We start from the raw sequence: 126,855 nt of genomic DNA, 5'->3' as shown, positions 1-126,855 counted from the left end.
TGTTAACTCTTGTAACTTTATACACTGTATGTTATACTCTTTATATGCTTTATGTTAACACAATTTCTAATATATGATAATATACACATGGTACATTACTCAGTTCTGGCTGGTGTTGCTAGGAACTATATGTATTGTATTTGGTACCTCAGACATGAAAGTCTTTCTATGACCATTATGCTATCTACCCAGCCTATAATCTTCCTTCTAACAAAAATATTGAAGAACACTAAACATAATTTCTAAACAATGCTGGAATAAGACATTTAGATTTTTCCCTTTCTCCTTTTCTCTGGGGGTAATTTTCCAGGTAATCATTTTGTTATTCATTTTATTTTATAATACTTTCATTTTTCTTTTTTAAATTTTTTATATTTATTTCCTTTTGTTGCCCTTGTTGTTTTATTGTTGTAGTTATTGCTGTTGTTGTTGTTGGATAGGACAGAGAGATATGGAGAGGGGAGGGGAAGACAAAAAGGGGGGAGAGAAAGACAGACACCTGCAGACCTGCTTCACTGCCTGTGAAGTGACTCCCTTGCAGGTGGGGACCAGGGGCTTGAGCCAGGATCCTTTCACTGGTCCTTGAGCTTTGTGCCACCTGCGCTTAACCTGCTGTGCGACTACCTGACTCCCTTGTTATTTATTTTAAATAGTCATAGCAAATGACTCCATAAAAAAATAAATCAGGGTGTTGGGCACTGGTGTACCTGGTTAAGCACACACATTACCATGCACAAGGCCCTGGGTTCAAGTCTCCACTCCCCATGTGCAAGGGGGACACTTCACAAATAGAGAAGCAGTGGTCTGCAGCTGTCTATCTTTCTCTTTCCCTGTCTTTCTCCCTTCCCTCTCTCAATTTCTCTCTGTCCTATCAAGTAAAATAGAAAGAAAAAAGTGGGGGAAGGGTTTGGTGTCCAGGAGTGTTGGTACTGAACCCCAGCTATAGCCTTTGTGGGAATTTTTTTAAAAAAAGAAAAAAGAAAGAAACGAAAAAAAATCATGATATAAATCATGATAGAGAATGGGAAGGCTATCAGGGGAGGGGATGGGATATGGAGATCGGATTATGGGAATTGTGCGGAATTGTACCTCTCTTATTCTATGGTTTTGTTAATGTCTCCTTTCTTAAATATAAAAAAAATAAAAGAGTTAAAAAATTTAAAAATCATGATATAGTGATATCAATGTTTTACTACTAACTCTGAGATAATAACTACCCATTGTCTATGTTGTATTAGTGAGAGTTTTCTGGCCGTTTTGTATATGCCAGACCCTGAGTTTACTTTTTGTTTATGGGAAGCAATTGCTCTTTCTTTCTTTCTTTCTTTCTTTCTTTCTTTCTTTCTTTCTTCCTTTCTTTTTTAACTGGGGAATTAATGTTTTACATTCAACAGTAAGTACAATAGTTTGTACATGCATAACATTCCCCAGTTTCCCATATAACAATACAAACCCCACTAGATCCTCTGAATCCTTCTTGGACCTGTATTCTCCCCACCCACCCACCCCAGAGTCTTTTACTTTGGTGTGATATGCCAATTCCATTTCAGGTTCTACTTGTGTTTTCTCTTCTGATCTTGTTTTCAACTTTTGCCTGAGAGTGAGATCATCCCATATTCATCCTTCTGTTTCTGACTTATTTCACTCAACATGATTGTTTCAAGGTCCATCCAAGATCGGCTGAAAACGGTCAAGTCACCATTTTTTACAGCTGAGTAGAATTCCATTGTGTATATAGACCACAACTTGCTCAGCCACTCATCTGTTGTTGGACACCTGGGTTGCTTCCAGGTTTTGGCTATTAAAAATTGTGCTGCCAAGAACATATGTGTACATAGATCTTTTTGGATGGATATGTTGGGTTCCTTAGGATATATCCCCAGGAGAGGAATTGCAGGGTCATAGGGTAGGTCCATTTCTAGCCTTCTGAGAGTTCTCCAGACTGTTCTCCACAGAGGTTGGACCAATTGACATTCCCACCAGCAGTATAGGAGGGTTCCTTTGACCCCACACTCTCTCCAGCATTTGCTGCTGTTACCTTTTCTGATGTATGACATTCTCACAGGAGTGAAGAGGTATCTCATTGTTGTCTTTATTTGCATTTCTCTGACAATCAGAGACTTGGAGCATTTTTTCATGTGTTTCTCGGCCTTTTGGATCTCTTCTGTGGTGAATATTCTGTCCATGTCCTCCCCCCATTTTTTGGAAGGGGTTATTTGTTGTCTTGTTGTTGAGTTTGGCAAGCTTTTTATATATGTTGGTTATTAAACTCTTGTCTGATGTATGGCATGTAAAGATCTTCTCCCATTCTATGAGGGGTCTCTTGCTTTGGGTAGTGGTTTCTTTTGCTGTGCAGAAGCTTTTTAATTTGATGTAGTCCCATAGGTTTATACTTGCCTTAGCCTTCTTTGTAATTGGATTCGTTTCATTGAAGATGTCTTTAAAATGTATGCGGAAAAGATTTCTGCCAATATTTTCCTCTAAGTATCTGATAGTTTGTGGTCTAACATCCAAGTCCTTGATCCATATGGAATTTACTTTTGTATTTGGTGAAATGCAGTGGTTCAGTTTCATTCTTCTGCATGTTTCAACCCATTGTTTCCAACACCATTTGTTGAAGAGACTCTGCTTTCCCCATTTAATAGTCTGAGCCCCTTTATCTAAGATTAGATGTCCATAGGTATGGGGGCACAATTGCTATTTTGTTGTTTGCTTTAAATTAGACTCAAACAATGTAGTAGGCCAGATGTGAGGGGTAGAGTTTTTGTTTGTTTTTGTTTTACTTCCAGGGTTATCACTGGGGCTCAGTGCCTGCACTACAAATCCACTGCTCCTGCTCCTGCAGGCTAGTTTTTTCCTTTTTGTTGCCCTTGTTATTTATCGTCATTGTTGTTATTGCTGTCATTGTTGTTGGATAGGGCAGAGAGAAACCGAGAGAGGAGGGGGAGACAGAGAGGGAGAGAGACAGATAGACACCTGCAGACCTGCTTCACCACTTGTGACGCGACTTCTCACCCCATCCTACAGGTGGAGAGCCGGGGCTCAAACCGGTATTCTTAGAAGCCGGTCCTTGTGCTTTGCACCATGTGCACTTAACCCGCTGCACTATTCCTCAGTCACTAGAATTTTTTTTTTTAAGTCCGGTAAAATAGCTATCGTGTGCTGCTTTGCTATGTGTGTGTGACCCAGGTTTGAGATCAACTGAATTGAAGGAAACTTTGGTGCTATGGTTTCTTTCCCTCCCTGGGAGGCTATGACTCCCTCTTTTCTGTTTGAAAATATCAGCCCACAGTGGTGAAGCTCCAAAGATAACAATAAAGTAAAAGTGTGTGTGTGTATGAGAGGCTATAGAAGCAGTAAAGCAATGATGCAGGTGTCTGTCTCTCCTCCCTTTTCAATTTCTCTTTGTGCTAACAAATAAAAAGAAATGGTGGTGGTGGTAGGGGGGTGGCAGCTGAGAGTGGTGGATTAGTGGATTCTGCATGCATGCAAGGGTCCTAGTTCTTCTTCTAGCGTTTGCCCTTCTTTCGTAGCCAGTCAACAGCGTCAGGTTGAGCCTGATGTAAAGTTTCGAGAGGGTCCTAGTGATAACCCTGGTAGCAATAACAAAAAAACAGATAATTATAATTAAAGCTACAAAGGATAAAGTAAGTGCTCTATGAAAAGGTATAGCAAGGACAGAGGTGGATTTATCAGAAGCTAGTAAGCTTTAGGGCCTCTTTCTTGGACAGTTCTTCAAGGACTTAGGGTCATTTTCCAGTTGAATTTCCCAAAATAAGATTACAGTGTTCATTGTTAACTGCTTACTCCTCTCCTTTGCTTCCATGTTGGAATGACCTTTTAAAAAGCTTTAAAAAGTTTTAAAAAGTTAATGTATTTATTTAAGTTTTATTAATTTTTTTAAAATTTAAGTTCTATAACTTAAGCTACCTATATTCATATAACTTTATTATACCATGAAATATTTGATTTTTTACCTTTACCAGCATTTTTTAATTTTATTGAATAGGACAGAGAGAAATTGAGAGAGGAGGGTGAGCTAGGTTGGGACTTTCTCCCTATCAGCATCATGAGAAAAGTCACAGGTTTTATGCAAATATCTGAATATCTGAGCTTCCAGTTTCAGTCCACAGTAATTATATCTTCTCTAGCTAACTAGTTTCTGTTATGTCCAAACAACCCTGGAAGCATTAACAGTTAAGTTGAATGCTCAGTTCACTAGCCCGACCCCAAATGTAGCAGGGAAGCAATTACAGAAGCCAGACCTTCCACCTTCTGCACTCCATAATGACCCTGGGTCCATACTCCCAGAGGGTTAAAGAATAGGAAAGCTATCAGGGGAGGGACGGGATACGGAGTTCTGGAAGGTGGGAATTTTGTGGAATTGTACCCCTCTTATCCTATGGTCTTGTCAGTGTTTCCATTTTATAAGTAAAAATTAAAAAAAAAAATAAAAAGAATTAGTTTCCTGACAGGTAGAAGAATGTGAATCTATCTAAAATGTTTATAGTCTCCTTTACCCCTATGGATGACATATTGAATGTGGCAGGCAGAAATCTAAGGTGAGGGCCCTTTATCTTCACTGTTTTTCTTTTATTCACATCCTGTGTTATATCATGCTCCTGAGTATGGATGGACCTGTGACTTGTTTCTAGCCAGTAGCTTGTAGAAAAGGTGAAGAGATCTTTCAGATGTAATAAAGGTCACCTATATTTCACTATTCCAAGCCAACTGTTTCTGATAGAGAGAGGCAGATATAAAGAAAAGGACACCATAGCATTGAAGTTTCCCTTAGTGCGGTGGAGACTGAACTCTAGCCAGGGATCTAGGACTAGACAACTACAAACAAATTTCAGCTCTTCCACTTGAAACTTATGTGATTTGAGGCAAAACCTCAAACATTCAATTATTTGCTTACTTTGTGGAACTTGGGGAATACACATGTAAGATTTCACCATCGGAGGCTGGTTTCTCATAGGGAGAGATAGAAGGGCAAAGAACTAGAATTCCCTCTTGTGCTGTGGCACCCCGAAGTAACGCTGGTGCTGGAACTTGGCACCAAATAAAGCACTTTCACTGGACCTTTATCTCGGGATCTGCTTTGTGAGACACAGTGAGTCAATACCATAAGGTACAGTTAACGTTCTCCAGCCAAACAGCACTGTCTCTCCACTTATAGGGGGCGCTGAACTTTGCAAAAATCCAAGCCGCCTAGAAGACGAGTTAAAAGTTTTGATTAGTTTTAATGAGATTTCAGTTCCTGCTCTTTAGGAAAAAGCAGTTCCTATTTTAAATCCAAGATACTGCTATTTTGATTATAAGTACTTCAGCGCCATACCGACCAAAAATCCGTTAAGAAATAAACATGAATTCCATAATACTAATAGAAAAAAGAAAGCAGGACATGAGCACCACCGAGTGGTGGGCCATTCGTTTCCGGGGCACTTTGTTATCTGAAGGCCTTTTTCTGGAGCAGCGGTTCTTCAGTGCACCCTCATCCTATCAACCTCTGGGTCAAGAAAGTGCTGAAAAAGCCAGGGAGAGGTCTCCAGAGGCTGCGCCAGAGGCTCACACGTGGGGTCCAGTGACCCGGGTGCCACGCCCCCACCCTATGGGCCCGCCCCCGCCCCGCCCCCTCAGCCCCAGAGCTTTGGCCTCTGGGCGCGTCCCTTGCACCCGCCGCTACCGGACTACTTTCCCCGGGCCCAACATGGCGCTGCTCTGCCGAGTTCTCTTTGCTCAGCACCGCAGCGCTCAGCGGGTAAGACGGTGCTAGAGGGGCCGGGGAGCCGGCTAGCACCCTGGCAGCGCCCTGTCTGCGCTTGCTTCCCGGGTGGCGCCCACAGGCGCGGGGGACGGAGAACCAGTGTCGTGGGCACCGGGAGGTGCACAGTGTTAGGGCCTGGGGTTCCTGAGCAGAGGCTTGAGAAATGGGGGTCCCGCGGAGAAGGAAGCGAGGACTGGGTGGACGAGATATCTTGGGCGAACAGAGAGAGGATCAAGGTCCCAGGGCGCAAGAGCTAGCCCTTCTGAGTTCTCCAGCTAGTGTTAAGTGGGGGGAAAAGTCAGATTCTGCTCTCTGTGTTTCTCCAAGTTTGACATTCGTGGACATTTCAAAGTTGTATCCTTTGAGTATATGCCCAGGACTGGCACTGCTGGATCCTGGGCTATTTCCTATGTTCAGTGTTCTCCAGTTGTTTTGCATAGGGTTTATACCCGTTTGCATACCCACCAACAGTGTAGAGAACTTCCTTTCTGTAAACAGGTTGAGTAAAAATAATGTAACACACTGGCCCTTTATAGCGGGAAAGAGAATGGGATTTGGAGGATGGATTGGCCTTGTCTGCAGAATTTTTTAAAAAATATTTAAACATTAATACGTAGTCATATTAAAAAAAATTAAGCAGACTGTCTGCACTTTCCTTTCTGTACCCAAGTTGGTAGAAATATTTCTTACTCTGGCTTCTAAATCAGTCTGTCCCTTGCTTTTGTTCACATCTTCTCACTGGACACATAAATTAAAGTATGCAAATGAAAACTGCTGTATGAGAAAAAAAAAAGGGAAATAACTAAAACACAATGCTACCCAAGATAGTTCTGTTGCTTGACTAACTTTGAAAATCATAAACTAAAGGAAACCAAATAACACAATTTCCTTAATCAGAGAATTTTTCAGTTTGTTAGGGTTGACAGCAGAAATCTTCTATTTATTCTGTTTTTAAAGTATGGACAAACTCCACATATGTATGGAAATGATTTGTTGAGTCTCTCAAGTAATAGAAAAATAACTTTCTTTTAAAAAGTGAAAAATGTTCAAGGCGGGGTGGTGGCGCACTGGGTGGAGCGCATATGTTCCCATGTGCAAGGACCTGGATTTGAGCCGCCCCTTCCTCCCCACCTGCAGGGGGGTGGCAACACTTCATGAACACTGAAGCAGGTCTGCAGGTGTCTATCTTTACCTTTTTCTCTATATCTTCCCCTCCATTCTCAAATTCTCTCAGTCTTTTCAAATAAAATAGAAAGGAAAAAAGTGAGATATGTTTAATCAAAGTTAGGGTTTAATGGATAATATATTGTAAATTTTTAGACTTTAGGTCATTGTAAAGATACTGTATTTTCTGTTTTTTTTTTCTTTGTTTTTTAATAATGGTTGACAAGATTGTGGGTACAATTCCTACCACCAGTTTTATATCCTCTCCTCTCCATTGGAAGGTTCCCTATTCTTTATTCCTCTGGGAATATGGACCAAAGATTTTCGGGATGTCTCCCTCCTTCTCCGGCATGGTGTCCTCCAGGGGAAAGGTAACGGGCTGGTTCTTTCTCGCTCACGACAGGGGTGACACGAAGTAAAAGACACCAGGGGACTCTTAGCGTGAATCTAGAATCTGAGTCCTTGAGTCCCAGAATCCTAGAGTCCGTTTATTAGCAACGTGGACATGAGTTAAATAGAAAAGCAATGAAGTTAATTATTGTTGAAATATGACAGAAATTACAGGTTTCTTAACAGTCAGCATGCCCCTAAGGTAGGGGGTTGGTATGACAGGAATTGATGAGATACAAGACAGTTATTTTCCATAACACAAGCAACTTAATTATCCAAAGGTATTTGAGAGAAGCATAGGGGTTAAACCCGTAGGGTGAGACAGAGAGAAGATGAATATCAAAAGGCCATCTAGTTTGGAATCTCTCTTGTCTGGGGTCTGAGGTGTGTGATGAAGTGTGTGATAAGGTGTGTTCTTCTGTGATCAGAAGGTGACTTTGAATAAGTGAATCTGCAGCCATGTGGCCTGCAGTCAATGGAGGGAAGTACTGGGGTATCTGTGGGCCTGAGAGTCAAGAAGGAAAGAACCAAGTCTGAGTTTCCCCCCTTATGCTCACCTCGGTTGAGAGAGACTTACCAAGAGGTTATCTTCTCAGACCTCCATCCAAAGATGGGGGTGGTTCTCCCTAAGCTCTATCAGGCTCACACATGTTCCCAACAAAAGATCTGTATGGCATGCAGAGGGTGGGAGGTCTGTCTTCTTTAATAACTTCTCTGCGGGACATGGGTGTTGACAGGTTGATCCATACCCCTAGCCTGTTTCTATCTTTCCCTAGTTGGGTAGGGATCTGGAGTTTCAAGAAAGATACTTTATTTTTTGATCCTTTCTGAAAGACCTTTATTGTTGAACTCTTTGCTTAGAAAATGTTTTATTGATTTTGTACGGATAGAGTTACTGGGAGGGAAGGAGATAGAGACACAGAGAAAGAGAAACTTGTAGCACTGCTAGTGAAGCTTTCTCCCAACTAGTGGGGACCAGCTGCTTAAACCTGGATCCTCTTGCATTGTAATATGTGTTATACCAGGTACAATGGCACCTGACCCTTACTGAATTCTACAACAACATTGTGAGGTAAATCTCTCTGTGTGTGTATGTGTGTGTGTTTATATGTATTTAACTTAAGTCATTAGGACTGTTGTAATGTCACACGAATAGACCCAATTCTCTGACACCATTAGGCAATAAAGTCAGACAAGGAGAAAATGAGCTCGTGTAATCTGATCATTTTGAAATTCTTTTATGTAAGAAAAATGAAAGTTTTGGAGAATTGAATTTTGGAGGCAAAAGAGGCCAGTATTGTGCTTTATTGCCTTCTGGGTACATGCGAGATTGGGTTTGAATCTCTAGGGGAACAAAAGTTCACATTTGAGAATCTTTTAGGCAACATCATCCTCTTTTTTTTTTTTTTTTTTAGCCCCGCCCCCCCCCTTTTTTTTTTGTAGATTTAAGTTGTTACAATTAAAAACTCATTTGAATATTTTTGTTACTCAGAACCAAAAGAAATGTTTCTTTTATCTATTTCTGGTTTATGAAGTCTTGTATTACTGTGTTAGCGAGTGGACCTCAGTTCGATACTAATATTTGAGAACTGGCTCTGGCCCTGGAGTTATGGGGGAAGAGGAACCTTGTCTTCAAGTTCTCTTCCATGAGAAAAAAGTTCACTCATCCATTCTGTGTCAGGAAATGCTAATTAACTACTATTATGTAGTGGACATTCTCTGGCTGCCCCTGGTTGAAAGAGTTAGTCTCTGTCTACCACCATTGAATTACTAGCACCATGTATACTTTTCAAGCTAACATATAGCTTGTTAGCTACCCAAAATAGACCTAACAGTCTTTTTCCAAAATGGAGACCCTAGATCTTCATCTGCAATATTCTTGCCTTTAGGTTCATGATTAGTCATTAATTTGTTCTGCTTTATACTTTAACTGTTTTTCAGCCACCAGGTTCCATATGCTACTATGATGCCAACCTGACTTCCCCGGCCAGACAACCCCACCAATGTGTCCTGGAGCCCTGGTTTCCCAGATCCCTGCCCCAATAGGGAAAGAGAGAGACAAAGAGAGAGTATGGATCGACCTGCCAATGTCCATGTTCAGCGGGAAAGCAATTAGAGAAGAAAGCCAGACTTTCCACCTTCTGCACCCCATAATGATCCTGGGTCCATACTCTCAGAGGGATAAAGAATAGGAAGCTATCAAGGAAGAGGAGTGGATACGGAGTTCCGGGGAGTGGGAATTGTGTGGAATTGTACCCCTGGAATCCTATAGTCTTGTCAATATTTCCATTTTATAAATAACAATTTTTTTAAAGAAGAATTCAAACAATATGCTTACAACAACAACAAAGAAACATGATCTAAAACTAGACACTTGAAAAAAAAAAAAAAGCTCGGTTTAAAATTCTTTGAATTTTCCAGACATCCCTTTGGTCTGGTTAAAAAAGAGAGAGAGAGTAGAAAGGCATAATTTATTTTTCCCTTAGAACTTTATCAATATTGTTTCATTCATGGCCATTTTTTTCCTTTCTATTTGATTCGATAGGGCTGAGAGAAATTGAGGGAGAGGGGAGATAGGGAGCCAGAGACAAATCTCGATAGAAACCTATAGACTTGCTTCACCTATCGTGAAGCATCTTCCCTTCAGGTGGGGAATGGCAGGAGCTTGAACTTGGGTCCTTGCACATGGTAATATGTGCACTTAACTCGGTGTGCTACCACCCGGCCTCCTCTTTTGTTCATTTCATATCATTATTGTATTGAGTAATACCTGGAGGCATAATAGATGCTGAGTAAAAACATGCTAAAAATAAAAAGAAGAGCCTGTATCTAATCATGATATGTTTGCCTTGAGTAGTTTCCCAAGTCAAAATAAGTTCTTTTTTAGAATAAGGACTCTATAGTTTTGGCAAACAAAAAAAACAAGCAGACAAATAAATAAACAAAAGACCAAAAATGCAAAGCCATGTTAATTTTCCGTTGTGGTATGGATGGATGGATTGGAGATGATTCACATGGGAATCAATCATACCGGAATGGAAACCTTACTTGAAAATCTCAGTTTCCTTTAATTTCATCTCTCTTATTATGTAGTATTGGTAAACTATGGTCTCCATCTACATACATATAGGTAATAATTGTAATAAAATTGGGAAATACACCCTGTAGCTCAGATATGTTCTTTATTTTAGAGATTCATGTTCATTACTATTAGATATATCATTACTCAGAAATTTAATTTCTTTTCTTGCTACTGGCAGCAACTACACAATTCAGTCTTGTCACTGGAGCTTAGAGTCCAGCTAACTTTCTTTTGTATTTGCTTAACTTTCCCTTCAAGTTGCTGTGGCAACGAAATTTGTGTTTTACGGAGGCGTAGAATACCAATGGCCTCTGTGCAGAATACAGCTTGAATTTAAGGGATGGTTAGAGGTGCTCAAGCTGTCCTTGCAGGGATAGAGTATATGCTTTACGAGTCTAGTGGCAGGTGGCCTTGCAGGCTAACTGCCAGTATTTGAAGGTCAGATGATTCTTTCTCTTGTTTGTTTGGGGACTGTGTGATGGTGCACTTGGTTGAGCACACATTATAGTGTGCAAGGTATGAATCCCTGGTCCCCACCTGCAGCAGGAAAGCTTCATGAGTGGTGAAGTAGTGCTGCAGGTGTTTGTCTCCTTTCCTCTCTAGCACCCCCTTCCCTCTTAGTTTCTGGATATATTTATCTGATAAATAAATAAAGACAATATATTATTTGTTTGTTTTGTACTGGAGCATCAAGTAGATCATTCCTCCCAGCCACTCCTTGTATTTCTTCATACCTCCTAGTGAGAGCCACATCTACTTTACTGAATGAAGTAGCAGTGATCTAGGCATTGGTGAGTGCACTTCCAGCAACTAAAGAAGTTGTGAAGTGGTTACTGATGAAGACTTACGGTGTGTTGGGACTCTGAGTTACTTTGAGAATACAAAACTATGATTTTTTTTTCAAATATACTTAGAAAAATAACTGCAGTCTTTACTGAACATACATTTTAATTCTATTTACACATTGACATATATACAGATACACACATGCTCATGCATGCAGCTCACCACACCTAACACCAAAGTTCTTGTACAAAGTTCACAACAAATGAAAGTTTTAATTTGCCCTTCTGTTCCCCCTACTCAGTTCTCTGACAATCACCACAGTATTTGCAGAATATGAGTCATCCACATGATATTTTTATATGACACTTAAGGCCCCATCTGCTTTACCGTGTGAATCTGAGTCAGAATAAATTTGATCTAAAAAAAAAAATCATTTTGGAGGCTGGGGAAAATGTACAAATGAAATGTACCAGAATTATAAGCCTGAGGCCCCAGAGGTCACAGGTTCAACCCCAGCACCATCTTGGATAGAGACAGCGAGAAATTGAGAGGAAGGGAGAGAGAGAGAGACAGAGAGCGAAAGAGAGACACCTGCAGCCCTGCTTCACACTTGTGAAGCTTTTCTCCAGCAGATGGGGACTGGGGGCTTGAACCTGGGTCCTTGTACATGTTAATATATGTGCTCAACCATGTGTGCCAACACCCAGCCCCTTTCTCTCTGTCTCTGTCTCTCTCCCCCGACTGTTTCTTTGAAGATAAATAACTTTTTGAAAAGAAAATTTCATTTCACCTAAACTAACAGGTACTTATAAACTCCCCCCAAAGATGTGAGAATATTTCATTGCCTTTAAAATCAGAGTTCACAGTAAGTGTTGAATGAAGTACTTATGCTTCAAGTAAGGTACCTGTATTTATCATCAGGCTGATTCTGTGTTAGTTTCCTTTTCTAGCTATAATTTTGTTTTCCTTCTTACTCTTCCTACATTATGTCTTGCATTTATGATTTGATCATGTTAATTATTTTAATGAAACAATTAACTTATGAACATGTTAAACATTTACCACTATAAAATGGTTTGTAATGACAGTATAATTCTCTCTCCTAAGAGGTTACTACTATGACTAGTTCTTTGAGAAGCCTTCTGACCATTTTGTGCATATTCAACATATGTATGAAAATATCCTTCTTCAAAACCCCATATGAAACCAGCTGGCTGTGTACCCAGTAAAGTTCACACATACATCATCATGAGTGAGGATCTGGGCTCTAGCCCTTGGTTCATACTTGCAGGGAGGAAGCTTCATAAGCAGTGAAACAGTGCTGCAGGTTTTTGTTTTTCTCACTTCATCTTTCCATATTTCCCTCTGTCTTATTACAAAAGAAGGAAGGAAAGAAGGGAAGGAGGGAAGGAAGACAGACAGAAGAGTAGAAGAAAAATCTATACAAGACTGGGGGAAGTGACTCAGTGGTTGTGCACAGGACTTGCATTAATAAAGTCTGGAGTTTAATACCTGGCACCTGAAGTGTCAGGAGTGATGTTCTGGTTCTCATTAATAGATAAATATAATCTAAATTCTATCAAAAATTACACATAAGGGGTCCAGGGTAATGACTTACTGTTAAGTAGTGTGAAGCTCATGGCTTAATCCTAGGTGTCTCTCAGGAACAGCCAGGACTCCATGATTTCTTTCACAGTGTTACTTGCAATAAAGCATGTAATATGCCTAGTTGGTAGGTGCCAGCAGCACTAATAGAGTGACTAATGGAGATTGCCTCTCTGGGTGCTTACAGTCTAGTGTGGAAGCTGATATGCTTAAGGGATGAAGGGGTTTATTTGACTCATTTTTATAAAAAAATAAATTTGTTTTATTGGTTGGGGGATTGGGCAGTAGCTCAGTGGATTAAGTGTCCATGACACAATTTTTTTTTTTATTGGGAGGCTAATGGTTTACAGTACATTTATTGTCATGTAGGTACTATTTCTCATTTTTTCAGATAGGTGTCTGCAGAACAGTCTTAACCCCAGCCTACGTCCTTTTCCACCATCCTTTACTAGGATCTGAAAGCTCCCGTCCCCCCTCCCTCTCCCTGTCTTTCCCCAGAGTCCTTTGCTTTGTTGTAATACACCCAACCAGTCCAAAAGTTTTCCTTTGTGTTTTCCCTTTCTGTTCTTGTTTCTTAAATTCTGCCCTTGGGATTTTTGATAGCAGTACCCATTGAAAACTGTCAATAAAGATTTGATACTTCTGCTTGGTCTTGAAGGCTTGTTTATGCTGCATTATTGAGAAAGAAAGTAGGTAGTTCAAGCCAAACAGAAAGCAGAAGGAAAGATCAGTAGGTGAAAGTACTTGTCAAGTTTTAGAAATGCTGAAAGGTTGGTTCCTAAGCGGCAGAGATGATTTTAATATGGAGACCCAATTAGTAGTAATGTTGAAAATGGTAATAAAATAGTAAGAATAAAAAAATTGATTTGTTTGGCTTAACCTTCTGAATGAGGACATGCTACTTGATTTGTATATATTTGAAAATGAATTTCCCTAATAGTGTACTTAGCACATTAAACACTTTCCACAAAATTTGTTTTAATGAAAACTTTGAAACTTATCTATGCTGCCAAAAGAATTTCTTTTTGGGAGGTTGGCTAGTGTTGCGCCCAATTGAGCACACAGGTTGTCATATGCAAGAAGAACCTGGGATCGAGCCCCTGCTCCCTGGTCTGCAGGTTTCTACGTTTCTCTCTCCCTCTCTAAGTCTCTCTTATCAATGTATCTCTGTCCTATCTATCAAATATAATAAAAGGGAAAAAAATAGTCACCAGGAGTGGTGGATTAGTAGTGCTGGCAACACACACACATGGATTAGTAGTGTTGGCAACACACACACACACACACACACATACACACACACTCAGCTACCTAAAGACCCTGTAAACAAAAAAAAAGATCTCCCAGTAGTTACTTAAAATTTATTTTTATTTAAAGGAGTGAGACCGAGAAAGATGAGAGCAAGAGCGTTGAGCTCAGACAGACCCACGCAGAGAGCGTTGCTACTCTGATTTATGGTGTTGCTGGGGATTGAACCTGGGAACTCAGAGCCTCAGACATGAAATACATTTGCGTAGTTAGTATGCTATTTCTCCAGCCCAGCAGTTTTGTTTTTTAGGTAACTTTGCTTTACAGGACTCTGCATGTTTTATAAGTATAATTTCTCACCTCTTCAAACTATATTTTCACACCTTGCCTCCAGCAAAGTACCAGTACCCCTCTGCCAAATTCTGTTGCACTGTCTCTACCTTGGCAATACACTCCCCACTCCCAGTCTGGCTGGAAAACTTCAGGTCTGCAACCTGAGGCCATGAGCTTATCTTCACTTGACTTTGCTTATTTCCTCACTTCCCCCCTCCTCCTTAAATATTATGCTATCTCCCTAGCCCTCATTTTTTATTCCGTATGAGCGAGAGCATTCAGTGTTTCCATTTTGCATAAGTCCATTTACTATTTCTTGTATAATCAGTTTAGTTCTAGTGAATTCCTTTAATTGTTGTTCATCACTTCTTTAGATCTGATAGATAACCTAGCTGGATAGAATATTCTTGGGTAGAAGTTTTTCCATTCAAAATTCTATATCCTGCCAATCTTTTCTAATCTTTAAAACTTACATCAAGAAATCAACTGATAGTCTTATGGGGGGATCTCTTATAGGTGACTCTGCTTTTCTTTATTAAAGATGTATTTAGAGAGTCGGGAGGTAGTGCAGTGGGTTAAGCGCACGTGGCACAAAGCATAAGGACCGGCACAAGGATCCCGGTTCAAGCCCCTGGCTCCCCACCTGCAGAGGAGTTGCTTCACAGGCGGTGAAGCACGTCTGCAGGTGTCCATCTTTCTCTCCCCCTCTCTGTCTTCCTTTCCTCTCTCCATTTCTCTCTGTCCTATCCAACAATTACAACATCAATAACAACAACAATAATAACTACAACAATAAAACAACAAGGGCAACAAAAGGGAATAAGTAAATATTAAAAAAGGAAAAAAATATAAAAAATTTTAAAAAGATGTTTTTAATATTCTTTTTTCTCTCTTTTATTTAATGGCTAGAGAGAAACTGAGAGGGAAGGGGGATTATGGCAGCACTGCTCCACTGCTTATGAAACTCCCTCTCTGCAGGTGGGGCTAGGACTTAAACCAGGGCTCTTGTGTGCTCAACTGGAAGTGCCATCATCTAAGGAACCTTTTGCTTAATAGTCTTTGTCCTTAGACTTTTGTAATTTAAATTTTTATATGCCTTGCAGAAGTTAAGTTGGATTTATTTTTCTTGGAGTTCTTATAGCTTTCTGGGTCTTAGATTCTATTTCTTTCTTCAATTTGAGGAAATTCTCAGTTAATATTTTTTCAAATAAGAATTCTATCACTGTGGCCCAGGAGGTGGCACAATGGATAAATTGTTGGACTCTCAGTCACAAGTTCCTCAGTATGGCATATGCCAGAGTAATGATCTGGTGTTCTGTTTCTCTCTCCCTCTCCTTCTTCCTTTTGTTTCATAAATAATTAAGTAGATACTTTCATTATATTTTATTTTTAATATTATTATTACTATTTTCCCCCAGGGTTATCACTGGAGTTCGTTGCCAACATTATGAATCCACAATTTTTGGCAGTCATTTATTTTTATTTTTTTATTGATAGGACAGAGAGAAATTGAGAGGGAAGGGTAGATAGAGAGGGAAAGAGAAAGATAAACACCTGCACACCTGCTTCACCACTCATGAAGCATCCTCCCTGCAGGTGGGGAGTGGGGGCTCCAACAGTGGGGGCTCCAACCCTTATGCCTGGTGATATGTGACCTTAACTGGGTGTGCTATTGCCCGGCCCCAATAAATAAATAAGTAAATAAATATATATATATATTTTAAAAGATTTTATTTATTTATGAGAAAGATAGGAGGAGAGAGAAAGAACCAGACATCACTCTGGCACATGTGCTGCCGGGGATCGAACTCCTGACTTCATGCTTGAGAGTCCAAGGCCCTGTCACTGTGCCACCTCCCGGACCACCCCAATAAATATTTTTATAAAAATAAATCAATTCCTTTCTCTTTCCTCTTTCTGATAACCAATCAATGCAAATGTGGTTATTCTTATTGTACCATAACACCTTTTCTTCATTTGTTTTAGTTCTTATTTTTCTTGTTGCCTTTTTTTGGATGGCTTATTCTACCTTATTTTCCTGCTCACTACTTTAACCTTGACTTGTTTCTTTCAAATACTACTGCATTTGAAAAATTCAGGTATTGTATTTTTTTCCCCCCTCTAATTTCTATTATTGCTTTTATATGTTATTTTGTTGATGTTTTCATCTATTGAACTTTTTTTTATTTTGACATGCATCATTAAAATTAAAATGATAACTTTGAAGCCTTTTTTAGGGATTTTGTATAGCTCAGTTGAGTTTGAGATTTTTTTCTTCATGCTGCTTTCTTGATCCCTAATTGCCAGTGACTTCATTTGTGTTCCCATTATATTTAATTCTCTGTGAGGACCTGGGCAAAGAGAGGGACTGTATATAGTAACGTAGTTTTCCCACCTCAGGTGTTTGAGGCTGGAAGTATATCACAAACTGGTGGAAGAACTCTGTCAGACTGAATCAGCCAATGGAGTTCTCCCCAACTTCACCCCAGAGTTCATTGCTACAGAAACTGAGTTTCAAAATGACTGTGCTCAAGCTGCAGCTGCAATTCCCACATGGTTTATAGTTTTCAGCTTGCCACCACTCTCCTCTCCCCCCCCCCCCCATAAGTTATGTGTCTTAAGGCTTTCTTCCCGATGGTGGTCTATTATTGCATGAGTGTAGTGCTGTTGTTGTGGGAAGTGCTCCAGGAAAGGAGAGAAGGTGCCCAGAGTTGGTTAGAGCAGGGCAAAATGGCCAGAGCTGGGAGGGGTAGACTCATGCTTCTTGGTACCTTTGGTGACTGAGTTTCTGAGCTCCCCATTTTGTCCTGTACTATGGTCCTGTATCACCTGAGATACAAATCTGTTTCTATGTGGCATTTTCCATGTACATTGTAGTTTTTGATTTTCCATGTACATTGTAGTTGTTAGGAGGCAGAGAAAAACAGATCCTGATCCTCTGCCATCTTGACTCTGCCTCACACATTTTGTAAAATATCTGGCAGACCTACCTCACATACTAGACCTAAGTTTATCAGTCTAGACTAGTCAAAATTCTTAAATAATTTTGGTGTGGAATTAATTTAGATCAGTCCTCATCTGCCAGGGATAAAAGAGTTAAGACACTTTCTGAAAAATGTTTTAATGAGAGAAAGACAGTGACTAGAGCACTACTAAGCTCTGATTTATAGTGGTGCTCCCTTGAGCCTGAGACTTCAGAGCCTCTAACATGAGAGTATTTTTCATAAGTATAATACTGTCTCCCCAGTCTGTTAAGACACTTTTGGAACTGCCATTCTGAGGATTAAGATGCAGTAGTTTTTATGCTATAAATTACAAGTACATAAAGGTGGAAAGTATATAATATCAGATAGTAATTAGTAGGGGAGGGTTAGCAAATGATCACTAATTTTTTTCCATGAAACTTTCGAACTTCTAACTCTAAAAAAAATAAGTCTGTGGTGCTAAAATTGGGAGACCTTAGGACACTTTAAGAATTTTTGATATTTTAAAGGTGTCCAGATACATCAGTCTTGATATGAAAGTTATCATTTCCATTTTCAGAAAACAGCATTTCAATGAAAATAACAAAGCAACACTGAAAATCTCCAAAGTCGTTTAAAAAAAAAGCACCACTACTTCGTAGCCACTTTTTATGGTTCAGAAACAAATGTGCAAAATGTTGTGTCAAGATATTCAAGATCCACTTTTGTAGAAATAGAAGACTGGATATAGATAGATCTTATAAGTTCTGTTGTTTCTTAATATTGAAATGAGCAACTTGCTTTTAGACTGCATGCTTGAATTCAGTATTCAGCTGGATATATGCTATGAATTATCAGACAGTAATATGAATTAACAGCATACATCCATTCCCTCACTCATAGGCTCAATACCGAACAGATCAAATAAGATAACAGTAGAGACTGATGTATAGTAACCTGCCACATACTGGAAATTGTTATTACCTCTTGTATATTTTATTTATTAACTTTTGGTAGAGACAGAAATTGAGAGGGAAAGGGGAATTAGAGTGAGAGAAAAAGACAGAGAGATACCTGCAGGCCTGTGTCACTACTTGTGAAGTTTCACCCCACAGGTGGGGACTGGGTGCTTGAGCCTAGACACTTGAGCATTGCACGGGTGCTCTCCACAAGGAGCACCACTGTCCAGTCCATATTTCTACCTTTATACTCTTTTTTTTTAAACCAGTGAAAAGATCTAGAAAGTAGTTTAAATTAGAACATCTGGGGTGAGCAAAATATTGACAGCTCAAGAGATAGTGTTTTTCTTTGCCATGTGTGTGATCCAGGTTTGAGCCCAGCCCCAACAGTAAGAAAACTTTGGTGAGGTGGTTTCTCTTTCTCTCTGTGCCTTCTCTTTCTATCTGAAAAAAGTTAAGAGAAGCAAGGATGGACGGAAGGAAAGAGATCTGTGCATATGTATCTTGCTTACTTTTTCTTACAATGTCAAACTTCTTATACAAAGCAACAATCAATAAATAAAAATTCACTAGAGAGAAAGCCTTTGGAAAAGTAGAACATATTTTTTCCTCCCATTATCTCTAGGTAATGACAAATTTACCAGCCTACTTGCACACATTCTCTGACTTATCTTAATGTAACAGTTCTGTAGGTAGGAGTCAACCTTAAGTAAAACTTCCATTTATGTAGAAAAAGATTATTGTAGGTATCCTGGATTATTATCATACTTTGGTGATATGATGCAAAATTACACTTTGTCAAACTGAAACTAAAGGAAATACTATGACCAAGCACTGGAAATTAAACAGATGTTCTCATTAATCTTTACCTTTTATTTTATACATGTTATCAAATTGCCTTCTAATAAGTTTTTTTTCTGATTATAAAGTTAATCAACAATTGTTTAGTAAGTTTTGAAAATACTGCTAGCTAAATGCAATAGAACTAAAAACAAACATGTGTAATCCCATTACCTAGAGATAGTAAGCATGTATGGTATGGACAGATAGAACTTGCTGTAGGATATATAGCTATGGCGAAATTTTTGAACTATCTAGTTTACATCAAGAGTTCTTTTAGCTATTGCACTGTTCCTTAGCATTTCACAAGAAAGAGAGTAGTAGTATGTAAGTAAATGTGGTGCTCATTTTTATAATGAATGTGCTAATCTATAATTTGGTTAATATGAAATTTCAGAGTGAATTTTTAAAAATCTGTTATGGAAATACATGTATACAAATTTCAACTTTTTTTTTTCTCCCATTTTAGTTTTTCAGTAATGGAACACAAATATTACATAAAAGCATGGAGGCTTTCCAATCTAAATTCTTCCCACCCCTCCAAAAAGCAATGCTCCCGCCGAATTGTTTTCAAGGAAAAGTGGCATTCATTACTGGGGGTGGTACTGGCCTTGGTAAGGGAATGACCACTCTTCTGTCCAGCCTAGGTGCTCAGTGTGTTATAGCAAGCCGGTAAGTCTGTTGATGAAACAGAATTGTGCTGTAGCATTGGAAATTCTATTTGCTGGACTGCTTTGATTTACAGGTTCATCTTATAGGGATTATTTTAGATTATTTAAATAATTTACAATTTTTAAAGTGTTTTCCTTTTTTGTTATTATTTATTTATTTATTTATTATTTATTCCCTTTTGTTGCCCTTGTTTCCATTGTTGTTATAGTTATTATTGTTGTTGACGTCGTCATTGTTGGATAGGACAGAGAAATGGAGAGAGGAGGGGAAAACAGAGAGGGGGAGAGAAAGAGAGACACCTGCAGATCGACTTCACCGCTTGTGAAGCGACTCCCCTGCAGGTGGGGAGCCGGGGGCTCGAATTGGGATCTTTACACTGGTCCTTGGCGCTTTGCGCCACCTGCACTTAACCCGCTGCGCTACCGCCCAACTCCCTAATTACAATTTTTGATGATTAACAGTCATATAAAGATTATAGAAATGATGATTTCTTATGGAACTGATAATGTATTTATTTCCTGAGTTCATTGATTTTTCTACATGTATGATGAAGGTAAAACATATGATACTAAGACTGCTTTCCTTTGCTTTCAGTTGGAGTTATTATAATTATAACTTTAATTAGTTAATTAGTTGATTTTACTAGAGCATTGCTCATCTCTGATTTATAGTGGTTCTGGGGATTGAATCTGGAACCTTTGGGACCTCAACATGTAAGTCTGGTCTGTTACCATTGTCCTATCTCCCTAACCCAGATAATACTTTTATAATCCGTAAGTAGATAGAAAGTATCTGGCTTAAAAGTGAGCAATTAAGTAAATTGGTATAAAATACAGAAATTGTTTGAATTCCAAGTTTAATCCCCAGAACCACCACAAGCCAGAGCTGAGCAGCAGTGCTCTGGTCACCTTCTCTTTTGTTTCTCTCATTAAAATAAAATATTTGAATAATTTGTTTGAATTTAACTTTTAGAAAATGAATTCATTGAAAATTATTTTTTGTGGATATAACTTTTGCATTTTCTTAAACGTGTCTCTTTAAGCTGTATGTTATCTTTTAAATTAAAAAAGAAAAATATAATATGAACTGTCCTCAGAACTTATATAAAGTGCCATATATTTATTTCTAGGAAGATTGATGTCTTGAAGGCTACCGCAGAAGAAATTTCTTCTCAAACTGGGAACAAGGTATATTAAAAAGTAGTTTTGGGGCCAGCTGTTGGTGCACTTGGTTAAGCATCTATATTATAGGGCACAAGGACTCGGGTTCAAACCTCTGGATCCCACCTGCAGGGGGAAAGCTTCACAAGTGGTGAAGCAGTGCTGCAGGTGTTTGTCTCTTTCCCTCTCTATTCCCTTCCTCTCCTCTCAATTTCTCTATTTCTATCCAATAACAAATAATAATAATATTTTAAAAATATTTATTCATTTATTTTCCCTTTTGTTGCCCTTGTTTTTTTTTTATTGTTGTTGTAGTTATTATTGTTGTTACTTGTGCCGTCATTGTTAGATAGGACAGAGAAATGGAGAGAGGAGGGGGGAACAGAGAGAGGGATAGGAAGATAGACACCTGCAGACCTGCTTCACTGCCTGTGAAGCGACCCCTGCGGGTGGGGAACCGGGATCCTTAAGCCAGTCCTTGTGCTTTGCGCCACATACAATAATAATATTTTTAAAAAGAATTTTTTAAATTCAGATCTTAAATTTTTAAAATCGTCGTTCATGTTTTTGGCTTGGGTGTCTGCAACATGTAGGATTCTTTCTTCTCTTTGTTATTTTTATAGGTCCATGCAGTTCAGTGCGATGTGAGGGATCCTGAGATGGTTCAAAATGCTGTGTCAGAGTTGATCAAAGTTGCAGGCTTACCTGATGTAAGTATAACGGTGATGAAGCCATAATATAAGGCATTTGATGTTGATAATAACCAGAATGCATTAAGGAAATAAAACATTGATATGAGTTCTGTGTTGAGAAACACCTATTTTCTGTCCTAGGGAAAAAAAAAACACCTCAACTCTGCTTAAAGATTGTCACACCACATCTTTTCATGAGTAATTTAAATTCTCATTTATAATCATATACAACAAACTTAATTTCACTTTATTTTATAATAAGATTGTGAAGTAAGAGCAGTTATCCAAGAGCAGATTTAAATGATTTAATCTAATTTAAATGATTCATGCACTTTGCTTCAACTAATATGTTTTGATTATCTCTGTCAGTAGAAAAGAATAATACAAATAATAAAAACCTACCTACAAGAAGCTCTTATTTCCTTTTACAAAATTTTATATATTTATTTGATAGAAACGGAGAGAAACTGCTAGGATAAGGGGAAATAGGGAGAAAGAAAGAGAAACCCCTGTAGCATTGTGTTACTGCTTGGGAAGCTTTCTCCCCTGCAAGTGGGGATGTAGTTTTGCACCAGATCCTTGCACATGGCTATGTGTATATTCTGTTGGTGCACCACTACCTGGCCCCTGAGATTACTCTCCTGTATAAAGATATTTTAAGACAGACCTATAGTACTGAATCTACTATAGAACTAAGTGGGTTCTTTACTGATTGTGAAGAAACAGGCCAGAAAACAAATTTATTTGGGTAAGTTAAATCAAAATGACACCAGAAACTAAAGGGCATTTCTTGAGGTTTCTTGAAATAAAACGTAATCACTATGATAGCTATGGTTTATCTGTATTTATTTTCTTAAAAATGAACTATTCTGGGGCTGGGTGGTGGCACACCTGGCTGAATGTACATGTTACAATGTGCAAGGACCTGGTTTCAAGCCCAGTCCCTACTTGCAGGGGGAAAGCTTTGTGAGTGGTGAAGCAGTGCTGCAGGTGTCTCTTTGTCTCTCTCTTTCTCTATCAGCCCCTTCCCTCTTGAATTCTGGTTGTCTCTATCCAATAAATAAAGATAATTAAAAAATGAGCTATCCCCTGTTTTGAGGCAGGAATTACTAAAATGTGGTGAATTTTAGGAGCTTTTCACAGATGAAATAGCTCTAAAATTAAATCAGATCCTGCCATAGTTTCATCGCAAACTGTGTATGTTATTTGGATTTGTAAGTTTTAGAAATATGAACCATTGAAGGAAAATCTTCTTCTTCATCTAAGACTTTCTTTAACTAGCCTTATCCACTTATTAGGTTGTGATAAACAATGCAGCAGGGAATTTTATTTCTCCCACTGAAAGACTTTCTCCAAATGGTTGGAAGACCATAACTGACATAGTTCTAAATGGCACTGCCTTTGTGACACTAGCAATTGGAAAACAACTAATTAAATCAGGAAAAGGTATGTTTATTTATTCCTCACTTAGTTATTGGGTTGCTACTATGTGTACACATTGCTTACTCATCTCTTTATTTCAGCTTCGGACCTCACCTCACCTTTGGTTATTGATTTGTCTTAGTCCTTCTACTTTTCTGTTTCCACCTTTTTGTGCGCTGTTTTTCCACTTTGCCTATATCTTGACTTCTCCCTGACACTCCTTTCTTCTCTCATTATTGTCTTTCATTTTAACATGGATTTTGACCTATTTTTATCCATCATAATGGATTAAAATTCTATGGGTTTCATTAAGAATATATTAGCTAAGGCTTTTTAAAATATAGAAGGCAGTTTTTATTCTTCCGAGATTCCTGTCAGTTACTGATGCTATAACCTGATAACATTTTAAGGTTTTTTACTTTGGGGCTATGGAAATTCCAGTGCACCAGATTTATTCTGGTATTGGATAATCAGTAAGGGGGAGCTCAGGTGTTGAGATGTGTGGCATAGTGGTAAATAGGGATGATAATTCAAAGAGAAGACAATAAATGATTACTTTTTATCAGAACTATGTTAGGAGGAAAATTACGTTTTCAGCTGATAGTAATTTTAATTGAACTTCCTTACAGCCATTCCTGTGCCTTCTCAATTCAGGGATCAGTGAAATATTTGAAGAATATGTATATATAATGTTGCTTTCTCCTTTCTAACTTCTATGGCATTCTTGGCTCTGTATAGTGTGTAAATCCAACAGATGTCTATATGCTACTGTGAAAGCTATATTAGCGAAGTATGTAGCAAAGCATGATACTCCTGATACTCTCCAAATTAGACTCATTTCTGAATCTTAAATTGCTTAACATTTAAATGAGATATTTTCCACGTATCCACTGTCTTTTAAAAATGTATTTGTTTGGATTCAGTCTAGAGAAAACTGATGATATTTTGCATGTATCAATTAATAAAATATATGACAGCCTATCCAGATATTATGTTTAACTTTGGAATAACTCTGATAATTCAGTCACATGAATGGCTTTATACAGTTAGCTAGACTCCCTTCCATGTACGATCATAGGAAAATTATGTTATGAGAACTGCATCTTCTATAATTATCAAAGAAAAATGGATGATATAACAGGTGTTAGAATATTGAACAAATAAAAAGTGAAAAATTGTTTATAAGGACCTGCCCTAACCTGAACTCAATTTTCTTTCTCTTCTTGTTTTTCTTAGCAATTTAACGGTTTCATTTGTTTGTTTATTTATTTATTTATAAAATGGAAACATTGACAAATCCATAGGATAAGAGGCGTACAATTCCACACAATCCCCACCTCCCAGAACTCCGTATCCCATTTCCACATGTGTGGGGTTAACTAGATTTTCTTTATCCCTCTACTTGTCAACTTCTTTTTTAACATTTTCCCTCCTTTATTGGGGGATTAATGTTTTACAGTACCTATCAACTGCTTACCTTCCTTTATTTGTTTGTCTTTATGGAGCCTGACCTTTGTACATTCACAATTTTACCACTCCTGGTTGCTTTTCCATGAGTGGGGGACAGCACTAGAGTCTCCCTGGATGCTATGGCACGTACTGTGTGGTGCTGGGTGCGATCAAGCACATACTTCAGGCAGTGAGATTTTTCTCCAACTTGTTCCTTCTTTGTTTTAACATCTAACTTTTATGTATGTACTTACTTACCAGAGCACTGCTCAGCTCTGGTGGTGCAAGAGATTTAACCTTGGACCTCAAAGTCTCAGGCATGAAAATCTTTTTCTAAACCACTATACTATCTCCCCAGTCCTTAAATTTATTGGGTGCTTATTCTGTACAGATTTTGTTCCAAGTAGTAAACATTTATTAAATCATTTAATAAATAAATGTAAATATTGTTTTATTCCCATTTATAGACATGAGAAAAAAACTGAAGCATAGTTAATGTTTTAAAATATATAGTCTAGGTTTTTGGCACTTCCATTTTTGGGTAAGAAATTATAGTTTTTTAAATATCTTCTATTAACTATCACTATTAAATTGATAATTGGTATTACATTAAAATTTTTTTTTTATTTAAGAAAGGATAAATTAACAAAACCATAGGGTAGGAGGGGTATAACTGCACACAGTTCCCACCACCCAATCTCCATATCCCATCCCCTCCCCTGATAGCTTTCCCATTCTCTATCCCTCTGGGAGCATGGACCCAGCGTCATTGTGGGTTGTAGAGTTGGAAGGTCTGGCTTCTGTAATTGCTTCCACGCTGAACATGTGTTGTTTTAGCCAAGCTGGCTTCATGGGCTGGTAACAGAGACTTGAGGACACACGGCTGGGCTGAGAAGCTGTATATCTTTATTCACGAACGGGCAAATCACCACACCATGTGCTTTTCTCCACTTAACAATCAATAAAAGATTAGTAACAGTGCCAAAATGTGGAAGTTCAACAGTACACTTCTTAACAACTTCTGGGTCAAAGAGGAAATCAAGGAAGAAATCAAAATGTTTCGAGAGTTCAATGAAAATGAAGACACAAGCTATCAAAATATTTGGGACACAGCTAAAGCAGTCCAAAGAGGGAAGTTCATAGCTATACAAGCACACATTAGGAAACAAGAAAAGGCACAAATTAACAGCCTGATTGCACATCTTAAAGACCTAGAAGAAGAACAACAAAGGAACCCTAAAGCAACCAGAAGGACAGAAATCACTAAAGTTAGGGCAGAAATAAATAACATTGAGAATAGGAAAACCATACAAAAGATCAACGAAAGTAAATATTGCTTCTTCGAAAGAGTAAACAAAATCAGCAAACCTTTAGCCAGACTCACAAAACAAAAAAAGGGAGAAGACCCAAATAAATCGGATAGTAAATGTAAGAGGAGATATCACAACAGACACCGCAGAAATTCAACATATCATGCGAGGCTTCTATGAACAACTATAAGCCACCAAGCTAGAGAACCTGGAAGAAATGGACGATTTCCTAGATATCTACCAACTTCCAAAACTAAGTAAAGAGGAAGTGGATAACATGAACAGGCCCATCACAGCTAATGAAATTGAAACAGTTATCAAAAATCTCCCCAAAAATAAAAGTCCTGGACCAGATGGTTTTACAAATGAATTCTACAAAACCTTCAAAGAAGAACTAATACCTCTACTTTTAAAAGTCTTCCAGAAGATTGAAGACACTGGATTACTCCCTGCCAGCTTCTATGAAGCCAACAGCACCCTGATACCAAAAGCAGACAGGGACACAACCAAAAAAGAAGACCAATATCTCTGATGAACATAGATGTGAAAATATTGAACAAAATTCTAGCCAACCAGATACAGCAGTGTATCAAAAAGACTGTTCATCATGACCAAGTGGGGTTTATCCCAGGCATGCAAGGTTGGTTTAATATACGTAAATCAATCAATGTGATCCACCACATCAACAAAAGCAAGATCAAAAACCACATGGTCATATCAATAGATGCACAGAAAGCCTTTGACAAAATATAACATCCCTTTATGATCAAAACACTACAAAAATGGGAATAGATGGAAAATTCCTGAAGATAGTGGAGTCTATATATATATCGCAAACCTACAGCCAACATCATACTCAATGGTGAAAAACTGGAAGCATTTCCACTCAGATCAGGTACTAGACAGGGCTGCCCACTATCACCATTACTATTCAACATAGTGTTGGAAGCTCTTGCCATAGCAATCAGGCAGGAGCAAAGAATTAAAGGGATACAGATTGGAAGAGAAGAAGTCAAACTCTCCTTATTTGCAGATGACATGATAGTACACACAGAAAAACCTAAGGACTCCAGCAAGAAGCTTTTGGAAATCATCAGGCAATACAGTAAGGTGTCAGGCTACAAAATTAACATTCAAAAGTCAGTGGCATTCCTCTATGCAAACACTAAGTTAGAAGAAATTGAAATCCAGAAATCAATTCCTTTTACTATAGCAACAAAAACAATAAAATATCTAGGAGTAAACCTAACCAAAGAAGTGAAAGACTTGTATACTGAAAATTATGAGTCACTACTCAAAGAAATTGAAAAAGACACAAAGAAGTGGAAAGATATTCCATGTTCATGGGTTGGAAGAATTAACATCATCGAAATGAATATATTACCCAGAGCCATCTACAAATTTAATGCTATCCCCATCAAGATCCCAAGCACATTTTTTTAGGAGAATAGAAAAAATGCTACAAATGTTTATCTGGAACCAGAAAAAAAAACCTAGAATTGCCAAAACAATCTTGAGAAAAAAGAACAGAACTGGAGGCATCACACTCCCAGATCTCAAACTGTATTATAGGGCCATTGTCATCAAAACTGCTTGGTACTGGAACATGAATAGACACACTGACCAGTGGAATAGAACTGAGAGCCCAGAAATGAGGCCCCACACCTATGGACATCTAATCTTTGACAAAGGGGCCCAGACTATTAAATGGGGAAAGCAGAGTCTCTTCAACAAATGGTGTTGGAAACAATGGGTTGAAACATGCAGAAGAATGAAACTGAACCACTGTATTTCAAGTGGATCAAGGACTTCGGTATTAGACCACAAACTATCAGATATTTAGAAGAAAATATTGGCAGAACTCTTTTCCTCTTAAATTTTAAAGACATTTTCAATGAAACGAATCCAATTACAAAGAAGATTAAGGCAAGTATAAACCTATGGGACTACATCAAATTAAAAAGCTTCTTCACAGCAAAAGAAACCACCACCCAAACCAAGAGACATCTCACAGAATGGGAGAAGATCTTTATATGCCATACATGAGACAAGAGTTTAATAACCAACATATATAAAGAGCTTGCCAGACTCAACAACAAGACAACAAATAACCCCTTCCAAAAATGGGGGGAGGACTTGGACAGAATATTCACCACAGAAGAGATCCAAAAGGCCGAGAAACACATGAAAAAATGGTCCAAGTCTCTGGTTGTCAGAGAAATGCAAATCAAGACAACATTGAGATATCACTTCACTCCTCTGAGAATGTCATACATCAGAAAAGGTAATAGCAGCAAATGCTGGAGAGTGTGTGGGGTCAAAGGAACCCTCCTGCACTGCTGGTGGGAATGTCAATTGGTCCAACCTCTGTGGAGAACAGTCTGGAGAACTCTCAGAAGGCTAGAAATGGACCTACCCTATGACCCTGCAATTCCTCTCCTGGGGATATATCCTAAAGAACCCAACATATCCATCCAAAAAGATCTATGTACACATATGTTCTTGGCAGCACAATTTGCAATAACCAAAACAACCCAAGTGTCCAACAAAAGATGAGTGGCTGAGCAAGTTGTGGTCTATATACACAATGGAATACTACTCAGCTGTAAAAAATGGTGACTTCACTGTTTTCAGCCGATCTTGGATGGACCTTGAAAAAATCATGTTGAGTGAAATAAGTCAGAAACAGAAGGATGAATATGGGATGATCCCACTCTCAGGCAGAAGTTGAAAAACAAGATCAGAAAAGAAAACACAAGTAGAACCTGAAATGGAATTGGCGTATTGCACCAAAGTAAAAGACTCTGGGGTGGGTGGGTGGGTGGGTGGGGAGAATACAGGTCCATGAAGGATGATAAATGACATAGTGGGCATTGTATTGTTAAATGGGAAACTGGGGAATGTTATCCATGTACAAACTATTGTATTTACTGTTGAGTGTAAAACATTAATTCCCCAATAAAGAAATAAATTTAAAAAAACAAATATAGACAGATAATTGTAGAAATAATAATTAACGAATATCTGCAACTTTAGGAAAACTTACAATGGAGAGAATGAGGATACAGAAATCTGATGGTAGGAATGGTCAGGAGTTGCACCCTGTTATTAAGTAATTTTGTAAATCAATACTTAATCACTAGTAAAATTAAAAAAGAGAAAGTATGAGAGAGAAAAAGAAGCTATGTGTCACATAAAAAAAAGAATGAAAAAAATAAAAGGAAAATTCAGAGCCCCAATACCAGACAGTATAATTAAAATAGCAAGTTTGAACTTACATGAGGGATATGTTTATATTAAATGCTCAAGTGAGACAAGTTTATACTTAACAGATTATATATGTTCTTTTAGAAATATTTATTATATTTTTTAAAGTATACTCTTTTGGACAAACTTCAGAACATTACTAATTTTATTTTCAGCTTTGATCACCGTGGCTTTTTTTTTTAAAGACAGAGACAAACAGAGTGAAAGAAACCTCAATACTGAAGTTTCCTGTAATGTGCTGGCCGCCATGTTCAATCCCTAGCCATGCACATAGCAACACACTATCCAAGTGAAATGTTTTCCTACCTCCATTACTGTTCATTATTCCCAAAGTTCAACTGTGGTGTTTTACCCTCTTGCATTCATCCTGTTCAGATAGTGCAATTTCAAATTTTTACCTGTATTTTATACTTTCAAAGCAGCAGTAGAGTACAAAAAGCAGTGGGATACCCACATATTCTAAAATGAGAAAATAACACCTAAAAGTAGAGAGAATAAAACCTTCATTTTCAGAATCTGGAGTGTATAGTAATAGCTCAACTCTTCATCTTTCACACCTTGATACACATTTCTGTTAAATTTGAATCTGAACTTAGAGTGCTTTCTAAGGGAACATTTGCTTTGCATAAGCAGTTGTCACTTTCAAACTAATTTTTATAATTCTGCTCTAAGAGTGATGTAGCTAGCAACTGTTGTCAGTGTCTTATAGTGATGTGCATTAATATTCTATGTTCCTCTTTTATGGAATGATTTTGGAAGCAAAATAATTTTCAGAGATATGAAAGACTGAGTTTTATATAAAAGAAATTACCAGATCGACTAACATGGCCATCCTAATTCTTATATCTTCAAAATGGTGTTCATGTCTCTGTCCTACCCCCATGCTGTGTTTAGTTTGGGCTTTGTTTTGTTTCTACTCTGAAAAGTGCAGGGGGAAAAAGAAACCAAATATGTGGAAGAGAAAAATAACAAATCTGAGTTTTATTTACATCCCTTTCCTTATTGTTTTCCATATTTGTATGTAGTTCTTTCAATTTCGTTTAACATGCTGTTATTAAGTATATCACTATCCTTTGTAATATATATATATATACTATATATATGTATATGTATACATACACACATATATATATTTTTTCATTTTAATGAGAGGGATACCGAGAGAGAGAGGGAGAGAGAGAGAGAGAGAGGCCAGAGCACTGCTCAACTCTTGCTTATGTTGGGGCTGGGAATTGAACTTGTGACTTCAGAGCCTCAGGCATGAAAGCCTTTTGCATAACCATTATGCTGTCTCCCCCTTCAAATATATACTGCTTTTAAAAATATATACATTGATTGTGGTGGAAACAGTGCAGAGTTGTACCCATTATCTTGTAATTTTGTAAGTATTAAATTACTAATAAAAGAAAAAGGAAAAAATATATATAGATACTTTCCGGGGTCAGGCAGTAGTTCACCTGGAAGAAAGTAGGAGTTACCATGGTGAGGATCTGAGTTTGGGACCCCAGCCACTATATAGAAGCAACTGGGGCTTGGGAGAATGACATCATAGCTGGTGTGGAGGTGCTACAGTGTCTCTCCCTCTCTGTTTTTTCCCCTCTATCTAAAATAAAAGTAAAAAGTATATTTTGATCCTTTTACTAATATTCAATTTAGAGTATTATTCAGTGTCATGACTAAATAAAGTAGAAAAATCATTGAGTTCTCAGGAGCTAAAGCTTAGTATTGGATTGTCAGAAAATTAAATGCATTTTTGCATAGAAAAATATAAATAAAAAATGTCATGACTTCTTCAAAACCCAGTATAACTCTATGTGAACTATGGAATCTGTTCAGTTTATAGCTCCTTGGCATTTGTTCCCTGGGCTCATGGAATCTCATTCTAAACATCTACAACTTGTTAAATAATTCACAGAGAAACTACATAGATTTTTCTTCTCTCTTTTTGTTTCAATTTTTATTGGGGATATGTGGTTTAGTAAGATAATTTTTGTCACCGGAGTTCAGTTTCACACCTCCCCCTAATATATATATCTGCACACCTCCTCTACCACCAAAGTGCCTTCTCCCTCCACCATAAGAGACAGCACCTCCAAGGCCTTTTTAGCCCCTGTTCACATTTCCCATTAGTGTTCTCAGATCTGCTGTTTTTTTTTTTTAAAGGAGACATTAACAAAACCATAGGATAAGAGGGGTACAACTCCACACAATTCCCACCACCAGCTCTCTGTATCTCATCCCCTCCTCTGATAGCTTTCCTGTTCTTCTTTTCAAATCCACACAGCACATCCTCAAGGATAGACCACATGTTAGGCCACAGATTCAACAAATTCAAGAGCACTGAAATCATCCTAAGTATCTTCTCAGACCATAGTGGAGTAAAGCTAACATTCAAAAACAAACAGAAAATTACTAAAAGTCACAGAATTTGGAAACTCAACAATATACTGCTTAAGAACCGCTGGGTCAGAGAGACACTCAAGCAAGAAATTCAGATGTTCCTGGAAACAAATGAAAACGAAGACACAGGTTATCAAAATATTTGGTGCACAGCTAAAGCAGTATTGAGAAGGAAACTCATAGCCATACAATCCTATATTAGAGAACAAGAAAAAAGCTCAAATAAACGACTTTACTGCACGCTTTAAGGACTTAGAGGAAGAAGAACAAAGGGACCCTAAAGCAACCAGAAGGACGGAAAATCACTAAAACTAGAGCAGAAATAACATTGAAAATAAGAGAACCATACAAAGATCAATGAAGCCAAATGTTGGTTCTTTGAAAAATTAAACAAGATTGACAAACCCCTAGGCCAGACTCACTAAAAAAAAAAAAAAAAGGGAGAAGACCCAAATAAATAGAATTGTAAATGATAGAGGAGATACCATAACTGACACCACAGAAATCCAGAAAATCATGCGAGACTACTATGAAGAACTATACGCCACCAAGCTAGAGAATCTGGAAGAAATGGAAGTATTCCTGGAAACATATACCCTTCCAAAACAGAACCAAGAACTACAAAACCTAAATGCACCAATCACAGACAAAGAAATAGAAACAGTTATTAAGAATCTTCCCCAAAACAAAATTCCTGGAACAGATGGCTTCACAAATGAATTCTACAAAATTTTCAGGAAACAGTTAATAGCTATACTTCTAAAGCTCTTCCACAGGATCTAAGACACAGGAATACTCTCTTCCACCTTCTATGAAGCCAGCATCACCCTGATACCAAAAGCAGATAGGGACAGAACAAAAAAGGAAAACTATAGACCAATATCTCTGATGAACATAGATAACAAAATACTAAACAAGATCCTGGCCAACCGGATACAGCAGATCTGCTGATTTTTGTTGTTGTTGTTGTTGTTTTGTTTTGTTTTTTATTTTTTATTTAAGAAAGGATATTAATTAACAAAACCATAGGGTAGGAGGGGTACAATTCCACACTCCAAGGGTTTATTAATTACTTATTTACTTGTTTCCCTTGTCTGGTTTCTTAAATCCCACATATAGGTGACATTATCTGCTGTTTGTCTTTCTCCTTCTGACTTATTGCACTCAGTTCCATCCATGCTGTGATACTCTATTAAAAAAAAATATATATTTTTTGGAGCTGTGTTTCTCCTTGCCTTAATAATTCTAGTAAATTTCTCTAATTTCTTCTTAGGTAGGGGGAGCTCTCCTCACAAATTTCAATCTTCTCAGTCTTTCAGTTTTTGTAACCCCTTTCTCCTCAACACAGTAAATGCCATATTCTGCTTTGTATTCCTCCTTATGTCACAACCTATATGAATGGTATCGTCTATGTGTAGTACCTCTTGGCAAACATCAGAGATGATCTTAGATATCATTTTATTTGTTTTTATTCTCATGAGGTTCATTATCCTTCCTAACCTGCTGTACAATATCTGAATATAGTTGTGTCATTTTCCCATACAGAAGGATGGCAAGTTTCCTGATGGCTGGAGGCAGAAGTCTCTGTTACTTTAGTTTTGATTTATTTGTTTTACTAGTGGAAATTCTGTCTAGATAACCATGCAGGGTATTATAAAGCCATGCTTCTGAGATTTAGATCTCAGTGTTGACATGCCAGTATAAAAATTCAAGTGAGCACTAACAGGACCTTCCTGAATGATGACAATATTACTTGCAAGGTGTAGCTTTTTTTTTTTTCAGATTACCTTTGTAAATCATGTTTTCCTCATGTGAATTTATTTAGATATTTATTAACTACTTTATTCTTGTAAAATTTCAGGAGCAGCATTTCTTGCTATTACAACTATCTATGCTGAGTCTGGGTCAGGCTTTGTAGTACCAAGTGCTTCTGCCAAAGCAGGAGTTGAAATAATGAATAAGTGAGTATAATGTTAATCTTGTACCTAAAGATAAATAATGTACTTTAGTACCTCCATGAAATAAAATAAAGGGTTTTTTTTGTTTGTTTTTTAATAAGGATTATACCCAGGACTTTAAATATATAAAGCAAGTGTTATGCCAGTGAGTTACATCCCCAATCCTAATAAAGAATAATTTGAATTGATCAGGAGCTAGATAGTTTATCTTCTGGATGAATTCTGATTATTTATAGGAACATCACCCAAGAAAATTTTCTGCAGTGACAGAAACAATAAATAAATCTATACCATCAGTTACATATAGCCATTGAATTTTTGCCACTGTGGTAGAGATATTACATTTTATTTAATTTTTAATAATTAAAATTCAAAAGTCATTTTATTTTTAAAAGAAGTTTCCTTTAGAAATAGGCAACTTTTCATTTTGGCCACTGTGAGTTATGTAACTATTAGGCTTGTCTAGTTTGCCTAATGTCATGGAAAGAAAAAATTTTAATGTGTAACCCAATTATATTAATTATATGGAACATCAAAATACATAATGTGGACCAGGCTGTGTCTGGTTGATCACATGCATTACCATGCACAAGGACCTGGATTTGAGCTTCCACTCTCCACCTACAGGGGGGAGCTTCGTGAATGGTGAAGCAGGTCTTCAGATGTTTATCTCTTTCTCTCTCTTTTTATTCCCCCCTCCCCTCTCAATTTCACTCTGTCCTGTCAAATGAAATAGAAAAGGGAAGAAAAGGGTTCCTGGGAGTGGTGAGTTTGTAGTGCCAATACTGAGCCCCGGTGATAATGCTGGTAGCAAAAAAAAAAAAAAAAAAAAAAAAGACATAGAGATATTAGCATCATCCTTGGATCCTTTGTTTTTTTATTTTTTTTTCCTAAAAATTTTTAATTATTCATTTATTGGATAGAGATAGCCAGATTTCAAGAAGGAAGGGGAGATAAAAAACAGAGAGACACTTGCAGCACTGCTTCACCACTTGAAAGCTTTCCCACTGCAGGTGGAGACTGGGGACTTGAACTTGAATCCTTGTGCATTTTAACATGTGTGTTCAACCAGGTTTGCCTCCTTCCAGCCCCCTGACTTTTCATAAAGAAAGATACCATAGCACTGAATATGTAAAGCAGGCACTCTATTCAGTTGAGCTATGTTGCCTGTCCTATGTATTTTTTAATTGACCCACAGCCTCATTAACAGAAGAGACCAACATGACCTCACCTTTCACCCACTTGCCCCTTTCCCCATAGCAAGCAGGCTTTGAGCTTGGCAGAAAGGCTCCTATAGTCTAGAGCTGCTTCCACTACTTTATCCTTACTTGTTTTTCTTTCAGATGATATATTTTTTTTTTAATTTTTTTTAATATTTATTTTATTTATTTATTTATTCCCTTTTGTTGCCCTTGTTGTTTTATTGTTGTAGTTATTATTGTTGTTGTCGTTGTTGGATAGGACAGAGAGAAATGGAGAGAGGAAGGGGAAGACAGAGAGGAGGAGAGAAAGATAGACACCTGCAGACCTGCTTCACCGCCTGTGAAGCGACTCCCCTGCAGGTGGGGAGCCGGGGTTCGAACCGGGATCCTTATGCCGGTCCTTGTACTTTGCGCCACCTGCGCTTAGCCCGCTGCACTACAGCCCGACTCCCTCAGATGATATTTTTATCTTCCCCATTTACATTATATTACTTGTTCAAGTTACTATAAATCATTTACACACACACACACACGCACACACACACACACACACGGGTAGGTATGAGTTCCAAAACAGTTGATAAGATAGGTCACTTAGATAACACATCTGCTTTGCCATGTACATGACTCAAGTTCCAGTCTGGTCCCTACCATACTTGGAGAAGCTTCAGTGCTATGATAGCTTTTCCGCTCTCCCTCCCCTTCTGTCTCTCCCTGTCTGTCTCTTTCTCTCTGTATCTGAAAAAGTCATCCCGGAGCCATGAAACCCTGGTGATGACAAAGCAAACAAACAAATAAAAATTCTGCAAATAAGTTTAGATCATCAGATTTGAATGGCCTGTCAAGTAAGTATTTTAAACAGCGTGCTTCAGTGTACCATGTTTGTTGTTGAATGAGATAAGCCAAAAAGAGAAAGACAAATATTAAATGATCTCACTTATTAGTGGGACTTAATAAAGTATGGGTGGGGAAGGAGAGACAAAGTAAAACATGGACTGGACATGGTGTATTGCATCAAAGTAAAGGACTCTGGGGAAGGTGGGGGAGGGAGTAGAGGAAGATAACTTTGGGTGCCTGGAACATAATGAAATTGTATGCATATATCAATGACTGCACTTTAAATCATAACCCTTTCAATAAAAAAGCTCCATGTTTATTACTACTGCTATTTTAGATTCAGTGTATTTAGCAAGCTTTTGTTAAGATTTGTATTTCTGGGGGCTGAGAGCGCAGCGGGTAAAGTGCACATGGTGCAAAGCGCAAGGACCAGGGCAAGGATCCGGTTCCAGCCCCCAGCTCCCCACCTGCAGGGTGGTGGGTCGCTTCACAAGCGGTGAAGCAGGTCTGAAGGTGTCTTTCTCTCTTCCTCTCTGCCTTCCTCTCCTCTCTCAATTTCTCTCTGTCCTATCCAACAACAACAACATGTATAACAACAACAACAAGGGGCAACAAAAGGGAAAAAATAGCCTCCAGGAGCAGTGATTCCTAGTGCAGGCACCAAGCCCCAGCAATAACCCCAGAGGCAAAAAAAAAAAAAAAAAAGATTTGTATTTCCCTTTGTGCTTAATACAATGATTATGTTAAAAACTAGTTAAACTCAGATGTGATTAATGTTTTAATCTATGTAATCCATCTCTGAAAGCTTTGTGAGGCAATAGACATAACCCAGTGTTCTATAATTAAAACTATACTAAACATGGTAAATGCAGTGCTGACATGTGGGTAAGAGGCACAGTCTTTCACTTTTTATTGTTATGATTATACTCTAATAATGTATATTTATTTTACACTTGGTTCTAAAATGTATACAGTAGGTAGTATGCATAGAAAGTAAGAACTAAGATGTAAGCAGTAGGCAGTATAGCACCAACCCTGGAGATAGACTATTTGAGGTTGACTTAGTAACCAAGCTAAAATGACTTAGTTTCTCACTGCCTCACTTTCCTTGTCTGGAATATAATTATAATAATAGTTGCATGGTGGGGATTTGGTCTCCAGCGCATAGTAAATATGCAGAGTCTTGGTTATTAATATTTGTAACACGCAGTACAGTATTTTAGAACCCATGTTTGATTTTTATTGATTTTTAGGTCTCTCGCAGCTGAATGGGGTAGGTATGGAATGCGATTCAATGTGATTCAACCCGGGCCTATAAAAACCAAAGTAAGTTTTAATTAGATTTTTTTAAATCACTTTATGGGTGGGTAATGGCTTAAAAAACAGTTGTTGACATATGGCGAATTATTTTTTTATTAGGAAATGACACACTGAGAGATACCTTCTGATCTATGTTGTGTATAGGACTTTCTAGGAGTGTCTGAGTTTGGAGCCATAATGGCAGGGAAGAGTGTTTTGAAATTATCCAACATAAGAAATAAGGAAGTGGGCAGGAATATAGGAAAAAAGAAACTTTTTTTTTCCCTTTATTTCTTTTCCTTTTTTTTTTTTTCTTTGCAACTGGAACTTCTTGTGTCTTGATAAATGTCATCCTTTCTGGTGGACTCTCTTTTTTTCCCCCTTTGAGTAACAGGCAGTGACAGGTGAAAGAGAGGAGAAGTACCACAGCTCTACTCCACCAATTATAAAGCTTCCACTGAACACAGTCTTCATGTGGTGCCGGGGACTCAAACCTGGGTCTTTTTCATAGCAATGCATGTGCTGGACAGGGCGAATCATTTCCCAACTGCTAAGCAATTTGATGATAAAGATGATTTCATTGTCTAATCTTTTGGAGTTTTTTTTTGAGTGTGTGCTGTGATTTTAAGCATTTCTGTCTGAACTACTTCAGTGATCTATTGTTGCCTGATACTTCTTAAATTTTACTGTTTTTTTTAAAGTTATTTGATTGACATTCTTTTTTAAAATCATGGAAATGTAATTATATTTTTAGATTAAGAGATGCTTTAGAAAGTTATCATACAGGTTTGGTTCTGATATATGTGGCATTTTAGTTGACTCATGTCTGTGCCTTTTCACTTTCAAACAATCATACATAATTATGTATGTCATCTGACTCCCACATCTCTCTGATTAAAAATGATTCAGATGGCATGCATTTCACTTATAATCAATAATCCTTACATCTCCTTAGTATAACTCATAATTATCACTCTTGCTACTGTAGATGCTGCTCAGAAGGTCCAGATATTTTCTGTTCTTTCACATTACCCCAAATAATTTCACTTTCATACTTCCTTTTTATATCTATGTAAAGCAAGAATTTATAATTCTAATTGGGATGTAACTTTTAAGACCTAGTTTAAATAAAGTTTGATGAGTTTCAGTTGTATAAACACATTAAAGATAATGTATTCATTTATTTAGCAATTTAAAGAATAGAAAGTGGAAGAAAATATAAATATAAGTGAAACTTGATGCACTGTCTTATGTGTGATAGTCAAAGATTCTAATAATATTAATGGAAAAATAACTCCCATGCATATGTTAAAACATATGGTTTAGGGTGCCACAATTTGACAAGAACTCTGTGGTCACAGGCATTCCTTTCTAGGATCTCAATAGCTAGGAAAGACCATCTACATTTTAACATATATTTTTTGAGTGTCCACTGAGTATAAAGGTACTTAGATACAAAAAACATTTATGGTAAAGTACTTACTTTCTATAAGTCTGACTAGTTTATAGTCTAGTAGTAATGGTATAAATTGGACACAAATACCAGTCATATAGAAGCATTTTACTTATTTGAAGTTTCCTGTGCTGCTTATTATTAGTGAATTAACAGCAATTCACAAAATACAGTTTTCAGGGATATGTTCACATCATACATGTACATATATGTGAATGTGTGAATGACCACAGCTACCATCAAAATCCTAATTACCCCCTCTCCCCATAACTACCACAGTTCTCACAAAGTCTGAGACAATTTGGTTTGTTTGTTTTATCTTTTACCCAGAGTACTACTTACCTCTGGTTTATGGTGATACTGGGGATTGAACCTAGGAACTCAAAGCCTTAAGCATGAAAGTCATTTTGCATAAGCATTAGGCTATCTCCCCATCTTGAGACAATTTGGTTTTAAAAGAAATTAAACAAAAATCAAAGTTTAATTGATTCAACTATGATAAGCATCTGTCTCAAGAGAATAGGCAGGTTTAGGGCTTTTGCCTACACTTTGTTTCTGCTACTTTATCTTTGCCCAGTGAAAACTGAAGGACTCACAAAGACTGTTCAGTCTTTATGTTATTGGAGACAACTGTCACCTATCAATTAGTAAGCATGTAAACTTCATCTTAGTCTGTTCATATTAATAGAAGGCAGAAATTACAGAAGTCAGAGCTTCCACCTTCTGCATCCCACAATGACCTTGGGTCCATATTCCCAGAGGGATAAAGAATAAGAAAACTATCAGGGGAGGGGAGGGGATACAGAGTTCTGGTGGTGGGAATTGTGTGGAGTTGTACCCCTCTTATCCTATGGTTTTGTTAATGTCTCCTTTTTTAAATAAATAAAAAAAATAGAATGCAGAATTTATTTAGCAAAAATTATATATAGTTTCTTTCTGAGTTCTACTTCCCATACTTTATTTTCTTCCTTTCCTACCGTGAAAAGAAATGTTTCCTCTTATTTTCTACTTGAGTCATTTTTATTATATATATATATATATATATATATATATATATATATATATATATATATATATTGCCTCCAGGGTTATTGCTGGGACTAGGTGCCGGCACTACAAATCCACTGCTCCTGGTGGCCATTTTTTCCTTTTTTTTTGGATAGGACCTAGAGAAATTGAGAGGGGAGGGAGAGAAACAGAAAGATACCTGCAGATCTGCTTCACTACTTGTGAAGCAACCCCCCTGCAGGTGGGGAGCCAGGGTCTCAAATAGGAATCCTTGAGGGTCTTCACACTATGAGCACTTAACCCAGTGCACCACTGCCCAACCCTCTTTGAGTCATTTTTATATATTTACTAAAACAGTTGACGATAGTACCCCTACCTCCACCACACTAAGCATTTTATTTCAGATTTCTTTTATATGTGTGTTCTCTTTTCTCACATAATGCAGCAATTTTGTGAGGTAGCCAAGATAGGTATTCTCATTTTACAGTGAAGATTCTAAAGTAAAAAAAGGCTAGTAACTTAGAAAGAAATTAATATTAGGTAAAATTTAAGCCTGTTTGGATATAAAGTCATAGCTGAAGAAGAATCACAAAATCCTCTTGCTTTCAAGGCCTAATGTGTAAACAGACTTCTGCAGTAACATTTATTTTATGCAAAACTATTTCTGAAATAACAGTAGAAATGAAGTCTAAATATTTCCTTAATTTCTCAGGGTGCTTTTAGCCGTCTTGACCCTACTGGAGCATTTGAAAAAGAAATGATTGACAGAATTCCATGTGGTCGGCTAGGAACTGTGGAAGAACTTGCAAATCTTGCTGCTTTCCTTTGTAGTGATTATGCATCTTGGATTAATGGAGCAGTGAGTCTTAATATTTCTCTTGACTCTTTGATGAGGGAGATTGGAATTGGGGAAGTATATTGTGAAACTACTCTTGCCAGTGACAAATGAAAATATGAATTTATTTGTTATCTAGATACATGTAAGATAGATATTAATATGTACCATTTATCTATGACATTTATTAATTGATAAATTACTTTTACTTAGTGAGTATTATTGTGGCACATATGCCTCTAAGACTATCTTGATTGAACAGAATTTGAAATTATGGAGGTGATGGGAATAGGATTCTAAGCTGAAACAGCACTCATTTAGATAAGGTTTAATCATCAGTTTTTTTTTTAAGTTGGACATTTATTTAAATGTCAAAAAAGGTATTTTTATACAGTTAGGATGGAAAAATAGTGGTTCAGAAAAAATTTAAAAGGAATTAGTTTCAGAAGTTTAATTTTTCATTAAAAATTTTATTTCTAGGTTATTAGATTTGATGGTGGAGAGGAAGCACTTATTTCAGGGGAATTCAATAGCCTGAGGAAGGTAATATCTTTTTGCTTATGTATTAGCATCTGAGATACTAAGACATACTTCACATTAAATTGACCTTTTCAATTTGTGCTAGGTCACCCCGGAGGAATGGGACACAATAGAAGGACTCATCAGGAAGACAAAAGGATCCTAAGAGCATGCTGACTTACCTTCAGATTGGTTATAATGGAAATGATACACACGGACTAGAATCTTCTGAATATAATCAAGTCTAATAAATTCTTAATTAACAAACATTCATGGAGTGTTTATTATATGCTAGCAGGTAGGCAGTGTATACTCAAAGATAGAAAGGATGAATAATCATCACTTAAAAATTAAAAATAGAGCCTAATGAATGAAGGCTTTCATAGAAAAAAATACTGGAACAATGATATGTAATCAGGTAAAATATAATGGTGGTAGTGACATTTGATTTACTTATTAAACCAAGTTCATAATGATGGGGCTAAAGGAAAGAAAGAATACCTAGTGTAACTGAACTCTACCGTATCCGTATATTTCCTTTCATTTGACTCGTTAATTGTCTTGTTTTTAGTATTAACTCAAACCAATTACTATGAACTAGTATGACTTGAATTTCTTGCTTCAACTTTCTTTTCATAGTGATCATATTCAGTTGTTTCTGTGTTAGTTGTAGACTTTCCCCTCTGCACTAATTCTACCAGTGTAACTATATTCTCTCACATCTCTTTCCTGCTGTTACTTAAGTCTGTGCTGTTTTTTAATTTTATTTATTTATTTATTTGTTTGTTTATTTATGTATTTATTGCCTCCAGGGTTGTCTCTGGGGCTTGGTGCCTGCACTATGAATCCACTGCATCTGGAGACCATTTTCTCCATTTTGTTGCCCCTTGTTGTTGCCCTTGTTGTTATTATTATTGTTATTGTTGTTATTGGATAGGACAGAGAGAAATCGAGAGAAGAGAGGAAGACAGAGAAATGGAGAGACAGACACCTGCATATCTACTTCGCCGCTTGTGAAGAAACCCCCCCCACAAGGTGCGGAGCCTGGGGCCTCGAACTGGGATCCTTACCCCGGTTCTTGTGCTTAGCGCCATGTGCGCTTAACCAGCTGAGCTATCGCCAGGTCTCCAAGTCTGTGCTGTTTGTATTTTTTTTTAAGACAGAAGTTGTAGTTAGATTATTTTAACAATTAGATAATATTGCGCCAACTTGGCCTATAGCTTTGAAATTATCCATTTGTTTCTTTTTCTTAATGATAAAAGGTCCCACATTGTCTCTAGTCTCTTTATTGTGTTTTATGTGAACTCCATCACAGAATGGGAACTTTTTGCATCTCCAGCAATGGCAGTACACAGCTTGATCTCCCAAATCCTCCATGTAAAAAGCATGTACTACTTTGGGGTTGTCTTTTTGGATGTGAAGGCTGACCGTAGATTTGCTGTGATTATCGTTTACCATAATCTCTCTTGTAAGCTAAATAATCAATTGGAGTCCCAGCAGCAGCAGTAACCGCTGCGATCTATTCAACTTGCATGCTGGAAGTCATGTTCCTGGCGTCACCATTTGCAAGGCGCGTACACAGGACACTGTACACCAACCTGCATGTAATTTTCCATATGTATTTGTTTATATGTATTCCACCTTGTTTCCAGAATTCGATTTTTCTTAATTTTTCAGTGTAACAGAAAATTGTGAACGTCTTTCTGTGTAAAACATCTTTAGAATTTGGATTTTTTTTCATGATAGATTTCTGGTAGTAGTATTAGTCAAAATTTCTCAGTCTTTTGAAGACACTTGTTTTCAAAAGAAAACTTTAAAGTTTTTAAAAAAGTATTTGTAAGGATTTTAAAACACCCTGAGTTATGTGTGTGATAGTACCACTTTTAGCAAACACCTTCTAACATGTGAGGTATGTTAAAGTATTTACTAACTTCACGATTGCCTATTCAATGATCTGTCCAATAATTAGATATTGAATATCTAAACCTGTAAATAAATGTCCTGTTTGTCTTTTTTATAATATATCTTAGTATAGGGTATGCAAAACTTTTGATTTTCCTGAGTTTATGTATTTATTTTGCTTTATAAACTCTTAAGAGTCTATTTCATTATTAATATGTATTACTATAAATGATGAATGAGTCAGCAAAGCTTGAAAGTATGGCAGAAAAGATCAGATAAGAGAAATCATGAGGATATCAATTAATAAAAATTTCTCAAGGAAATTTCATAGAAAATCTGAAAGGAAACAAATATTAGTGGATAATCACTGTATTTTTGTCTTACCACCTTTAATTTATAACATTTTAGCATATTTTTTCAATTTTAGCATATTATCAATTTGTATATATAACTTACACAGGAGAGAGTGCTATTGTGCTTCTTGCTTCAAAGTTCCCTTCCCACAATGATCATCCAATTCTTGCTTCTCTTCTGTGTTACGTATGTGCTATATATGTCTCACTGTAGCAGTTATTACTAATTTACTAAGTAGTAATTTTTCCTCTAGTGCAATAGAATCACTTAAAGAGGTATAAGTTGAGTGTCAAAAATTGTTACTATCCCTCATTTTACAGTTAGTATAATAAATGACTTCAGGAAATGTTTCAAGTATGAAGTAATTGTGATTGTTTGCTGTTCATGTTCACAGCTAAAGCAGTAAGGATTTAGGTGACTGAGTAATAGAATTCTGGAGTTTGAAAAGTTAAGAAGATTCTTTTCTCAACTCGTTTATTTATTATTTGTTGTTAGGGCATCTCTGCTTGTTAAATATTTCTGATAAAAAGATAAAGACAGAAGTAGGAAGAGCAAGAGACATCACGGCACTGAAGCTTCTCCCAGTGCCTTGGGAGCCAGGCTTGAATGTGGAAGGATGTGCATGTCAAAGCAGGGACCCTTCCAGATCAACAATCTAGCTCACCCAAACCGTTTTTGAGTTGAAGGAACTGAGGCTCAAGGAGGCACTAATAGTCAAGTTAAAGTTGTTATCTGATTAGTAGGAACAGTTTCTTCAGGTCATAATGTAAACCAAGGGACAATAACAGGGTCTTTATGAGATACTGTATTGGTGCAAAAGCTCCAAAAGGAAAAACAGTCCATTATTATTTTTGTGCTTCATCAATTTACTTACTCTTTTCATTGCACATAAAATAGTTCTTAGACTTTCATTTTCAAACCCTTCTAATTTTCCTCTTGGTCTCGTATTTTTCAACTTTGAGTAAATATTTTCCCCATTTTTTCTTTTTTTATTTGACAGGACAGAGAGAATTTGAGAGGTGAAGAGGAGATAAAGATGGAGAGAGAGAAAGACACCTGTAGACCTGCTTCACTGCTGTGAAGCATTGTGCCCAATGCAGCTGGAGAGCAGAGACTTGAACTTGGGTCCTTGGCATGACGACATTTACACTTAACAAGGTGCACTACCACCTGGCCTCCTAAATAATACTTTTTGGAGACAATATATGTTTTATACATAGTATAAAAGCTCAACTCTTTACCCAGACTGAAGAAATCATGCCTTGGGTCATAGAAAATAATGGGTATATATATATTCAGCTCATGTGACCTTGGGAGAATTATTGTAGTTTCTGCTGGAGGAGTATGGGAACACAGAACTCTTGGTGGTAGGAATGGTGGGTGTGTAAATATACCCCTATTATAAATTTTTAAATCACTATTAAATCACTAATTTTTTAAAAGTACCCTTGCATCTTCTTGTTTTTACAAGAGCAGGTTTTACACTGTTCTTAGCAATGTTAAATCTAAAGCCCTTTGAACTATGTTTTTTTGTCCTGATCTTTGTATAGCTAACTTTGTACAAGGTTCCCTAAATCATGCACAATATTTTTGCTTTAACTTTTAGAGTATAATTTTTCAAAGTACACGTATCTAGAATCATTATAAATGAAGCATTTGTGTTAAGTACTACTCGGGTAAGAGACAGAATGTCTCCATGAATCTGAAAGCTTCTTCTATATTGTCCAAACTCAACACTCAACTTTTTTTAAAACTACTGTATTGACTTCTACTGTCTTACTTAACTGCTTTTGAAATTTACATAAATAAGCACACTGTGTTTTCCTTGCTTCTGGTTTTTGTATGTACAGCAGCTCATATATATATATATATATATATATATATATATATATATATAATATGTATGTTCATATTGTTACATAACATCCCATTGTATGAATATGGAACAACAGTATTTGTTAGTTCTGCTATTGGGGGACTTTTGAGTTATTTCTCGCTGGGGGCTAGCCAAATACAATGTTGCTGTGAACATTCTTGTTTTCCTTTGGACATATATATAATATATGTATATATTATAATATATATGGGATGATCTCACTCTCAGGCAGAAGTTGAAAAACAAGATCAGAAAAGAAAACACAAGTAGAACCTGAAATGGAAGGACTCAGAGGACCTAGTGGGGGTTGTATTGTTATATGGGAAACTGGGGAATGTTATGCATGTACAAACCAATGTACTTACTGTTGAATGTAAAATATTAATTCCCCAATTAAAAAAAAGAAAAAATTAAAAAATAAAAAATATATATCAATAAAATCCTAAAGTAAAGTTGTTGGGTTATAAATTTAATAGGTTCAAATTTAATAGGTAGTACCAAATAATTTCCCAAATTCCTTCCTGTTTAACTTATCATGTGTAAGAATTTCTGTTGTTCCACATCCTCACCAATACTTAGCTATTATAATCTTTATTTTAGCCTTTCTGTTGAGCTTATAACAGTACCTCTTCTGTTTTAATTTTCATTTCTCCTGATCATTAATAAAGTTGATGATTACTTACTTGTTTTTAGATATTTAGATATACTATTATGGTGAAATGCCTGTTCAACTTCTTTGTGCTTTTTTCTGTTATACAACTAATTTTTTTTTTTTTTTTGATGAGGCTAGAGTACTTTTCTGTAACATGCAAGGTATGTGCTATTATTACTGACTCATCTCCTCACCTCCCTGGCACTGCTGGATTATATTTACTTATTTTTAAAGATTTATTCAGTGGTGGGGTTAGGCAGCATAATGGTTATGCCTAAAAAGGCTTTCATGCCTGAGGCTCCAAAGTGCCAGATTCAGTCCCCTGCACCACCATAAACCAGAGCTGTTTAGTGCTCCGGTTAAAAAAACAACATAGATTTATTCATTTTAAAATATAATACATATTGTTTGTTTTAGTTTAATGAGTGACCAGATGCAATGCTCAGCTCTGGTGTATTCACAGTGGCGAGAGGGATTGAATTGGGTACTTTGAGCCTCAGGCATAGCCTTTTAACCATAACCATTATGCTGTCTCCCCCACCATAAATTTTCTTCTTTTGGGATAAAAGCAAGAATACTATTCCACTATAAGTGACTTAAGGATGAACCCTAGGGGCTATTTCCCTATACAAAATTTTACTTGGGGGAGTAATGCTCCTATACTTTGAATATTCACTTTTGTCAGTTTTAAGGCTTGGTTACATTGTTGGAAGCAAGTTATTGAACCGTGACCCTTCCCTGACCCCATCCATCCTATCAGAGAGGCCTTTGGCCATGCTCCTTTGTTTGCAATTGGCCAGAGCTGGAGTGGGTGAGGCTTCCCTGAAACAACCTGGAGCCCATTAAGGCCTCTATAGCAAGCAGCTCAGTTTCTGGCTGGCGATGTGGAGCTCTATGCCTTGCAGCTGCCCAAGGCAAACCTCCTAAGTAAATTGGTTGCATGTGAATGAGGTTCTGTGTGGAGAGAACAGTGGGGGGAGCATGGTGGGTGGGTGGAGGGTGCCGTGCCTTTTCCCTGGGAACTTGGAGGTTTAGAACCAATGCAAGTATCTTCTCACAGTATTTTTGTGTTGTTGTCTTGGGGCTTGAGCACTGTGGTAGTGGTTGGGGGAGCAGGTGGAGAAGCTAGAACTAGAACTTTCCAGCATATGCTGTGCTAGGGATTGAACGTTTAACCTCATGCATACACGTCTTTGTTCTACCAGCTCAACCACCACCAGGCTGCTCTTTTCACACTCTGGTGTTTGATTTTTTTTTTTTAATTCTTTATATGCTGCCTTTTGAAGAACAGTGCTCTTAATTTGTAAATCTAAATTTTCAATCTAGTTTTTCACAATAAGTTGTTAAAGCATCATTGCTGAATTACTCAGGTTGTGCTTCTGTGTAATTGTCTCTGTTCCTTTCACATATAGGTTGATAATAAATCTAGAATGACTTTTGTGATGTGCGGTTGGTATAGAAGTTAACTTACATCTGTCCCTTTAGATTTATTTCCTAATCTGATCTTTGCTCTGGGGAACTGGATTGTCACTTACGTGTAAAGGTCATTGATTTAGGTGAGCTACAGAAGATGTTGCTTCCCTGAGAGCTGGAGAGGTATCTGAGCAGCAGAGCACAGAACTCGAATGTCTGAGATACCAGGCTCTTCTCCTGATAGTGACAAAGTGGCAGAGAGATCATGAAAATGACTAGCACCTAAGCTCCCTCCATTGTGGTGGAGACTGGGCTGGAGCCTGGGTCACATACAAAACAATGCAGCACACTGTACAAGGGAGTTATTTCACAAGCCCAAGATCCAAGATGCTATCCTGACACCTAATATAGCAAGGCTGAGCAATGCTTTTTTTTTCTTAAGCCAAGACAAAAAATAAATTCTTTGCCCTGATAATTTTCAGAGTAGAAGTCTATTAGCTAGCCCAAGTGCTAGATTTGTGACCTTTATCAACCTTTGCATAAGTTCTCTCAGATAATTCATATCAGTTGTCTTGATGTTATTTTTATTTTGCCATGTTTTTGTTCTAAGAATGTCTGGCCTAGAAATCAGGTGGTGGCACACCCGGTAGAGAGTACATGTTACTGTGAACAAGATTGTAGCGTCAAGCCCTTGTCCTCACCTTCAGGGGGAAGCTTCATGTAGTAGATATTAGTGATGTACGGATCAACTAGGAATACCAAAGGAGACCACCCGGACCGAAACAAGACAGGACTAGAATGACCACAGAAACCCAGTAAATCACCCGTGAGTACAAACACGCGTGGCTAGTGACAGAGGAGAGAGGGGCCTAAGGAGAGATTAAGTGACTGCTAACAGTTCGACAGTCTGTCAGTGGAGACACCACCTCCAGTCTGCTCCACCAACAAGGGGACAGCTGAAGGGAGGAAAGGACTCCCCAGAGACTCACCAAGTACAACTCTGAGTCTCCATTGCTACTACCCTCAGAATCTGGAGCAGCAACAGGGAGGGACACCAGGGCACAGAGATCTAACCGGGAAACTCAGGAGAAGACCTATACCTCGGTGGCATAGCTGAAGGGCTGTGAAAGTCTCTTTGCATAACCACTGGATTATCTCTGACACACCCTGCTTTATCTCTTGGTCAGGAGTCATTGATTAAGCCAAGAAGCCTATTGATAGTTTAAAAGCCCTCAGGCTACCATAGCCTACAGGGGAAAAAAAAAAAAAAAGGCTTTTACACCACTGAACTCCAACTCAGGGATTGAAAAAACTGTTAACTTATATAAAATGGTTAAAACAACAAGAAAAAATAATGGAGACTCGAACCAGGACAAGAGTCCAGCTAAAAGTCCTCCAGAGGGCGAAGCACAAAACAACGAGTTCAACATCCAAACATTAGCTAAGGAAATAATAACAGGAGTGAGTAAAGAATTTGAAAAAATTGTAATCAGAACTGCAGGAACAACAAATGAGAATATGGAAGAAAATTCTAATAATCTCATGGTTATTAGAGAGCTGAAAGCTGAAATTGCTGAGCTAAGAAGGCAACTAGCTGAACAAGCTAAAACAGTATCAGAGCAGGGCAACAAAATAGATGAACTCCAGAAAGCAGTAGAGGGCAGAGAGAATAGAATCAATGAGGCTGAAGACAGAATTAGCAAGATTGAGGATGAATTAGAGACAACTAAAGAAGAAGTAAGAGATCTCAAAAAGAGATTAAGAGATGCTGAAAACAACAACAGAGTCCTATGGGATGACTTCAAAAGAAACAATATACGCATTATTGGCTTACCAGAGGAAGAAAGAGAAGGGGAGGAAGAAAGCGTTCTCCAGGCCATAATAGCTGAAAATTTCTCTAGTCTAGACAACACCAAAGACATAAAGATTCAAGAAGCCCAGAGGGTCCCAAACAGAATTAACCCAGACCTAAAGACACCAAGACATGTCATACTTAGATTGGAAAGGAATAAGGATAAAGAAAGGATCCTCAAGGCTGCAAGAGAAAAACAAAGAGTCACCTACAAAGGAAAACCCATAAGATTAGCAGCAGACTTCTCCATACAAACACTACAGGCCAGAAGAGAATGGCAAGATATCTATCGAGTGCTCAATGAGAAAGGCTTTCAGCCAAGAATACTATATCCTGCTAGATTGTCATTCAGACTAGATGGAAACATCAAAACCTTCTCAGACAAGCAACAGTTGAAGGAAGCAACCATCACCAAGCCTGCCTTGAAAGAAGTTCTGAAAGGTTTCCTATAAACAACCAGACCACCACAAATAGAACACATATCAAAACACTCTAAAACTCTACAAGAATGGCGTTAAAATATCTTCAATCTTTGATATCAATAAATGTGAATGGCCTGAATTCACCTATTAAAAGACACAGAGTAGGAAGATGGATCAGAAAACACAACCCAACAATATGTTGTCTACAGGAAACTCACCTAACGCAACAAGACAAACACAGACTTAAAGTGAAAGGATGGAAAACTATCATTCAAGCCAATGGCCCACAAAAAAGGGCAGGAACAGCTATTCTCATATCTGACATGATAGACTACCCTATGATCCTGCAATTCCTCTCCTGGGGATATATCCTAAGGAACACAACATATCTATCCAAAAAAAATCTGTGTACACATATGTTCTTGGCAGCACAATTTGTAATAGTCAAAACCTGGAAGCAACCCAGGTGTCCAACAACAGATGAGTGGCTGAGCAAGTTGTGGTATATATACACAATGGAATACTACTCAGCTGTAAAAAATGGTGACTTCACCGTTTTCAGCCAATCTTGGATGGACCTTGAAAAAATCATGTTGAGTGAAATAAGTCAGAAACAGAAGGATGAATATGGGATGATCTCACTCTCAGGCCGAAGTTGAAAAACAAGATTAGAAAAGAAAACACAAGTCGAACCTGAAATGGAATTGGAGTATTACACCAAAGTAAAAGACTCTGGGGTGGGTGGGTGGGTGGGGAGAATACAGGTCCATGAAAAATGATGAATGAAATAGTGGGGGTTGTATTGTTGAATGGGAATCTGGGGAATGTTATGCATGTAAAAAAAAAAAAAAGAAGTAGAAACGCAAAGCAGAAATTGACTGAGTTTGGAGTATGGCACCAAAGTAAGAAAGCAGAAGTACACTAGAGTTACACTAGAGAAGTACACTAGAGAGAAGTACACTAGAGTACCTCCCTAATACTTCCTCTCCACTTTTCCAAGCTTTGGGACCAGGATTGCTGAACAATTTGTTTGGCTTTGTATGTTAACTCTCTTTTCAGTCACCAGGTTCCAGGTGTCATCAGGATGCCGGCCAGACTTCCCTGGATTGAAGACACCACCAATGTGTCCTGGAGCTCAGCTTCCCCAGAGACCCATCCTACTAGGGAAAGAGAGAGGCAGACTGGGAGTATGGACCGACCAGTCAACACCCATGTTCAGCGAGGAAGCAATTACAGAAGCCAGACCTTCTACCTTCTGCAACCCTCAATGACCCTGGGTCCATGCTCCCAGAGGGATAGAGAATGGGAAAGCTATCGGGGGAGGGGGTGGGATATGGAGATTGGGCGGTGGGAATTGTGTGGAGTTGTACCCCTCCTACCCTATGGTTTTGTTAATTAATCCTTTCTTTAATAAAAAATTTAAAAAAAAATAAATAAAAATAAAAATAAAAATAATAAAAAAATGAAAAAGTCGGCAACATAAAAAGAAGTAAATATATATAAAACAAAGGAGTAAATTCTAATATATATAGTTTGTGATAAGGCCAGAATTTCTCCCTACCTGAGCCCTTTCCTTGGCATAAAGAAGTATCTTTGAAAGCTCCTGAGTGTCTATATGTACCTATGGCCTCATTTACTATGCACATTTGACTTTGTTCACTTAGAACATTGTAACCAACTGCTGAGTAACTCAGACAAGAAAAAAAAAAAAAAAAACAGCGCCATTTTGAGAAAAAAAAAAAAGGACAAATTAGTAAAAAAAAAAAAAAAGATATTAGTGATGTAAATGTTAGATGACTTTCTCTTTTTTTATACTTCTTCCCTCTGTCTTTATCTAGAAGGAAAAAGAAAGAAAGAAAGGAAGAGAGAGAGAGAGAGAAAGGAAGGAAGAAAGAAGGAAAGAAAGAAAGAGAGAAAGAAAGAAAGAAAGAAAGAAAGAAAGAAAGAAAGAAAGAAAGAAAGAAAGAAGGGTCTTTGGGAGCAGTGGGTTGGTTTCTTGTGCAGGCATGGTGGCCCACTGGTAACCCTGGTGACAAGAAAACAATTAAAAGAATGCTTGGTCTAATTTAGTTTTTTACTTTGTAAAGAAAAACTATTATTCTACAGATAAATTGTAGGAAAATTCTATATGTTCATTTTCCTATTCCCTTGAAGAAATTTCATGAAGAAATACTTTAATATGTGAAGTTGGGAGAAAGCTTTCAAATATTTGGGACTTTTCAGATTTCTTTGTAATCTTAGTATCAGAATTACCTCAATTCAGTGAGGCATACAGTAATTCTGAGTCAGCAGGTTTTTTACTTATTTTGATTTGTTAGGCCATTATAATTTGTCCAGAATTTCCACTTTAGTTTATCACAGGTTACTTGTCAACTGATTTATTTATTTACTTATATTGTCACCAGGTTAATAACTAGGGCTTGGTGCCTGCACAACAAATCCACTGCTCCTATTGGTCTTTTTATTTATTTAAATGGTATGTATAGGTGAAGAGAAATTGAGAAGGAAAGGGAAGAGAAAAAAAAGGCTTGAATCTGCATCCATGCTCATAATAATATGTGTGCTATTCCAGGTATGACACTGCTAGGTACTCAAGTGTTTTTTTTTTTTTTTTTAAATATGATAGAGAAGATAAACTCAGAGCCTTAAGCAATACCACTGAATGACCTCCCTTGCTCAACTATTAGACACTGAGAGGGTAAGGGACAGAGCTTGGGGAGAGAAACCACAACACCATTCCACAATCCACAGAACACCGAGTGCCATCCATGGTGTTTACATTTAGTGATGTAGATTGGATGTAGGTTCTCAGAGCAGGACACATTGTATGTAAAGTGTGATATCTCTTGATCCTTCAAGTGACTTTGAGGAAGAAATAAACATGCAAGAGATTAGTTATTGTCCTCTTTATTTATTCTTAGTAGTTTGCTAAATTCAGCCTAAGGTCAGTGTTTTCATTTATATACTAGAAGCAAAATCAACCTACCACTTACATCACTTGATAAAATATATTTTTTGGCATATCTCTTTAGTGTTCATTCATGGGCATATACTTATTTTTGTTATTTCTACAAATTGAAAAAATAAATCAGTACTGAATTTGTAGACTGGGGACATTTAGAGTGACCCAGAACCATTAATTCTTCAGTGGTAACTTTATAAGTTTTACAGTTATATCTTCACAACTCCCTACTTTATAATCAAAGAACCAGAAACCACTAACCATTACATGTCAGCTAGAACCAGTATAGACTATTCTAGCTACCAGTATATGAGATGGGGCTTGGATGTGGGTCAAAAGAATGGCATAGAATCTCCCTTACTAAATAAGATAAATAATAACATTAGCATTTCTCTTCAGATGTATTTTTTAACTCATTTGTAACTATTTGCAGATAGAAATACAGCTATTTTAAATGCTGATCTCAATATGAAATATAGAATTCACAGAATACAGAAAATTATTGATGATATAACATTCAACAATCAGGGTGCTATGCTTTTACATTAAAATTCAATTATGTAGTAAAAATAGAGTTATTATAGCTAGAAAAAAATATTTTTAGAGGCAGGAGTTACCCTTGGTGGAAATAAATAGGTCTACATATAAAGAAAATCCAGGAAGTATGCAAACTAGACACCAGGATACTCAGTATAGTAAATTTAATCAGAGATTACACAGAATATGACATAAAAACAGCAGCTTGCTAGAATAATTATAACCAGCAACACAAGAAAACATTTTAAAAAACAGATTAAGGTCATACTCGCTGACAGTAGGCTTTTAGAAATAAATAAATATAAGAATCAGACAGATCCGTGTGTTTTCTGATACTGTCTTCCATTATCATCAAACCAACCTCAGCCAAGTGTAGATTCAAGCACGATATCTGTTGTTGATTAGTGAACTAAGTTTTGTCTAGTGAAAGTTTTGACTTAATAAAGCCACAATCTGATTGTAATTTTAGTACTTTAGTGGTACATTCCTCCTAACAGTAAATGTAGCTTAAAATGTTTGTTTTGGGGGTGGGGGAAAGACCGAAATATGAATGTTTTATTGTTACATGTAACTGTTCTTTTCAGTGACAAATGTGTAAACATCAGAGACTAGAATTTTAGAGATTCATCCTGGTAGAAATTTAAGGGCCACCTTATCCAACTATATTTATGAAAGCAATGTTAGGTTATTTTTCTAATTGGATATTGACTGGTCTAACCATAGACATTCTTCTTTTCAATGATATAGTTACAAAATCTGTACGTTATTTGTACGTTACAAACAGTATAGAAACAAGCTGAAGTGAATGTGCCACACATCCTGGATAATTATCTATATGCCATTAAATTTACAGATATAAAAGAAAATACAACCTACTCCCTTATAGTGCACAGTTATTTTTAGATACAGTGTATCGCTAGTAAGTGGTCATGGTCAGCAACTCTAGTTGTCCCCAGCACAGAGGATAAGAGCAAGATCTGTTCGGTACAGTTTCCCTCCATCCGACAAAGCCATTATATTCTTCTTGTATGTTGTAATATTATTAATATCCAGCTCCTGTGCAGAATATAGATTATATTGTAATCCAGTGAAATATGAAAGTTAATATTAACTACTGAAATGTGAGATGAAAACTAGCTGTTAACAGCAATAAATTAGGAGTTAGAATAAATTCTTACACATATATGAATAATTACATGGTTGTTTCTCAATTTATTGATCACAGTTACACTGATTTAGGCCAGTACCTAATTAAATTAAGAACTAAAATATATCTCTGTTCTTTTATCTTTCTAAAAATATTTATTACTTATGAGAGTTTCAGGAGAGGAAGGAGAAAAACAAGAGTGTCAGCCTTAGGCATGCATAACAGGTGCTCTGTAAGCAGAGATAATTCTCTGATTGCCTCTCCCCCCCTTTTTAAAAAATATTTTATTTATTTATTAGTGAAAAAGATAGGATTGAGAGAGAAAGAACCAGGCATCACTCTGGTACATGTGCTGCCAGGGATTGAACTCAGGACCTCATGCTTGAGAGTCTAGTGCCTTAGCCACTGTGCTACCTCCCGGACCACCCTCTTTTCCTTTTAAGTAGATTTCCAAAAGTGAATGTAAGGTTATTTCTTTATGGGATAGTAAAGTGGGTTTAAAAGTCAGTGGTGTGGAAGTTAAGTTACTTGTTCGGTCTTTTTTTTTTTTTTGAGATTCAAAAAATTTATGTGTGTGTGTGTGTGTGTGTGTGTGTGTGAGAGAGAGAGAGAGAGAGAGAGAGAGAGAGGAAGAGAGAGAGATGGAACTAGAGCACCACTTTGGCATATATGATGCCAGGGATCTAACTTGGGACCTCCTTTGAGAGTCCAATGCCTTATCTACTGCACCCCCTCCTAGGTCACAGTTACCTGTTTATTTTTCTCACACAGATCCTTCAGTAAAGCATCAAGTTCATTTTCATCTATGTATCCATTGCCATCCTGGGGGAGAAACAGTATGCAATCAACTTCAACAACAGTAATGGAGAATTTAAACTGGAAATAAATGAAACCTTCAGAAAATCTCCATACTGCATACTTGGTAGATATTCTAACCTCTTAAATCAGACCATCAAATTTTTAAACTGCTAAAAAAAAAAAAATCCCAAAAAAGATATATATTGCCTCTCATTAAACACTTCACATTTGTGAAACATCTTTAACTTTTCAAAATACCTTATTTAATATTTCACTGTCAACACTGTGATTCCTTGTTGGAGTAAATGTTTGTAAAATGTGTTCTTGTGACATGAGGACTCTGAGGCCTGGAAAAGCTTTGTGATTGGCCTGTTGTTACACTAGACAGTGACAGCTTCTACTAGGCTCCAGGAGTAGAGAAATCAGAAGGGCAAAAGAACTTGAAGTAGTGACTTCATAGACAACCAACTGTTCCTCCCAATTATGTTGTTACCCTCTACTGTTAAATTATGGGAGGTTCTAGTGGATACTCTCATTTTGTTAAATTCTTATTCAAACTAGTATTATTAACTCATTTACCAATGAAGAAATTGAGGCTCAGAAGAATTTGGATTTTATTGAAAATCACAGCAGATAAATAGCAGATAAGTTGTGGAGTGGAATTTGAGTAAAGATTTCTCTAATTTGAGACAGTATAATACACTGCCTGTGAAAAGAATGAACTGAGTTACCTTTTTTTTTTTTTTTTTTTTTTTCTTTTCTTGTTACCAGAGCTCTGTTCAGCTCTGGCTCATGGTGCAGGGGATTGAATCTGTGACTTTACAGCCTCAGGCATGAGAGTCTGTTTACATAACCATTAAACTATCTACCCTCTGCTTAAACTGAGTAGTCTAAATAGCCCATGTATTTTTAGAGGACACTTGTGTTTGAGAGGTTTCCTCCATAGTGAGAATTTTCTAAATTCTTCTAAAAATAAAAGTATAAATAATAATAAGCTTTTACCTGATCATATAACTCAAAAGCCTTATTGAACTCTTTCCCACACATTTTGATTCCCTAAATGGCAGAGAAGAGAGCAAATGTTAAAATGCTATTATTATATATCAGTGTGTTTTCCATGGCAAATATCACACACTTTTAACTTCACAAGGAAAATATTATTTATGGTAGGAAAAAATTAATACCTGAAACTTAAGGAGAAAATTCTCCTGCACTGGTAGTAACCTTTTAAGAAAATAAAAACGTTATTTTAATAAACTCACATTTTTACAAGGATTGGTTTATTAAAATATTTGCATATTACCTACTCACCTAGCCATCTCAGTCAATTCCAGCTTCCCATCATTATTTGAGTCAAATAATTTCAGCTGAAAGATATAATGCCATTATTGTAGTTACTGAGGAATTATTTATTGCATGAAAGAGATGAAAATTCAAAATGAAGAAGCTCAACTTGTCATTTATATACACAACTAAATCTTAGAGACTATTATTAAGTTTAAAGGGAAATATTTTAGTTCTATAACTTCTATTAGTTTCCAAAGTGTAGCAGAACACTAGTATTAACTAGGTTTCTAGAATAATGTCATTTATTTTCTTACATAAAAATAGATACACATATCTCAAAATGTGGAAGAATGTTGGCTTGGTAGGTTTTGCTGTATGCATTTTCACAGCCAAATTTTTTTTGGCCACTTAATTCATAGGTTGTAAGGCAGTGACTGTCAGAAAAGATTGAATCCTGAAAGAGGACCATTCACTTAAAAGGACAGCATGTATCATTTTACACTAGATTTAGAGAGTTATTATTTCTAGATATGGGGATGCAGTTTTGTGAACACTTTATATATATATATATATATATATATATGTATATATTTATTCTCTTTTGTTGTCCTTGTTTTGTTGTTGTTGCTATTATTATTATTGTTATTGATGTCTTTGTCGTTGGATAGGACAGATAGAAATGGAGAGAGATGGGGAAGACGGAGAGGGGGAGAGAAAGAGAGACACCTGCAGACCTGCTTCACCACCTGTGAAGCAACTACCCTGCAGGTGGGGAGCTGGAGGCTCGAACCTGGACCCTTAAGCTCGTCCTTGCGCTAAGCGCCAAGTGCTATTAACCTGCTGCGCTACCACCCGACTCCCTTGTGAACACTTTCTATACCCGTTGATTTATGAAGCTAGCTTCTATTTATCTTTTAAGATGTGTGTGTGTGTGTGTGTGTGTGTGAGAGAGAGAGAGAGAGAGAGAGAGAGAGAGAGAGAGAGAGACATCAGAGTAATGCTGAACTCTACTATATGCTTTTCTAGGGATGGAACCCCAGATTTTATTGATGTAAATCCTCTGCTTTACCCACTGAACACATTTCTGGTTGTATGTTCCTTAGCATTACATGTAACCTATATAAATGGTAATATATAATGGACTACATTTAAATATCCCATCACATTCCCAATCATATTGCATCGGAGCATCTATAGCAGATTCTGTGGATATCAAAATTCTATTTTATTTTTTATTTAAGTTTTTGTATTATCTTTATTTACTGGATAGAGACAGCTAGAAATCAAGAGGAAAGAAGAGACAGAAAGAGACAGAGAGACACCTGCAGCACTGCTTTACCAATTGCAAAGCTTTCTCCCTGCAGGTGGGGATGGGGGCTTGAACCGAGGTTCTTTTTTTTTTTTTTTTTAAGAATTTCACACGTATCCGTAAACTACTGCAAAATATATACCTGAAAGCAAAAGTACACTAGAGTTTGCAGTGAGTACCACCCTAACACTTCCTCTCCACTATTCCAAGCTTTGGGTCCATGATTGCTCAACAATTTGTTTGGCTTTGTATGTTAACTCTCCTTTCAGTCACGAGGTTCCAGATGTCATCAGGATGCCGGCCAGGCTTCCCTAGACTGAAGACCCCACCAATATGTCCTGGAGCTCTGCTTCCCCAGAGACCCACCCTACTAGGGAAAGAGAGAGGCAGACTGGGAGTATGGACCGACCAGTCAACGCCCGTGTTCAGCGGGGGGAAGCAATTACAGAAGACAGACCTTCTACCTTCTGCAACCCACAATGACCCTGGGTCCATGCTCCCAGAGGGATAAAGAATGGGAAAGCTATCAGGGGATGGGGTGGGATGGAGATTGGGTGGTAGGAATTGTGTGGAATTGTACCCCTCCTACTCTATGGTTTTGTTAATTAATCCTTTCTTAAATAAAAAATAAATAAATAAATAAAACTGAAAGAAAAAAAGAATTTATTTTATTTTATTTTATTTTATTTTTTATTTAAGAAAGGATTAATTAGCAAAACCATAGGGTAGGAGGGGTACAATTCCACACAATTCCCACCACCCAATCTCCATATCCCACCCCCTCCCCTGATAGCTTTCTCATTCTCTATCCCTCTGGGAGCATGGACCCAGGGTCATTGTGGGTTGCAGAAGGTAGAAGGTCTGGCTTCTGTAATTGCTTCCCTGCTGAACATGGGCATTGACTGGTCGGTCCATACTCCCAGTCTGCCTCTCTCTTTCTCTAGTAGGGTGGGTCTCTGGGGAATGAACCGAGGTTCTTGTGCATTGTAACATGTGCTTTCAACCAGGTTTGTCACCACCCAGACCCTAAAATTCTATTTTAATCATGCCTTCACTATAGAAAACAGAAAAGAATGATCGTTTTAAAGAAGTGAATACTCATCACAAGTCATGTAACTTGTTTCTTTGGAGAAGCTGGATTTTTGCACTCCTTCCTTCTGTTATTATAGTTGTTGTTTAGCTTTAACTTCTAATGGTGTTGGGAATTGAATGTGGGGAGCTTAGAGCCTCAGGCATGAAAGTTATGTGCATAAATAATGCTGTCTCAACACTTAACTTTTTTTTTCTGACCTCAAACTTCTGATGTGGCTTAACCAATTTGTTAAAGGTGGCATTAGGGAATAAGTAGTTCATCTACATTCATTGAGGAGCTGAGAATTAATGTTCTTGAAGACTATTCTGACTTCCTCCTCTATATTTGCCACAAACCTGATTCCTTCCTTCCTCCTTCCCTTCCTTCCTCCCCTCCCCCCCTCTCCCTCCCTCCCTCCCTTTCTTTGTTTTAATGGTGAAGGATAAATGTTCACTGAAGAATTTACAAATCAGTATATTTCACTTTAAAGTGTGGACACAGTCTTGCTTTACTCATTCTCATTTCATGCTTTTAGTAAGCTGTATTGCCACATTTTTTTTTCTGCCTCCAGGGTTATCGCTTAGACTTGGTGCCTGCACTACAAATCCACTGCTTCTGGAGGCTGTTTTTTTCCTTTTGTTGCCCTTGTTGTTGCTATTGTTATTGCTGTTGTTGTTGGATAAGAAAGAGAGAAATCCAGAGAGGAGGGGAAGACAGAGGGGAAGAGAAAGATAAACACCTGCAGACCTGCTTCACTGCTTGTGAAGGGAGCCAGGGCTTGAACCGGGATCATTATGCAGTCCTTGCACTTTGTGCCATGTGCACTTAACCCGCAGCAACACTGCCCAGCCCCCGCCACATTTTTATAATATAAAACAGGGACAACTGCTTAAATGAAAAAGACAAGATTTGAAACCCAGTTACTAGTGTGTCACTTTATCTTCTTCAACAAGTCAATTAGTTATTTGGTGAAAAGGACTGCAGCAAATAATTTATGAAGTAACTTCCAGGTATAGGCTTCAAGGTATGCCATATCTTGAAACCCTCCAGAAAATGGGATGATAATACAGTTTACTTTAAAGCACAGAATACAAGAATAAGTAATCAAGTTGATGATGTGATAGAACAAAAGACTTGTAAGCTTAAGGTGCCTGGGTAGAACCTTAGCACTATATCTTATAGAATGAAGTTTTATTTTTCTTTCTCCCTTGTTGATAAATATCATTTAAAAATGAATAAGATGGTGATAATATGAAGTACCATTATGTTATACCGTTATATAAACATATAGATTTCAAGTGTGAATCACTGAAAATCAGCATGCCTGCCCCCTTTGTCCCATTTTATGATACCTTCTAATGCCCCCAGCTTCAATAAAGACAACAATGATGGGGAGTCGGGCTGTAGCACAGCGGGTGGCAAGAAGCTCAAAGACAACAATGAGATGCCACTTCACTCCTGTGAGAATGCCATACATCAAAAATGAAATGATAGTCTGGCTTCTGTAATTGCATCCCCGCTGAACATGGGCGTTGACTGATTGGTCCATACTCCCAGTCTGCCTCTCTCTTTCCCTAGGAGGGTGGGTCTCTGGGGAAGCGGAGCTCCAGGAATTGTGTGGAGTTGTACCCCTCCTACCCTATGGTTTTGTTAATTAATCCTTTCTTGAATAAAAGAAAAAAAATGAAATGATAGAAAGAACAACAACAAATGCTGGAGAGTTTGTGGGGGCAAAGGAACCACCCTGTACTGCTGGAGGGAATGTCATTTGGTTTAACCCCTATGGAGGGCTGTCCAGAGAACTCTCACAAGCCTAGAAGTGGACCTACCTTATGACCCCGAAATTTCTCTCTTGGTGATATATTCTAAGGAATCAAACACACTCATACAAAAAGATGTGTGTCTACCTATGTTCATAGCAGCACAAGTTATAATAGTCAAAACCTGATAGCAACCTCAGTGTCCCAACAACAGATGAATGGCTGAGAAAATTTTTATATATATACACACACAATGAATACTACTCAGCTATTAAAAATTGTGAATTCACTTCAGCTTAGATGGAGCTTGAAGGAATCAAGTTAAGTGAGATAAGCCAGAAAGAGAAGCATAAATACTGAATGATCTCACTCATGGATAGAAGTTGAAAAATAAGAACAGAAGGGAAAACAAAGCAATCTTGGACAGGGTTTGGTGTATTGGACTGGTGCCAATGGTAGAAGACGATCTAAGGGGAGGGTCAGAGTGTTATGCAGAAAATGGAGAAATTTTACACATGTATTTACTGATGACTGTATACCATAAATCGGGGTATACATATAAAAGCACCACCAGTTTCTTGCTTCCTGTTTTATAACCACTATTTGGTGTTATATTCTAAAAGTTTAAAAATACCTCATCTGTTTATAATCAGTTCATTTGTTTGATTTTTTCTCTATTTATCATCTAATAATGAAAATAAGATAGTACTTATCTTCTTGCAAAATATTGAATTATTTTATTTTTTCATGGATAGCCTGACACACTCACACACTCAGATATAAACACTCAGAAACACATATTTGGAAAACTTTCACTTTTTAGAAAGTAGGTACTATTGCTACTATGTACTATATAGAAGGACTTTCTATGAGTTATACTAAAATACAAAACACGGATAGAAGATATGTAAAAATGCAGCATTATTTTTTAATGAATTTAGGTTTAATGATGTTTCTTTAAGAAGAAAGGAAAATCATATAGAAGGAGGACATTTTTAGGGTCCAGTGGTGACACAATATTTAATAAGTCATTGACCATAATTTCTACTGTTATACTTTCTACCAAGATATTAGGCATCAAACCACACAATCTAGGGTCCAGAGGGAAATGTTTCCCCACATATATATTTAAATTTTAATTAGCTCTTGATTAATTTTCTTCCCAGATTTGAACTGGTTTATAACATTTAATCAGGTATGTCAGGGCAATCCAACAGGGGAAAAACTCCCACATGAGTGTTTTTTTTTTAAGTTGCTTCAAATTCCTACCAGGAAAGTAATTTTTACTTTAAACAGACATTCCTTAAGATTGGCAGAAAGTTGGTAAATGTAGGTTACTGTCCATCTCTCAAAACTTAGATCTATCCATGGTGGCACATTTATATGATAATACTGCAATAAGTAGAAATGCAATGAGAAATTAATGAGACTTTCTTTTGCCCACTGTTTTAAAATTAAAGATTAGGTCCAGGTTACAATAAATATTACTGTAGTAAATAATGTGGTAGTAAAACTGAAAGGCTGAGAGTAAATCTAAATTATATTAGATATAATCTTATCCTTTATAAGATTACCTCTCAGAGTAACTAAAACATCTAACTCATCTATGTAATAACATGCAGCTGTTTTGTTATTATTTAAAATCTATGAAGTAATAATTCACTGTATCATCACTGTACTTTAAATATGTATATGTGTGTATATATTATGCATATGTGTGTATATATGTCTACATACTTATAAGGATAATTTAAAACTTTGTATGAATTTCAAAAAATTAATCAATTAAAATAGTTACCAAAATATTGGCCTGTGATGTAATCACATTTATCAAAGACTTTTTATCTCATAATTCCAATGCTGTCAAAGTGAGCAAATTTTACTCACCTAAAATTAATAAATATTATGAATAGAGAAAACATTTGTTTGATCATTCCTAACAGTGTGCATGTTTTAAACTATTTTCTTTACTGTCAGTATTCTACAGTAAAATTTGGCTACATTACAATATTAGGCTCAAAGTTTATTTGGATTTTCTCATCCAGAGCTCTAACTTATTGAAAATAAAAATATCCAAAAGAAACTGGGAGAAATTTAAAACAGTTTGGTGAATAAAGTGACTGGAAGTTATGTCTTTTATTTTTTTATTTACTGCCATCGGGGTTATTGCTTAGAGCCTGTTGTCTGCACAACGTTATCATTCTCACTCTCAGCAGCCACTTTTTTTTTTTTAGAGAGACAGAAATGCAATGAGAAGTTAAAGAGACTTTCTTTTGCCCACTGTTTTAAAATTAAAGATTAGGTCCAGGTTGCAATAAATATTATTGTAGTAAATAGTGTGGTAGTAAAACTGAAAAGCTGAGAGTAAATCTAAATTATATTAGATATAATCTTATCCTGAAGATTATATCTGATGAAGAGAGACAGTGAGACACTGCAGTACTGCTTCATTTTCCACCTTGCAGGTGCTTCCATGTGCTGGCCTGTGGCTTGAAATTGGGTCCTTATGTCTGGTAATGTGAATGCTCTTCCAGGTGAGCCACATTCTGGCCTCCTAGACATTCCCTTTAAGTTAACAAAATTTATGATTCCATAAGTCATGTTGAATACTGATGTAGAACCACTATAGTAGTTTTTAGTGAAATAATCTATATGTCTTTAATGCAAATTATAAATACATATATTACATAATTTTGTGATAGAATCAATGGTTTTACGAGTAAAATTGTTTTTTGTTTTGTTTTTCTTTATGTTTTGATTTGATAGGACAGAGAAATTGAGAGGGGAGGGGAAATAAAGCAGAAGAGAGCAAGATAAACCCGCTTCACTGCTTGTGAAGTGTCCTCCCTGCAGAGGGGTGGTGGGGGCTTGAACTTGGGTCCTTGTATGTAGTAATATGTGCACTCAATGGGGTACACCACTGCACATCCCCCAAACAAGTGACTTCTCTTTTGACTGATAAAAATTATCTAGTGGCAAAAGGGGAAATATTTGTAGGGTGATTCTTAAAACCAATAGTCATAGTGCTTCAACTTACAATACACAACATATTTTAATAATTCACTTTCAAATAAAATGATACATATATACATGTGATGCCCACACTGGGGTTTACTTATTTCATTCTGTATAGCCCTGGGAAATTGCAAAAACAAAGTAATATTTCATATGTTCTTGACTATAATGTTGTCAAGATCAGTCTTACCATGAGATCTGTATATTCAGCTAATTTTATGTCATCCACAACCTTGTTTGCTTTTTCCAGTAGGTCCTTTAGAAAATTCTGTTAAGAAAAAGAATGCCTAGATAAATTTCATGAGTATAATGCAGTTTACTTCCATTTCAGCCTGCATTGAAACAGTACATCCCAGGGGTGAGGGGGGAAAAAAGAGTCTGTGTGAGGAGAGGATCTTAGAAAGTAGATAAAGACATGTGTTTCTTCTTGGAGTCCCAGCAATGACACTGTGTCTGACAAGTGAGACATTTGCTTTTACTGAGATCTGATCTGTCCTAGTCTGTGCTATACTATGTTTTCACTTCAACTAATGGAGCATCTTGATTGTGAAGTGTATAGACATCTGAGTAAAAACTTGTAGAAAGCAGTCAATCTGATAGAAATTATTTTTACACAATGATATATTCTGTAAAAAGCACAGGGCAGGGATGGCAAGATAGATCACTTGGTAGGGTGTTCATTTTACCATGCACATGACATAAGTTCAATTCCTGTCTTCACCTTCACAGGGGAAGCTTTGGTGCTGTAGTGTCTTTGAGTCTCTGTCTCTTTCTATACGAAGAAATATTCAGCCTGGAATAGTGAAGCATGGTGATGACAAAAATGTACCAGTAGGATCTCTTGTACTTTTAACACGTATGAAAACGTTTTAATAAACCAGACAGAAATCTATCTCAAATTTCAAGTGTGTTTTCTGCCTCACAAGTTGTATTTGTCCACCAATTTATGATCTATGTAAAACTTTTTTTTTCATCCAAGGCCAATGGTTAACTTTTGGCCTTGATAGAAATCAAAGCACCTTAGTTAAAATGCTTCAGCTGCTTGTTAAAAACTAAAACAGTTGGCCACAGATGATGTTATCTAATCTTTGAAGAATATATGAATCATATTAAAATAGAGGGTAATGTGGGAATAATGATAAAAGATGATTATTAATTTGACAGTTGGAGTTTAGGAATGAATTTAATTTTTTAACAGAAAATAAATCAAATAAAAGCTTTACAGAAGTTCGCCACATTGATGACAGTAAAAGTACTTAAGCATATAATAGTCTTTTCATTTTGTCTATTGCATTCATTTGCAACTTCTTTATTTTCTCAGAAAATGAATTAATACAATTTGGCAACCTTTACAAGTACTGTGTTTAGACTTAAAGAACTGTCTCCTTTTTTTTTTTTCTTTTCTTTTTGGTTCAGCAGTGGTTTATACCAAATGCACCAATTATGCTGGGCTGACTTAATTTTAATTTTTATAAGGAAGGAGAGCATTTTTTTGGTTTGATAAATTTATTTTTACTTCAATCATTCCACTTCAAATTCAAAGTAAAGCATGGAAAATTCAACGTTATCTGTTAGGGGCAAATTTTATTTTTGAGTCTTAGGCTTTTGTCAGAGATTAATTGGGTTAAAAAACCTCATCAGAGACTAAAATTGTGGTCACAAAAATAGCCTGGGAGAAACCTGGGACGCTGAGACTCAAAGTCATGTCTGAGAGCAAGTGATGTTTTACTCTATTATGGATCTTAAAATTAGCTTTCTTGAAAGATCCATTAAAAAAGAATGCCAACTTATCTTCAAAATTCTCCGGAGAGGAGGACTTTTATTTAGAATCTCTTTGTGAGAACAAAATTTAGAACAACGAAGTAGACCTTTACAATACTTTGAGGTCAGTATTGGAAATGAGTAAAGCTTTTCACTATGAACTTGAAATGATTTTCAGAATAAATTTCCTTTTGTCCAATAGTCTAAAAACACAACAGTTCAACTGTCACCTTGTGGGCTTCAGGTTGTTGATCTGCAAGTTTGTTAAAGAGACTATTTTTTTGGTGATTTCACATTAGCAGTGTTTGCATTTCCAGTAGGTTATAGTTTTAAGAATTTTTTAGTGTTACATATGTCCCAGTTTAATCTATAAATTATATACAACTAAAATTGTGTTAAACCATAACCAAGAATCTGTTTGATATTCTTATCTCCTCCACATAGCAGCAGCAGAAGTAGCTTCTGAAGAGTAAGGCTTAGAAACACATGGTGGTATGTGAAGAAAGCACTATTTACATAGTAAAATTCCACATAGCGTCAAATCTAAGTTCTTTTTTTTTATTAGTGATTCAACATTGATTTACAAAATTATAACACAACAGGGGTATAATTCTATACCTTTCTCATCATCAGTGTTCCATGTCCCTATTCTCTCCATTAGAAAGTAGATATTCCTTTCTCAAATCTACCTTAGCAGCTGTGTAATTCCCCCCAAATATCTAATCTCTTAAATTTCTGTTTAATAGGACTGATAATATTGATCTTGCAAATTTTCTATAAGAATTAAATGTAAAAATACATTTCAAGCACCTCGTACCACTTTTGCCACATGGTACGGGTTAAGTATTACATTTCTTCCTTTCTAGTCTATCCTAAATTTAGAGAAAATAGGGTCATCTGGATTGAGAAGTCTTATGGCTAGTTTATGAAAATGAGAACAAGAATTTCCATATATCTGAAAGACTATAGTCTATTATTGAGTTCGTGAATATACTAAATTATTGTTCTTTGTATCTCACGACATCTTGTTGATGTGCAACATCTTGAATTTCACCATCTAGAGGAAAATATTAAAAAATTTTAAAGAAACACAGAAGAGAACAATATAGAGTTTTGTCTGGAGGTAAGACTTCTGATTTCACATCTCCACCATTTCCTTGTTATTCTTGCTCTATTTCCCCAACTCAGTTCCTCTGCACATCTGTGGGGTATCAGTCCATAGACTGATTTTCAAAGTTTCTGTTCTTTTAGAAATTTGATTGTGTTATCATTTTGAAATTACTGAGAGGGAAGAGTTTGAATGGAATATCTAGAAGCTTTAGAGGCAGAGAAGTCTGGGTTTAAATCTGGGAGTTCTGTATGGTCTTCAGGAGATCATTTTATGTTTCTTAGTCTTTATTTTTTCCCTCTTGGTAAGTATTAATCTCATAGAGCTCTTGCAAAGATTAAATAAGATAGCGTGTGTAAAGTACATAACACAGAGTAAATGTCAAATAATTGCTTTATGTCTTTCTCCTGAAGGAAAACTTTAATATATATATATATATATGTATTTAACCTATAAAACAAAATTTAAATTTCAATAAAAGGAATGGTTTATTGTGCACAGTTTATTATTTTGTCAGTGTGTCTGTCTCCTCTAGCTATTTGTGTATACCAGAGGAAATGCTAATTTCTTGCATCACTGAACAGAATTTGAAAAGTACTTAAAGTTTCTTTTTTGATCTGCTACTTCATTAATGATGTAGAAAAGTGGATGAAAATGTGCCATTGCTCAACAATAGTTTCTTTTGTGGGAGGCTTTTTTTTTTTTTTTTTAAAGCTGCAGAGTTCATAATTATATTTGAGAAGGAAAAACAGTACAAATATCTATTTGCTTACCTTAAGCTCCTCAGTTTCGATGAAGCCACTGTGATCAGTATCATATTTTCTCCATGTCTGTAAGCAATTTTGCATAAAGAAAACCAAATTCATTAAAAAATTACTGACAATTTTCCAACTTTGGAAGTTGTCACTTAGTGCCAGAGTTTTCTCATACCTTCATAAATTCCTCACAAGACTTTAGTTGTTGGCATCGGAAGAGCAGCAGGAAATTTTCTTCTGTGGGTAGTACATGCGCCAACTGGAAAAAAAAATTAAACCATTGTCATAAGACACTGGGAAGTGATTTCTGGCTTTATCTGAGGCTTAGTTTTTCTTAAATATGTTCAGCAGGAGTAATTTTATTGTCTAGAAAACTAAAAGAGGGAAAGCCTTTAGAATTGAATTTCCCATTCTGATCCTTTGTTCTTAAAAGTAATATTATTCTTTCAGCGTGGACATAGGTTCAAATTCCAGGTCCCCACCTGTAAGGAGGGGCTTTACAAGTGGTGAAGCAGTGGTAGAGGTGCCCCTCTCTCTCCCTCTCTTCCTAACCCCCCACCTCTCAATTTATCTTTGTCCTATCAAATTTTTAAAAAAAAGAAAGAGAAGAAAAGGGGGGTAGGCCATAAGGAGTGGTGGATTACTTGTATAGGCACTGAGCCTCAGCAATAACCATGGTGGAAAATAAAAACCAAAAACACCAAAATATGTTCTTGTTCTTTCCTTCTTAACTAGTCCTGTCTTTAATGAGATGGCAGCAGCAGGCCTGTATGGGAAAATCCAGTTTGACAATTTCTTATCTGTTGTACTTTGTCTTTCTGACTAATCTTTCATTTGTTCTGTGACACAGAATCTCGTCAGTCCTCTCAAGTACACAGAATAGCACACATGGGGCATTTAATGGAGAGTGAAGGAAACTGTGATAAAGGTAAAGGTAAGGGAAAGGAAGGAAGAGAAGCTGCATTGCCAAATTTGAGGAGAAAGCCTATTAACAATAGTGCAGGGGGTTAAGCGCACACGACGTGAAGCACAAAGTCCAGCTCAGGGATCCTGGTTTGAGCCCCAGACCCCCCACCTGCAGTGTGTGGGGGCGTCACCTCACAAGCGGTGAAGCAGGTCTGCAGGTGTCTTTCTGTCCCCCTCCCTGTCTTTCCTTCCTCTCTGTCCTATCCGACAAAGGCAATAAAATGGAGAAAATGGCCTCCAGGAGCAGTGGATTCATAGTGCAGGTAGTGAGCCCCAGTGATAATCCTGGAGGCAAAAAAAAAAAAAAAAAAGCAAAAGAAAATTGGTCAGCAAAAGGGAAGACAGTTCTTAAATTGTTGGTTTTTCTAAAACGACAGCCACTGCTTGAATCCAGGGCATGGGCTTATTTTGTGATCTCATTCTGTGACCCTCTGACATTTCCCCTTAGATCTCATTTCATAACTTCAGTGCTCTTCCTTTTCTTTTTTTGGATGAGAAAGGGCTCCAGATCCCATTTTAAGGTGAATATAATCTATCTATTGCGTGCAAGAGGGATGGAGTTGGATTGATGGCCCCACTGCAGGCATGAGTTCTATTCCTGGACCAGCTGCTAATTAGCTGTGGTCCCAGGCAACTCCCTTAACCGTTTCTGGAACTTAGTACTCTCATCACTGAAGTAAGAAGTTGAAATAGAAACCAATGAGTCTTAAATGCTCTGGGTTCAAAATGACTTTGCATATCTGTTAGAACCACTACATTTCTAATATTAGAGAATAGACCTTCCAGAAGTTGACAAATCCCTTGAAATGCAGACATGCATCCTCATTGTGTATTTTTTAAGTTGGTGGCTTAATATTATATTTACAAAATTAACAGATTTCAGGTGTATTTTCATATCTACACATGATGTATGCAAATCAGCACACCTCCCACCAAGTCAAGAATTTGTATTTCACACCAACTCAAGGTCAATAAAGTTCCAACAAATTATAGAAAACACTCTAGATTTTCTGTTTTCAGATAGATAGAAATAGAAGGAAAGATACCATATCATTGAAGGTTTTAAAAATATTTTATTTATTTATTTTCCTTTTTTGTTGCCCTTGTTTTTACCATTGTTGTGGTTATAATTATTGTTGTAATTGATCTTGTTGCTGCTGGATAGGAGAGAGAGAAATGGTGAAAGGAGGGAAGACAGAGATGGGGAGAGAAAGATAGACACCTGCAAACCTGCTTCACTGCTTGTGAAGCAACCCCCTGCAGGTTGGCAGCCAGGGGCTCGAACCAGGATCCTCAAGCCAGCCTTGAGTTTCTCACCATGTGCACTTAACCTGCTGCACTACAGCCTGACCCCCAGCAATGAAACTTTTACCAGTGTGGTAGGTACTGAGCTCAAATCTGGGTTGCCTACATGACAGAACAAGCACTTCCCCAAGTAAGCTAACCCCAGATTTTAAACAAAATTTTATGCTTTAAGGCCATTAAAATGTGAAAAAAATTGATACAAAATATGTGATTATATTTTATGTGATCAATATCCCCTTCTTAACATGTCTAACATATATTTGAACTTATTTTTGTTTTTACATCTTAGAGTTTATATCTCTGTGGTTGAGAAAGTTGTGGTGTATATACACAGCAGAATACTACTCAGCTATGAAAAATGAGTTTACCTACTTCACCTCATCTTGGCTAGAGCTTGAAGGAAGCATGCTAAGTGACATAAGTCAGAAAGAGAAGGATGAATGTGGGATAATTTCACTCTGAAATAGAAGTTGAGGAATAAAAAGAAAAGGGGAAACACAAATCACAGCTTGGACTGGGCTTGGTATATTGAGTCAAAGTGAAGGACTCAGGTGGGTGGGTGGGGTAGTAGCTTTCAGATCCTGGTACACAATGGTGGAGGAGGACCTAGGTGGGTGGGTGGGGTTAAAGTGTTTTGCAGAGAACTGAGAAGTTTTACACTCTATGAAATTTACTAACAACTTTATTTACTATTGATAGTAAATCATTAATCCCCCAATTAAAAATAAATAAATAAATAAAAAGGAATGATAATTCTGTAAGCATTTTATAGAGTCTACTTGTGGGGTGAAACTAAGAGAAAGTTCCAGACTTTTTATCAGGATGTTTTATGTAATTCAAAAATAGTTTAAGAATTTATTTCAAGGCAAAGATCACTGGTGTAGGTACATGATAAAATATACAAAAGGCTAATTTTCACAGAAGGTGAAAATAAGGGTCTAAGATTTGTCAGTAATTTTTTAATGTAGCCAGTTGCTGATTTTCTTTTATAAAAATATTTTCTTATTGGATATAGAGAGAGAAGTTGATAAAGAAAGGGGGAAGCAGAGAGGGAGAGAGCATGAGAAATACCTGCAGCACTATTTCATTGCTATGAAGCTTTCTCCTTGCAGATGGGGACAAAGGCTTGAACCTGGGTCCTTGTGTATGGTAACATGTGCATTCAGTTTGGTAGGTTACCACCCAGCCACCCCAGCTTTTTATTTTAACACACATATATTATAGTGTGTGTGTGTGTGTGTGTGTGTGTGTGTGTGAGAGAGAGAGAGAGAGAGAGTCAAGTATTTCATTAAGTTCAGAATACACTTAAAAAAAAAATAAATGTTTATACACAGTATAATTCAATGCTTACTAAGACCCAAAGAGATTAAATGACTTGGCCTCATGATTCACTAATTGAGAATTTATTCAATGATTCCTAATAAATTAATTTACCAGCATGCTTGAAGACAATAACTTGATTACTTGCTTATTCATTCATAAGTTAAAAATGCATTTATCAGTTATGATTAGGTGTGACAAAGGATAAATGGGTATATGATTTTACTAACTGAAAAATATACGATACTTTGGGGGCTGGGCGGTAGCGTAGTGGGTTAAGTGCCCAAGGCGCAAAGCACAAGGGCCATAAGGATCCTGGTTCGAGCTTCCGGCTCCCCACCAGCCCCCGGGGGGGGGGGTTGCATCACAAGCAGTGAAGCAGGTCTGTAGGTGTCTATCTTTCTCTCCCCTTCTCTGTCTTCCCCTCCTCGCTCGATTTCTCTCTTATCCAACAACAGCTATAATAACAATAACAACTACAACAAGGGCAACAACATGGGAAAAATAGCCTCTGGGAGCAGTGGATTTGTAGTGCAGGCAAAGAGCCCCCAGTGATAACCCTGGAGGCAAAAATAAAATAAAATAAAATAAAGAAAAAAAATATACTATACTTCTTATAAAGATTCTTTTTTTCCTTATCTAGTAGTGAGCTGCTGGTGGAAAGTAACTAAAATGAATCTCAGTGTTAAAAGTAGACAGATATCAGCTAACTCAAGGCAAGCGAGTAAGTCTCTATTATAGCTAAGGGGGCAGAGGGAAAGTTATTGAACAAAGCCTGGAAGGGTCATTGATGGAGAGAGGAATGATCATACTTTTAAAATCACTTATAGAGCTCTGCTTGACCTGTCTTTAACAAGAATTTCCTGTAGATGGTCAAGAGAATGTTTCTTTGAAGATGTCAAATCTGAGAGGAAAGAATGAGTGAAGAAAAGGCAAAGGAAAATTAAGAGTATTTCTCAAAGGAGAAGAAGCAAATACATCAAAGGTAAACTTATTTTATCATAAGAGATTGATTTTATTGCCACCAGGTTTATTGCTGGGGCTGGGTGCCAGTACTACTAGTCTACCTCTCCTTGAAGCCATTTTTCCCCCTTTCTAGTTTATTTGACAGAGAGAGAGAAATTGAGAGGACAGGGGAGATAGAGAGGATGAGAGGAGAGAGAAGCAGAGACCTGCAGACCTGTTTCACTGCTTGTGAAACTTCCATCCTGCAAGTGAGGAATGGAGACTTGAAATCAGGTCCTTGCACATGGTAATGCGTGTCTCATGCCCCAGAGGTAAATATTTTAAAAATAGAATGACCATCAGAACTAACTGATTTTTGAGGGCTGTATGTGATACAAAAACGACCAGTTTATATTATGGGTGTGCATTGACAGAAACAGTTGTTTAGGAAGCAGAAAACAGCTATTTGCAGTTCTTTATTTGTTCCTGTGTGATATGTTAGATACCAAATCTTAAGTTTTGGGTAGACTATGCTACAGATCATATCCAAGTGAGAAAGGCAGAGACTTTCCTTATTAATAATCTTTTAATTTTATTTTATTAGTGATTTAATAATGATCAACAAGACTTGTACCTTATTCATATTCTTGACTGCCCAGTGTGGTACTCAGCATGCTAAGTGTATGACATAAATGCTGGAGAATTGATTGATGAATTTACTTTATCATAATCACTTAATTAACATGAATTATAGTGAATATTTTTCTATCTTCATTGCATTTTCTTTATTAGTTGCATTTGAATAATATTATGTAGTTTTGAAATATTTTTGATAACATTTCTAGTTATCATAACCCACAAAATACATGAAAACAGAAAAAGGTAAAAGAATGAACCAATAAGCTATGATCAAATATAAAATCAGAGACATTTTAATCATATTTGATTTGTAGCTTGCCCAAATTGTTGAGGTCTCTACATTGGCAAATGTAGGTAAAAACTGTTTTTTTTGTTTGTTTGTTTCTAGTATAAATAATTGTACATTTCTTCATTCCTGTTTGGTTTAGTTGTGAAAAATACCGCTTGTAATTTCTTAGACACCTTTTAAAAAATATTTATTTATTCCCTTTTGTTGCCCTTGTTTTATTGTTGTTGTTATTGATGTCATTGTTGTTGGACAGGACAGAGAGAAATGGAGAAAGGAGGGGAAGGCAGAGAGGGTAGGAAGGCAGAGGAAGATAGACACCTGCAGACCTGCTTCACTGTTTGTGAAGCGACTCACAAACAGCAGGTAGGGAGCTGGGGGCTCGAACCAGGATCCTTAGGCCAGTCCTTGTGCTTTGTGCCACCTGAGCTTAACCCACTGCACTATCGCCTGACTCCCTGTAATTTTTTACTGTACTTTTTGAGAGAGAGAGAGAGAGGGAGAGAGAGAGAGAGAGAGTGAAGGTGGTGCAACTGGTTGGGCACACATATTACAATGTTCAGGGACCTGGTTTTGAGGCCCCAGTCTCCATCTGTAAGGGGAAAGCTTTGTGAGTGGTGAAGTGTTGCAAGTGTCTCTCTGTCTTTCACTCTCTCTAACAAGCCTTTCTTTCTCAATTTCTAGCTGTCTCTATCCAATTAGCAAGGATAATAAAAAAAAGTCTATAAGGGGAGAGAGAGAGAGAGAGAGAGAGAGAGGATGGATAGCATAATGGTTATGCAAAGAGACTCTCCGAAGTCTCCGAAGTCTCAGGTTCAGTCCACCACACTACCATAAGCCAGAGCTCATAAATGCTCTGAGAGAGAGAGAGACAGAGATAGAGAGAGAGACCACAGCACTGAAGCTTTCTTCTGTATGGTGGGGGCCAGGCTCAAACCTGGGCTGTGCACATAGCAAAACAGCACACTACCCAAATGAGCTATTTTGTTGGCCTCCCTAATGCAGATTATATCTGTGTAAATTATTCACTATGATAATTTCACTGAATTGTTAATGTTAAACTGAATAGAATAACATTCTAATTTGTACACTAGAAGTGAGACTCATTACAGTTGAGTCTTAAATATGTAAAAAAAAAATAAAGGCAAATCTATCAGTAGGAAAAAAAAAGCAATAAATATTTGTGAATAGGATGTGACTGTAGTGACAATGAAGAAATCATCTTTTGAAAGGTTTGTTGGTCTTTCCATTAATTAATTGTAAATCAATATTCAGATTTCAGAATTACATAGAAATTTTCCAGGTGATTGATGTGTCTAAGACCACTTATATAAAATGTCTAAGATTTTTATAAAATATGTTTTTTTAATTTATCTTTTTTATTTATTTATTCCCTTTTGTTGCCCTTGTTGTTTTATTGTTGTAGTTATTATTGTTGTCATTGTTGTTGGATAGGACAGAGAGAAATGGAGAGGGGAGGGGGAAGACAGAGAGAGGGAGAGAAAGATAGACACCTGCAGACCTGTTTCACCGCTTGTGAAGTGACACCCCTGCAGGTGGGGAGCCGGGGCTTGAACCAGGATCCTTATGCCGGTCCTTGTGCTTAGCGCCACCTGCGCTTAACCCGCTGCACTACAGCCTGACTCCCCCATAAAATATGTATGTAAAACTGCTTTAGCCTTAGATTTTCTTTCTTTTTCCTTTTCCTTCCTTCCTTCCTTCCTTCCTTCCTTCCTTCCTTCCTTCCTTCCTTCCTTCTTTCCTTCCTTCCTTCCTTCCTTTCTTTTTCCTTTTTTTTTTTTTTTTATTGTCACCAGTGTTATTACTACTAGGGCTCCTGCACAATAAATACATCACTCTTGGCAGACATTTTTCTTTCTTTTTTTGTTTTTATTTTTGACAGAGACACAGACATTGAGAGGGAAGGGGAACATAGAGAGAAAGAGATTAATAGAATGAACCAATAAGCTGTACCAGGAGCTTTAAAGACAGTACCTGGATCACCACCTCACTGCTCATGAATCTTCCCTTTCTGAAGGAATAATGGATAATGAAGGGTAGTGTATGAGCTCTACTGGACACTCAGTTGTCTGGCCCCCAGTCTGAGATTTTCTAAATTGCTACAGTCCATAGAAATGTCAGTATTTTTTATTCCAGTATTGTTACTGATTGCTTATTCTTTTTTTTTTTTTATGAGTTCTCAGACATTCTTCTGTGTTGGAAAAGTGAATAGACAATGAGTAGAAGACAGACAAGAATGAATACAAGGAGAATTACTTAGAGTTCTGTTATGAGAACTGGTTGTCACTGAGAGCAAGAAAGCAACACTTTTCTTCTGTCTGTTTCCCATAATAATATAAGGATAGGGTCTATGTCTTTGTTATAGTTACTTGGTCTAGAACCAACAAAATATTTAGTATTTTCCTGAACCATTGAGTAAAATCAATTGGCTGTTTCTTTCAGGTTTGTGGAGACTGAAAGTAAGTAGAAATAAAGTTACTTTGGAGATAACTCAAATAAATTATTGCTGGATAATGGGTGATATGAACATTATGATATGTCTGTTCAGGTATTGAGAGTATTGCTGTGATGTTGGATGTCAGGCTACTTTAGGAGATTTTCTGTGCTGAAAAGACCATGTTCCCAAGAAGGCTGCGTCCTATGACTGATCCCCTTAAGCAGCAGTCTTCTTGCTTAAAAGTAGGGATCTCAGGAGTCAGGCGGTAGCGCAGCAGGTTAAGCGCACATGGCGCAAAGCGCAGGGACCGGCTCAAGGATCCCGGTTCGAGCCCCCGGCTCCCCACCTGCAGGGGAGTTGCTTCACAAGTGGTGAAGCAGGTCTGCAGGCGTCTGTCTTTCTCTCCCCCCTCTCTGTCTTCCCCTCCTCTCTCCATTTTACTCTGTCCTATCCAACAACGACGACATCAACAACAATAATAGCTACAACAACAATGGAAACAACAAGGGCAACAAAAAGGAAATAAATAAATAAATATTAAAAAAAAGTAGGGATCTCTCTAAAGATAGATCACAGTTTCATAACTTACTGTTATTTTAACTTTGTGGAAAGAGGCACTGATACTAAGAGCAATTACTAATCTCCATATTTATTTATTTATTTATTTTTTAAAATATTTTTTATTATCTTTATTGGATAGAGACAGCCAGAAATCAGAAATCGAGAGGGTAGGGGAGATAGGGAGAGAGAGAGAGAGAGAGACACCTGCAGCACTGCTTCACCACTTGCAAAGCTTTCCCTCTGTAGGTGGGGACTGGGGACTCGAACCTGGGCCCGTGAGAACTGTAACATGTGTGCACAACCAGGTGTGCCACCACCCGGTCCCTCCATATTTCTAATATTCAATTCAGATTAGCTTCCCAGAGAACTCAGCTCATGACAAGGGTCTTTACATCTGTCTCTAGTCATTTTATGTAGCCCTGGCTTTATGTTTTAGTTGCTGAAGTTCTTGTGGTTCACTGTTTATGTGGTGAATGCTGGGGGAATCATATATAAGAAGGAACCCAATAGGAATTCTAAAAATTATAAGAATACCTTCATCAAATAATTTCAGAATAGATGATAGATATAGTGGCAAAGCTGAGTACCAGTCTCAAAGAGTGCACTAATGAGGGACAAGCTTACTAGAGACAAACAACCAAGTTAGATACATCAAAGTACACAGGAGGCATAACAACAACCATGGTGTATATTAACCTATTTTAAGATGTATTAGTAAAACCTTAACTTTTTCCTTTTCTTTTTTTAAAATTTATTTTCCCTTTTTTGTTACCCTTGTTTTTCATTGTTGTTGTAGTTACTATTGTTATTGATGTCATCATTGTCAGATAGGACAGAGAGAAATGGAGAGAGGAGGGGAAGACAGAGAGGGAGAGAGAAAGATAGACACCTGCAGACCTGCTTCACTGCCTGTGAAGCTACTCCCCTGCAGGTGGGGAGCCAGGGGCTCAAACCGAGATCCCTATGCTGGTCCTTGCTGCTTTGTGTCACGTGTGCTTAAGCTGCTGCGCTACCTCCGGACTCCCAACTTTTTCCTTTTCATTCGGGTAGCAGATGTATGTATTTTTTTTCCTTGACAGTGAGTTTAGGAAATTTGCAAGACAAATCATCCCTTGTAAACATTTAAAGCTAGTTTAAAGTAGTAGTTAGAATTTAACAAATTATATAAGAAGTAAGGAAAATGTTTGGCATTCAGAACCGAAATAAATTTTCTGATCAGTTCTTTCATTTAAATAATGCTAACAAATACATTGAATTTTACAGCTTGCCAGGGTTCCTCAGGGTTGTTTGACAATTATTATTTCATCTGCTACAAATACTCCCATGTCACCCCCTATTCATAGTCCAGGAAACAGAGGTTCTGAAAGGATAAATGATGTGCTATCACATAGCTTATAGCTTGAGCCAATTTTGAAGTCAGACAGTCTGACTTTCTTAATTTTGAGTCTCATCCTTTACCATCACCATTCTTCATTAATATTTTTAATCAGACATTTTCCTAATAAATCATTAAAATTCTACCCAGAGTGAAAAATTTAATCAGATATCATTGTCCATCATTTCCCCATATTCTGAGGTGGAAAAGTAGTCTGCTATGAAAAATTGTACTCACTGTGACTAAATTACACACTCATATCCCACTGTGGAAGAAAAAAAGGAAAAAGCAAAAGAAAAGCTGCCTCCCTGGGGTGGTTGTTACTGTTTTAGGTTTAAAATAGCTTTTAGCTGTTTCTTTGCCGGTGGATAAATTGACAAGGACAAATAGACAAATTCAGATAGGAGAGGATGGCAGGCTCCCATGCAGTGTGTTCCCACTTATTGCCCAAGGGAGCAAATGAAAAGCTTACAAGTTTGAAATCTAGCTTAAGGAAATCTTTATATTTAGTGTGAGCATTAAAGAAAAAAATTTATGTTATCTGTTGAATCATTCAGTCTTCCTCTTTGTTATTTTAATTGGTCTCTGCAATACAACTATCACAATGAACAAATTTAGACCATTTTTGACTGCTATGGTATTTGTTAAATGATCTCAGAATTTTAGTGCTCCTGTTTTGAGTTCATATTAACAATCTCAATGACTGAATAGTATTTTTGGAATTTTTAATCTATTTAAATACATCACAAAGTTCAGAAGAAGGCACATCCGAGCATTACCCTACTTCTTACATCTTAAGAATGACAGAAAAAGAGATGTTTTTGGAAAATGTCACCAAGTTCAATTGGGACAGAATTTTGAATTAACCACTTTATGTCTTATTTATTTAGAGTCTGGGCCTTGTGTATCTGTGATTGCACTGCTCCTGGGCTGAGTTTTTGAGTGAGAGAGAGAGAGAGGAGAGAGAAAGAGAGAAAGAGAGAGAAAGAGAAAGGGAGAGAGAGAGATGGGGGAGGATACAGAGGTAGGAGAGAAGGAGACAAATGCTATAGCACAGAAACTTTCCTGGTGCTATGTGGTATGCAGTTCAATGTGGTATTGGGTTTGAACCTGGGTCATTTGCATGGCAAGGTATACACCCTACCCAGTAAGTTATCTCTTTAGCCTTATATCTTTTTATAGTAATGATTTCTTTTCAAAATTTATTTTTATTTATTACTGGATAGAGACAGAGAAATTGAGAAGGAAGAGGGAAATAGGGTGGAGATGCAGAAAGACACCTGCAGCCCTGCTTCACCACTCATGAAGTTTTCCCCTTGCAGGTGGGGGCCCGTGGCTTGAACCTGGGTCCTTGTACACTGTAGTGTGTGCACTTAACAAGGTGTGCCACCACCTATAACCTTATATCTTTTGATATATACATTTGTATGTATATATCAGAACCAAGTCAATCTGATCTATTTCTACAAGGAAGCATCCTAATGTCTGAACGTCATTTAGCTTGCTTTGAATAGATTTTGATGAGCTTATGAGCACACCTATTAAATGAACAAAACATTCATGCAAATGCAATCTTTAATTTTATTTTTTATCAGAGTTCTACTCACCTCTGGCTTATAGTGGTGTGAGGAATCAAACCTGGAACCTCGGAGCCTCAGGTGAGAGTCTTTTTGCATAACCAATAGCTATCTCCCCAACCTTCTTTTCTTTTTCAACCACAAAGTTAGGGTGTTTTTGATGTTAGTAAGAAGATTATAATGTATTTTGGAGACACTTTTATTGTGCCTTCATAGTCAATTTGAATTTTTATTCATATAATATCTAGATTTTCTGAACAAGTGATATCATTATGTCATGTTGTAAAAAGAAAAGCAGTACTCTAGTACAATTTCCTGATGACACTACAGGGTGTATTATAAACTCAGGTGCTTTCTGTTCTCTATTTCTGCATTTTAACTGTAACTTTCCTTTCTTTTTTTCCCAGTGAATTTTAGAGCTTTTCTTCTCTTTATTCTTACTTAACCATCTTGGACTGAATGTATATGCCTATAAATTTCAGTAATTTTCCTTGTTCTCCCATTTTCTAGTTCTCTCTCTCTCTCTGTGTGTGTGTCTCGTAGTTACCAGCCACATTATACTTCTCAAGCTACCTCTGACTTCTGGGTTGGGTTGACAACTTTGATTAAAGAATACTGGAATGAAAGTCAGACCTAAGTTTGTATATATGCTTTGTCACTCTCAGCCAATGGGATCTTGGGAATATAATTCAACCTTTTTGAGCTCAACTTTTTTCATTCTAATATAAAGAATTTGGGTCAGTTTTTCCAAAGAATCATCTAGCAAACATAAAAAAAAAATCCATGTCCTGTAATTCTTTTAAAAAAGATTTATTCACACACACACACACACACACACACACACACACACACACACACACACACAGACACACACACACACACGGGGGGGGAGAGAAAGTAGCAGAGTACTACACTATTTTATATGATGCCATGTATCCTCAGGTCCTCATACTTCTAGGTCAAATGTAAAATACTCTAGCCATAAGTACTATCTCCTGGGTCACATGCCATATATATATATCTAAGACTTTTCTGATTAATCCCACATTTCTCAGTTCTCATCTATAAACTCTGCTTTCTAATTCTCATCTTAAAATTCTGTTATGTTTCAAAGGCTTTGGCTAAATAACTCCTTTGCCTTTTGTGTATCTCTATTTACCCAGGATATACATAAAGCCTTGTCAGAATTAATCAATCAACTGAAGCTTGAAAATATTTTATTTTAATGCAGAAAATGTACATACTATTTAGTATTTTGAAGAAAGTTTGTTTAGAAGAACATGACTGGATGACTGGGCTATCTGTATTCCATTATTTATTTCTTCTTTGCCAATAGTCAAACTTGATTATAACTGAAAGTTACTATAAACTCTAGATTCTCATTTTCTATTTAGACATATTTTGTCACTAAAATAATTGGTTGTCAGCCAAAGTGCACCAGGCTGAACACACAAGTCACCATGTGCAAGGGTCTGGGCTCCAGTCCCCACTCCCCACCTGCAAGAGGGGCTTCAGGATGGTGTAACTTTTCTCTTCCTCTCCTCTCTCAATTTCTATGCTATCAAATACAAAAAAAGAAAAAGGAAAAATGGCTTCCTGGAATGATGGGCTCATTGTGCTAATCCCAAACCTTAATGGTAACTATGGTGCCATTAAAAAACAAAAAAAGATGAAAGAATAAAATAAGGTAACACGTTTGGTCCCCCCACCCCCCGCTACAATCTTGGAACCCACTATAACCACAAGTAGAAAGTAACATATTTGAAGGCCATGTTGTAAATGGTGTAATGTCAGACAAATGCAAATTATTTTTCTTCTTAGCATAACCCCCTCTCCTATACTTTTCTGGTGACAGCACTGCTCAGTTCTTACTTATAGTGGTTTCAGGATTTGAAACTGCGACCTGGGAGGCACAGATATGAAAAGACATTTTGCGTAATCATTATGCTATCTCCCTGGCCCTCTTACTTCTTTTATTCTCAGTCTTTATTAATTTCTTTGACCACTCTGTTATTTTTCTCTATCTTTTCTCATATAGAAAACATTTTCCCTAGTGGTAATTTCTTATCTCAATTTTCTGGGGAAATTCCTCCAGTTAAATCTCCAGCATAATGCATCTGCTACTGACCCCTAGACTCTCATTTACACTAAGTCCCATGCTACCATTTATGAATGATTAAATTATGTCATGTATTATAAAAACCAGGATTTAAATATGCTAATCTATTTTATATTTAAAAATATAAAATTTATGTGAATTAGATTCATGCCTTTTTACTACTCGGCATCTAGTATTACTGAATAAGGTAAATAAAATAAATACCTGGATTCACTAGAGTCTTTCACAGTAAAAAAACGTTAAATATAAATGATAGTCTTCCCTATAGTTGAATTAAAAATCATGCCAAAGTCTGAAAAAGGCATGTCTATGATCACTCTGATTTAAGATTTTTCAACTAGTTTTGAAACATTAGATTTATTTTGTCTCATTTATGTTCATTTTAATTATATCTTCTCCTTGATAATTTTACATCTCAATTAGATGACTTCTATGCCAATCCATAAACCCCATTACTATTAATTTATCTATTTATATATTAATTAGTTGCACAGAGGCTAAAAGGAAGTGTATGCTCTAGGGAAATATTTTAATTAGAAAGGTAATAATAGTATGTCCTTCCTTAACTTTACTTGTAATATCTTAAAAAGAAGTATATTTTGCATTGGCATCACAGGTGTCCTATAAGATCAGTTATTTGAAAATTGGGTTAGTTCTCTTAGCCACAAGTAAATTATGACTAAATAATCTTAACAACCAGAATACTCTACAATATAGTACACTGAGACTATTACATGTAAAGAGTATAAATTTGCTTGTTACTTGGCATATTTTAAATTATGGGCCCAGAACACTTCTGTGCAACTCTGCTGTCTGGTATATTTTAAATTATGGCCTCAATTGTTTTTTCTGGATAAAGCTTTTCATTCAATATCTTTACTGGATTGTGGAGAGAGTAGTTGAGGGAGTTGGGGAAGTGGCTAAGCTGTAGAGTACATGCTTTACTGTTTGGGGCCTTGGGTTTGATGCCCAACACCACATAAACTGGTGGAGCAGTGCTCTGCTCTTTCTTTAATAACCAAATTGAAACATGGCAAAAAAAAATAAAAGGAAAAGACAGTAAGGTTTAGAAAGGTAAAGAGAAACAACAGCTCTTTCACATATCTGAGTGCTGAATAATTTATGCGTGATCCAAGACTTTTTATTTTTAGGCATTTCTTTGACTCATAGGCAAAAAATTATCTTCAATAGGAAGTATCAGCAAAAGATAAGATTTAACATTGTTTTAACTTTTAGAAACTCAAAAGAAATCTGTATATATAATATCATAAACTATTCACTAACTTTAGTTGGGTTTTTTTGTTTGTTTTTACTAAGAGCAAATTCCAAATGAAAACAAAATTTTCATTTCACCACCTACATATGGGCAGCTTAAGTCTGGTGACCACATTCTCCAAGACAATTTCAAGTGCTCCTTTCCCTGGAAGCATTCCTGAAATCTTATAATTTTGTAAAACACTGTTAAATCACTAGTAAAAAAAAGAAAAGGAATAAAGAAAATAGAATGTTAGGATCTGGAAATTAGTCCACCTTGAACGTCTACACCACCACATGTGAGGTGTGAGGACCAAGGTGAAAGCCACTGGCCACACATGGGAGCATCATGTATGACAGATGTTATAGTATTTATCCTCCTCTCTGTTTTCTCTCTCACTTCTCTGTCTTTCTCTGACTAAAGTATTAAAAATAAAGATCCCACCAGGAGTAGTAGAATCATACAGGTTTAAAGCAACTACATGCCAAAACAAAACCTAACAAACAAATAAGCAAAAAAATTCAACGAACCCAACAAAATAGAATTTTAGAAACCAGGATGCAGATTTTCACCTTACAATAAGTACTATGCACATTTTATTTTATATTTTAAAAGGAATATCCATATGATTAACTGTTAAAAATATCAATGAGCCCTATTTTAGTGTTTCATTCAAGTGAGGCAGGGTAATATGATAGCATGAGTAATTATCCAAAAGATAGGGCCTTGGGCTTGTGATTTTTGCATGTGTGCCAACCAGCAACTGCATGACCAAAGGAAAAACAGTTTATCACTGTAGTTCTCAATTTCATACTATATTAAATTGAAGCTCTGGATTATGTAAACTCTTATGTTTCTTATATTTTCAAATAATTTTGATGTTATATTTCTGAAAGAAAACAACACATTATTGATGCAAAAAGAGCCTCTCCTCATGAGTCTTAACCATTCTCTTGTTTGAGTTGAACATGATTACAAAATAAAACTCATTAAAATGGTACAAGAACAAAAGTTTGGATTCCTTACCTCTACAATTCCTATTTTTCCATCATCTTTTTGTCCATATTGGTCCACAAAAGTTTTCATCTCAGGTGATAAGTCCTAAAATTATATAATAAAGGAAGGTGAAAAATCTGTAAAAAAATCCAGTTATACTTGCTGACATGATACTGTGTGAAAAGAACTGAAATAATTTACAATCATATATTCTGATGAATTATTTTAATGAAAACTAAAGTTATACCTGATATAGTATTTACTGGTTTTAATGAAAGAGTTATAATTCTGATTTTCATTCTAAATCAATCACTCTGACTTATCTACTGTTGTTAGTGTCGAGAATATTCTATCATTTGAAAAATGTTATTCATTTCATGATCTTTGGTAAATTAAAGTGTAGTGATCACTATTATACACTTTATACATTCTTTTATATGGATGCACTAATTGTATTATAACATTTTCCTTAGTTTATTATGCTTTATTCATGACAGGTACTATAATTTCAGGTTGGATAAGCAAAAAATGCAAATGTTGACAAGTGATTCACATTCTAAGTCAAGATTGTTCCCAATAGAGAGGTAGAACAAATTGCTTATAGAAGTTAAAATTTAAATATCAGTAAACATATCTAATGAACACATAACTTGAAAAATTTGTATTTCCATTAGAAATAAACTATGTTAAAGATCTTTAGGTCACTAAATTATGCATGCTTAAGATATTTTCTCCAAGAGAACTTTAGGGAGCATTTTTTTCCAGTGACTCTTTGTTTACATCCTTTCCCAAGATGATGTTCTCTTTCCAGTATATTTTAGTAATAAAGCATTTTTAAGAATGATTACTGCTTTCATCTTAGCTGACCCATTTTTTTCAATCTATTCTGTTGCTTATGTAATCTTTTTCATATTGATACATCAGAGAGCTAGGGATTGTAAACTAGTGATCTGAACATAGAGCTTGCTTTCAGTAAGTGGGATTTATACCCTTGGGTCTCTAACATAGTCCATTTAAAATAACCATGTTGCATTAACTGAAGCCTTTCTAAACTAGGTCAGCCTTTACTAATGTCCTTAGTATCGTAAGTTAAGGTCTTAGTTTTTTTTAATTTCTTTATTGGAAGATTAATGGTTTACAGTCAATAGTAAAATACCATAGTTTGTACATGCATAACATTTCTCAGCTGTATATGTAACAATTCAATCCCCACTAGGTCCTCCTCTGCCATCATGCAGTGTCTTAGTTTTTATTAGAACTAACAAGATGGTGGTATAATTGATCATGTTTGCTGTAAGGATAAGTAGGTTAATATAATTTAAGGGTTACATTAAGTCTAAATATCATTACTAATAGTGTTACAGAAATCTTCTCTGAACCTAAGTAAATATATCTAATATAACTAAGGAAACAAACAGCAGTTAAGCAATTTAATTGTAATGTAATTAGACCCCATTCTAGTATGGATTAATCACAAATTTGCAGTTTTCAAAATCTATTGTATCTTATACTACCACAATTAGAAGAAAATAGAAATGTCCACTTATGGAAATTGTGGAACTACTAGTTGTTAGTTTTTTCTCATAGATCCTAGAAAAGCACAGAAACAAAGCTTTGGTTCTTAAATATCAAAAACCATAGATTACAACTGATTGAACTTGCAGACAATATTGAGTTTGTTAACTTTTGTGTGATAATTAATGTCAAAGTCCATATACTAAATATAGATGATAATACTAGTAACAATAAATTTTTATTAAGACAAAAACAAATTTAAATACTAAATACTGTGCTTAGTGTTAAAGAATGTTCTGAAAATACATTAGGCTGTTATGTTTCATTTACTAGCTAATTTTTGAAATTTTTGAAAATTAACACTATTAACATGGTAAGGTAAACAATATATTAATACAGTGAAATTTGTTATAGACAGAAATTCAGAGAAACTTGATTTATATGGTTGATGTTTAAGCTTTGAAAGAAGACTAAAATATGTAAAAGGAGCTTTACTGCATTGGGATCATGAACTTTCAGTCCAGAACCTGATATATATATATTTAAATCTTTAAAAAAATATTTATTTATTCCTTTTTGTTGCCCTTGTTTTATTGTTGTAGTTATTGATGTCATCATTGTTAGATAGGACAGAGAGAAGTGGAGAAAAGAGGGGAAGAGAGAGAGGGGGAGAGAAAGATTGACACTTGCAGACCTGCTTCACTGCCTGTGAAGTGACTCCTCTTCAGGTGGGGAGCTGGGGGCTTGAACTGGGATCCTTATGCAAGTCCTTGTGCTTTGCACCAAGTGCTCTTAACCTACTGTTGCTACTGCCTGACTCCCTTGTTTTATATTTTAACTATCTGAAGGCAAAATATGTAATCCAGAAAAAAATTTAGCAGTGAAGGTTTTAAGCAATTAGCTATTATCCTGTACCCAAGCTCATTGGAATTATTATATTACAACTTAATAGAGTTTAAAAAAAGCTAAAGTTTGATCCTAGAAAGTAGAAAAGAATAAGTAAACTCTGAAATATTTAAACTATAACATAAAGTTACTTTTTACAAAAGTACAAATATTAAAATAAAAAGCTTAAAATGTATAATTTCTAAGTATTTTAACTTTCAAGGTAAAAAATTCAACATTAATATTTCTTTTAGAGAACTTAGAAAACAATCACTTAACTGCTTGAAGCATCACATGTTTATAAATTTAATGTCAGATTGGGAGCTCTGTACCGCAGGCAAGGTTCCCCACACCCTTTGTAAATTTAATGTCAAGTAAGAGTTTTAACAACCAGGTATTTTAAATATGAATTTTTTAAATAAGAAAGATAATTTATTTGTCAAAGATACATGGACTTTAGTAATGATAATATTGCATAAATACCTACAAAATATATGAGGAGGAAGGAGGGTATAGTGACAATGTATAAGACATTTTTATTTTATTTTATTTTATTTCATTCTATTATATGTTCAGACATAAAATATTAAATCTTAGTAAACCAGTCTCTAGAGAACTGTCTGATTTTAAATCAGATACTACAGTGACTTTTAGCAACTGACAGTTATGAAGCACATTATCCACAATCTAGAGCCCTGCTGATTCTTAATATTTTCTTAAGTATATAAAGGTATATAAATCTTTTAATTTAAAAATGACAAAAAAGGTATAACACATGTATCAAACATATTTCAATTACAGTAGAGGAAAGCTGTAATTCTATTACTAGATGCTATATATATATAATATAAACCTACATATACTATGCATAGATACACATGCTAGAAGTGGTGCTCTGCTAAAAGATCACACATTAACTTTTCACCAAAGATATATGTGTATGTAATCTATAATGTAAAATCTCCTTCTAATAGCAGTCAAAAAGATCAAAGATCATTAAAGTCTAACTGGCCCAAATCCAGTATTGCTTCCTGAAACAGTATTATGTAAGCCTCAATAGATTAGTAGAATTCTTAACCTATTTTTCTCTATACAATAATCATCTTAGCTATGTTTCAAATTTGGCTGCATTGCATTTTTAGTGTTGACAGCATTTTCTTAGCAGGTTAATTTATGCCCAAAGAAAGTCATTCATAATCAGTAAGAATTGCCATTTGTTTAATTAATTGTTTACTTCGCACATATCTTATTTTCAAAACACCATTTGTTGCTTCCAGTCAGAGTATCATATTACTTTTTAAATTCATAAAGTTGCTTTGCTTTTACCATGTCTGAACTTTTGGATTCTAGCTAATTGACAGAAAAAAAAAAGTCTTTCATGCTAAACTCTTGATCATGATTATGTTACCTATTGTCCAACTTTCTCCAAGCAAGGAACATCAAGACAAGGCATTTTCTCCTCTAGTCAGCCACATCAAGCTGACAACAATAACAATTGGCAGTAGAATAAGAGATTCATAATCTGCAGATCTGTTTCCTGACCACCGAGGGGCAGAAATGTATTTCTACCACCTTCTCCTGCAGTTTACAGAAAAGTTAAAAATTACCTAATTGAATTGGTGGCAGGCAGATAGAAGTGGTGATCTGCTAAAAGACCTCAGGCAACCAATTTTTCTTTTAAGCATTTAAAAAACAAATATAGGATTTATATTTTAAAAGTTCGGATTTTTTTCCCCCTTTAGGGAATCTCTTCCTTCCACCCCCACTTTCCCTTACTCAATTTGGGGAGGCACTATTTCTCTCTCTTGGTGTGTTTACATTCTCTGGAAGCCATTTGACTCCATCAGAGCTTTATGAAAACGCTGGAATATTTTTATTTTAAGATTGAAGTTCTTTTTCTTCCTCTGTAAAGCTGAACCTACCAATCCAGCCTTCTTCCGTGCCTGCTGGAGCTCCTGGATTAAGTTTTGCAGCTCCTTTCCTTCCAGGTAGCCACTTCCTACAAAGACAAAGGTATCCAAGTGTCAGATATGTCATTCTGAGTTTCTTCCCAGTTTAACAGTTACAATTGCTCTTTCTGGTGATCGAGAAACTAGTGCTTCAACATTGATTAACCAGCAAAGGTTGGAGTCGCTTTAGTGCTTCCCTACTGGGGTGTTAAAACTTTAGATCCACCAAGGGCTACATAAGATGGCAGGCTGTAATGCCGAGGGAAGCCACAGAAACTTTGGGGTCTAAGGATACCTTACCCCATATCTATCTCTCCTGCCTTCTGTTTTACTAGCTTTCCACCATTCTACTATTGCCCTTCACAGAGAGAAGAAAGTTTAAGATTCTGAGGGCTAATATAGAAACATTATATAAACTTTCAAATTGATGATCTGGCAATCATCCAGAAAGATAAATTAGGTAGTTGGGGGTGGGGGTGGGGGGTGGGAACAGTAAAGTAAAGTTAAAGAAAAAAAAAAGGAAGGAAGGAGCGAATGGGATTGGGATACTCAGGGAAGGGGAAGGGTGGGAAAGAACACGGACAAGGATCTCCGAACAGTTAAAAGAACATAAAAGAGAAGATAATCACCGTCAGCGTCGAAATGAAGCCAGATCTCGAAAAACTGTGAAGCTGTGATCAGGGACGATTGCAGGTGGGATTCTGCCATTGTATACCGGAGTGTGTGTGTGTGTGTGTGTGTGTGTGTGTGCGCGCGCGTGTGTGTACGTGTGTGTGTACGTGTGTGTGTGTGTGTGTGTGTGTGTGTGTACGTGTGTGTGTGTGTACGAATGTGTGTTAAGTGTGTTTGTGCGTGAGGAGAGTCTAGTCTGCCAAGGAAAAACCAGGGGACCGGCGCTGCCTTGCGCTGTCCTCGGTGCTGCTCAGCTTGGGCGTTCCTCCGAGTTTTCTCCCCACCCTGCACCCTGTCCTCAGTATTTATCCTGGCGGCTAGGGCTGGGCCACGCCTCCTCCTGCCTCTTTTTGCTCACTCCCGCCTCTTGCCTGCACCAACCTTCTCCCCCTCCCTGCCAGTTTTCTCTTGTGGGGAAAGCTAGCTGGAGCAGTTTTGGAGTGTGGGAAGCAGCAGGTGGTGGGAGAGCCTTAATTCTGCATGTTGAAAACTATCTAATTTCCTCCACTCGCCCCGTCCTTCTAGTCTAGAATCTTATTCTTAAGTATCATAGTAGAATATTACACATAAGGAGGTCATGATTTTCAGACAGAGAAAACCTGTTGAAAATCTGAACCACATAATGACTATTATGTGTGTGATGTCTCCAAGACATTATACTATTTGTTTGAACAGTCAGATGAAAGTAGATATTATATATTAATATTATCAATGTACACCGTGACTTTGTTGGTATCATTCGCTATTCTATTTTTGTGCTTTGATACGGTTTATATGAATAAGTCTTGATAGTTCAAAATAGCAGGACTATTTTTTTTTTTGCAGTTTGAAATAGAACACTAACTAGGAAGTAATATAATTAAACTATAAAATCCAAAGATATTAGAGGAGAACCGATTTTACAGACATTATGGTTTACTCTAAATATAAAAACTATAAGTAAGCTAAAGCATAAAGAAAACAAAGGTCTGACCCAAATCCACATCTAAGTACATTAGTGACCCAGCTATACAGTAGTCTTAACACACATAACTTTGAGGGGTTTCTATGCAAAGCTCTTTTGATTACAGAATTTTTCAGAAACTGGAAGTTATGGTCAGAGTTGGAAACTGACTAATAAGTACAATTTATGTATGTTAATATAACACATGATAGATTTAGATCACTTTATATATAGGTACATATACATTATTGATTTTGAATCTTCTGAGATCTTGAGATTTCATTGATAAAGTGCCTGATTACAATGACAACTATCTGGTTTTCAAAAACAAAATGAAGGTATAAGATAAAATTCTAATAAAACCAATATAAAATTTAAGTGAATTAAATTCACCAGGATCTACTTCTTCCTTTACATTGTGTAATTTAATATGAGACCTATCAAATTTATGTTAGAAACAGTGATCTACCCTGTAGTGGGTTTGTGGAATTTTTTATGTGTATTCTTTCCAGAGACCCATCATTTCAAAGCTGTCCTATTTCAGTAATCTCATTAGAGTTCCCACTTCTATAATACTTTGCAGTACACATATTTTTTCAATTCAGTTATACTTCTGATCCTCACACTTAATCTCTGAAGCAGTGCTACTAGTATTTTATAAATAACTTCAATCTTGGGTTAAATAAGCATTCATCTAAATATTTAGTTATTTGTACTTTTATTCACTAGCTGGACATTTATTTGCACTTATTATGTCAAATACTCTGCTAGACACTTAGATTAACGAATTAAAAGACAAGGTGCCTGACTTTATGAAGCTTAGAGTTACATACCACTTATAGTCACACACATTACAGTAGATATTGATATAATGCACAAGCTACTATGTATGCATAAACACTTTTTGCATGTGTGGTAGTTGAAATTTAAGTCATTAGCTTTGCATACATAACAATATCAGAAGTGCTCTGTTCCATGGTGGGCATATCTTGTGATAAGAAAAGGGGGAATAGGAATAAAAGAATAATAGCTTGTGCAAGTTCATCATAATTTCTGGTGAACTAGCTTTAAGAAAGGTACTGCTCATTACTATATCAGCATCAGGATCTTTGATGAAAAATATGGAACTAGAATATGTTAGAGGATTAACTTTGCAAAGAAGGTAAATGACTGTGGAATGATTTGTAAAATTACTTACTCCCCCTTTCATCCTAACAGGTAATAATGTCTAAGTTTGGATATTGTTCTGTGTGAAAAAGAAATGTTCAGATAAAAATGAGGGAAGAAGAACTGTACAAAGTTATGAAGAAAAATAACCATTTTTTTGGTAATTACAACTCATTTTCTTCATGAAACACCATGGTCCACAATAAACACAGTGTATACATTACTAGACTTCCACAACTTTTTAAGTTCTAAAAATATTACATGGTAATTTAAAAGTCTTGCCCATTTCATGTTTTGAAGTTATGGCAACTTCGAGGTTTCCATGTAGCAATATTTATGTATGGTGATTTGATGGTGAGTAAGTGAAAAAGAAATACATGACTTCCAGGGGGCCAAGTAGTGGTGCACCTGGCTGATTGCACCTTTTACAATGCACAAGGTCCCAGGTTTGAGTCCCCGGCCCCCACCTACAAGGGGGAAAGCTTTGCGAGTGGTGAAGCAGGGCTGCAGGTGTCTCTCTCTCTCTCTCTCTATCACCCCCTTCCCTCTCGACTTCTGGCTGTCTCTATCCAATAAATAAAGATAATAAAAAAATGTAAAAAGAAATACATGACTTCCATAGAGCTCTGTGTAAATACTAGACATACTCTTTTTTTTTAAATATTATCTTTATTTATTGGATAGAGATAGTCAGAAATTGAGAGGGTAGGGGAAATAGGGAGGGAGAGAGAGAGACACCTGCAGCCCTGCTTCACCACTTGCAAAGCATTCCCCCTGCAGGTGGGGACCAGGGGCTCGAACCTGAGTCCTTGCACATTAACATGAGCGCTGAACCAGGTGCACCACCACCTGGTCCCCCTTTTTTCTTATGTTTATGTGGAGTGATTGTTTTTTGAAGTAATCTATATTATAGAGATCTAGAACTTCTTTTTATTGTTTTTAGAACTTCCTTTAAATAACTTCTTAGTGCTGCTATCTCTATGAGATAATATTAAAAGTTTCATGCTTATATAAACAAATACACATATATGAGTCTTAAAATTAGATTTCTCAGAAAAAAGAAGTTAACCTATATAGTACTCTGCAACTCTTTATTATTAGAGAACATTCCTATGGTATTAATATTAAATTCAAACAAGTTTTTATGGTCAAAACGAGTATTTGATTGATTAAACATACTGATGTGTTCTTTTTCTTATTTTCATTCTTTTTTAAAATTTATATTTATAAAAGGAAAAACTGACAAAACCATAGGATAAAAGGGGTACAACTCCACACAATTTCCACCACCAGAACTCAGTATCCCACCCTCTCCCCTGATAGCTTTCCTATTCTTTATCCCTCTGGGAGTATGGACCCAGAGTCATTATGGCATGCAGAAGGTGGAAGGTCTGGCTTCTATAATTGCTTCCCCGCTGAACATGGTGTTGACAGGTCGAGCCATACTCCCAGCCTTTTTCCCTAGTGGGGCGGGGCTCTGAGGAAGTGGGGCTCCAGGACACATTGGTGGGGTCGTCTGCCCAGGGAAGTCCAGTTGGCATCATGGTAGCATCTGTAACCTGGTGGAAAAAAGAGGTAACATATACATCCAAATAAATTGTTGACTAATCATGAACCTAAAGGCTGAAATAGTGCAGATGAAGATTTGGGGTTCTCCATTTGTAGATAGGTAATAGAACTATTTTAGTTATATTCCAAAGGGCCCATGATTATACTAGTTTTGTTTCTTCTTTTTGTTTTCTGAGCCCGAAATCTGATATGCAGGTGGGTTCAAGTTATTGTTTAGGAAGATGATATCATGGCTGGAAAAAAGGCTATAAAGCTGGATCAGGGAAGAGAGTAGCTCCCAAATATGGGAAAGGTGTATAAATATTGTTGACTGTAAACCCCATCAATTTGATGTGATCTGGGGACCTTATTCAGCTTGGGGGCCTATGTGACCTCTGCATCCCTGTAGTCATGAGTAAGAACGTTCCAAGCTGCCTCATTTTCTGATAAAAATTATGTTTATACTCCTAAATACATAGCCATTTATCAAATGCATAGTACCTCCCTCCCCCCCAAATATAAGTGTCATACTAGCAAGAATCACAAAATTTTAAAATTGAAGCATTGGAAAGGGCTGCAGAAATGATAGTCAAATGTCACTACTAATTGACTCCTCTCAGCAGTCCTTCTCACAGCTATCATTCACCTTTTACTTCCACATTCTTTGCCAAATTATTAAGCCATATAAGGACAGGGGCTTTCTGTTCATCATTGTAACCACTTGAGTAATATACTATGGTTAACAAATATGCTTGAGCTAATATATGAATGATCTTGTGAGATAATCATACCTTCATGTTTCAACAGTACCCATCTTTGTAAATGAATTTGAGTCGACAGAAAAATGTGTTTAAACTATACTAAAACCAAACTTTGGTGCCTCCTGATAAAGTCTAACCCATCGTCTGTATTTAAGTCTTGCAAATATTTGCACACAACTCCTCCAAATCAAACTTTACATTTCATTTCAATATGTACCACATATCATTGATTCTAAAACATCCTACTATCCTCATATGAACTAAACTTGGCCAGTTGATTTTTGGTTTTCCTTTTTAATTAATTTTTTAACTTATTTAATAGTGATTTACAAGATTATAAGGCAATAGGGACATAGTTCCACACCACTTCCAATACCTAAGTTCTGATTTGTTCTTAAAACTTGTAAAACCTAGAATGAATATGATAGTTTCACATTGTTATCTAATCATCCTGACTACAGAATTCACTGTGACTAAATATAAATAAGCCCTTCAGTCCTTGGGAAGATTACACCAAATTGCAAGATGATACTGGTATGGTTGGAGAATGTAAGCGGGTAAAACCATGAACTGCTCCCCAAAGACATATTCAGCTATCAGATATGCATCTGTTAGCAGCTAAGATGCAAAGAAAGACTATATTCCCTCACTCAATAGGACCTGTAGCAAAAGATTGCTAGCTTTCTTTTTTGGATGGAGGCTAAGTAAGCATTCATTAATCCTGGGGAGTTTGGAGTCTTACAACTTGTCTAGTGAATTGGAACCTCAGTAACCTCAATGGGAATAATTCAGTAACATGAAATGATAAGTGCAGTTTAATTATCCAAGATTATTTTTACAACTAAATTGCTTCTACTTTTATGAAAACATAGGATCACGAACCCATTCACTTTACTGCTGGGCAATGAGGCCTATGACGCAAGCCATAAAAATGCTTTGTTTGTGGTGCTGTCCTTTTTTTTAAAAACATTTTTATTTATAAAAAGGAAACATTGATAAAACCATAGGATAAGAGGGGTACAACTTTGCACAAATCCCACCACCAGAACTCTGTATCCCATCCTCTCCCCTGATAACTTTCCTATTTTTTAACCTTCTGGGAGTATGGACCCAAGGTCATTGTGTGATGCTGAAGGTGGAAGGTCTGGCTTCTGTAATTGCTTCCCACTGTACATGAGTGTTGGGTGTTGACAGGTCAAGCCATACTCCCAGCCTGTCTCTCTCTTTCCCTAGTGGGGAAGGGCTCTGAGGAAGCAAAGCTCTAGGACATATTGATGGGGTTGTTTGTCCAGGGAAGTCTTGTTGGCAACATACTATCATCTGGAATTGGTGGTTGAAAAGAGAGTTAACATACAAGGCCAAACAAATTGTTGACCAATCATGGACCTAAAAGCTGGAATAGTGCAGATGAAGTGTTGGGGTGTCCTCCATTTTGTAGATAGCTAGTAGACATATTTTAGTTAAATTCCAAAGGGCTTGTGGCTATACTAGTTTTTTTTTTTTGGGGGGGGGGGCCTGAGCCTGACATCTAATATGCACGTGGATCCTAGTTATTGTCTGGGGAGATGATGTCATAGCTGGAAAAAGGACCAGAAAGCTGCATCAGGGAAAAGAGTAGCTCCCTAATATGCGAAAAGGGTATAAATATTGTTGACTGTAAACCCCATAGATTTGATGTCATCTGGGGCCCATAATCAGCTTAGGAGCCTATGTGACCTCTGCAGCCCTATAGCCACAAAAATATAACTATGTTTTTTTTAATTTGCCTTTTCCTTCCTTCAGTGTTTTTCTATTGGTGTTACTTAATAGAAGTTTCCGATAGTTAGATCATGCCACACTGTTTTCTCTCCGGGTTTCTCACAAAGAGATAACACTCATATCTGCATAACAGAGCTGAGTAGCTCACTGTAGTCTTTCTTCTTTGCCTCGGCTTATAACTGAATTATTCAATTTTTTAAAAAGAGAAAGTGGTTTATTTATAAGTAAACATTATGTTTGTAAGAGAAATAGATAGGTAGATAATATTACTCAGATATGGCATATAGTCATATGGGGAATTGAACCTGGAACTCTGGAGCTTCAGATATGAAAGTCCTGTTCTCTGATGTTAAGCTATCTCCCCATCCTTTATAAAGTGATTTTAGAGGTCCAAAATATAAAAAAGGAAATAAAGAGGGGAAATAAGTTCAGAAACTATATTTTGAAAATAATAGGAAAATTTATCATATTTTGATTTTATTCTGAATTAATATCTGACTAGAGGGAACACACTTTATGTCAACACCTTTGGTTTTAATAATTGTATTTTCCTCCCCAAGCAAACTTTTGTAACATTAAAAAAATTATGAAGTGTGGAACGTACTCAATAAATGTAATTAATTAGAAATTAACATTTTAATTAAAATAAAATTATAAATAGGTATTTAATCAATGAAATGAATATGTACTGTTCAATAATTCTGAAGTCTTTAATAAGGTCTAGTTTTTATTTATTTATTTTTTTAGGATGATTTCTTTTTTTTTAAATTTTTTATTTAAGAAAGGACTAGTGAACAAAAACATAAGGTAGGAGGGGTACAACTCCACACAATTCCCACCACCCAATCCCCATAACCCACCCCCTCCCATGGTAGCTTTCCCATTCTCTAGCCCTCTGGGAGCATGGACCCAGGGTCGTTGAGGGTTGCAGAAGGTAGAAGGTCTGGCTTCTGTAATTGCTTCCCCGCTGAACATGGGCGTTGACTGGTCGGTCCATACCCCCAGTCTGCCTCTCTCTTTCCCTAGTAAGGTGTGTCTCTGGGGAAGCTGAGCTCCAGGACACATTGGTGGGGTCTTCAATCCAGGGAAGCCTAGCCAGCATCCTGGTGGCATCTGGAACCTGGTGATTGAAAAGAGAGTTAACATATGAAGCCAAACAATTTGTTGAGCAATCATGGATCCCAAGCTTGGAATAGTGGAGAGGAAGTGTTAGGGAGGTACTCACTGCAAACTCTAGTGTACTTCTGCTTTCAGGTATATATTTTGCAGTAGTTTATGGATACGTGTGCACATAAGCTCTCTCTCACAGAAACTGGTGTATATCTAGGTTATGGGACTTTGTTAGAAAGTGAACTACCTGAGATGAAATTAGAGTGTACTATTAAAGGAAAGGTCTCAGCCGAGTAATGAAGCTGAAGGGTTGTCATTCCACACGTGAAGTCTCTGGATACAGTCTGAGGTGAAGCATGTTGAGGTGGCAATCGTTGCTTTGGTTAGGTTGTGATCGGCGGATGCAATATTATTTGGTTTGGATTGGGAGATGCATACGGGAAAGTGGGCCCTATCCAAGGGTTCCAAGACTGGGGGAAGTAGGGGCTCTATAGTGAAGATGTGAGGTTCCTGCTGTCTTAGGGTTCAAAAAGACAATCGATAGTTAATATTTTCATCACATTATTTGTTAATTGGGTTAACTTTGAAAAGTCCCTTTGTTATGGTTTGCTGTACAGTACCCAGTATCTTGTATATACCTGTGCTGTTGGATGCTTCTAATCTACTTGGTCTAGGCTTTTGAGAGAGTCCGCATATCAAATACATAGCCTATATATTGAAACGATTCAGTTTGTGTTTTGAGAAACTTTGAGACATACAATTGATTTCCCCCTCTCATATTAATTAACTACTGATTTATATGTCTACATTTTGTTAGGAGTGTACATAAACACCATTCCCACCACCAAAGGACTGTGACCCATCCCTCCCGCCCACTTCCACACCCCACTGGCCCAGGAAGCTACATGTCTACCCCTCACCACTGGGTTTTTACTTTGGTGCCCTACTTAAAATTTGATCAGGTCCTGCTTTTAGTTTCCCTTTCAGATCTTCTAAGTCAGCTTCTGTTGATGAGTGGAAAGTCAGCTTCTGTGATGAATGAAATGAATATGTACTGTTCAATAATTCTGAAGTATTTAATAAGGTCTAGTTTTTATTTATTTATTTTTTTTAGGATTATTTCTTTCCAAAATAGTTTTCTTGTATTCGGTGCTCTAAATTCTTGGGGCTGTTTTAGGGTTCGTTAGCTTTGGCTTCCTTTCAGCTTCTACTATATCTATCTTTTGACCACTATCCAAATTTGGGAAGTTTTCTGCAATGATTTGTCTGAATATGCTCTCTGTTCCACTCTCCATCTTCAGGGGCCCCTGAAACTTTCATATTCTTCCTTCTGATGGAGTCTGCAAGTTCACAGAGGACTGCTTTATTATTTTTTAACATTTTATTTATGTATTTATTTTTGGTTTTCTTATATATATATATTCATTAAAAAATTCAACAAGACCATAGGATAAGACAGGTGCAATTCCACACAATTCCCACCCTCAGAACTCCATATCCCATCCTCTCCCTTGAAAGTTTTATTGTTCTTTATCCCTCTGGGATTATGGACCCAGGATTAATATGAGATGCAGAAGGTGAAAGGTCTGGCTTCTGTAATTGCTTTTCCGCTGAACAGGTCGATCCATACTCCCAGCCTATTTCTATCTGTCCCTAGTGGGGCAGGGATTTGGAGAGGTGGGGTGCCAGGATACATTGGTGGGGGTGTCTGCCCAGGGAAGTCAAGTTGGCATCATAGTAGAATCTGCAACTTGGTGGCTAAAGAAGAATTAAGATATAAAGCAGAACAAATTGTTTAATAATAGGACCCTAAAGGCAGAAGTATAGCAGATCTGAGGTCTCCATTTTGGAAAAAGCTATTTATTAGATCTATTTTAGGTATATTCCAGGGGCCCATGATTTTACTAATTTTTGCCTGAGTCCAACAGCTAACATGCAGATAGGCCAAAGATATTATCTGGGGATATGGTGTAAGAGTTGGAAATAGGACTAAAAAGTTAAATCAGGGAAAAGAGTATCTCCTAAATATGGGAAAAAATATAAATCTGGTTAACTGAAAAACATCATCAGTTTGATCTTGGGCCCATAAGGACTGCTTTAGTTTTTGTAAACCTTTTTTCTTCAACTGGTTTGCTCTCTGGTTTTGTCTTCTAGTTTTTTCTATTCTATACTCTAGCTGGTTTATTTTGGATACAAAACCTCTCAAGAAGGCTCTCATGCTCTCAAGGCTATCTTTTAGCTCCTGTATTTCTTCTCGGAGCTCTCTTTGTGAAATTCTTAATTATTTAGTGAATAGGTCTTGCCATTCCTTAATTTACATTTGTATGTTATGATTGATGTCCTGAATTGCCTTCATAATTAGCTTTCTGAAAACACATTCAGTCAGACATGTTTTTATGATCCTTATGGAGATGAATAGTTGTTGTTTTATTCTGTGTTTTTATTGGGTGTGGTTTCTGCTATTTAATATATGTGTGTGTATTCAATGTATATATGTTCAATGCATATATACATTTTCTCTCTCTCTCTCTATATATATATATATAATGTATATATAAAGATATAAAGTCAACCTGTATCTGTGGCCTTAGGAGAACATTCTGCTGGAGGGGGATGGTAACACAGAACTCTGGTGATGGGAATAGTTTGGAATTTTACCCCTATTAACTTGTAATTTTGTAAATTACTGTTATGTAGCTCATAAAAACTTAGACAGCTGAGTAGTATTCATATATATATATATATATTACATATATACATATATATATATATAATATATATATTACAACTTTAGTTTTTAAAAATAATTTTATCGGAGGCTTAGTGGTTTACAGTACAGTAGTTGATATATAGGTACAGTTCCTTATTTCCAAATAGAACTGCAGGGACTAAAGAACACTTTGAATGCAGTTCAGGTTGAGGTAAGAGGCCTGGGAAGTAGATTTAAACAGGTAGAGGAGAGAATTTCAACACTAGAAGATACAACCACTACTCTGTGAATTTAAAACTTTTGGAGAGAAAAGGTTTATGAGAAAATGAAGCACTTCTCTCTGAAAAAGCAAACTTCATCAGAAAGACAAATATCTGAGTTTTTGGGATACCTGAGGAAGAAGAGAGAAGAAGAGAAGAGGAGTAGAGAACATATTCAAAACATATTCATATTTCTTTTAGCAGAAACATTTTCATACCTTAGGAATGTTCAAAATACAGAAATACAAGAAGGTGAACATATACTTACATTTTTGAATCTTTTTTTTTCAAAGTGAAAATTTTTTAAAATTATTTGGGGATTAATGTTTTACATTCACCAGTAAATAAAATACTTAGTACATGCATAACATTTCTCAATTTTCCACATAATACAACCCCACTAGGTCCTCTGTCATCCTTTTTGGATCTGTACTATCCCCCCCACCCCCCAGTGTCTTTTACTTTGGTGCAATACACCAACTCCAGTTCAGGTTCTACTTGTGTTTTCTCTTCTTATTTTGTTTTTCAATTTCTGCCTGTGAGTGAGATCATCCCATATTCATGCTTATGTTTCTTTTTTTTTAAATTTATTTCTTTATTGGGGAATTAATGTTTTACATTCAACAGTAAATACAATAGTTTGTACATGCGTAACATTCCCCAGTTTCCCATTTAACAATACAACCCACACTATGTCATTTATCATCCTTCATGGACCTATATTCTCCCCACCCACCCACCCCAGAATCTTTTACTTTGGTGCAATACGGCAATTCCATTTCAGGTTCTACTTGTGTTTTCTTTTCTGGTTTTGTTTTTCAACTTCTGCCTGAGAGTGAGATCATCCCATATTCATCCTTCCGTTTCTGACTTATTTCACTCAACATGATTTTTTCAAGGTCCATCCAAGATCGGCTGAAAATGGTGAAGTCACCATTTTTTACAGCTGAGTAGTATTCCATTGTGTATATATACCACAACTTGCTCAGCCACTCATCTGCTCTTGGACACCTGGGTTGCTTCCAAGTTTTGGCTATTACAAATTGTGCTGCCAAAATTTAGCAACATTTACCTTCGTTGATCTTTTGTATGGTTTTCTTATTCTCAATGCAATTTATTTCTGCCCTAACTTTAGTGATTTCTGTCCTTCTGGTTGCTTTAGGGTTCCTTTGTTCTTCTTCTTCTAGGTCTTTAAGATGTGCCATCAGGCTGTTTATTTGTGCTTTTTCTTGTTTCTAATGTGTGCTTGTATATGTGTGCTATGAACTTCCCTCTTAGGACTGCTTTAGCTGTGTCCCAAATATTTTGATAGCTTGTGTCATCATTTTCATTGAACTCTCAATACATTTTGATTTCTTCCTTTATTTCCTCTTTGACCCAGAAGTTGTTAAGAAGTGTACTGTTGAGCTTCCACATTTTGGCACTGTTACAAATCTTTTGTTGATTGTTATGTGTTAGTTTAATTTCACTGTGGTCTGAGAAGTTGCTTGGGATGATTTCAATGCTCTTGAATTGGCTGATGCTGTCTTTGTGGCCTAACATATGGTCTATCCTTGAAAATGACCCGTGTGGATTTGAGTAAAATGTGTATTCCAGTTTTTTGGGATGAATGACTCTGGAAATGTCCAATAGTTCTAGTTTATCTATCTCTTCATTTAGCTCCCTTATGTCTTTATTGATTTTGTGCCTGAATGATCTGTCAAGTTGAGAGAGTGGGGTGTTGAAGTCCCCTACTATGATTGTGTTGCTGTTAATATATTGCTATAGCTCTTTCAGTAGAAGTTTGATGTATTTAGATGGCTTCTCATTGGGTGCAGAGATGTTAATAATTGTTAAGTCCTCTTGATTGACTGATCCTCTGAGCATTAAGTAGTGTCCATTCCTATCTTTTTTAATCTTATCTATTTTAAAGTCTATCATGTCAGATATGAGAATAGCTGTTCCTGCCCTTTTTTGTGGGCCATTGGCTTGAATGATAGTTTTCCATCCTTTCACTTTAAGTCTGTGTTTGTCTTGTTGAGTTAGGTGGGTTTCCTGTAGACAGCATATTGTTGGGTTGTGTTTTCTGATCCATCTTTCTACTCTGTGTCTTTTAATAGGTGAATTCAGGCCATTGACATTTATTGATATCAAGGACTGAAGATATTTTAACGCCATTCTTGTAGAGTTTTAGAGTGTTTTGATATATGTCCTATTTGTGGTGGTCTGGTTGTTTATAGGAGACCTTTCAGAACTTCTTTCAGGGCAGGCTTGGTGATGGTTGATTCCTTCAACTGTTGCTTGTCTGAGAAGGTTTTGATGCCTCCATCTAGTCTGAATGACATTCTAGCAGGATATAGTATTCTTGGCTGAAAGCCTTTATTATTGAGCACTCGATAGGTATATTGCCATTCTTTTCTGGCCTGTAGTTTTTGTATGGAGAAGTCTGCTGCTAATCTTATGGGTTTTCCTTTGTAGGTGACTTTTAGTTTTTCTCTTGCGATCCTTTCTTTATCCTTATTCCTTTCCATTCTAAGTATGATATGTCTTGGTGTCTTTAGGTTTGGGTTAATTCTGTTTGGGACCCTCTGGGCTTCTTGAATCTTTATGTCTTTGATGTTGTCAAGGCTAGAGAAGTTTTCAGCTATTATGGCCCAGAAAATGCTTTCTTCCTCTCCTTCTCTTTCTTCCTCTGGTATACCAATAATGCGTATATTGTTTCTTTTGAAGTCATCCCATAGGACTCTTGTTGTTTTCAGCATCTCTTAATCTCTTTTTGAGATATCTTACTTCTTTTTTAGTTGTCTCTAATTCATCCTCAATCTTGCTAATTCTGTCTTCAGCCTCATAGATTCTATTCTCTCTGTTCTCTACTGTTTTCTGGAGTTCATCTATTTTGTTGCCCTGCTCTGATACTGTTTTAGCTTGTTCAGCTAGTTGCATTCTTAGCTCAGCGATTTCAGCTTTCAGCTCTCTAATAACCATGAAATAATTAGTATTTTCTTCCATATTCTCGTTTGTTGTTCCTGCATTTCTGATTATAATTTTTTCAAATTCTTTACTCACTCCTGTTATTATTTCCTTAGCTAATGTTTGGATGTTGAACTCGTTATTTTGTGCTTCACCCTCTGGAGCACTTTTAGCTGGACTCTTGTCCTGGTTCGATTCTCCAATATTTTTTCTTGTTGTTTTAACCATTTTATATATTATGAGTTCCCTTTATCAGTACTTTTCAAATTATTGATCACTATTGCCTGGATTGACTTGTGACTAAGTAAGTTAATTAAAGGGTTCACAGTGTTGGAAGTTAACAGTTGTTTCAATCCCTGAGTTGGAGCTCAGTGGTTTAAAAGCCTATTTTTTTTTCTTCCCTGTATGCTATGTGAGCCAGAGGGCTTTTAAACTATCAATAAGCTTCTTAGCTTATTCACTTACTCCTGACCAAGAGATAAAGCAGGGTGTGGCAGAGATAATCCAGTGGTTATGCAAAGAGACTTTCACAGCCCCTCAGCTATGCCACTGAGGTATAGGTCTTCTGAGTTTCCTTGTTAGATCTCTGTCCCCTGGTGTCCCTCCCAGTCGCTGCTCCAGATTCTGAGGGTAGTAGCAATGGAGACTCAGAGTTGCACTTGGTGAGTCTCTGGGGAGTCCTCTCCTCCCTTAAGCTGTCCCTTTGATAGTGGAGCAGACTGGAGGTGGTGTCTCAACTGATAAACTGCTGAACTGTTAGCAGTTACTTAATCTCTCCTTAGGCTCCTCTTTCTCTCTGTCACCAGCCACATGTGTTTGTACTCACAGGTGATTTACTGGGTTCCTGTGGCCATTCTAGTCCTGTCTTGTTTCAGTCCCAGGTGGTCTCCTTTGGCATTCCTAGTTGATCCAGGAAAGGAGAGGATAGGAGAGTAGAGAAAGCGATCTGCTGCTCATAGCTCTGCCTCCGGAAGTCCTAAATTTTTGAATCTAAAACAATACACACTAAGACAGATCATAAACCTATAAAAAAAAAAACCTATCAAAAATCTGGAACAAGGAATAATAGTGTAGGCTGCCAGGGAAAGAAAGAAAGTCTCATACAAAGGCATAACCATAAGGTTTATGTCAGATTTCTCATCACAAACCCTAGAGGCAAGGTGGGAGAAGAATGACATATAAAGCATTAAAAGATAAGAATTGCCAGCCATGAATTCTGCCTCCTGCTACATTATCCTTTAAATATGAATGAGAAATAAAGATTTTTTTCCAAACACTCAGAAACTGAAAGAATTTGTTGCTACCAGTCCTGCCTTGCAAGAATTACTGAGAGGAGTTCCACATGAAAAGAAGAAGCAAAGGAATTCTCACCTTTAATTCAATAATCAGGTCCACAACAACAACAGGGAAAAATGGACACAGCAAAGGAGAAAGTCCAATGTTGGTGATCCAAGGCCAACTTAAAAAAGACTCTTGTAGTTGTTGTAAGTTGGACACAATACTTCTGATAACCACACAACAAAATATAGCACAAAGACAAATAGAAAACATAGATACAAGAAGCAAAACATTAAAGAAAACCATTTGCATAAAATAATAAACTGAAACCAAAAGGGAAAAGTATCAACAAGAACATAAAACACACTCAAATAAAAATCAGAATGGTAGAGCAACTTTTTAAATTAATTTTTTATTTTTGATTAATAATAGGTTACAAGACTGTAGTATTACAGTGTATAGTCCCACAACACTTCCACCACCAAAGTTCTGTATTCCCACTCTTCTACCTTCCAAAGATAACCACTACAGTTCTTACAAGTCTCCATATATTCCATGGAATATATATTCTGTAACTTCTTTAGCTAGCCATCTGCTGGTGGACATTTAGGCTGCTTCCACTCTTTGACTATTGTGAATAATGCAGCTATGAACCCAGGGATACATGTATTCCTTTGAATTAGTGTTTCAATGTCCTCTGGGTAAATGGAAGTACAAATGTTTACTTTCTAAGCAAACGTTATACTGTTTTTTCTAAAGGCTGAAACAATTTACATTCCTACTAACAGTGTACAGGACTTACTTTTTTCTGCACATTTTCACCAGAACTTGTGTTGGGAATGGCCTTGTTTATATAGGTCATTCCTATAGGTGTGAACTATTTTATTGTTATCTTGATTTTTATTTTCTTGATAATACTTGGATAGTGAACTTTTTTTTTTTTGCGCTCATTGGCTGTCAGTGTGTTTTCTTTAGTGAAGTGTCATTCAGCTAATTCTCTCCATTTTTTGGATTTCTTTTTGTTGAGTTTTGTGAATTCTTTATATACTTTGATATTAAGACCCTGCCAAGGGTATATTGTGTGACTGTTTTCTACAGTTCAGTAGTGTGTCTTTCAGTATTAATGATGATTTCTTTGGCCATGGAGAAATGTTTCCAGCTTGCAGTAATATTTTATTTGCTTATAAATATTTTTGGCTGCCTTGGTGTTGGAGTCACATCACTGAAGACATCCAGGAGCTAATATCATGGAGTCTTTTGCCTATAATTTATTCACTGTGTTTTCTGTTTTCTTGTCTAAATTCAAATCATTGATTCATTAATTTTTTTTTTGATGCTAAAACTTCACTAGGGTTTCACACATGTGTGATTACACAGATCCTGATAGACTCTTCTTAAATATAAAGCACAAGAAACAGAAAGGGAGAAAAGGAGAGACACCACATCAGTGTTACTCTGTTTTTGAGGCTTATTTAAGAGACTTTACTCTCCTTTTTTTATATCTTTGTCCCTTCGGATTGACATGTTTTGATAAACAATTTACAATTGTGAAAACATCATCAAGATCAAGATGTTCAATATATCTATCATCTCAAAATGTCCTCATGTACCCTCTGCTTCCACTTCCTGCCACCTTTTCCCATCTCTAGGCAACTACTGGTTTAATTAGGTCACTGTAGACCCATTTGCATTGCATCAGAGCATCATGTGAAATAATACAGTTCCTAGTCTTTTTGTCTGAGTTCTTTAACCTAGCATAACAGTTTATTTTGTACTTTATTTATATTGATATCTGTATCAGCAGTTTTTTTTACTTGTATAATTTTTTTGTATTCAACTGAAAATGCTTATCCATTGACCTAGTGATGTTCATTTGCCATGCTTTAAGTTTTGGTCTCTGAAGATAATGTTAATATGAACATCTATGTGTAAGTCTTTGTATAGATATACTTTTATTTCTTTTGAGAAAATACATAGATACTAAGTCATACTGAAGGTATATGCTTCTGTTTTTAAGTAACTGCCAAATTAATTTTCAAATTGGTTGTGACATTTTATTTTCTCATTAACTCCTTCATATTATTCCCAACATTGGATATAGTTTATTAAAACAGGTATTGAAAATAAAATAAATCTTGGAAAATTTAATTCAACAACACAAGAGAATAATTAATCAAGACAGCAAGGGAAGCAAAGATGGTTCAACATTTGAAAGTCAATCAATATAATTCAATATTTAAATAGCAAAACATAAAGATAAAAACATGACCATATCAGTTGGTGAAGAAAAGGCATTTAACAAGATCCAATATCAATTTATGATAATGATCCTCCAGAATTTGAGAATGGAAGGGCAATTCCTCAGCATAATAAAGGCCATATATAATAAACCCATGTCTAACAATATCCTCAATGGGGAAAAACTGAAAGCTTTCCTCCTGAAATCTGGTACTAGATAAGGATGTCCAATACCACTATCACCATGATTATTCAGCATACTCCTGGTGGCCCTCACTATTGCAGTCAGGCAGATATCAAAGGTATACATATTGTAAAGGGAAAAATCAAGCTATCACTACTTGCTGATGGCATGAAAATATACCTATAGAATTTCAAAGACTCAGTTAAAAAACATTCCCAGAAATATTTAAATTCAGTAAAGTATTGGATTGTCAGAAAAGTCATGGCATATTTTTCCATGATTTTATATACAAACATGCTTCATAGCTTTTCCAACAACCCAATAACAGGATATAAATTTAACACCCATAAATCCATGGCATTTCTATATACAAATGAGAATTTAGAGGAAAGAGAATTGAAGAAATTAATCCCCTTTCATTTAAGCTCACCAAAATACAATACCTCAGACTGAATCTCACAGAGGATGTAAAAAAAATAGGATACTGTTAAAATAAAATTACACAAAGAAATAGAAGAATATTCCTTGTCCTCAGACTGAAAGAAAAAGCATTATTAAAATAGCCATCCTAACAGAAACAATCTACAGTTTAATGAAATACCTACTAAGAAACTAGTGACATTTTTTTATGAAATTGAACAGTTTATTAAAAAGTATGTGTTAAACCACAAAAACTTATATAGCCAAAGAACTTTTGAGAAAAAAAATCATGCTTCCATACTTCAGTTTAAGTTACAAAGCAGTAATAATTACAACAGAATTTTGCTAGAGTAAAGTGGACACTGGGATCAATGGAACAGAATCAAGAGCCCAGAAATAAGTCCATATACATATATAATCACCTAACATATGACAAAGGGACCAAAACCATTCAGTGGAGGAAAAGAAGATCTCTTGAACAAAATGGTGTTGGAACAACTGGACAGTCACACAGAAAAATATAGCTAGATTGCTAATTAATACCAAGCACCAAATAAGATCAAATTGATTCAAAGACCTGAATATTAGACCAGAAACACACACACACACACACACACACACACACACACACACACACACACACACACACACACACACACAGCTGCAGGATTTTTTTAATATCAAAGACATATTTGGAGACTGGAACTCATGGATATGTGAGGGACTACATCAAACTAAAAAGCTTCTATACATTGAAAGAAAACTACACAAGAATACACAGGCAATCTAGTAAATGGGAGAAGATATTTGCATATTAGAGAAACGATATTAAACATCTATAGAGAACTGGTACAGCTCAGCAAAAGGAAATGAAAAACATAATCCAATAAAAAAGCTAGCCAATGAACTGAACAGGCAGTTTTCTAAAGAAGAGATACACAGGAGGTCCCCGGAAGATGGCGGACTGAGAAGCTGCTAGTGGCTGAGCTCTGACCACATCTCCTGGAAACGGTAGGATTTTCTGCCTTTAGTAGGCCAGCCAATAAGGGGTCCTAGCGGTGACACCAAGGAGGTGACTATAACTTAATTTGGGTTAAAATTAGAGTAGGAAAAAAGGGGAAAATTTTTTTTTTCTTCCTTTTAATTTCTAAGCATACCTCCTTCCCCGCCCCCCTCTCCCCCATAACCAGTCCCTGGGGACCAGCTCCTAGCAGGATCCCCTGCTAGGAGCTCCTTTTCTTTACCAAATTCCTGTCCCACCAGAGAGTATCATTAATTCTAAGTCTATACCCTTCTGAAACCTCTGGCCTTTTTTATTTCTAAGTAGCCAACCCACCACACCTCACCCCGCATAGCTAATTAAATAATTAAAAATAAATACATTAAAAAAAACCCTTTCCTTTCACTGCCCTTTTATGACTATTCTTTTTTCTTATCTTTTTCTTTTTTTCTCTCTCTCTTTATTATTTTTTTTCTTTTTCTCATTATTGTCATTCTTTCTTCCTTAATCCTACAGCTTCCAAAGTCACAGCCTCCAGCCCCCACATCAACAAACAGTGTGCTTTTTTGAATTCACTGATACACATTTGGGAATTTACTTTCACTGCTCTTTAATTACAGCTCTTTTTCTTATCTTTTCCCTTTTCTCTCTCTTGCCTCTTTTTTTTTATCTTATCATACACTTCTTCCTTCTTCTTTGCCTTTCTGAATTTGTGAATTATTTTGGGGAAGAAATCTGACTCAGAGTGGACTCTCTATGTGTGTATCTCTGCTCTAGTTCCCTTTCCCCTCATTACCCCTAGAATATACAGTGGATGGTAGATTTGCATAACTGTCTATTCTTGCTATCCTTTCTTTCTTTTCTCTTTCTTCTTCACTGGGATTTGGTTACTATTTATTCACGGACTGGAGAAATTGTTTGGCTAACTGGTAACGATTAAACTGCTTCAATACTTGCTTCAGTTGCTACTGTAATTCCGGAGGTTGGTGAGTGCAATTGTCATAAAGGTATTTAGTACAGTGTTACTTGTACTCAAGACACAACAACTGAGGAACAACAGAGCATAAAAAAAACACATAAATCAAAAAAATGGGTAGATCAAAAACAAATAAAACTGCTACTCCAATGAATGAAGACAGGAGCCCAGAAGAAACTACAAATCAGCCAGAAGTAACCATAGATAAGAAAAGTATGCAAGCAATAATAAACTTATTAATCACAGAAATGAAAACAACATTGGAGGAAACTAATGGTAGTATTAGGGAAACAACAGTTGAGACCCCCAAGGAAAATACTGATTATCTTGAGGCAATTAGAGAACTGAAAGCTGAAATAGCTGTAATGAAGAAAGAAGCTGAGGCAAGGGAAAGCAGACTAACAGAAGCAGAAAACAGAATTAGTCACACAGAGGATGAGTTAGAGAAAACAAAGAAAGAGGTGAGAGAGCTTAAAAAGAGATTGAGAGACACTGAAAACAACAACAGAGACATATGGGATGATCTCAAAAGAAGTAACATTTGTATAATTGGCCTGCCAGAGGAAGAAAGAGAGGAAGGGGAAACAAACATTCTAGAGGAAATAATAGAAGAAAACTTCCCAGACCTGAATAACAGAAAGGACATCAAGATTCAAGAGGCCCAGAGAGTACCAAACAGAATCAACCCAGACCTGAAGACACCAAGACACATCATAGTCACAATGAGAAGAAGTAAGGATAAAGAAAGGATATTAAAGGCTGCAAGAGAGAAACAAAAAGTCACATACAAGGGAAAACCCATAAGATTATCTGCAGACTTCTCCACTCAAAATCTAAAAGCCAGAAGAGAATGGCAAGATATCTATGGAGCCCTGAATGAAAAAGGGTTTCAACCAAGGATAATATATCCTGCTAGACTTTCATTCAAACTAGATGGAGGGATCAAAACCTTCTTAGACAAACAACAGTTTAAGGAGGCAACCATCACCAAGCCGGCCCTGAAAGAGGTTCTAAAAGACCTCTTATAAACAAGAACATCACTATAATACTTGCAATATATCAGAGCAAACAAAATTTTTTTTGAACAATGGCACTACAATACATTAAATCCATACTATCAATAAACGTCAACGGCTTAAACTCACCCATCAAAAGGTACAGGGTGGGGGGATGGATCAGAAAACATAACCCAACCATATGCTGCTTGCAAGAATCCCATCTGTCACAACAAGATAAACACAGACTTAAAGTGAAAGGATGGAAAACTATCATACAGGCTAACGGACCACAAAAAAGGGCAGGAACAGCCATTCTCATCTCAGACATGATAGATTTTAAATTAAATAACTTAATAAAAGATAGGCAAGGACATTACATAATGATTAGAGGATCAATCAGCCAAGAAGACTTAACAATTATTAACATCTATGCACCCAATGAGGGACCATCTAAATACATCAAGCACCTACTGAAAGAATTTCAAAAATACATCAATAGTAATACAATAATAGTGGGAGACTTCAATACCACACTCTCACACTTAAACAGATCAACAAAGCAGAGAACCCATAAAGATGCAAGAGAATTGAATGAAGAGATTGACAGACTAGACCTCTTGGACATTTTCATAGTCCTTCACCGCAAAAAACTGGAATACACCTTCTTTTCAAATCCACATAACACATACTCAAGGATAGACCACATGTTAGGCCACAAAGACAGCATCAATAAATTCAAGAGCATTGAAATCATCCCAAGTATCTTCTCAGACCACAGTGGAGTAAAACTAACATTTAACAACAAACAGACAATTATTAAAAGTCACAGAATTTGGAAACTAAACAACATACACCTTAAGAACCACTGGGTCAGAGGCTCACTCAGGCAGGAAATTCAAATGTTCCTGGAAACAAATGAAAATGAAGACACAACCTATCAAAATATTTGGGACACAGCTAAAGCAGTACTGAGAGGGAAACTTATAGCCATGCAATCACATATTAAACACCAAGAAGAAGCTCAAATGAATGACCTTACTGCACACCTCAAAGACTTAGAGGAAGAGGAACAAAGGAACCCTAAAGCAACCAGACGGACAGAAATCACTAAAGTTAGAGCAGAAATAGACAACATTGAAAATAAAAGAACCATACAAAAGATTAATGAAGCCAAATGTTGGTTCTTTGAAAGATTAAACAAAATTGACAAACCCCTAGTCAGACTCACCAAACAAAAAAGAGCGAAGACTCAAATTAATAGAATTGTAAACGATGCAGGAGATATCACAGCTGACACCACAGAAATCCAGAGAATCCTGCAAAACTTTTATGAAGAACTATACGCCACCAAGCTAGAGAATCTGGAAGAAATGAAACAATTCCTAGAAGCATATGCCCTTCCAAAACTGAACCAAGAAGAACTACAAAATCTAAATGCACCAATCACAGACAAAGAAATTGAAACCATTATTAAGAATCTCCCCAACAACAAAAGTCCTGGACCAGATGGCTTCACAAACGAATTCTACAAAACTTTCAGGAAACAGTACCCATACTTCTTAAGCTTTTCCATAAGATTGAAGAAACAGGAATACTCCCTTCCACCTTTATGAAGCCAACATCACCCTGATAACAAAAGCTGATAGGGATAGAACAAAAAAGGAAAACTACAGACCAATATCTCTGATGAACATAGATGCCAAAATATTAAACAAGATCTTGGCCAACCGGATACAGCAACATATCAAAAAGATTCTTCATCATGACCAAGTGGGATTCATCCCAGGAATGCAAGGCTGGTTCAACATCCATAAGTCAATCAATGTCATTCACAACATCAATAAAAGCAAAGCCAAAAACCACATGATTATCTCAATAGATGCAGAGAAAGCCTTTGACAAAATCCAACACCCATTCATGCTCAAAACTCTGTACAAAAAATGGGAATAGATGGGAAACTCCTCAAGATAGTGGAGTCTATATATAGCAAACCTACAGCCAACATCATACTCAATGGACAGAAGCTGAAAGCATTCCCCCTCAGATCAGGGACTAGACAGGGCTGTCCACTGTCACCGTTACTCTTCAACATAGTATTGGAAGTTCTTGCCATAGCAATCAGGCAAGAGAAAGAAATCAAAGGAATACAGATTGGAAGGGAAGAAGTCAAGCTCTCACTATTTGCAGATGATATGATAGTATACATAGAAAGACCTAAAGAATCCAGTAGAAAATTACTGGAAGTTATTAGGCAATATAGCAAGGTATCAGGCTACAAAATCAATGTACAAAAATCAGTGGCATTTCTTTATGCAAACACTAAATCTGAAGTAGAAGAGATCTATAAATAACTCCCATTTACTATTTCAGCAAAATCAATCAAATACCTAGGAATAAAGTTGACCAAAGAAGTGAATGACTTGTATGCTGAAAACTATGAGTCGCTACTCAAGGAAATAGAAACTGATACCAAGAAATGGAAAGATATCTCATGCTCATGGATTGGAAAGATAAATATCATCAAAATGAATATTCTCCCCAGAGCCATATACAAATTTAATGCAATACCCATCAAAGTTCCACCACGCTTCTTTAAGAGAATAGAAAAAACACTACAATCATTTATCTGGAACATGAAAACACCTAGAATTGCCAAAAAACATCTTAAGGAAAAGAAACAGAAATGGAGGCATCACACTCCCAGACCTTAAAATATATTATAAAGCCATCATAATCAAAACAGCATGCTACTGGAACAAAAATAGGCACACAGACCAGTGGAACAGAATTGAAAGCCCAGAAATAAATCCCCACACCTATGGACATCTCATCTTTGATAAGGGGGCCCAAAGCATTAAATGGAAAAAGGAGGCTCTCTTCAATAAATGGTGCGGGGAAAACTGTGTTGTAACATGCAGAAGAATGAAATTGAACCACTTTATCTCACCAGAAACAAAAATCAACTCCAAATGGATCAAAGACCTAGATGTCAGACCAAAAATTATCAAATACTTAGAGGAAAACATTGGTAAAACACTTTCCAACCTACACCTCAAGGACATCTTTGATGAATCAAACCCAATTGCAAGGAAGACTAAAGCAGAAACAAACCAATGGGACTACATCAGATTGAAAAGCTTCTGCACATCCAAAGAAACTATTAAACAAACAGAGAGACCCCTCACAGAATGGGAGAAGATCTTCACATGCCAGACATCAGACAAGAAACTAATCACCAAAATATATAAAGAGCTCAGCAAACTTAGCACCAAAAAAAGCAAATGACCCCACCAAATAATGGGCAGAGGATATAAACAAAACATTCACTACAGGGGAGATCCAAAAGGCTAACAAACATATGAAAAACTGCTCTAGGTCACTGATTGTCAGAGAAATGCAAATTAAGACAACACTAAGATACCATCTCACTCCAGTAAGAATGGCATACATCAAAAAGGACAGCAGCAACAAATGCTGGAGAGGATGTGGGGACAGAGGAACCCTTTTATATTGCTGGTGGGAATGTAAATTGGTACAGTCTCTGTGGAGAGCAGTCTGGAAAACTCTCACAAGGCTACACATGGACCTTCCATATGATCCAGTAATTCCTCTCCTGGGCTTATACCCCAAGGACTCCATAACACCCAACCAAAAAGAGGTGTGTACTCCTATGTTCATAGCAGCACAATTCATAATAGCTAAAACCTGGAAGCAACCCAGGTGCCCAACACCAGATGAGTGGCTGAGAAAGCTGTGGTATATATACACAATGGAATACTATGCAGCTATCAAGAACGATGAACCCACCTTCTCTGACCCATCTTGGACAGAGCTAGAAGGAATTATGTTAAGTGAGCTAAGTCAGAAAGATAAAGATGAGTATGGGATGATCCCACTCATCAACAGAAGTTAACTAAGAAGATCTGAAAAGGAAACTAAAAGCAGGACCTGATCAAACTGTAAGTAGTGCACCAAAGTAAAAGCCCTGTGGTGAGGAGTAGACATGCAGCTTCCTGAGCCATTGGGGGGTGGAGTGGGTGGGAGGGATGGGTCCCAGTCTTTTGGTGGTGGGAATGGTGTTTATGTACACTTCTAGCAAAATGTAGACATATAAATCAGTAGTTAATCAATATGAGAGGGGGAAAATCAATTGTATGTCTCAAAGTTTTTCAAAACACAAACTGAATCTTTTTAATGTATAGGCTGTGTATTTGATATGCGGACTCTCTCAAAAGCCTAGACCAAGTAGGTCAGAAGCATCCAATAGCACAGCTATATACAAGATACTGGGTACTGTACAGCAAACCATAACAAAGGGACTTTTCTAAGTTAACCCACTTACCAAATAATTTGATGATAACATTAACTATCGATTGTCTTTTTGAACCCTAAGACAGCAGGAACCTCACATCTCCACTATAGAGCCCCTACTTCCCCCAGTTCTGGATCCCTTGGATAGGGCCCACTTTCCCGTATGCCTCTCCCAATCCATATCTAATAATATTGCATCTGCCGACCACAACCTAACCAACGCAACGATTGCCACCTCAACATGCTTCACCTCAGACTGTGTCCAGAGACTTCACGTGTGGAATGACAACCCTTCAGCTTCATTACTCGGGTGAGACCTTTCCTTTTATAGTACACTCTAATTTCATCTCTGGTGGTTCACTTTCTAACAAAGTCCCCAAACCTAGATATACACCAGTTTCTGTGAGAGAGAGCTTATGTGCACACGTATCCATAAACTACTGCAAAATATATACGTGAAAGCAGAAGTACACTAGAGTTTGCAGTGAGTACCTCCCTAACACTTCCTCTCCACTATTCCAAGCTTTGGGTCCATGATTGCTCAACAATTTGTTTGGCTTTGTATGTTAACTCTCTTTTCAATCACCAGGTTCCAGATGCCATCAGGATGCTGGCCAGGCTTCCCTGGATTGAAGACCCCAACAATGTGTCCTGGAGCTCCGCTTCCCCAGAGACCCACCCTACTAGGGAAAGAGAGAGCCAGACTGGGAGTATGGACTGACCAGTCAACGCCCATGTTCAGCAGGGAAGCAATTACAGAAGCCTGATCTTCTACCTTCTGCAACCCACAATGACCCTGGGTCCATGCTTCCAGAGGGATAGAGAATGGGAAAGCTATTGGGGGAGAAGGTGGGATATGGAGATTGGGTGGTGGGAATTATGTGGAATTGTACCCCTACTACCCTATGGTTTTGTTAATTAATCTTTTCTTAAATAAAAAAAAATTTTAAAAAAGAAGAGATACACATAGCCCACAAACTCATTAAGAAATCTACCACACCACTTATCGTTAGTTAAATGCAAATTAAAATTACATGGAGATTCCATCTCACACTTGTAAGGATGGTTGATATAAACAAAACAGGACATTAGATAGGGGTTGGTGAGGTTGTAGAGAGTGGAGACATCTATTCACTGCAGATGGAACTGCCAGCTCTTGTAGTCCCTCTGAAAGATTATGGAGAATTCTTAATTAAATAAAAAAGGTATTACCTTATGACCAGCAGTACCATTGTTAGGTATTTACTCAAAGGACAAATACCTATTCAAAGGCACATATGTACCCCTGTTTTCATAGCTACGTTATTCACAATAGCCAAAGAGTGGAAGCAGCCTAAATGCTTATTGACAGATAAGTGATTAATGAAGTTGAGAAATATGTATTCCATGGAATACTATTCTGCAATAAAGAAGACGATATTGTTTCCTTTGGGACAAAAATGGATGGACCTGGAAATGATTATTTTTAGTGAAATAAGTAAAGAGATGAAAGATAACTCAGAGTAGTTTCACTCATATGTTGAATCTAGAAAACTGAAATAAATGATCCTGAAACAAACAAACAAACAAAAACAGAAGCAAACTCTCCACAAATTTGTGAGAACTGCTGTGCTTTCCATTAGGAAGTTGGGGCACAGAATTCTGGTGGTGGGTGTTGTGTGATACCCTTCAATCTTGTAGCCTACTATTAATTACAAAAACAAAATAAAAATAATTTAAAATTAAAATGTATTATAGCATGTATATTATAACTTCATATTTTATGTGAATTATTTATCCTTTGTAGACAACTGACTTTTTAAAATTCTGATTGCTGTTTCTATGTTATAACTTCTACAACATTTAAAAAGTCTAAATTATCTGCATATCTTGTCTTAATTGAAATGTTACCTTGGAAAACCAGTGAATATAAAGTATAGGAGTGTTAATTTAAAATTTTTTGAAAAATAAAGAAAATATGCTAAATGAAGTCTTGGTAAATGGGACATTCTGTATCACTTATTGTTGAAAATGAAATTCAAGAACCAGAAAGGGAGTTGGGTTGACTGATGTATTTTAATAGTTTTGATTTTTGTAAACTAGCTTTTTTTTTTTTGGTTTATTTGATAGAAGAGCGAAATATTGAGAGGGTAGAGGAAGAATGATGGGGGGGGGGGAGAGAGACCTACGTGCAGTACTGCTTCCCTACTTATGAAGCTGCTCTCTGCAGGTTGGCACCAGGGGCTCAAACCCAGGTCCTTGTGCATGGTAACATGTGCCCTCAACAGAGTGTACCAACACCTGGCTTTGGAACTGACAAACTTTCAATCTGAAGTTCTGTGGTATTCTAGTAATTTCAGAGTCCTCCCCAGTGAAGAGAGCTATGACAATGACCTAAGACAACTTGAATATCCATTTCATGATACTTTTATATATGCAGTTTACTCATTTACATAATACTTGTAAGCATAACATAGGAAGAGTGGAATGAACAGTTGAAAGATATGAAGACAACACTCACTGAATAGTTAATGTTGATACATTTGCATGTATGTAAACAGCTTGCAAAGAATACAGGAGACTTGGTTATATTTTCAGTATAACATCCTAATTCTTTTTACTAAGAAAGACTGTCTGAGTTTGCTGATTTCAGAGTATCATAAAATGTCACAGTTGAAAGAGAACTTAAACGTCTTTTTCATCCTAAACAGACATGGTATATCCTGCATGGCCCTCAGAATTCAAGGTGAAGCTTTATGTAAAGTGTATTTGCTAATTTACAACAACAATATTTGGAGTAAGAACATTTGGAACTCCAATAATGAAATATAAATTTTTGTTTTCATGTGTGTAGCATAATCCCATTATGTGCTTGTTGGTATCTGAACTGTTATAATTACTCCTTGAAAAAATATTCATTTTGGTAATATGTTGGAGCTATGGCGGTTCTTAATAAGTAGTAGCAGCCATAAAGTGAATACTGGAAATTCTGAATTGCGTAATCTCAATTGTTATTATTATGAAGTCAGTTATTTGTGACTCATAAATAATTAAATTATACCACTGACATCTCAGTAAAGTGTTATATGGGGGAAAAACAGTAGGTAAAGTACATGGTTTGAAAAAGGTTAACTAGTTCATCATGTGACCACTATGCACTTGAAGTAGGTTTATATTACCATGAAGAGTGATAAGGAAGCTAGTTAGCATAATTAGAATTCGCTAGTGAAGGCTTATTACTCAGCTCTGGAATTGTCCATTACAGATAGATACATTATCTGTAATAGATTACATTATCATGTTATCATCTACACATATTTTCAGCTAGATACTTTTGAGGATTCCTACAACATTAAAGATAAAATTGACTTTTGCTTCCCAAGTGTGATTTTCATTGACATTAGTGAGTGTGAACATTTTTATTAACACTAGTAAGTGGGATATGTACATATTAAGTAAAATATGTTCCTTTAATAGTTATCAAAATGATAAAAAATTTTAAAGCAAATGAAACATATTATTTACTTTTTCTTTCTCCCAGATGTATGTATCATAGTTTCTTTTTAATCTGATCAGAGCACTGTCATCTTGCTTTGGAGACTCAGCAATTGTATTTCTTATTTTCCTTCTTTCCTTCTTTCTTTCCTTCCTTCCTTCCTTCCTTCCTTCCTTCCTTCCTTCCTTCCTTCCTTCCTTATATCCCTCCTTTCTTTCATCTGTTTTTATTTTTTTAATATTTTTTTTGTCTCCAAAGTTATCACTGGGGTTTGGTGCCTGCACTACTGGTGGCCACTGTTTTATTGGACAGGACAGAGAGAAATTGAGAGGGAAGGTGAAGATAGAGAAGGGGGAGAGAAAGACACCTGCAGACTTGCTTGTGAAGTGACCTCTCTGCAGGTGTGGAGCCCTGGGCTCGAAATGGGATTCTTGCATGGGTCCTTGCACTTCATACTATGTACACGCTTAACCCAGTGTGGCATTGCCTAACCCCCAGACATTGGATTTCTTTAAGCTATTTCATATTTTAAAAAGTTAATTAGTTAATTGATAGGACAGAGAGAAATTCAGAGGAGAAGGGGGAGATAGAAAGAGAGATCTGCAGCATTGCTTCAATTCTGTGAAGCTTCCCCACCTGCAGGCGAGGATTGGCAGCTTGGATTTTGGTCTTTGTTATTAGTAATGTGATGGGGTTTAGAGTCAACAATTTATACACCTTTGCCATATTTGGGAGCTACTCTCTTCCCTGATCCATCCATGACATCATCTCCTTAGACAATAACTTGGATCCACCTGCACATCAGGTTTCAGGCTCAGGGGAAAAAAAAAAAACTAGTATAGTCAATGAGCCCTCTGGAATATAACCAAAATAGGTCTACTAGCTATCTACAAAATGGAGAACCCCCCCCACCCCAACTCTTCATCTGCACTATTCCAGGCTTTAGGTTCATGATTGGTCAACAATTTGATTGGATTTATATGTCAACTGTCTTTTCAGCCACTAGGTTTTAGATGCTACCATGATGCCAACCAGACTTCCCTGGACAGGCAATCCCACCAATGTGTTCTGGAGCACCAATTCCCCAGAGCCCCGCCTCACCAGGGAAAGAGAGACAGGCTGGAAGTATAGATTGACCTGTCAACACCCATGTTCAGTGGGGAAGCAATTAGAGAAGCCTGACCTTCCACCTTCTGCAACCCACAATGACCTTGGGTCCATACTCTCAGAGGGATCAAGAATAGGGAAGCTATCAGGGATAGGATACGGAGTTCTGGTGGTGGGAATTGTGTGGAGTTGTACTCCTCTTATGCTATGGTTTTTTCAGTGTTTTCTTTTTATAAATAAATAAAAAACTATCATTACCTAGTTAGATACTCTGTTGGCTAATAAGAGTGCTCTAAAAATACTAAGAAAATTATATGTGAGAAGATTGACATGCAATGGAATAAGAATGAATATGGTTTACTGCCTGTTTAATCTTCACATATGCAAGTGAAAAATTTGTATTTTATATATAACAAACTCTATGTAATCTATGGGATATGCACACACTTATGTACATACATAGATATGTGTTTGTACATATATAACCTTGTGTAAATAAAGAGCTTTGACTCAGTTTTCTTCCTGTTAACAATATCACTTTTGTAGTAAAAGTACTAATTTTATTATTTTATTTTATTATTTATTTATTTTATTTATTTATTTTTACCAGAACACTACTTAGTTCTGGCTTTTGGTGGTGCAAGGGGATTGAACCTGGGACTTTGAAGCCTCAGGCATGAGAGACTTTTCTTTGCATAACCATTATTCTATCTACCCCAAAACTCTTTATTATTTTTTAAATTTAACTTGAGTTTACATATTAAAATATATTTAGTTTTCCTTCTAAAGTTTTGTCATAGAATAAATGAATGCTCTTAGACTTTTTCCATGTGTTCTTTTTCAGTCACTGCTATGAAGTTTTTTATTATCTTTCTTTATTTTTTGGATAGAAACAGCCAGAAACTGAGAAAGAAGGGGGAGATAGAGAGGGAGAGAGACAGAGAGACACCAGCAGCACTGCTCCTCCACTTGTAAAGCTTTCCCCTTGCAGGTGGGGTCCAAGGGCTTGAACCCGGGTCCTTGTGCACTGTAACATGTGCATTCAACCAGGTGCGCCACCACCAGGCCCCATTGCTCTGAATTTTACCTACTTGAAGTGACCTCAGAAGATGGATTTCTTGATAGGAGCTTTTATAAACTTTAATCCACATTTGATCTTTAATATAATTTTATACTAGATAAATATGGTTGCTCATTCGTCAAGGTTCCCATTAATAAACATATTATTTATTTTTGTCATCACCAGAGCTTCACCAACAACGTTCTGAGCCAACATTTTTCAGATATGGTCAGTGGGAAAGAGACACACTGAGAGGGTATAGGTACCATAGCATGAAAGAGACCACAAGAGCCACAGTACATCTATGTGGTGTAATGGAAGCTTGAACCTGGGTTGCACAGGTGGCAAATCAAGTGCCCTCTTGGGTGAGCTATTTACCTACCTTATTCATCAAATTAGAGACAAAATTAACTCCATTGGCTTAGCTCTAAAATTAATTCAAAGCAAGAAAAGGTACACATTTGAAACTTGAAATTCTTCCATGTATATGACACATTTTCAGATTTTTATATTTGAATTCAAATTTTTTTATTTGATATAAACTTCCAGACTCAGCTACCCTTACTATAGAATCAGGTCACAAAAGAATAAAGGCACATACTGAGAAAAGATAATATTAATATAAAAGCAAAAAGATATGACAAATATGGTTGTAATATTTTATCAAGTTATACAGCATTGTGATCTTGAGTTTTTATCATGTGGCTAGCCCATGTTTCAAAAAAAAAAAAAAACAAGTTCTGTGCTTTAAAATCTGCTGTAACTTTGAAAATGTGTCCATGTGTCCAAGTAATGAGATCAAATCTTAATGATTCCCAAGTTAATGGTATGGGTTTAACTAGAGGTAGCAGTGGTTCATATTTTAATGTATTGATGCAGGCTAAAAATGTGTAGATTTATAGGAATTGATGTTCTTTAAACTATACCTCAGTTTTCCCTAGAAATAGGAAACCTATCCTCTAGTTAAAGGCTGCCTGCTGTTCCCAACCCCACTTTCTTTTCACTAGAGTTATCACCGGAACACACTGCATGCATGATGGATCTACTGCTCCCAGGTGCTGCTTTTCCTTTATTATTATTATTATTATTTTTTATATAGAGAGATAGAAAATGAGAGGTAATGGTGTGGGGAGGAAGACTGACACACGTAGTTACTGCTTCACTACTTATGTGGCTTCCCCCCAGAGGCTTGAACCGGGGTACTCGTTCATAGTTCGTCTGTACTCTTCCGTGTGCCATCACCCAGCCCACACATTGTTCTATTTTCACAATTTTCTATTTTTAATCCAGAATTTATGAACCATTATTTATGGATTTTTTTTATTATAAGTAGAATTTAATTCTTTTAAAAAATTTTTAAAAAATATTTTATTTTATTTATTTATTCCCTTTTGTTGCCCTTGTTTTTTTTTATTGTTGTAGCTATTATTGTTGTTGTCGTCGCTGTTGGATAGGACAGAGAGAAATGGAGAGAGGAGAGGAAGACAGAGAGGAGGAGAGAAAGATAGACACCTGCAGACCTGCTTCACCGCCTGTGAAGCGACTCCCCTACAGGTGGGGAGCCGGGGTTCGAACCGGGATCCTTATGCCGGTCCTTGTGCTTTGTGCCACCTGCGCTTAACCCGCTGCACTACAGCCCGACTCCCTAGAATTTAATTCTTTTCCCTCATTTTCTTGTTCTACTGGGGTTAAGAAATAGAAATTTTCCCCTTCTGTCAAGTATCTTGTGTCATTGTTTAGAAAAAAATAAAAAAAACAGCTATAATTATTACTAATATTTGATGTTACATCACTAGCATGGCACAATTTAAGTAAATGAAGTAGGTAGTAATAGCAAAAAAGTATATTTAATGGAATAGTACCTGAATTAAAAAAATTACTCAACAAAACAAATAGAAGATATGAACAAAATATTCACCAAAGAAACCCAAAAGGCTAACAGACCAATGATAAAAATTCTTCAAGTCATTGATTTTCAGAGAAATGCAAATAAAGATAAAGATAACTATGTGAGGTGCCAGGTGGTAGCACACCTGAATAAGTGCCTTCACAATTGCGCACGGACTCAGATTCGAGCCCCCACTCCCCAATTTCAGGGGGAAAGCTTTGTGAGTGGTGAAGCAGTGATGCAGGTGTCTCACTGTCTCTCTCCCTATAACCCCCTTCTGTCTCAGTTTCTGGCTGTCTCTATTCAATAAATAAAAATTAAAATAAAAGATAACTGTGATACCACTTAACTCCTGTGAGAATATCATACATTTTTGTTTCTGAGTTTTAATCATGCTTATTTATAATACCTGTCAATCTATAATATGTGGTAATTTTCTTTATTATTATTATTTTTGCCTCCAGCATTATTGCTGGGGCTCAGTGCCTGCACTGTGAATCCACTGCTCCTAGAGACCATTTTTTTCCCCATTTTGTTGCCTTTGGTGTTGCCCATATTGTTGTTGTTATGGTTATTATTGCCATTGATGTTGTTGGATAGGACATAGAGAGAAATGAAGAGAGGAGAGGAAGACAGAGAGGGGGAGAAAAAGACACCTGCAGACCAGCTTCACAGCTTGTGAGGCGACCCTCCTGAAGGTGGGGAGCTGGGACTCAAACCATGATCCTTATGCCTGTCCTTGTGCTTTGTGCCATGTACACTTAACCCGCTGTGCTACCACCCGACACCCCAATATGTGGTAATTTCTATTTTTCATATGTTTGTTTGTTTATTTATTTATTATAGAAAGAAGCCAGAGCACCATTCTAAGGTGTGCAGTACCAGGACAGAACCAGTACTCTTTTACTTTGGTTTTGAAAATCAGTTAACGATTTAACTGATTTTTTTTCCTCATACAGGTGGCTGTTCTTTTTCCCTCACTATTTAAACAAACTGATAATGGGACATTTTGCCATTGGGTACATTTAATGTTAGCAATATTGCTTATGAAAATTAAATTGTAACTGGGTTGCATTTATACATTGGCATATATATCATCAAAGAAGCATTTGGTTATGAATCTAAACTTTTGTCCTATAAAATTAATTTAAATAGTGGCCAGGTGGTGATGAAGTTGGTTGAGCACACATGATATAATGAGCAAGGACCCAGGTTCAATCATGCAGGAGGAAAGTTTTGTGAGCGGTGAAGCAGTATTGTAGATTTCTGTCTCTTGCTCTATCATTCCCTTCCTCTCATTTAATGGCTGTCTTTATTCAATAAATAATAAAGATAATAAAATGTTTAAAGAAAAAAATAATTTAAATACAGAGTCCTACGGCTTCTGAATGAAAATATTTAACGCAATACTTCTTCTCTAAACCTGTTATAAATATACAGTTTCAACTTCTCTAGTCTAGACAACATCAAAAACATAAAGATTCAAGAAGCCCAGAGGGTCCCAAACAGAATTAACCCAGACTTAAAGACACCAAAGCACATCATAATTAGAATGGAAAGGAATAAGCATAAAGAAAGGATACTGAAGGCTGCAAGAGAAAAACAAAGAGTCACCTACAAAGGAAAACCCATAAGATTAGCAGCAGACTTCTCCATACAAACACTACTGGCCAGAAAAGAATGGCAAGATATCTATCGAGTGCTCAATGAGAAAGACTTTCAACCAAGAATACTATATCCTGCTAGAATGTCATTCAGACTAGATGGAGGCATCAAAACCTTCTCAGACAAGCAACAGTTAAAGGAATCAACTATCACCAAGCCTGCCCTGAAAGAAGTTCTGAAAAGTCTCCTATAAACAGTCCGACCATCATAAATAGGACATATATCAGTACACTCTAAAACTCTATAAGAATGGTGCTAAAATATCTTCAATCTTTGATATCAATAAATGTCAATGGCCTGAATTCACCTATTAAAAGACACAGAGTAGGAAGATGGATCAGAAAACACAACCCAACAATATGCTGTCTACAGGAAACCCACCTAACTCAACAAGACAAACACAGACTTAAAGTGAAAGGATGGAAAACTATCATACAAGCCAATGGCCCACAAAAAAGGGTAGGAACAGCTATTCTCATATCTGACATGATAGACTTTAAAATAGATAAGATTAAAAAAGATAGGAATGGATACTACTTAATGCTCAGAGGATCAGTCAATCAAGAGGACTTAACAATTATTAATATCTATGCACCCAATGAGAAGCCATCTAAATACATCAAACTTCTACTGAAAGAGCTACAGCAATATATTAACAGCAACACAATCATAGTAGGGGACTTCAACACCCCACTCTCTCAACTTGACAGATCATCCAGGCACAAAATCAATAAAGACATAAGGGAGCTAAATGAAGAGATAGATAAACTAGAACTATTGGACATTTCCAGAGTCATTCATCCCAAAAAACTGGAATACACATTTTACACAAATCCACATAGGTCATTGTCAAAGATAGACCATATGTTAGGTCACAAAGACAGCATCAACAAATTCAAGAGCATTAAATCATCCCAAGCATCTTCTCAGACCACAGTGGAATTAAACTAACACTTAACAATCAACAAAAGATTACTAACAGTCCCAAAATGTGGAAGCTCAACAGTACACTTCTTAACAACTTCTGGGTCAAAGAGGAAATAAAGGAAGAAATCAAAATGTATTGAGAGTTCAATGAAAATGAAGACACAAGTATCAAAATATTTGGGACACAGCTAAAGCAGTCCTAAGAGAGAAGTTCATAGCTATACAAACACACATTAGAAAGCAAGAAAAATCACAAATAAACAGCCTGATTGCACATCTTAAAGACCTAGAAGAAGAAGAACAAAGGAACCCTAAAGCATCCAGCAGGACAGAAGTCACTAAAGGTAGGGCAGAAATAAATAACTTTGAGAATAAGAAAACCATACAAAAGATCAACAAAAAGTAAATGTTGGTTCTTTGAAAGAGTGAACAAAATTGACAAACCTTTAGCCAGATTCACAAAACAAAAAAGGGAGAAGACCAAAATAAATCGGATACAAAATGAAAAAGGAGATATCACAACAGACACTGCAAAAATTCAATATATCATGTGAGGCTTCTATGAACAACTATAAGCCACCAAGCTAGAGAACCCGGAAGAAATGGATGATTTCCTAGATACCTACCAACTTCCAAAACTAAGTAAAGAGGAAGTGGATAACATGAACAGGCCCATTACAGCTAATGAAATTGAAACAGTTATCAAAAATCTCCCCAAAAATAAAAGTCCTGTACCAGATGGCTTTACAAATGAATTCTACAAAACCTTCAAAGAAGAACTAATACCTCTACTTTTAAAAGTCTTCCAGAAGAATGAAGATACTGGAGTACTCCCTGCCAGCTTCTATGAAGCCAACATCACTTTGATATCAAAAGCAGGCAGGGACACAACCAAAAAAGAAAACTACAGACCAATATCTCTGATGAACATAGATGCTAAAATATTGAACAAAATTCTAGCCAACCGGATATAGCAGTATATTCAAAAGATTGTTCATCATGACCAAGTGGGGTTTATCCCAGGCATGCAAGGTTGGTTTAATATACGTAAATCAATCAATGTGATCCACCACATCAACAAAAGCAAGACCAAAAACCACAGGGTCATATCAATAGATGCAGAGAAAGCCTTTGACAAAATACAACATCACTTTATGATCAAAACACTACAAAAAATGGGAATAAATGGAAAATTCCTGAATATAGTGGAGTTTATATATAGCAAACCTACAGCCAACATCATACTCAATGGTGAAAAACTGGAAGCATTTCCATTCAGATCAGGTACTAGCCAGGGCTGCCCACTATCACCATTACTATTCAACATAGTGTTGGAAGCTCTTGCCATAGCAATCAGGCAGGAGCAAAGAATTAAAGGGATACAGATTGGAAGAGACGAAGTCAAACTCTCCCTATTTGCAGATGACATGACAGTATACATAGAAAAACCTAAGGACTCCAGCAAGAAGCTTTTGGAAATCATCAGGCAATACAGTAAGGTGTCAGGCTACAAAATTAACATTCAAAAGTCAGTGGCATTCCTCTATGCAAACACTAAGTTAGAAGAAATTGAAATCCAGAAATCAATTCCTTTTACTATAGCAACAAAAACAATAAAATATCTAGGAGTAAACCTAACCAAAGAAGTGAAAGACTTGTATACTGAAAATTATGAGTCACTACTCAAAGAAATTGAAAAAGACACAAAGAAGTGGAAAGATATTCCATATTCATGGGTTGGTAGAATTAACATCATCAAAATGAATATACTACCCAGAGCCATATACAGATTTAATGCTATCCCCATCAAGAACCCAAGCACATTTTTTAGGAGAATAGAACCAATGCTACAAATGTTTATCTGGAACCAGAAAAGACCTAGAATTGCTAAAACAATCTTGAGAAAAAAGAACAGAACTGGAGGCATCACACTCCCAGATTTTAAACTGTATTATAGGGCCATTGTCATCAAAACTGGTTGGTACTGGAACATGAATAGATACACTGACCAGTGGAATATAATTGAGAGCCCAGAAGTGAGCCCCCACACCTATGGACATCTGATCTTTGACAAAGGTGCCCAGACTATTAAATGGGGAAAGCAGAGTCTCTTTAACAAATGGTGTTGGAAACAGTGGGTTGAAACATGCAGAAGAATGAAACTGAATCACTGTATTTTACCAAATACAAAAGTAAATTCCAAGTGGATCAAGGATTTGGATGTTAGACCAGAAACTATCAGATACTTAGAGGAAAATATTGGCAGAACTCTTTTCCTCTTAAATTTTAAAGACATCTTCAATGAAACGAATCCAATTACAAAGAAGTCTAAGGCAAGTATAAACCTAGGGGACTGCATCAAATTAAAAAGCTTCTTCACAGCAAAAGAAACCACCATCCAAACCAAGAGACTGCTCACAGAATGGGAGAAGATCTTTACATGCCATACATGAGACAAGAGTTTAATAACCAACATATATAAAGAGCTTGCCAGACTCAACAACAAGACAACAAATAACCCCATCCAAAAGTGGGGGGGGGGGCATGGACAGAATATTCACCACAGAAGAGATCCAAAAGGCCGAGAAACACATGAAAAAATGCTCCAAGTCTCTGATTGTCAGAGAAATGCAAATAAAGACAATAATGAGATACTACTTCACTCCTGTGAGAATATCATACATCAGAAAAGGTATCAGCAGCAAATGCTGGAGAGGGTGTGGGGTCAAAGGAACCCTCCTATACTGCTGGTGGGAATGTCAATTTGTCCAACCTTTGTGGAGAATAGTCTGGAGAACTCTCAGAAGGCTAGAAATGGACCTACCCTGTGATCCTGCAATTCCTCTCCTGGGGATATATCCTAAGGAACCCAACACCTCCATCCAAAAAGATCTGTGTACACATATGTTCTTAGCAGCACAATTTATAATAGCCAAAACCTGGAAGCAACCCAAGTGTCCAACAACAGATGAGTGGCTGAGCAATTTGTGGTATATATACACAATGGAATACTACTCAGCTGTAAAAAATGGTGACTTCACCATTTTCAGCCGATCTTGGATGGACCTTGAGAAATTCATGTTATGTGAAATAAGTCAGAAACAGAAGGATGAATATGGGATGATCCCACTCTCAGGCCGAAGTTGAAAAACAAGATCAGAAAAGAAAACACAAGTAGAACCTGAAATGGAATTGGCGTATCGCACCAAAGTAAAAGACTCAGGTGGGTGGGTGGGGAGAATACAGGTCCATGAAGGATGACAGAGGACTGAGTGGGGGTTGTACTGTTATATGGGAAACTGGGGAATGTTATGCATGTACAAACTATTGTATTTACTGTTGAATATAAAACATTAATTTCCCAATAAAGAAATTTAAAAAATAAATATAGTTTCAAATTGACTTTTCTTGTAATTTTTCACAAAAGTCACATTTGACTAGCATACCAAAGTGAAACATAAGATTGATTTAAAGGATAATTATGTAACCATGAATTTTCAAAGACTGTACATATTATTTACACAAAAGCAGCACAATACAGACAGTGCCACTTTTGTGATCTGTTTTGCATTTGAGGGCAGGGTAAATATGTGTTTGGAACATAAAAAGCTTTTATACTGCTAGGATTACTGGAATCATTTGTAAGGTTCACTTGATTGGTTGATTAGATTTCATAAACTTACCTTGTATATAGGATAACATATACTATGTTAGAGGATATGTTTGTATGACAAAAACTGTTCATATCTTTTCATGGTGTTAGAAAATTTTAGTAGTGAAAATGTGACAAGTAGCTTCATAATGTTAGTTTATTTGAGAAGTTTGTCAAAGAAAATATATTCACTTTACATAAACCTGTTTTTTCCATTAAAGCTAATGGATATCTTTGAAAGAAATAACATATTTGTCTTCTTTTGATCAATCTGATGAAAATTCACATTGCTTTGATCTTGTAAATGACCTCCTTGGATAGCTAGAAAACGTAAATGAGCAAATGAGTTGCTATGCACAAATTAGTTGAAAAGCCTAACATTAAAATCAGTCCTTCTCTTTTCTATGATGTATTGAGTCACTGATTGCATTTTATCTTTGTTGATTTTTGTTCATAATTAACTTTCACAAAAGAAAGGAATATGACCTTGACTATATTTTTCTGTTGTATTCAGATTCTACTTGGTAATAATTTCAAATTTCTTGAAGATGTAAATTTTTTAGTGAAGTTTTATAACAAAACCATAAAAATGCAACTTTATTTTGGACTCAGTATCAAGTGTGATTTGTTGTAAATTGCAACTTTCTTCATGAAATTGAAAAAGATACCTTATTTTATAGCTGCTCATAATGTACATATTTATTTAGATGAGTTATTTTATTGGAAGGACAATTAAGAATAAAAAGTGAGTCAAAATGATTCCCCTCAACAGATTAAAATTTGATATATTTATTACTTTGGTTTTTTATTCAGAAGTGTGATTCCTAGATCATATGAAAGTTTCATTTTTACTTTTTTGAGGAATCTCTCTGTCATTTTTCATTATGACTGAACCAATTTATATTCTCACCTACAGTGCACTTGTTACCTTTTCTCTGTACCCTCTCCAATACTTGCTATATCTCATCTTTTTGATGATAGTCATTCTAACAAGTATGAAGTGATAATTCATTGTGGTTTTTATTTATCTTTCCTTTGATGACTA

At 36.6% G+C, this 126,855-nt stretch overlaps 2 protein-coding genes and 1 pseudogene across 2 annotated transcripts; 1 reads left to right on the top strand and 2 right to left on the bottom strand.

Moving 5' to 3' along the window:
* Positions 1–5,608: 5,608 nt before the first annotated feature.
* On the top strand, positions 5,609–40,889 carry DECR1 (2,4-dienoyl-CoA reductase 1). Its single transcript, XM_016185666.2, has 10 exons — positions 5,609–5,761; positions 19,607–19,809; positions 20,939–20,996; positions 21,593–21,679; positions 22,960–23,107; positions 33,371–33,470; positions 36,760–36,832; positions 39,979–40,125; positions 40,582–40,644; positions 40,727–40,889. The coding sequence occupies exons 1-10, from the start codon at positions 5,612–5,614 to the stop codon at positions 40,784–40,786; spliced, it is 1,089 nt and encodes a 362-aa protein (XP_016041152.2). The 5' UTR covers positions 5,609–5,611; the 3' UTR covers positions 40,787–40,889.
* Positions 40,890–41,802: 913 nt separating this feature from the next.
* Positions 41,803–42,361, bottom strand: LOC103108445 (CDGSH iron-sulfur domain-containing protein 1-like; annotated as a pseudogene).
* A 9,621-nt stretch (positions 42,362–51,982) lies between these two features.
* Positions 51,983–87,691, bottom strand: CALB1 (calbindin 1). Its single transcript, XM_007517357.3, has 11 exons — positions 87,383–87,691; positions 86,727–86,803; positions 82,435–82,509; positions 66,778–66,861; positions 66,621–66,677; positions 63,169–63,246; positions 55,847–55,902; positions 55,720–55,759; positions 55,538–55,591; positions 54,488–54,559; positions 51,983–53,646 (listed from the first exon to the last, which is right to left on the bottom strand). The coding sequence occupies exons 1-11, from the start codon at positions 87,459–87,461 to the stop codon at positions 53,533–53,535; spliced, it is 786 nt and encodes a 261-aa protein (XP_007517419.1). The 5' UTR covers positions 87,462–87,691; the 3' UTR covers positions 51,983–53,532.
* Positions 87,692–126,855: the final 39,164 nt, after the last annotated feature.

The sequence above is a fragment of the Erinaceus europaeus genome, chromosome 1 (genome assembly GCF_950295315.1).
Source record: "Erinaceus europaeus chromosome 1, mEriEur2.1, whole genome shotgun sequence".
Lineage (NCBI taxonomy): Eukaryota > Metazoa > Chordata > Mammalia > Eulipotyphla > Erinaceidae > Erinaceus > Erinaceus europaeus.
This window is presented reverse-complemented; position numbering and strand designations above follow the sequence as displayed.

What these genes read in the sequence shown, in the direction of transcription:
- CALB1 (XM_007517357.3), bottom strand. Translation starts at nt 87,461, where the DNA reads ATGGCAGAATCCCACCTGCAATCGTCCCTGATCACAGCTTCACAGTTT. An exon ending in GCTTCATTTCGACGCTGACG is followed by an intron (nt 86,804 to 87,382) that starts GTGATTATCTTC and finishes TTGTCTTTGTAG; the next exon opens with GAAGTGGCTACCTGGAAGGA. An exon ending in CTTTTGAGTTATATGATCAG is followed by an intron (nt 54,560 to 55,537) that starts GTAAAAGCTTAT and finishes TTTCTCCCCCAG; the next exon opens with GATGGCAATGGATACATAGA.
- DECR1 (XM_016185666.2), top strand. Translation starts at nt 5,612, where the DNA reads ATGGGCCCGCCCCCGCCCCGCCCCCTCAGCCCCAGAGCTTTGGCCTCT. An exon ending in ACTAATTAAATCAGGAAAAG is followed by an intron (nt 23,108 to 33,370) that starts GTATGTTTATTT and finishes GTAAAATTTCAG; the next exon opens with GAGCAGCATTTCTTGCTATT. An exon ending in AATTCAATAGCCTGAGGAAG is followed by an intron (nt 40,645 to 40,726) that starts GTAATATCTTTT and finishes AATTTGTGCTAG; the next exon opens with GTCACCCCGGAGGAATGGGA.